The sequence below is a fragment of the Phyllobates terribilis genome, unplaced genomic scaffold (genome assembly GCF_046119375.1).
Source record: "Phyllobates terribilis strain yellow unplaced genomic scaffold, ASM4611937v1 Scaffold_1__5_contigs__length_1240528914, whole genome shotgun sequence".
In the NCBI taxonomy this organism is placed as follows: domain Eukaryota; kingdom Metazoa; phylum Chordata; class Amphibia; order Anura; family Dendrobatidae; genus Phyllobates; species Phyllobates terribilis.
Window position 1 is genome coordinate 950,166,685 of NW_027362761.1, and position 144,179 is coordinate 950,310,863.

A 144,179-nucleotide genomic window follows, 5' to 3' on the forward strand; every position below is an offset into this window, starting at 1 on the left:
TTTTGCCAGATGCTTCCCGTCCTGGAAGGGTACCCGCGAATGTTGGAGTATCGAAACAAGCTTTTACACAACCTTAAGATAGGTTTTCCCCAAGCCAGCAGTGAGGCACACAGAGTTCATAGCAGCTCTATACTTCCAACCTCCGGCATGTCAATTTGTCAATGCCAAAATATTAGCAGCAGCAGTAGTGTATGTGGCAGAAGCAATTTCTGTGAATCCTTTCACACATTTTTTAGACCAGCTTGTGCACCTGCACAAAAGAGTACAAGTCTGACATGTGGTAAAAAATTGGAGAGGATGGTGCACTCCTGATTGAGTCTCCATCTGCTGGGTTGGCTTTATTGGAAGAGGTTTTGGTTCCTAATTCTACAATTTCTACTGTAGTAAAATTAATGCCACTTTGTAGGTGTCTGTCACTAATTTTTTGGAAATGTGGAGAATCCTGATTGGGTCTCCATCAATTAGGTTTGGCTGTAGTGGAAGAGGTTTCTGTCTCCATTAAACTACTTCTACTCTGGTGAAATTGATGCCACTTTATTGGTGTTAGGCCCTAATTTAGGGAAATGTAAACACTTCTGATTGTTCTTACTCTTTAAAAAAATAAAAGGATAATTTTTAGATGGATTGAAAAAAATCCTTGGTAACTTGTTAGACATTTTGAGAACAGAAAACCTGTTGAAGAACCAAAAAACAGTACAATTTTTTCACTCTTAGTTGAGAAATAGTGATAAGCGAGCATGCTCGTTACTTGAGATTTACGAGCATGCTCGGGTGTTTTCCGAGTATCTTCAGAGTGCTAGGGTGTTATGTTTGAGACACACCATGCACATGATTTGCGACTATTTGACTGCTTTAATACATGTGAGGAATGCCTGTTTCTTAGGCATTCCTCACATGTATTAAAGCTGTCAAACAGTCGCAAATCATGCGAACGAAGTGACTAAAACATAACGGTCGAGCATGCTGAAGATACTCGGCGAGCACAAGAGCATGCTCACCGAAAGGGTTAACAGAACATTCTCGCTCATCACTATTGAGAAACCATTACTACTTCACTTTAAAAAGAGCACACCAGTGTTTGATCTCTAAATAAAAGGATAATTTTTGAATGGCTTGTGAAAAGCTATAACTTCTTTATTAAGCATATAGTCTTCATACTCCCCAAAGAGAAAACTTTTACAACAATCAGTATGAAAATGCCACAGCTTTCCATTTGTACAACCTGTGTATAAAAATCAGCAAGGCAGGTATCCACCTCCAAAAAAATGATGATTTTGAACTATTTACAATTTAAGTACGATACTGCATACTGATACTGATATTTTGATTCTGCAATTTGCTGATAAATAGGCTTTTGGTTGCCACTGGTTATCATCCATTTTTCGCCTAGCAAGATGTAATTATGTGAACACTAAGGCTGTTTTTAGGGATAAGTTATTCTGATTTTAAACAAATAATGGAAAAGGAGAGGACTCTAAACAATATGCAATATGCAATCTATAAAACCAACCTTTAAAACTTAAAGGTTGCACATTAATAAGGCTGTGTGGGCATTAAAAAGCTCAAAAGGGTTTTTTTCCACCCAAGTAAAAGTCTTTAAATGTTGCAACTGGTGACAAATTTATTCAGGGAAAATTCATCAAAGCAAGCATATTTGAATTTCAACGATCTGCCCAACTTTACTTAGATGTGCTCTTGGCATTGCTAATAGTCACTTTCCGATTTGCTACTGTAGATATGAGTCCTATGGAAGCACTTTTATCTTTCTGAATGGTGGCTTTTTAATAACAGCTTGACAGGGTATTGCACCACTATCCCATTCACTCTAGTAAGGACAATGCTTAAATAGCCTGCAATACTACTACTTACTTAGAAAACTGAGAATCTTAAACAACATGCTGCAAAGCCCCATGGCCCCACCAAGCAGCTTACTGATGTGTGAAAAAAGTCAGACCCTCACTGATCTTATATTGATTGCCTATCCTAACATTAGGTGATCAATATTCTGATTCTGAAAATCCCTTCTAAGCTTATTTTATTGAGCTTGTGCTTGTGACTAGTGATGAGTGAGCGTGCTCGTCACTGCTCGGTACTCGCCCGAGCATCTCACTATTTGACATGCTCGGCGCTCCTCGAGTATTTCCGGGATGCTCGGGCAGGAGCTTGAGACTCTGCCCTGCATGTTTGGTGCTCTTTAAAAAGCCAATTAACATACAGGGATTGCTTGCCGCACACTGCTATGCCCTAGCCATGTTGGTTGTGGCATTAAAGTGATTGCCTGGCTGCATAGCGTCATCAGGTCTATATAAGACCTGGTGACAGTATGCTCATGACAGTCTATCCCGGAAACAGGCAGAGTAGGGAGAGGTGCTGCTGAGTGAGGGACAGAATTGGCAGTTTATTAGCTAGGTATAGGTATTCCACAACAAGATATATATCCATCTGATCTAACAGTCCTTCTGAGGACTAATTCAGCTGCATATATTACTGGTGATAGCAGGAGTTAGACAGGCAGGGTTTGTGGCAGTGTATACAGCACAATAGGGTACATTGCACGTTTTGTCTGCTGCTACTGCTGTTACAGATATCCATAGCCCTACATATCCGGGCTATTTCTTTTTTGCTCTTAATCCTGATTATTTGCTTAAAAATCAATACAGAGTACACCATTTTACTGCTCCATTTGCTTGTTACCAGAATACAGCCAGATTTTTTGGATTTTATTCACATTACTATATTGTGGAAGCAGAGAATCTTTTCCGCGATCCCATATTAATAATACAGTAGTGATGAGTAAGCACTAAAATGCTTGGGTACTCATTGCTCGGGTCGAGCACATTGGAATACTTGGGTGCTCGTCCCGAGCAACAAGCCCAATGTAAGTCTATGGGAAACTCGAGCATTTTTCAGGTGGCTCCCCCCGGCGGTCTGCAGAGGGCCTAAAAATTGCCCAAATCGATGGGAACAGTGCTCAAATGATGTGGGAACAGCATGGGAAAGACCCCTGGAAGCATTTCTGACTCGCAGGTCACTGCTGTCAACAACGTTGTCAGAGTATTACGCCACTTTTAAGGACTAACAATAAAACATACAAAAACAAAACCAAAATGGATTTTCCTGGGAAATATGTTAAGGAACATCCTTTCCAGGGTAATGACTTGTATATAAGGCAAAATAAATAGCCAGAAACCAAAATACTCCTCCACACCTTGAGCTATGTTCACACGTAGCGTTTTTGATGCATTTTTGCACTTTTGCATTGCTTTCAACCAAGACAAATGCATTCACTGGGAAATGTCATTTTAACATTTTACAACCTTATCTGGCCAGGTGGTGTGTGACACATCATCAGACACATGCATACAGTGCTGAAAAGACATGGGAACAGCATGGGGAAGACCTCTGGAAGCATCTCTGACTCCCAGGTCACTGCCTAAAAGTGTGCCCATCATAAGTAATCCTTGTCGCATGCGAAGATGCCTCCAGCCATGCACCTGTCATTGCAGACTTGCAATAATTACCGTCCACGTCCTTGTCCCAGTGAAGCGTTCAGGTGTCCCTACCCCATTCCTTGGAATGCAAGTTCAAGTATGCAGCCAGCCACCCACTCTCCCACTCTCCCACAGGCTGCAATACTATACTGCCAAATTTTTGACAGCTGCTTGCACTTGATATGTGGCCTTTTAGGCTTGTGGAGACAGAAGCTGTCCACAATCTTATGGCGGCGACCAGGTATCCATACTCGGTCCCCAGCCGCCACTATTTCTCCCGGTATCGTCTCCGCCTTCCACAAGCACGGGTCCCACAACATTACCCGTGCCCTCCCCAGTGCACTTAGTGGGAAGGACCGCTTAACCACAAACACGTGGACAGGTGAATGTGGCCAGGGACGGTACGGAGCCAGTCTACAGCTTTTTTTGCTGAGTTTATTTAACTTGGTGAAAGGACTGGCATAGAGGGAAACCGTATCTAATCTGGGTGTCAATTCTCCCAGGAAGTCCTCTAATGCAGCTTGTTGTAGAAGCAATGGCAGCCCGTCCAACATCAACTCACACTTGTCGGTGGTGCTTTGACACACACACATCTTTCTTTGCGCATTTAATTTCATGACTACAGAATTGGGCAATGACCTGATCTGCAATGCAGTTTGAGAAATAGCATGCATAAGCACGTCAGATCCACATTAAAAAAGCAGCCATAGTGTCTGGGAACCTTCCCCCACACTTTTCTTAGCCAGGGATGCTTCTCGGCAGGGATGGACGGACCCACCAGAAAACCGGAGACGCCTCCGGTGGGCCCTGGCTTCTCTTTCAGGAGAGTTCATAGTGCCAAGGTATGGCCATGATGAAGATAGAGACCACCATCTGCGTAGTTTTGTGTTACTTGGAATGCAAGTGCAAGTATGCAGCCAGCCACCCACCCGCCCACTCACAGGCCACAATACTAAACTGCCAGATTTCTAGGCAGCTGCTTGCACTTGAAATGTGGCCTTTTAGACTCGTGGAGGCAGAAGCTGTCCACAATCTTATGGCGGTAGCGACCGGGTATCCATACTTGGTCCCCATCCGCCACTATTTTTCCTGGTATCGTCTCCGCCTTCCACAAGCACGGGTCCCACAACATCACCCGTGCCCTCCCCAGTGCACTTACTGGGAAGGACCGCCTAACCACAATCACGTGGACAGGTGAATGTGGCCAGGGATGGTACAGAGCCAGTCCACAGCTTTTTCTGCTGAGTTGTATTTAGCTCGGTGAAAGGACTGTCATAGAGGGAAACTGTATCTACTCTGGGTGTCATTTCTCCCAGGAAGTCCTCTAATGTATCTTGCTGCAGAAGCAATAAAGCCCGTCCAAACATCAAGTCGCACTTGTCGGTGGTGCTTTGACACACACATCTTTCTTTGCACATTTAATTTCATGACTACAGAGTTGGGCAATGGAGTGATCTGCAATGTGGTTTGAGAAATAACATGCATAAGTACGTCCAATCCACATTAAAAAAGCAGCCATAGAGTGTCCGGGAACCTTCCCCCACACTTTTCTTAGCCAGGACTGCTTCTCGGCAGAGTTGGATGAAGCCACCAGAGAATCCTCTGGTATGCCTTGGCTTCTACCTCAAGAGAGTTCATAATAGCGTTAACTTTGCAGCTGCTATGGGGCTCTTGAGTGGGGGAGAAAGGTGAGCCCTCGGAATCAAATCCTCTGGTGGGCCCAATGTTTTTCAACCTGAAACAGCTTCTCAGTCGGAGTTGTATTTCACCACAGCCATATTCTTTAGCTCGGTGAAAGGACTGGCATATAGGGAAACCTTAACTACTCCGGCTGTCATTTCTCCGTCACCAGGTTCTGCCCATTGTCACACATGACCATGCCTGGCTGTATGTTGAGTGCCGAGAGCCACAGGTCAGGCTGCTGTGTTACAGCTTTCAAAAACACTGCAGCGCTTGGCAGTTTGACACCTAAGTATTAAGCATGTCATCTTCAGCACAGTCTGCTGCCGTTTGGCCAAGGCAGAGCTGAAGTGCTGTCAGCTTGTGACTGATGTGGTCATTTTGGAGATGGAGGAGGAGGTTCAGGAACTGAAGAATGTGATTACATTGAGGTTAAATTGGTGACGCTGTTTTTTATACTAAAGAAAGATCCTATTGTTTTGGGGTTTTTTTACGTTATTTTGTAAGACAAATGCATTCACCAGGAAATGTCATTTTACGATTTTACAACCTTATCTGGCAATGGGGTGTGTGACACATTATCAGAAACATCCTGTATTATTTGTGATGGAGGGACTCTGAAAGTCATAAAGCCTATTTTTGTAGGGCCACCAGACGGCCCTTACTATTTTTAAAAGGCCAGTAGTTGGCCCTCGCTATTGTTAGAGAGCCATCAGCCGGCTATGCTTTGTTGTTCCCATTATTAAAAAGTGGGTTTCCTATACTGATATTGCGAATGCAGTGACTGCAAGGGCTGCCAAAAATTTGGACGCAACCCAATACCCCTTTTAAGAGACATAGAGGAGGGTCTCAGTAAAAAAAATGTTCCCATTATAAAGGAGCGGGTCTAGTATTGTGGTAATGCCCTTGCTGTGACTGCAAGGGGTGCCAAAATTTGGGAAAAACCCCACTAAGAATTTAAAGACACATAGAGCAGGGCCACAGTAATGACAAATTCCCATTAGAAAGGAGAGCATCTGCTATACAGTTATAGGGTATGCAGTGAGTCCAACGGCTGACCAATTTTAGGAAAAACCCCACTAAGGATTTAAAGACACATAGAGCAGGGCCACAGTAACAAGTACGACATGTTCCCATTAGAAAGGAGAGGGTCTGCTAAACAGTTATAGGGTATGCAGTGAGTCCAATGGCTGACCAATTTTAGGAAAACTCCACTAAGAATTTAAAGACACATAGAGCAGGGCCACAGTAACGACAAGTTCCCATTAGAAAGGAGAGGGTCTGCTATACAGTTATAGGGTATGCAGTAAGTCCAACGGCTGACCAATTTTAGGAAAAACCCCACTAAGTATTTAAAGACACATAGAGCAGGGCCACAGTAACAAGTACGACATGTTCCCATTAGAAAGGAGAGGGTCTGCTATACAGTTATAGGGTATGCAGTGAGTCCAACGGCTGACCAAATTTAGGAAAAACTTCAAGAAGAATTTAACGACACAGAGCAGGGCCACAGTAACGACAAATCCCTATGAGAAAGGAGAGAGTCTGCTATACAGTTATTGGGTATGCCGTGAGTCCAACGGCTGACCAATTTTAGGAAAAACTCCAATAAGAATTTAAAGACACAAAGAGCAGGACCACAGTAATGACAAATTCCAATTAGAAAGGAGAGAGTCTGCTTTACAGTTATTGGGTATGCCGTGAGTCCAACGGCTGACCAATTTTAGGAAAAACCCCACTAATGATTTAAAGACACATAGAGCAGGGCCGCAGTAACAAGTGCGACATGTTCCCATTAGCAAGGAGAGGGTCTGCTATACAGTTATAGGGTATGCAGTGAGTCCAACGGCTGACCAAATATAGGAAAAACCCCACTAAGAATTTAAAGACACATAGAGCAGGGCCACAGTAACGACAAATTCCCATTAGAATGGAGAGAGTCTGCTTTACAGTTATAGGGTATGCAGTGAGTCCAATGGCTGACCAATTTTAGGCAAAACCCCACTAAGAATTTAAAGACACATAGAGCAGGGCCACAGTAATGACAAACTGCCATTAGAAAAGAGAGAGTCTGCTAAACAGTTATAGGGTATGCAGTGAGTCCAACAGCTGACCAATTTTAGGAAAAACCCCCACTAAAAATTTAAAGACACGTAGAGCAGGACCACAGTAACGACAAATTCCCATTAGAAAAGAGAGGATTTCCCATAGTGTTGGCCTGTGCAGAGAATGCAAAGGCTGCCAAAAATTGGGAGGCACTCCAATGCCCCTTGGAAGAGACTTAGAGGGCCTCATAAAAAAATGTTCCCATTAGAAAGGAGCGGGTCTCCTATACTTGTAATACCCGTGCACTAAGTGTATGGGCTGACAAACATTTACCCATGGGGGGTATACATGAACATACTGTATATATATATATTTTTTTACGGGCATCAAAAACACCCTTTAGAAAAATGATGTGGGTGTTGCATCACGGACCACGGTCACCCTGGTGATATGGTGGTGGACGATGAGGATGAGGAGAAGGAGGAGGACAAGAGCAAATAGCCAAAATCAGTAAGCATATACCCATGTGTGGGTGTGAAGAGGTGCATAGGAATACACCTCCCAAAAAAAGACACTGGATTTGAGTTCATGTTACGCTTCTATCATTCGGTGGTGTTGAGAAGTCTGGCACAATCCAGCTCTTGTTCATTTTTATAAGAGTCAGCCTGTCAGCATTTTCAGTTGATAGGCGGATGCGCTTATCAGTTATAATTCCACCAGCGGCACTAAAAACCCTCTCTGATAAAAAGCTAGCGGCAGGGCAGCCCAGGACCTCCAAGGTGTAGAGAGCCAGTTCATTTCATGTATCCAGCTTGGATACCCAATAATTAAAAGGCAAGGAGGACATTGGTACGGTCGGCAAGGTACTCTCTCAGCAACTTCCCAAATTTTGTACTCCGTGTGAGAGTACCCTGCACCTCAGGGCCTGTGCGATGGGAGGGTCTGAGAAAACTGTCCCAGAACTTTGACAGTGTTCCCCTGCCTCTGCGGAATTGCATTTGTGTCTCTCTCGCCTGTACTCCTTTGTTGTCCAACGAACTGTGACCTCTGCCGCCAGCATTTTCAGATGGGAATTTTTTTAATAGTTCTGCAATAAGGGCCTTCTGGTACTGCCCCATTTTTGTAGACTTGTCCGCAACAGGAATAAGAGATATAAAGTTCTCCTTCTAGCGTGGGTCTTGAAGTGTCACAAACCAGTAATGACTGTCACCCAAAATATTGAGAACTCGAGGGTCATGGGAAAGGCAGCGTAACATAAACTCAGCCATGCGTGCCAGACTGCTAACAGGCAAGGCTTCCGTGTCCTCACCAAGAGTATGACTGACCATGCTCTACTCCTCCTCTTCTCTGTTCTCTGGCCATCCACGCTGAACAGATGGTATGACACTTGTGCAGGTAGTACCATCTATAGCGCATAAAACTAGCTCGTGTTCTTCCTCCTCCTCCTCCTCTTCCTCAATGTCACCCAATCCACGTTGGGATGAGATGAGGCTGGGCTGTGTTTAATCACCCTGTATGGCTCCTTGCTCCATCTCAATGTTCTCGGCCTGCAATGCATCCTCTTTGATTGTGAGCAGAGAGTGTTTCAGTAGACAGAGAAGCGGGATCGTGACGCTAATTATGGCGTCATCGCCGCTCACCATCTTGGTGGAGTCCTCAAAGTTTTGGAGGATGGTACATATGTCTGACATCCATGTCCACTCCTGAGGTCTTATGTGTGGAGTCTGAACTGAATACCGACGGCCTTGTTGATGCTGGTGCTCCAAAACTGCCCTCTTCTGCTCACAAATCCTTCCCAACATCTGCCGTGTAGAGTTCCATCACGTGGGGACATCACATACCAGTCTGTAAGCCAGAAGCTGCAAATGCTGCTGAAACACGGCAAGGGCGGCGGAAGCTGTAAGTGACTTTCTAAAATGGGCACACAGGCGACGTACTTTACCAAGCAGATCCGGCAGCTCCAGGTAGGATTTGAGAAACTACTGAACCACATGGGCCAGGCATGGTACGCGTCTGAGCTCGCCTCGCCTCAGAGCCGCCACCAGGTTCCGGCCATTGTCACACACAACTATGCCTGGCTGTAGGTTCAGCGGTGTGTGCCACAGATCTGCCTGCTCTTTCAGAGCTGTCCACAACTCTTCAACATTGTGCGATTTGTCACTTAAGCATATTAGCTTCAGCACAGCCTGTTGCTGCTTGGCCAAGGCAGTGCTGCAGTGATTCCAGCTTGTGACTGATGTCGTCATTTCAGAGACGGAGGATGGAGGAGGAGGCTGAGGAGGGTGAGGTGCAGGAGCTGTAGACTGTGGGGGCAACCCTGATTGACCTAGGGCCCGCAATCCTTGGCATCGGGAGGACGTGTTCCGTCCCAAGTTCTAACTGGGTCCCGGCTTCCACTATGTTAACCCAGTGTGCTGTCAGTGAGATGTACCGTCCCTGCCCACAAGCACTTGTTCACGTGTCCGTGGTTAGGTGGACTTTCCCGGTAACTGCGTTGTTGAGGGCATGGCTAATGTTTTGGGACACTTGCTTTTGTAATGCGGGGACGGCACAATGGGAGAAGTAGTGGCAGCTGGGGACCGAGTACCGAGGGACGGTACAATCAGGTTGCGGAATGCTTCTGTCTCCACGATCCTAAAAGGCAACATTTCGAGCGCAAGCAGTCGTGAAATTTGAGAATTTAGTAGTGTGGTCTGTGGGGCGTTGGCTGTGTATTTTGTGCTTGCGTTCCAAGGACTGGGGTATGGACAACTGAACGCTGCGCTGAGACAAGGACGTGGACGTGCTTCCTGATGCTGCTACTTGAGAGTGTGCAACGACAGGTGCAAGGCAGGAGGCATCTTCACATGCACCATGGACAGGGTATTGGCTTGCATGCACAACAGCAGAAGAAGCAATGGTGCCACCCGCAGACACTGTTCCTGGACCCTGGGATTCGGCCCATAAAGTCGAGTACTTTGCTGTCATGTGCCTGATCATGCTGGTGGTAGTCAGGCTGTTAGTTTTGCCACCCCTGCTGATGCTGGCCTAGCAAGTGGTGCAAATTGCCTTTTTGGGGTTATCGGTAGAGTCTTTAAAAAACAACTAGACTCGGGAAGATCTAATAGTTGTACTGGCAACTTCCTTCATGTTGGAGTTACGGGGAACAGTTGCCTGCCTTATGTCTGCGGTCACCACCCGGCTACTTCCTGCCTGTTGGGGTGCTCTGCCTCCATCCCCCTGTGTGCTGCTGTCCTCGCTCTGCATGTCCTCCTGCCAGGTGGGGTTAGTTACTATATCATCCAACACCTCGTCTTCCACTTCCGCACCCTGGTCCTCCTCCTGACTTTCTGGCAATTGTGTTTCATCATCGTCCAGCTCTTGGGACACTTTCCCACAGTCACCTTTGTGTGACCGTGGCTGCTCAAATATTTGGTCATCGCTACATGCGATCTCCTCTTGCCCCGCTTCAAGTGGACCTGGCGAAAGACCCGAATCTATAAAAGGGAAATTGAACAGCTCTTCGGAGTGTCCAAGTGTGGGATCAGTTGTCCTGGGCACTCGGCATGGTGGGAGGAAGTAGTTTCAGGGTGAGAAATATGCGGTCCAGACTCAGTTACTAAGACTTGACCGTGTGGAAGACAAGGTGGTGGTGGTGGCTAAGTGACTGGAAGCATTATCTGCTCTCCAACCAATAACCTTTTGACACTGCTCCGTGTTCAACAGTGGTGTTCTGCGGTCCCCTATTAATTGGGACAGGAAGGTCGAGCGAGAAGATGTGGGTGTTTGTTGTGGCACAATTTCAGCTTGCCACAGCCTCAGCCTCTGCATCCAACATCATCACCATCACGTCCTGTTCCCCGTCCCTTGCCACGTGCTTTGACCATTTTAAATGGAGGACAATATCTTCCACGCTCAAAAACAAATGCCTGAATTTGGAGAGAACTTATATGTGATCCGTGTGACGGACAAACCACAGTTTTAAATACCTGACCTGTAGGTAATGTAAGGCAGCGCTACTTATTATCCTGGGGGATACTCGCTTTGCTGCGTCAATCACTGCACACCAGCAACCACTTTGCCGTTTTTCATAATCCACAGTTTATTACACGTCATAAACCGTATTTCCCATACAACATGTCCACGAGCCCAAGTGGCAGACCGGCCCACTTGGCTCTAATTACAGCCTCCCGCAAGGTAATAAAACAATGTCCATGAAAATGTCCATAACATAAAGAGTACTACCTTTATCGGCTTTCAGCTGCTTTTAGTCCGCCACCACTGTGACTCTAAGGCTTGACCACACGTGGTCTCCAGCCCTCCACCCCTTAAGGCTTACTGGCGTATTTCACATACCCAGGCTTCACCCTCCAGGACGCTTGTGTGGCACTCCGAGGCTTACTGGCATCCCACACACACACACAGGGATCCAGGCTTCACCTCCACCGGAGTCCACCAGGCCTCACCAGGCCTCACACGAGCGGTGTTCCCACACACACACACAGGGAACAGCCTCGTTCCAGCCGTCACTACCTTTAAGGCTTACTGGCATACTACACATATCCAGGCTTCACCTTTCAGGACGCTTGTGTGGCACTCCGAGGCTTACTGGCATCCCCCACACACACACAGGGATCCAGGTTTCACCTCCACCGGAGTCCACCAGGCCTCACAGGAGCGGTGTTCCCCCTCACACAGGGAACAGCCTCGTGCCTCTCACACGGTGCCCACACAGGAGCTCCCAACACACAGGAACTCCTACACACCGGAACACACCAACACAGGAACACACAGGGTTTTTATATCTTGCAGCACACATGCACACATCCACAGATAGGACCTTAACTGATGTCAGAGTCATGTGTCCACACCCTCTGTGTGCATAAGGACCTGTGTGATGTCACGGTCATGTGACCAGTCAATTAAAGGGGAAGGTACATTGTCATTCAAACACACTGAACCATTAAAGGGATGTCTGCTACATCACATATTCCCCCCCTCTGTTCAAACTTGTGGGGTTGAACACATAATATATAAAACAGTCTATATCCCACAGTTCACACTGAGACCATGCACTTGACCCTTGCGTTGTCCATTCCCTGGAACATTAAACATTGACATTAGCCCACTCCTTAGGGATCTACCATCTGTCAATGTCATCGACTCCGTCATGTCACATTTCCGGGTCGTAAACTTGTCAGACTTCCCCCACTCCCAGCGGCTCCCCCACTCCCAGCGGTCAGTCGTAACCCTGTCAGGTCTCCCCCGCTCCCAGCGGTCAATACAACAGTGTGACTCCACATGGTTCCGTCCTCTATTGGGTCAATTGTATGGGCCACTCAACCCTGAGTCACTGGAGGTCTCACTACCTCCAAACCCACTCCCAGGACATCTTGAAAGGTCCCGAACCTCAGCTGCTCTGATATTTAGGGAGCCCTTTCTCTGTCTGGTCTCACACTTTCTAGACGGCTGCCATCTTCTGCTGCTCAGATGATGCTGTCTATTCACTCGCAGTCTAGCGAGATTCAACTTTTCCACCTCTCGCAGGTAGGTCACTCGGTACCCCACCAGTATGCTCATATCTGCAAGACTTTCTTCCGTTCCTACAGCGTAGAACGACACCATGCCGTCTTCATCCGGCATCCAGTCCCGACGATCACATGGACTGCTTACTTTTACCACACCAGACTTCTTCACCATCATCTGCATGGCTCGGCCATTTCTCCCAATGAGCTCTCTCACCAGAACACGAGGCACCCGGATGCTCTCTTCTCGCAGACTGTGAGCCTTTCTCATCAGCTCCAGTTGTCTAGCGGCTTGATCCGTCTTCAACCGGAGAAAATGCTTCGTGCGAATACATCGCCAATGTATGTCACTCAGGATCGCCACCCTCTTCACCGTGACTTCAGTCATGGACAGGACCACCAGCTGTCTAGCCTCTGAGGTCAAATACACCTTCCAGGCTCCCACGGCCTTCTTAAACTCCTCATGCACGGACTCACGGGTGCATTCTTCCCTCAAGTCCTCGGGTACATCTACGAGGCACTTGTACCGAGACGTTTCGGTCTCACCAGTGGTTCCCAGACGATCAACCAGCTCAGGTTTCAGGGACAACTGACTTCCAGCTTCTTCACCCTGGATGCTTCCCCTGTGCTGACTCACAGCCACAACTTCACAACTTTTCATCTTGACCACCTCCACTTCACCTTTATCTTCCAACACCATACTCTTAGCTCTCCTCAGGTCCACCTTCTCATGGTCTAAGGGAGTAAGTGCAACTTGTTTGCCTTTTCCCTTCTCCAAGGAGACCTCGTTCACCACGTGACACTTTGCTAGGCGACCTTTGAGCTCTAAAACTTCTCCTTCCAGCTCAGTTACTCGCCTCTCAGTAGTCCATCTCTGAAGCTCTTCCTGCTTCAACTGCTCTTCCAGCAGCAGAGCTCTCTCAGACCTCTCCGTCTCCAATGCGCCCACTCGGCTCTCAATAGCCAGTCTCTCACGCTTCTCTTGCGTCCACTGGGCTTGTAGCAACTCCTTGAGCTGCTTGATCTCGGCTCTGACATCCACCGAATCCTCTGAGCTCACATCACTCGAGGAGGTATCTGCTTCATACCTCCCACCACCAGCGGTCAACTCCTGGCCCTGGTCTGTGGCTTTTTTGACAGACTCCTCCATCTTTTTCTGCTCAGCTTCCATCTTGCTGACTGTTTCCTTATGGTACATCTCCGCCTTCTGGAGAGTATCACAGGACATCTGTAGCTCCTTCACCTGAGCTTCCAGATCTAGGGTCTTTCCCCGGAGATCATCATTCTCCTCACGGATATCTTGCAGAGTGGTCTCAACCACTTGGCGCTCTTGCTCTGCATCCGCCTTATCCTCCTCTAGTTTTTCTTTAACTTTGAGGAGATCCTCATAATCTCTCTTAATCCGTTGCAGTTCCTCATTGAACTTTCCATACCTCTTTTCTGCCTCATGGTCATGAGCAGACACTTCAACTTTTATTGCCTCTTTCAGGGTGGATAGCTCCTGGTCTCGCTGGTACAGAGAGTCCTCCAGCCGCTCCTTCTCCTGCATTAGAGGCTGTACTTGGTCCTGAAACTGCTGTAGCTCCCTCATCCTCATGAGTTCACTACACTCCTTCTTGGAGTCAGACAGTTCCTGGTTGAACTGTTCGCGCAGTCGTACTAGGCCTGGATCTCTTGCAGAACCTCCATCCTGCCGCACCTCCTTCTCAAGCTTCAACTGCAAAACCTCTTCCTTGATTTTGCGGTGGTCCTCCTTAATTGCGTGGAACATCTCCTTCCACTGGACAACTTCCTCGTTGCTTTCCTTTAGACTTCGCTGTAAGTCCTTCACAACCTGGTATACCCTCTGCCGTTCAGACTCCAGGCTCCGCTGGTCTGAGGACACGTTCTCCAGGTCCGTCACCTCCTCTTCTGCCTCTGAAGGAGGATCCACACTTGTAACAACGGCACACACCATTACATTTTCTTTATTTTCACTTTTAGTCAAGACTACAGGAGCAACCTTTTTGTGGCCCCTGCGCCGTCTACGCGATGAGGACTTTCTCACCTCATCTATTCCCTCCTGACTGACCTCTCCTTCTACTTCCATAGTGTCACCGTCAGCTACGGGGTCTGTGTCACTCCCCATGATGTTGTTGACTACCAGGTCACCTCCCACTTTGACTTCACCCCCTTCCACTGGAGCTACCCCGTTATCAACGGTCACCTTGTCATTTTTAGGAGGTACCATCCCACAATCATCAACAATTTCCAGTTTTTTACACTCCACACTCTTGTGAAAATCCGCCCCCTTTTTAGACTCCGCCCCCTTTTTAACAACCACACCGGCAGGGTAATTTTTACACAAAAAATCAGCGACAGTCTTAGGACTCAGTTCACAAGACCTCTTACCACCTCCCCGGGCACTCTGGGACAACACTGGCGCCCCCGGAGAGTCCATAGAATGGTCCACTGCCGCCATTCTATACGGTGCCCACAGCTCCTGCGGTTCCCGCACCATGTCCAGTAACAGTTTCTCAAATACCTGCTCCGGTCCCAACCGGCCCTTCAAACGCTCAATAGCTCCAGACACCTCTGTTGCTTTGCTCACAGCCATCACGGTACACTGTTCACACTTGAACTTCACCGCTGTCCCCGAAAAAAATCTTCGTGGCCCCGCCGAGCCACCGCAACACAGGATTCGAGTGCGACGTCAATCTTCGCAACCCCGCCGAGTTGCAGCAAGATGCTTTGACTTCGTGAGCCCCGCCGAGCCACAGCAAACCAGGTTTGAGTGCGACAACGACCTTCACAACCCCGCCGAGTTGTAGCCAGATGCTTTGACCTTTGTGAGCCCCGCTGAGCCACAGCAAACCAGGTTTGAGTGCGACAACGACCTTCACAACCCCGCCGAGTTGTAGCCAGATGCTTTACCACACTCGTCGACCTGTTCAGTTGCTCCCTGCAACCAGATTGCAGATGCTCCCAGCACCCAGACTGCAGATGCTCCCAGCAACCAGACTGCAGATGCCCCTAGCAACCAGACTGCAGCTGCCCTTAGCAACCAGACTGCAGCTGCCCCTAGCAACCAGACTGCAGTTGCCCCTAGCAACCAGACTGCAGCTGCCCGCACTCTCAAACCACATGTAAGGCAGCGCTACTTAATATCTTGGGGGATACTCGCTTTGCTGCGTCAATCATTGCACACCAGCAACCACTTTGCCGTTTTTCATAATCCACAGTTTATTACACGTCATAAACCGTATTTCCCATACAACATGTCCACGAGCCCAAGTGGCAGACCGGCCCACTTGGCTCTAATTACAGCCTCCTGCAAGGTAATAAAACAATGTCCATGAAAATGTCCATAACATAAAGAGTACTACCTTTATCGGCTTTCAGCTGCTTTTAGTCCGCCACCACTGTGACTCTAAGGCTTGACCACACGTGGTCTCCAGCCCTCCACCCCTTAAGGCTTACTGGCGTATTTCACATACCCAGGCTTCACCCTCCAGGACGCTTGTGTGGCACTCCAAGGCTTACTGGCATCCCACACACACACACAGGGAACAGCCTCGTTCCAGCCGTCCCTCCCTTTAAGGCTTACTGGCATACTACACATATCCAGGCTTCACCTTTCAGGACGCTTGTGTGGCACTCCGAGGCTTACTGGCATCCCACACACACACACAGGGATCCAGGCTTCACCTCCACCGGAGTCCACCAGGTCTCACCAGGCCTCACAGGAGCGGTGTTCCCCCACACACAGGGAATAGCCTCGTGCCTCTCACATGGTGCCCACACAGGAGCTCCCAACACACAGGAACTCCTACACACCGGAACACACCCACACAGGAACACACAGGGTTTTTATATCTTGCAGCACACATGCACACATCCACAGATAGGACCTTAACTGATGTCAGAGTCATGTGTCCACACCTTCTGTGTGCATAAGGACCTGTGTGATGTCATGTTCATGTGACCAGTCAATTAAAGGGGAAGGTACATTGTCATTCAAACACACTGAACCATTAAAGGGATGTCTGCTACATCACAGTAACTATTTTGAAGAAGCAAACTTTTGTTAATTGCTTCACTGACAAACTGAAACAAATTTTTAATGGAGGTCAGAAATGGCAGTATTTTCTAAAAACGTATGTGATCCGTGTGACGGAGAAAACACAGTTTTAAATACCCTGCCTGTAAGTAACTATTTTGAACAGCAAACCAGTGTCAAAAACTTTGCTGACACACTGAACAAAAAATTTAATGGAGGCCAGAAATGTCAGTATATTCTGAAAACTTATACGTGATCCATGTGACGGAGAAAACACAGTTTTAAATACCTGGCCTGTAGATAACTATTTTGAACAACAATCTGGGGTCAATTGCTTCACTGACACACTGAAACAAATTTTTAATGGAGGTCAGAAATGGCAGTATTTTCTGAAAACGTATGTGATCCGTGTGATGGAGAAAACACAGTTTTAAATACCCTGCCTGTAGGTAACTATTTTGAACAGCAAACCAGTGTCAAAAACTTTGCTGACACAGTGAAAAAATTTTTTTATGGAGGCCAGAAATGTCAGTATTTTCTGAAAACGTATATGTGATCCATGTGATGGAGAAAACACAGTTTTAAATAGCTGGATTTTTAGCGCTGTAATATGGAAAGGACCAGGCTGTATTCTGCAGTGCCAACAAGCAAATGGCGCAGAAAAACGGTGTTCTCTAGATTGCTTTTTAAGCAAATAATGAGGATTAAGATCCAAAAAAAGATTATTCCTGGCCCCTGAGACCTGGGCCTTTGTCTAGAGATATCTAACAGCAGCAGAAGGCAGATCTGGAAGCCTCTTGTGCTATATGCACTGCAGTCTGCTATATACACTGCCTGCCTGCCTATATACACTGCCTGCCTAATGCAGATGGATTAGTCCTCAGAAGGACTGTTTGTTGAGATGGATATGTGTCTCTAATATAGTTTGGTACACCTACACTAACTAGAAACAAGCAAATCTCTCCCTAGCACAGCAGCAGCTCTCCCTACACTGTCTGATTCCGGAGTGACATTGCGGCGCCAGGTGTGATATAGACCTGATGACGCTGTGCGGCCAGCCAATCACTGCAATGCCACAACCAACAAGACTACGGCATTATAGTGAGTGGCAGGCAATACCTGCATATTCATTGGCTCTGTAAAGAGGGCCAAACATGCAGGGAGGAGACCCGAGCTCCCGTCGTGCATCCCCGGAAATACTCTGCGATCGCCGAGCATGTCGAGCAGTGAGATGCTCGGGCACGCACCGAGCAGTAGCGAACATGCTCGCTCATCACTATAATAAAGACATTTTGTGGAAATATTACCCTCCATGTTTTGTTGAACCAATTCATACTTGGTCGCTGACAAATACCATACTATTAGGCGACTGACTGAAACCATCCATGGCCATCAGACGTGATCCCATATTACTGCGGTAATAACACAGAAATTTTTGGGAACATGACAGATATTATACTCCATTTAATATATGTCAGTTGTGTGTTCAAACCTATTCACAATTGGTCGCTGAACACAGCATATCTGTGAACAATGTTTATTACGCCACTTTTACGGACTGACAGTAAAACATACAAAAACCAAGCTTAAGTGGACTTTCCTGGAAAAAGTGTTAAACATTCTTTCCAGGGTAATGACTTGTATATAAGGCCAAAGAAATAAAATAAAATAGTTATGGACTGTGGAAGAGATTTATGCCAGCAGAATGAACACTCACCTCGAGATGATGATACCACCTAGCAGCACCTGTTCCTATTGTAAATGCATGTAACAGCAGTATAAATAGGGAATAGAATATATTTTTTTTTTTCAGCAACATGCAGTATAAGGCAATGATACCTAGCTGGATCTGTGTAATACGCTATCCATACTGCGATACCTCACCTGTAAAGGAATTTCAGATAAGACAGGTAATATTCTAGAATATAGAATCTATTTGAATTGTTCTTCCCATTATTAGAGTGGGCCTCCTATACTGTTATTTTGTATATGCAGAAATTTCAATGGCTGTCAATAAAGAGGACACACTCCAATACACATTTGAAGAGATGTAAAAGCAAATATATATATAAAAACACAGCAGGATCTTTAGTATAAAAACCAGACTCGCCAATGTAACCTCAATGAAATCACATTCTACAGCTCCTGCACCTCCTCCTCTTTAGCTAACATAAATGAGTTCAAGTCTCTAGGTCCAGATGAATTACACCCCAGAGTACTGAAGGAGATCGTAGAAGAAATTTTAGAACCACTCTCCATAATCTTTGAAAATTCTTGGAGAACAGGAAAAGTCCCAGAAGACTGGAGAGGAGCAAATGTTGTTCCTATCTTCAAAAAGGGGAAGAAGGTGGACCCAGGGAACTATAGGCCGGTGAGTCTGACTTCTATACCAGGAAAGATCTTTGAACAAATTATTAAACAACATGTATTTTAAGTACCTGGATAAGAATGAAGTGATTAACTAGAGTCAGCATGGGTTTGTAACTAACAAGTCATGTCAGACTAACTTAATTTCCTTCTATGACAGAATCACTGACTGGGTGGATCAGGAAAATGCTGTAGATATAGTATATCTTGACTTCAGCAAAGCATTTGACAAAGTATCTCACACCATCCTTATTGAAAAAATGACCAAGTATGGAATGGACAAGGCATCTGTTAGGTGGATTCATAACTGGCTTAGTGATCGGACTCAAAGAGTGGTCGTAAATGGCTTCACATCCAGTTGGATGAATGTCTCAAGTGGGGTACCACAGGGCTCTATCCAGGAACCTGTATTGTTCAACATCTTTATCAATGATTTAGATGAAGGAATTGAGGGTAAACTGATTAAATTTGCTGATGACACAAAGCTAGGAGGGATAGCTAATACTAGAGAAGAGAGAGAGAGGATTCAAAAAGACCTAATTAAACTGGAGCAGTGGGCTGTAACCAACAGAATGTTTTTTAACAGGGAAAAATGCAAAGTACTACATCTGGGCAATAAAAATGAAAAAAGCATATACAAAATGGGAGGAATAGAGCTAAGCAACAGTACATGTGAAAAAGACAGGTATACTAATAGATCATAGACTGAACATGAGTCAACAGTGTGATGCAGCAGCAAAAAAGGCAAATACAATTCTGGGATGTATTAATAGACGCATACAGTCTAGATCACGTGAAGTCATTATCGGACTTTACTCCTCAGACCTCATCTGGAATACTGCGTCCAGTTTTGGGCACCACATTTTAAAAAAGACATCGACAAACTGGAGCAAGTTCAGAGAAGAGCGACCAGAATGGTGACCGGTCTGCAAACCATGTCCTATGAGGAACAGTTACAGGATTTGGGAATGTTTAGCTTGCAAAAAAGAAGACTGAGAGGAGACTTAATAGCTGTCTACAAATATCTCAAGGGCTGTCACATTGCAGAAGGATCATCTTTATTCTCATTTGCACAAGGAAAGACTAGAAGCAATGGGATGAAACTGAATGGGAGGAGACACAGATTAGATATTAGAAAAAACTTTTTGACAGTTAGGGTGATCAATGAGTGAAACAGGCTGCCATGAGAGGTGGTGAGTTCCCCTTCAATGGACTTCTTCAAACAGAGGCTGGACAGATATCTGTCTGAGATGATTTAATGAATCCTGCTTTGAGCAGGGGGTTGGACCAGATGACCCAGGAGGTCCCCTCCAACTCTACCATTCTATGATTCTATGATTCTATGATTCTTCGGCCTCCACCTCCGAAATTACCACATCAGTCGCAAGCTGGAAGCACTGCAGCACTGCCTCGACCAAGCAGCAACCGGGTGTGCTGAAGATAATAAGCTTAGGTGACAAACCGCACACCGCTGCAGAGTTGTTGAAAGCTGTAACACAGCAGGCAGATCTGTGGCTTTCACCACTAAACATACAGCTAGGCATGGTTTTGTGTGACAATGGCAGGAACCTGGTGGTGGAGAAATGAGAGCCAAGGTAGATATGGTTTCCCTCTATGCCAGTCCTTTCATCCGACCTAAAGAGAATGGCTGTGGTGAAATACAACTCTCACCGAGAAGCAGCCCTGGCTAAGAAAAGTCTGTGTGAAAGTTCCTGGACACTCTATGGCTGATTTTTTAACTGAGGACTGGCTCCAGAAATCTATAAGACTTAAAAGAGCCAATCTGGCGCCTTGGCAAAGCCTAATTCTGTTCTCCCTCTGATATCTACAAACAGGTCATGCTGGAGAAACTTGCACTTACTGCCACTCAGTGTCTTCAGCTCCTTTGTGAGAAACTAAAGTTTGGGCAGCCACTCAGTCTACTAAATAAAATTCCTGAGATATCGAAATTGTGGATGGTTTTGCTTCTGGTACTGGGTGCTAATACCAAACTATGGCGTGCTTTAATTCACTGGAAATATTCCAGGCTGGTTGGAGACAAGCTCATTCCCACAGAAAAGTACCAGCAGCAAGTAAAGGAGATGATGGCCTCTATCATCATCACGACCTGCAAGGTTTGCACTATGAACTCTCCTGAAGGAGAAGCCAGGGCCCACCAGAGGATTCTCCGGTACTGTGGAGGGCCCTTACAACGCTGCCGAGAAGCAGCCTTGGCTAAGAAAAGTCTGTGTGAAGGTTTCTGGACACTCTATGGCTGATTTTTTTACTGAGGAGGAAACCAGAGAACCTGGGGAAACCCCCACAAATACAGGAAAAACATACAATCTCCAAGATGTTGTCGTTGGTGGGATTTGAACCCAGGACCCCAGCACTCCAAGGCTTCAGTGCTAACCACTAAGCCACTGTGCTGTCCTTTCTATTCTCCCTCTGACATCTAGCATGCTGGAGAAACTTGCACCTACTGCCACTCAGTGTCTTCAGCTCCTTTATGAAAGAAAGACTAAAGTTTGGGCAGCCACTCAGTCTACCAATTAAAATTTCTGAGAAAGAAATTGAGGATAGCTTCGCTTCTGGTACTGGGTGCTAATACCAAACAATGGCATGCCATAATTCACTGGAAATATTCCAGGCTGGTTGGAGACAAGCTAATTTCCACAGAAAAGTACCAGAAAGCTAAGGAGATAGTGGCCTCTATCATCATGAATAATTTGCTTGTTGTCTAGGAGACCGACCACTGCTGCTATCTACCTTGTGTACATTGTGTTGAAACTTGATTGACCCAGGGCCCCCAATCCTATGCGTCGGGAAGACGTGTTCCGTCAAAGGGTCCGACTGGGTCCCGGTTTCCACAATATTAACCCAGTGTGCCGTCAGTGAGATTTACCATCCCTGGTCACAAGCACTTGTCCACGTGTCTGTAGTTAGGTGGTCCTTCCCAGTAACTGCACTGGTGAGGGTACAGGTAATGTTCTAGGACCCATGCTTGTATAAGGCGGGGATGACACCGGGAGAAGGAGTGGGAGCTGGGGACCGATTGCCAAGGGCCAGCTGCTGCCATGAGGTTTCGGAAAGCTTCCGCCTCCACGATCCTAATAGTCAAAATTTCTAGCGCAAGCAGCTGAGAAATGTGCCAGTTTAGTATTGTAGTCTGTGGGTGGCTGGCTGTGGATTCTGTGGTCTCCCATTCCAGTCCAGCCAGGGCAGATGCTGCTCAGCATTACCATCGGGCCCAACACCTAGCTGGTGCACAAGATGTACAAGTCGTCTCTCAGTTCTTTGTTCCTAGTAGTGTGAAGCATAGGTTGCGGAGGGGAACAGGGCTACTACAGCCTAAGTCCAGCATGCATTGCACTGAGCATGCCCGTGACATGGCGGACCGTGATTGGTGGTTTGGTGTCAGCTTATCCGGTGACCTGGCACTGCCTAATTGGCCGCGGGTGACGTCATCAGTAGTGCGACCAATAATACGACAGTGGGCAGGGCTTAGTCTTTAAATAGCCCGCCCACAAACATGGCAGTGCGCTCTGATCATTGAGCTGAGGTTGTGTTACTGTGTGGACGCTTGTCTGTTTGGGCTCCACAAGCTCTCTTGCTGTTCTAGCTTCGGACAGGCAGGTTTAGCTGGAGGGAGGCAGGTAGTTCCGTTTGACAGTCTGGCTCCGACAAGGGGGTCGCTATACACCCCAGGCAGGCTGCGGACTCCGTATTCCTGGCACCGCCTGTTAGCCACGTGGAGAGATACTCGACAGTCCGGTAGCACACCGGCTGGGAGCACGTATACGCCGGCGTGAGTCACACATACGTTCTAGTGCCTGCTGTGTAGCCTCTGTGCAGTTAACAGGGCTACGGCTACATTATTTGTTGCACATCTCTCGTGCAGTTAACGGAGATAGTGCGAATCCCTTTTCCCGTCCCGGTGTGCAGTAACACTGGAGGGATTTATTTATTAGTTGGTTGTTTTACCTTCTTACCCGGAAGGTGTTCGGCCGCAGTCTTCCAGGCTGCATTGCGGACCCCAGGTTCAGTTGCTTTCCATTATTAATAAAGTTGTTTGCAACCGTCCCCTTAACACTGGGTTAGGGACAACTGAACGCTGTGCTGTGATAAGGATGTGGATGTGGTTGCTGACGATGATGATTTCAAGTGTGCAACGACAGGTGCAGGGTGAGAGGCATCTTTGGCTGCATCATGGACGGAGGCTTGGCGTGCACATACAACAAGGGAAGAGGCAGTGGTGTCACCCGCAGATACTATTTCTGGACCCTGGCATTTGGCCCATCGACTTCATCGTCCACATTATCGTATTATACTTTCGCACCCTCGTCCTCCTCCTGACTTTCTATCCACTGTGTCTCATCATCATCCACCTCTTGCGACAGTAATTGCACTTTCCCACTGTCACTTTCGGGTGATCATGGCTGCTCAAATATTTGGGCATCGCCACATGCGATCTTCTGCTGCTCCACTTGAAGCGGGCCGGGTGAGAGGCCCGAATCTATAAATGGAAAAGTGAACAGCTCTTCGGAGGGTCCAAGTGTAGGATGAGTTGTCTATGGGCAGTCCGCATGATGGTAGGAAGGAGGATCAGGGTGAAGAATATGCCAACTACAAGTAAAAAACATCTCCTGGATCCGATCATTCCTCAAACAAGAATCTGCAAAAACACTAGTGAATGCTCTCATCATCTCCCGCCTGACTACTGCAACTTCCTGCTCTATGTCCTCCCTTCTAACACTCTTGCACTTGCACCCCTCCAATCTATTCTAAACTCTGCTGCCTGACTAATCCACCTGTCCCCCTGCTATTCCCCAACCTCTCCTCTCTGTCAATCCCTTCATTGGCTCCCCAATGCCCAGAGGCTCCAGTTCAAAACCCTAACCTTGTCATGCAAAGCCATCCACAACCTGTCTCCTCCATACATCTGTGACCTAGTCTCCCGGTACTTACCTGCATGCAACCTCCGATCCTCACAACATCTCCTTCTCTACTCCCCTCTTATCTCCTATTCCCACAATAGCATATAAGATTTCTCCTTTGCATCCTCCCTACTATGGAATTCTCTACCCCAACATATCAGCTTCTCGCCTACTGTTGAAACCTTCAAAAGGAACCTGAAGACCCACCTCTTCCGACAAGCGTACAACCTGCAGTAATCCTCGCTCCACCATACCGCTGCATGACCAGCTCTACCCTCACCTACTGTATCCTATTCCTCACCCATTCATTGTAGACTGTGAGTCCTCATGGACAGGGTCCTCTCTCCTCCTGTACCAGTCGCCATCACGTTTTTGTTCAAGATTATTGTAATTGTTTTTGCTGTGTATACCCCTTTTTCACATGTAAAGTGCCATGGACTAAATGGCGCTATAGTAATACTAATACTAATAATAATGTGGTCCAGACTTATGGCTATTGAGACTGGACCGTGTGGAAGACAGAGTAGAAGGGGTTTTTGCAAACTGATTGGAAGCATTATTTATTTATCAACAACCTTTTCACACTGGTCTGGCTTCAAGAATGGTATTCCGCGGTCCCCTAGAAAGTGTGACAGGAAGCTAGGTTGACATTATGTGGGTGCTTTTTGTACTCCCTCAGCAAGCACAGTTTCACCTTGCCCACGGCCTCGGCCTCTGCATCCACCATCACCATTATGTGCACTTCCCCGTCCCTTGCCACGTGCCTTGCCCATTTTAAATGGAGTTTAATATTTGTCACATTGCCAAAGATGTCTGTATTATTACTGCAGTAATAAAGGATCACATCTGATGACCATGGTTTTAGGCAGTGACCTGGGAGTCAGAGATGCTTCCAGGGGTCCTGTTTCCATTTCTTTTCAGCACTGAATGGATGTGTCTGATCATGTCTCACACACCACATGGAGAGATAAGGTAGTAAAATGTTAAAATGACATTTACTGGTGAATGTATTTTTCACCGTTGAAAGCAATGCAAAAGTGCTAAAACACATCAAAAAAGCTACGTGTGAACATAACCCAAGGTGTGGAGGAGCATTTTTGTTTTTGTGTTTTTTTTTTGCCTTATATACAAGTCATTACCCTGGAAAGAATGTGCCTTAACATTTTTTTCCAGGAAAATCCATTTAGGTTTCGTTTTTGTATGTTTTATTATGACTCCTTAAAAGTGGCGTAATACTCTGATATCATTGTTCATAGCAGTGACGTGGGAATCAGAAACACTTCCAGGGGTCTTCCCCATGCTGTTCTCATGTAATTTGAGCACTGTTCCCATCGATTAGGGCAATTTTTAGGCCTCTTACAGACCTCCAGGGGGGCTGCCGGAAAAATGCTCGAGTTTCCCAAAGACTTACATTGGGCTTGCTGCTCGGGTCGCATTACAATTTGCTCGACCCAAGCAACCAGCACCCGAGCATTTTAGTGCTCGCATATCACTAGTACTAAACTGACATATTTGCAATTCTCCAGAGAAAAGCATGGAGGGAGAACATCTTTCGGACCAAAATAGTCAACGCATTTTGATGAATTATTGGCAGGAATAATTTCTAAAATGCTGTCATTTTTTTCTGCTGTTCTGACACCTGAGGGGCTGCACAAATGTGGCCAGCAAACTATTCTAACAAAATCTCTGCTCCAAAATCCAAATAGCGTTCCTTCCTTCTTAGCTCATATGGCCTAACAGGAATTTCTGAAGACCAATGGGAATCACCACATTCGGCAGAAATTGCGCAACAAATTTTGCGGTTCAGTTTCACCTATTAACCCTTATTAAATTTCAATTAATAAAAAAATTTACTTTTCACATTAAAATTTTATATTTTCACTAGTGTTGAGCGAATACCGTAAAATTCGTAATTGCTATACTCCTAACGAGTACTTTGTAATAATAGCGAGTACAATGTAAGTCAATGGGAAATGCGAGTAATTTTCTGCTGAACACTACAAAGGGGTTTGGGGGCCTGAGGAAAAGGCTGAAATGGCTGATTCATGGTTGACGAAGGAAGGAAAAGGGTTTTTATGGGAAGGGGGTGATGGTAACAGAAGTAGCATGAATCTGCATTTTTGGTGAATTTGGTGCATTTTTGGTGAATCCAGTTCTTGTTGAATTTAATCAGAGTAAGTCTGTCTGCATTTCCATCGAGAGACTTGTGTGCCTATCAGTGATGATGGTCCCAGCGGAACTGAAAACACGCTCAGATACCACACTAGCAGCCGGGCAGGCCAGCACCTCCAAGGCATATAAGGAGTGGTCGCGCCAAGTGTTCAGCTTAGACACCCAATAATTAAAGGAAACTGAAACATCAGAAAGGATGCACGTGTGGTCACTTAGGTACCCCTTGACCATGTTCTGCAATTTGTCCCTCCTTGGCATTGTTAGAGGCACAGATAGCCCTCGCTGTTGTGCTGGTTTATTGAAAATTGACTAATTTGTGCACATTTTCCCCCCTCCTCTGTTGGAGCTGGTGTTTGTGTCTCTCCCCATTATCCCTTGGTGTTGAACAGAGCCTATACCTCTGCCACCAGCATTGTCTGAGGGTGATGTTTTCTGCAACCGATCTACAACGGCCCTCTTGAATGATTCCATTGTAAACTCTTCGGTGACTCCAAAAGGAGAGAAGGAAATTTCTCCTTGTACCATGGATCGAGAAAGGTGGCCAACCAGTATAGGTTGTTGGATAAAATGTGTATCATGCGAGGGTCATGCCACAGACACTTACACATGAACTGTGCCATGTGGGCCAAGCTGCAAAAGGGCAAATGTTCTGTGTCCCCAACAGTAGAGATGACGCGCCCAGGGGATGGGGAAGACTCGGCGCCCGGGCCTTGTTGTTGGTTTTGTGGGATGTCGCGGTAGTCGGCTCACGGGCCCGTACCCTGGGCCTCTCTTTAAAAGGGTGGATAATTATGTGAAAGTTCGTGACGCCACCTGCGGTGTCTGGTGAGGTTCACCAGCGCTGCGGCAGCCCACTGAGGCCGGTGTTAAGGCAGCTTGGGTGGTATAGCTCCCCACAGGTGGAGCTAAGCCTCAGGGCAGCGTGGATGTAGGGATGCAGGACAAGGGGGGACCCAGCCGGGTCTGAAGAAGGATGGGCAAACACACAGTTCACTTCAGTACCTTTTACTGATGGAAGTCCAGCCACATTCCGGAGCACTGTAGGGTGAAGGGTGCATATCAGGATTCTCCCCAGTGAGCAGGTATAGGGCCTCCTGTTTCTTGCCTTTGTGTAGTAAGTTTCTGACCTGCCTGGAGCTAGGCCTAACTTTGTCTCTGTCCTGCACCGGCTGACTTTGTGGTAGGGCCTTCTCTTGGAGTACGCGCTCCCAGCTTGTGGGGCCTCCGTGACTCCTGGCTCTGGTACGTATCAGCTCTTGGGTGATCCTGGGACCTGAACTCTTCCAGGGGTCTCCGGTTGTCTCTACAGGGGGATATACGGCCCCGTAGACGCGGACCCGGTGTCCGGTTTATGTTTTCTGGGGTGAGCTTGTGAAGCTCGAGGCCCTCACTAGGCTATATACACTAGCGGCAGCTTGCCGCGCTTCACCGCTCTTATGACGTTGGCACGCCTTGGGCTCACTAACCTGAGCTTCACTCTAGGCTTCTTTCCACTAGAGGAGCTGAACTGAGAACTCTGTTCTCTAGACTGAGCTCGACTCTGTATTCAGACCTGTACTTGCTGAACTCTCCAGAGGAACTCTCTCACAGACTAGACTGAACTGTCTAGCTCCACCTTCCCTTTGTATATCCCTATCGGGCTCCCTCTGGTGGTCTAAGGTGGAAGGTGGAGGTGTGTGTATGCTATGAGGGCCTCTTGTGGAGGAATCCGTCCATGCACCCCTCTAGGATCTTTGGCACTCATGCGCAGCAGGGGCACCACATTTTCCCCTAGCAAAGCTCAGCACTCCCGGGCCGAAGTACATTTTGAATGAACAATAACAATCTTCCCTTTATGGGAGGCACATTCTTAAACGTTGCATATAACATTAATAAGTAATAAATAGATATATGTATTGGAATAAGCAACCTAGAAGTCCAAGACTCTTTCGGAGAGGTAGCTCAATAGGACACTCCTGGGAGTGCAAATATTTACAAAGAAAAGTCTTTGGGCTGCACATAGTCCTCAGCCACAGATTTCTTAGGTACCCAAACGGGTAATGAGAAGTAAATTGGTAAAGTGTCCATATCACTTGAATTGTCCATTACTGAAGGCAAAAATATAAGTTAAATACATATAAAAGGCAATAAATACATGGCAATATACAATATAATACAGTAATATACAATACAATGCTATATAATACCCTAAGGGTAACTATTTACACTTGTCAGAAGTTTAACTATTTTACTCTCTGTATCTGACAGGGGTCTGACCTAATGTACTACGTGTAGTCCTAAGTGGTACTGGGATGCGTGAGGCACTAGTATTTGCACTACCTCCCATTCTGTCAGTTCTAAGTGTTGGGGTACTGCAGGGTCGCCTTAGCCTCTCTACAGGACTGGCAAGTATACCATTGGCTGGGCCCTCTTGCTCTGCTCCAACCAGGGATCCTTCTTCCGGGGATTCTTTTTGAGCAGGCTCTTCTGAAGCACTTACTGGTTCAACTTGCTGTGGAGGGTCCTCTGGCTGTTGAAAGAAGTGGATCACAGGTATTATTACTGCTCCTCCTAGTTGAGGCCAATCTGCCGGGAAGTCTCCTAAGTCACTATGGATTACTGCTTCTTTAGGTTCCTCCGGGATAATGAGAGGCACTTCTTCTTGGGGTTTTAGCAGGTCTGGACACAACTTCAGATGGTCTCTAGATACCGTTGCAGTCGTTATTCCTCCTTCTTTACTAATTCAACAGATTTTCTTATTATCAAATCTTGAATTTATCACAGTGTAGGGTTCTCTCTCCCACTGGTCATCAAGTTTGTGGTTTCTCCTCTTTCATTTTAACACCACTTCTCCTGGTGTGAAGGGTTCTGTGGGCGCACTTTTATTGTAGTGGGATTCCTGCTTGTCCCTCACCCGAGTGAGACTGTCTTTGACACAGGCTTGTACTCTTCAGTACTGCTCCTGTCTGGTCGTGTCCCAGTCCTCAATGGTCACATCTGCTTCTGGTTCTACAACACCGAGTTCCAGGTCCTTGGGCAACTTTCCTGGTCTTGCTCGCATGAGATATGCTGGAGTGCAATTGGTGGAACTCACAGATATGTGATTGTACAGATCTACCAGGTCAGGTAGTATGTCTGGCCACTGGTTTCTCTCCTTAAGTGGTAAGGTCTTCAGCAGGTCGATGACGATGTTGTTCATATTTTCACAGAGACCATTGGTTTGTGGGTGATACGGTGTAGTTCTTATTTTCTTATACCCGTAAAGATGGCAGAACTCTTTGAACAACTCAGCCTCAAAGGCCGGACCTTGGTCCGTCAGCACCTGCTCAGGGTATCCATGGGGTCTGCAGAAATATGCTTGGAACGTCTTTGCTGTTGTCTCTGCCGTCAGGTCTTTGACGGGGGCGACCACCAGGAACCTGGAGTAGTGATCCACCATGGTCAGGGCATAGGAGTACCCTGACTTGCTGGGTGACAGCTTGACATGGTCCAGGGCCACGATCTCCAGGGGTCGAGTCATCTTGATGGGTTGCAGGAGTGCCTTCTGGCTGCTGTAGTCTTTTCTTCTGAGGTTACAGGGTCCACAGTTTCGGCACCACCGCTCAATGGAGCTGCGCATTCCTACCCAGTAGAATCGACACTTCAGCAGGGTCTCTAGCTTCTTCCAGCCAAAGTGCCGCGCCTGATCATGGTAGGCTTCCAACACCATTTGGATGTCTGTCTTGGGGACCACTATCTGCCATAACATTTCATGGGTTTTAGGATTGACGTACCCCCGGCACAGCTTCTCACGGTAGATAAACAACCGGCTTCTCTCGTTCCACAGCTGCTTTGCTTGCAGAGACGCTTCCTTCTCCAGGGAGGAACCTTCTTGGGTTATCAGCTCCTTGATACGGCTGACAACTGGGTCACTGTCCTGGGTCTCTTTCCAGCTGTGGTGAGGCAAAGGGTTTAACATCTTCCCACACTGCCTCCTGGAGGCTCGTTGCTCGTGGATAATCTCATTCCGGTGAAAGGCAGGTAGCTCAATCTCTTACAGGTCATCCACTTCTTCTTCTGTGTCTGACTGGTGAGGCATCCTGGACAGGGCATCGGCGTTGGTGTTCTTGCGGCCAGCCCGGTAATTGATTGTGAATTGGTAGTTTGACAGCCAAGCCATCCTTCGCTGCTCCATGGATCCTAGCTTGGCTGTTTCAAGATGGGTCAAGGGGTTATTGTCAGTGTAGGCAGTGAACTTGCTGGAGGCTAGGTAGTGCTTGAACCTTTCAGTGATGACCAAGACCAAGGCCAGGAACTCTAACTTAAAGTTACTATAGTTCTCTGGGTTTCTCTCAGTCGGGCGGAGCTTCCTGCTTGCGTATGTGATCACTTTCTCTTGGCCATTCTGCTTCTGACTTAGGACAGCTCCCAGTCTTTCATTGCTGGCATCAATATACAGCAGGAACGGTTGGCTGTAGTCAGGGTAGGCTAGGATCTCGTTGCCTGTTAGGATCTCCTTCATCTCCTGAAATGACTTGGTTTGCTCCTTACCCCAGTGGAATGGGGGATTTCTGCCTTTGGGGGACTGTCCTATCAGGAGGACTTGCAGAGGGTCTGCTTTGTTAGTGTAGTCTTTTACAAACCTCCGGTAGTATCCTACTAGTCCGAGGAACTGACGCACCTCCTTGAGGTTCTTTGGCTCCGGCCACTTCTGGATGGCAGTGACCTTCTCCGGTTCCGGTGCTACCCCTTCCGGACTGACAATGTGACCCAGGTACTGTACCTTTCTCTTGAGTAGGTGGCACTTTGAGGGCTTCAACTTCATCCCATACCTGGACAGTGACTCAAATATCTCTGCCAGGTGCTTCAAGTGGTCCTCATATGTCTTGGAGTACACTATCACGTCATCCAGGTATAGTAACATGGTCTCGAAGTTGCGGTGTCCCAGGCAGCACTCCATCAATCTCTGGAACGTTCCGGGGGCATTGCAGAGTCCAAACGGCATACTTTTGAACTCGCAGAGTCCCATCGGGGTGGTGAAGGCCGTCTTCTCCCGATCCTCCTCAGCCACAGCTACTTGCCAGTACCCACTAGGGAGGTCAAGGGTGGAAAAGAAATTTGCAGACTTTAAGGCAGCCAGGGATTCCTCGATACGTGGTAAAGGGTATGCCTCTTTATGTGTAATGTGATTTACTTGTCTGTAATCTACACACATTCTCATGCTTCCATCCTTTTTCCTGACTAGCACTAGGGGAGCTGCCCAGGGACTACAACTATCCCTTACTACCCCTGCCTTCTTCATGTCATGCAACATATCCTTGACTTTCTGGTAGTGTGCTGGTGGTATAGGCCTGTAACGTTCTTTGATGGGTGGATGATCACCTGTGGGGATGTGATGTTGTACCCCCTTAATCTTCCCAAAGTCAAGTGGGTGCTTGCTGAATACCTGCGCGTATTCCTGAACCACCCAGTGCACACCCTGTTTCTGATGGGCAGGAGTGGTGTCTGTCCCAACATGGAGCTGTTGACACCAATCCTCCACCTGGGTTGCCGGGTCATTATCCTCCACTTCATCTGGTGAGGTTAAGGACTCCGCCGTGTGTATAGAGTTGTTATTTACAGCGTGTAACTTGGCAACAGTGGCATAGCGTGGTAATCTGACCTCATCTTCCCCATAGTTGAGAAGACGGACGGGCACCCTCCCATTGTGTACATCCACTACCCCTCTGGCAGTTAAGAGTGTAGGTCTGTGCTCTGAGCTAAGGGGTTCTACTCCACCTGGTAGCTCTGTCCTTTAAGACCTATTGCTGCTCTACACTAGATAAGCATTTCACTCATTGGGGGGGTCACAATGAGTATGGGGTCTGTTACCCGCACATTACCAATCTCACCACCGGATAGCTTTACTTGCTGCTGGTACATCAGGGCTCGGATCTCCTTCTGGATCGCTCTTCTCTGCCCCGGTCTGGCGGCGTTAGCGAGCTGTTGGAGCAAAAACACCACTTCCTCCAAACAGTTACCAAAAATGTTAGTGCCTAGTACCATATTCAGTCCTGAGTCATCAGAGACAGTCTCTACTACAATGAGTCCCTGGTCCTTCAGCTCCATTCTCCCCTCCTTTACCGTCACATCCTTAACCCCGACTAGGTTAAGAGGGAGGCCGTTAGAGGCATATACTGAAAAATCTGGGTTCGGGGGTTGGAGGCTGACAATGGACCAGTATCTCTTGTAAAGGACATCAGGCATAATTGTTACCTGAGATCCAGTGTCCAGCAGGGCAGGTATCACAATGCCATCCAGGATTATGGACAGGAAAGGTCTTCCTCCCACGTACCTGCCGTGCCAGTCTGAGGGGCCTGCTGAGTCTATTCCTGGGTGTTGGCCCTTGGACCCAGGGTTTTCTCGTTTAAAGGACAGCTCTGGATGGTGTGACCTGACTTGTGGCAGCGGTGGCAGCGGTGGCAGACAGGGTCCCTCGGTGGACGGCGTTGGTCGCTGATCCTCCCAGGGGGTGGCGTTGTCCTCCGTCTCATCCAGGGGACATCCTCAGGGCTATCGGCTAGCAGGATCCTTTCTTCCTCCTCGGGCTTCGTCTGCAGCTGCAGGGCACTCAGTACAGTGGTCAGGGTTTTGCTCAACTGATGCACTTCAGAGCGCAGACTGTCCAGCTCACTAGGGGACATTGCTTGCACCTTGGCTTCAGCAGCCACTGGGGAAAAGGTGGACGCTGCAGGCACTGGGGTGGCCCCACCCTGGTAACATTGGATAGCAGTTGTTTTCAGGGGCTGCAGTCCATTTATAGCCATGTCCTTAAGGGTGTCAAAGGTGGCATCTGGATGATCCAGGGACCACCAATGCACAGTCCTGCTCTCCTCTTGGGACCTCAATCCCCGGATAAACTGTTCTTTCAGCATTTTATTTTCATCATTGATGCTGGTTGGACTAACCTGTTTCAGAGCCCGCAGGGCCCCTTGTAAACGCCAGGCATAGTCCCGAACACTGTCCTCCGGTTGCTGAGAGCAGTTGTAGAACCTCATCCGGAGGTCTGTCTCAGTACAATTTTCAAAGACAGTCTGTAACTTTTTAAAGATTGCGGACACTGACTCCTGATCTGCGGCCGACCAGGCTTCTACTTCTCGCTCCGCAGCACCAGTCAATTGTCCTAATACAACAGCGTCTCTCTGCTTGCCTGTCATAGAGTACATGTCATGTATACCACATATTTTCCGTTTAAATCCAGACAGGGTATCTGGTTTGCCGCTGTACTGGGGGAGCCTCTTCGCTGAAGTGATGTACGGTAGGGCCATGGGTATGACAGGGGTTAAAGACCCTGCTGGTGGAGCGGCTGCTTCAGCCAGCTCGGCGTCGGGCGCGGGTTGAGCATCAGGGCGGTTAACCGTTATTCCGGCGATGTGCTGTTCCTCGGATATCATGGCGCCCCCCTAGCGAACCTTGGCCTACCTTCTTTTCTTTTCTTCCGGTAGGCCGCAGATACGCAGGTGACGGTCTTCTTCAGGACCTTGCGTCGCTTGCGTGCTACGTCAGAGCGTTCAGCAATGCTCGTTCCAGGACCTGGAGCTTCCTGGTTTGACGTTGAGGCGTGGGGAGTGTCCAGGGCTTTGCGCGCTTTAGCAGGTTCGCCGGTCAGTTTCCCGCGGTTACGCCCTTCATGCCGCTCGGCGGCTCCACAATGGCGGCAATCTTCGCCACAGTCAAATACACAGTTTTTGATTAAAGGCGCACAGTACCCGGTGGCAACGGGCATAACACTCCGTCGTTGCAGCGGGCACGGAATCCTGTTCGTGATGCCAGGAAAGAGATGACGCGCCCAGGGGAAGGGGACGACTTGGCGCCCGGGCCTTGTTGTTGTCGCGGTAGTAGACTCCCGGGCCCGTACCCTGGGCCTCTCTTTAAAAGGGTGGATAATTATGTGAAAGTTCGGGACGCCACCTGTGGTGTCTGGTGAGGTTCACCAGCGCTGCGTCAGCCCACTGAGGCCGGTGTTAAGGCAGCTTGGGTGGTATAGCTCCCCACAGGTGGAGCTAGGCCTCAGGGCAGCGTGGATGTAGGGATGCAGGACAAGGGGGGACCCAGCCGGGTCTGAAGAAGGATGGACAAACACACAGTTCACTTCAGTACCTTTTACTGATGGAAGTCCAGGCACATTCCGGAGCACTGTAGGGTGAAGGGTGCATATCAGGATTCTCCCCAGTGAGCAGGTATAGGGCCTCCTGTTTCTTGCCTTTGTGTAGTAAGTTTCTGACCTGCCTGGAGCTAGGCCTAACTTTGTCTCTGTCCTGCACCGGCTGACTTTGTGGTAGGGCCTTCTCTTGGAGTACGCGCTCCCAGCTTGTGGGGCCTCCGTGACTCCTGGCTCTGGTACGTATCAGCTCTTGGGTGATCCTGGGACCTGAAGTCTTCCAGGGGTCTCCGGTTGTCTCTACAGGGGATATACGGCCCCCGTAGACGCGGACCCGGTGCCCCCAATGCTACTCACTCCTCTAGCCTTCGGCCTCTGCGGGTATCTGCGGGTTTTGCTCTGCTCTGTTTGTCTACCGCATCTGCGGGTTTTGCTCTGCTCTGTTTGTCTTCCGCATCTGCGGGTTTTGCTCTGCTTTGCTTGTCTACCGCATCTGCGGGTTTTGCTCTGCTCTGCTTGTCTACCGCATCTGCGGGTTTTGCTCTGCTCTGCTAGTCTACCGCATCTGGGGGTTTTGCTCTGCTCTGCTTGTCTACCGCACCTGCGGGTTTTGCTCTGCTCTGCTAATCTACCTTACCTGCAGGTTTTGCTCTGCTCTGTTTGTCTACCGCACCTGCGGGTTTTGCTCTGCTCTGCTTGTCTATCGCACCTGCGAGTTTTGCTCTGCTCTGCTTGTCTACCGCATCTGCGGGTTTTGCTGTGCTCCTGCTTGTCTACCGCATCTGTGGGTTTTGCTCTGCTCCTGCTTGTCTACCGCATCTGCGGGTTTTGCTCTGCTCTGCTTGTCTACCGCACCTGTGGGTTTTGCTCCGCTCTGCTTGTCTACCGCACCTGCGGGTTTTGCTCTGCTCTGCTTGTCTACCGCACCTGTGGGTTTTGCTCCGCTCTGCTTGTCTACCGCACCTGCGTGTTTTGCTCTGCTCTGCTTGTCTACCGCACCTGTGGGTTTTGCTCCGCTCTGCTTGTCTACCGCACCTGCGGGTTTTGCTCCGCTCTGCTTGTCTACCGCACCTGGGGGTTTTGCTCTGCTCTGCTTGTCTACCGCATCTGCGGGTTTCGCTCTGCTCCTGCTTGTCTACCGCATCTGCGGGTTTTGCTCTGCTCTGCTTGTCTACCGCACCTGCGGCTCCGTTCCTGTGTCCCAGTCTGTACTGGTCTCTATCCTGCCTGTGTTCCTACCTGCCAGTACCCGCCTGTCTGCATGCCAGCTGCACCTGCCAGTGCCCACCTATCTACATGCCATCCGTGCCTGCCAGAGTCCACCTGTCTGCATGCCAGCCGTGTCTGCTAATACCCACCTGTCTGCATGCCAGCCGTGCCTGCCAGTATCCACCTGTCGATATGCCAGCCTAACCTGCCTGTTCCTGCATTCCTCGGTGTGGGTCAACAGCTGTGACCGGGTTCTGACCTGGAATAGCACCTGGTCCCTCTGCTCGGTTCCTCCCTGGTTCACGGAGTTGACTGAGCCGCCGTGTGACCTCGGTCGGACCGAGTTGATACGTAGTTACGCCCCTCCAGGCATTCCTCGGTTCATGGTCCAGTGGGATCACTAATCATGCTCACGCCAGTCAGTCCGGGCGTGCACGTAACATGACCCTTGAGCGGTGTGGTGCCGGTAACAGCGCCCGCCAACTCCGCTTGCTCAGGGACCCGGCAGCTGGCGGCACACAATACTTACCTCTCCCCGTGCCTCCGCAGCAGCTCTGACTAAGACGTCTCAGGTCAGAGGGTGCAGTGACGTCTTTCCACCGCGCCCTCTGCTGAGCCATCACAGGCAGCGCAGAGCAGAAAGACGCCGACGTGAGTGAGAAGTTCGGAGCAGCGGCAGCAGGTGAGGAGAAGTGAGGTGAGTATTTGATTTATTTTTTTCTTTATGTATGGACGCATGAGGCATTATATGATGGGGGTGATGATATTATGTTGGGGGGGAAAGTGACATCCTGCATGGGGCATTATATGGGGAGGGGAGTGAGATCCTGCATGGGGCATTATATGGGGGGGAAGTGACATCCTGCATGGGGCATTATGTGTGTGGGGGGGGGACAGCCTGCATGGGGCATTAGGTGGTGGGGCACAGCCTTCATGGGGCCAATATCCTGGATGGAGCATTATATGGGAGACAGTATCCTGTATGGAGCATTATATGGGGGCCAGTATTCTATATGGTGCATTATATGGGGTTCATTATTCTGTATGGAGCAATATATGGGCCCCATAATACTGTATGGAGGACTACACTGTGTGCAGAATTATTAGGCAAGTTGTATTTTAGAGGATTATTTTTAATTATTGATCAACAACTATGTTCTTAATTAACCGAAAAGAATCATAAATATCCAAGCTTAATATTTTTGGAAGTTGGAGTGGTTTTTTTTTTTAGATTTGGCTATCTTAGGAGGATATCTGTTTGTGCAGGTCACTATTACTGTGCAGAATTATTAAGCAACTTAATAAAAAACAAATATAATCCCATCTCACTTGTTTATTTTCACCAGGTAAACCAATATCAGTGCACAAAATTTAGAAATAAACATTTCTGACATGCAAAAACAAAAAACAAAAAAATTAGTGATCAATATAGCCACCTTTCTTTATGATGACACTCAACAGCCTTCCATCCATAGATTCTGTTAGTTGATTGACCTGTTTTCGATCAACATTGCGTGCAGCAGCCACCACAGCCTACCAGACACTGTTCCGAGAGGTGTACTGTTTTCCCTCCCTATAGATCTCATATTTTAAAATGGACCATAGGTTCTCTATGGGGTTCAGATCAGGTGAACAAGGGCGCCATGTCATTATTTTTTCTTTTTTTAGACCTTTACTGGCCAGCCACACTGAGGAGTAGTTGGATGCATGTGATTGAGCATTGTGCTGCCTGAAAATCATGTTTTTCTTGAACGATACCGACTTCTTCCTGTACCACTGCTTGAAGAAGTTGTCTTCCAGAAACTGGCAATAGGTCTGGGATTTGAGCTTCACTCCATCCTCAACCCGAAAAGGTCCCACAAGTTCATCTTTGATGATACTAGCCCATACCAGTACCCCACCTCCACCTTGCTGGCGTGTGAGTCGGAGTGCAGCTCTCTGCCCTTTATTGATCCAGCCTCTAGCCCATCCATCTGGCCCATCAAGTGTCATGCTCATTTCATCAGTCCATAAAACCTTTGAAAAATCAGTCTTAAGATATCTCTTGACTTATTCCTGACGTTTTATCTTATGATTCTGTGTCACCCCAGGCCTGGATGCCACAAATATTAAAGGCTGTGTCTGAGAGCAGGAGGGAGGTCCCCTGGTCAGGGACAATTAGCATACAGCACCTCCTGTCCCAGGCCAGTAGGGGGAGCTGGCTGCCCCTATAAAAGCTGGAATGAGGCAGGGTTAGGGAGAATTGGACGACCTAGCTCAGGACTGAGACTGGCCCCAGAGAAGCAGGGACAATTCAGCTGCAGCTGAGGAGTCTGTGAGGCAGAGGAGGATCTGCAAGCCAGGGACAGAGGCGACGAGAGCCGGTCCTGGCTAAGAGAAGCAACACCGGACTTTGGGGTCCGAGGCTGTCAGGGTTGCTAGCCCTGCAGCAGATAACCAACCCGCAAGGGATTTCAGGTTCCTTTGCCTAAAAAGCCTGGAGGCTCCGCCACACAGAGGGACCAGTACAGCACGGAGAAGTCACAGGTACCTAAGGCCCGTGTCGCAAGCCATACAGACGAAGTACACGGCCAGCTCAGGGACATAGGGTATCACACCACGAAAAGGGGGATAGTCAGCAAGGGCAGAGAGAGAACGGTAGGCCTTCACATTCACCCTGACCAGTGGGGGCTCGCCCGAATGTTCTCAGACACCCAGGCCCATTCCTACCCAGTACTCCTGTTGGGTCATTAGAAATACCTGCAATAAAGACCCTGGACTGTTTCAAGCGGTCTCCGAACTCTGATTATTGTGGCCTACACCATCACCCCCAGCATTCACCTACATTGCCCTGAGGCTACACTCTTCCCGTGGGGAGTTATCCTATCCCTGTGCTGCACACCAACACCAGCCTCAGCGGTCTGCCTTGCAGCGGCGGTCATCCCTGACCGCAATCCACGGACATTCATAGCTCTACAAATAGACTGCCACACAATTTGGTCTGACCACCCTGAGCTACAGGATCGGGTTGCCACTACTACCCCCATCATCACACTGAAGCCCGGTTCCGGGTACCCCACGGCCCAGGGGACGAGTCATTTCTTGTTCAAAGGTGGTCGTTTTTCAGCCTTCCTTAGATTGGCCATGTCCCTGAGTATCGCACACCTTGTGCTTTTTGATACTCCAGTAACGTTGCAGCTCTGAAATATGGCAAAACTGGTGGCGAATATTGGCAGCTTCATGCTTGATTTTGCTCAATTCATGGGCAGTTATTTTGCGCCTTTCTTGGCCAACACGCTTCTTGCAACCCTGTTGGCTATTTGCCATGAAACACTTGATTGTTAGGTGATCACGCTTCAAAAGTTTGGAAATTTCAAGACTGCTGCATCCCTCTGCAAGACATCTCACAATTTTGGACTTTTCAGAGCCCGTCAAATCTCTCTTCTGACCCATTTTGCCAAAGGAAAGGAAGTTGCCTAATAATTAAGCACACCTTATATAGAGTGTTGATGTCATTAGTCAACACGCCTCATCATTACAAAGTTGCACATCACCAGATTTACTTAATTGGTAGTTGGCGCTCAAGCCTATGCAGCTTGGAGTAGGACAACATGTATAAAAAGTATCAAAGTGATCAAAATACGCATTTACTTAATAATTCTGCACGCGGTGTATATTGTCTGGTCTGCACTGTGCACTGTGAGGATTCGCCGGTTTCTGAGCTATTGTAGAATTTACTATAGATATCACTCATGTAATGTAAGAAGTAGTGATGAGCGAGTATGCTCGTTACTGCTCGGTGCTCGCCAGAACATCTCACTACTCGAGATGCTCGGCGCTCGCCGAGTATTTCCGGGGTTGCTCGGCGGGAGCTCGGGTCCCCTCCCTGCATGTATGGAGCTCTTTAGAGCGCCAATCAACATGCGGGGATTGCCTGCCACTCACTGTAATGCCATAGTCATGTTTGTTGTGGCATTACAGTGATTGGCTGGCCGCATAGCGTCATCGGGTCTATATCAGACCTGGCACCACCATGTTCGTCACAGTCACTCCGGAATTAGACAATGTAGGAAGAGGTGCTGCTGCGTCAGGGAGAGATTTGCTTTTGTATTAGGTAGTGTAGGGAGAAAAACTGTACGTTACACATATCCATCTTAACAAACAGTCCTTTTGAGGACTAACTAATCCATCTGCAGAGATATCAGGCAGGCAGTGTATATAGGCAGGCAGGCAGGGTATATAGCAGACTGCAGTGCATATAATACACCAGAGGCTCCATTCGAATTATGCCTTCTGCTGCTGTTAGATATTTCTATAAAAATGCCCAGGTCTCAGGGGCCAGGAATACTTTCTTTGGATCTTAATCCTCATTATTTGCTTAAAAAGCAATCCACAGAACACCGTTTTTCTGCGCCATTTGCTTGTTGGCACTGCAGAATACAGCCAGGTCCTTTCCATATTACAGCGCTAGAAATCCAGCTATTTAAAACTGTGTTTTCTCGTCAAACGGATCACATATACGTTGTCAGAAAATACTGCCATTTCTGGCCTCCATTAAAAATTTCCTTTAGTGTGTCAGTGAAGCAATTCACAGCAGTTTGCTGTTCAAACTACTTACCTACAGGCCAGGTATTTAAAACTCTGTTTTCTCCATCACACGGATCACATATAAGTTCGCTCCAAACTCAGTCATTTGTAGTGAGCGTGGAAGATACTGTCCTCCATTTAAAATGGGCAAGGCACGTGGCAAGGGATGGGGAACTGGATGTGATGGTAATGGTGCATACAGAGGCCGAGGACGAGGCCGTGGTCAAGCTGAAATTGTGCCTCAAACACCCACATCTTCTCGCCTGACTTTCCTGTCCCAATTTCTAGGGGACCGCATCACACCACTATTGAACCCAGAGCAGTGTCAAAAGGTTGTTGGTTGGATAGCGGATAATGCTTCCAGTCACTTAGCCACAACCACCACCACCATCCTGTCTTCCACAAGGTCAAGTCTCAGTAGCCGTGAGTCTGGACCGCATTTCCTCACCCTGATCCTCCTTCCTCCTACCATGCCAAGTGCCCAGAGACAACTGATCCCACACTTGGACACTCTGAAGAGCTGTTCAGTTTTCCATTTATAGATTCGGGCCTCTCGCCCGGTTCACTTTAAGCGGGGCAAGAGGAGATCGCGTGTAGCGATGCCCAAATATTTGAGCAGCCACGGTCACACGAAGGCTACTATGGGAAAAAGTGTCACAAGAGGTGGACGATGATAAGGCCAGAAAGTCAGGAGGAGGACCAGGGTGCATAAGTGGAAGACGAGGTGGTGGATGATATAGTAACTGACCCAACCTGGCAGAAGGACATGCAGAGCGAGGACAGAAGCACACAGGGGGAGGGAGGCAGAGCACCCCAACAGGCAGAAAGAAGCAGTGTGGTGGCCGCAGACATAAAGCAGGCAACTGTTCCCCGTAACACCAACACGAAGGAAGTTGCCAGTACAACTGTTAGGTCTTTCCTAGTCTGGTTGTTTTTAAAAGACTCTGCCGATAACCCCCAAAAAGGCCATTTGCACCACCTGCCAGGTCAGCATCAGCAGGGGTGGCAAGACAACCAGCCTGACCACCACCAGCATGATCAGGCACATAGCAGCAAAACACCCGACTTTGTGGGCCGAACCCCAGGGTCCAGGAACAGTGTCTGTAGGCTTCATTTCTTCTTCCGCTGTTGTGCATGCAAGCCAATCCCCTGTCAATGGTGCATGCGAAGATGCCTCCTGCCCTGCACCTGTCGTTGCACACTCTCAAGTAGCAGCATCAGGAAACACGTCTATGCCCTTGCCCCAGTGCAGCGTTCTGTTGTCCATACCCCAGTCCTTGGAACACAAGCGCAAATATGCAGCCAACGCCCCACAGGCCACACTACTAAATTCTCACATTTCACGACTGCTTGCTCTCGAAATGTTGCCTTTTAGGCTCGTGGAGATGGAAGCATTCCACAATCTGATGGCGGCGGCCGTCCCTCGGTAATCGGTCCCCAGCCGCCACTATTTCTCCCGGTGTGCCGTCCCCGCATTACACAAGCACGTGTCCCAAAACATTAGCCGTGCCCTCAACAATGCAATTACTGGGAAAGTCCACCTAACCACGGACACGTGGACAAGTGCTTGTGGGCAGGGATGGTACATCTCGCTGACGGCACACTGGGTTAACAAAGTGGAAGCTGGGACCCAGTTGGACCTTGGGACGGAACACGTCCTCCCAAAGCCAAGGATTGCAGGCCCTAGGTCTTTCAGGGTTGCCCCCACAGTCTACAGCTCCTGCACCTCATCCTCCTCTGCCTCCTCTTCATCTTCAGCCTCCATCTCCGAAATGACCACATCAGTCACAAGCTGGAAGCACTGCAGCACTGCCTCGGCCAAACGGCAACAGGCTGTGCTGAAGCTAATATGCTTAGGTGACAAACCGCACAATGCTGAAGAGTTGAGGACAGCTCTGAAAGAACAGGCAGATCTGGATCTCACACCGCTGAACCTACAGCCAGGCATGGTCGTGTGTGACAATAGCCGGAACCTGGTGGCGGCTCTGAGGCGGGGCGAGCTCACACACGCACCATACCTGGCCCATGTGCTTAACCTCGTGGTTCAGCGGTTTCTCAAATCCTACCCAGAGCTGCTGGATCTGCTTTTTTAAAGTACGCTGCCTGTGTGCCCATTTTAGAAAGTCAGCTACAGCTTCCGCCGCCCTTGCCGTGTTTCAGCAGCGCTTGCAGCTTTCGGCTCACAGACTGGTGTGTGATGTCCCCACGCGTTGGAACTCTACACTGCAGATGTTGGGAAGGATTTGTGAGCAGAGGAGGGCAGTTGTTGACTACTAGCATCAACAAGGCCATCGGTATTCAGTTCAGACTCCACACATAAGACCTCAGGAGTGGACATGGATGTCAGACATAAGTACCATCTTCCAAAACTTTGAGGACTCCACCAAGATGGTGAGCGGCAATGACGCCATAATTAGCATCACCATCCCGCTTCTCTGTCTTCTAAAACGCTCTCTGCTCACAATCAAAGAGGATGCATTGCAGGCGGAGCACGATGAGATGGAGCTGGGAACCATACAGGGTGATTACACACAGCCCAGCCTCATCTCATCCCAATGTGGATTGGGTGACAATGAGGAAGAGGAGGAGGAGGAGAAAGGACAGGAGCTAGTTTCTTGCACTATAGACGGTACTACCTGCACAGCTGTCATACCGTCTGTTCAGCGTGGATGGCCAGAGGACAGAGAGGAGGAGGAGGAGAGCATAGTCAGTCATCCTCTTGGTGAGGACACCGAAGTCTTGCATGTTAGCAGTCTGACACGCATGGCTGAGTTTATGTTACGCTGCCTTTCCCATGACCCTCGCGTTCTCAAAATTTTAGGTGACAGTAATTACTGGTCGGTGACACTTCTAGACCCACGCTACAAGAAGAGCTTTATATCTCTTATTCTTGAAGCGGACAAGTCTACAAAAATGGGGCTGTACCAGAAGGCCCTTGTTGTGGAACTATTAAAAAAATTCCCATCTGAAAACTCTGGGGGCAGAGGGCTTACTTCGTTGGACAACCAAGGAGTACAGACAAGAGAGACACAACTCCAATCAGAGGCAGGGGAACACTGTCAAAGTTCTGGGAGAGTTTTCTCAGACCTTCCCATCGCACAGGCCCAGAGGCGTGGGGTATTCTCACAAGGAATGCAAAGTTTGGGAAGATGCTGAGGGAGTACCTTGCCAACCGCACCAACGTCCTCCGTGATTCCTCTGTGCCTTATAATTATTGGGTATCCAAGCTGGATACGTGGAATGAACTGGCTCTCAATGCCTTGGAGGTCCTGGTCTGCACTGCCGCCATCGTTTTATCAGAGCAGGTTTTTAGTGCCGCTGGTAGAATTATAATTGATAAGCGCATCCGCCTGTCAACTGAAAATGCTGACAGACTGACTCTTATAAAAATGAACAAGGGCTGGATTGGGCCAGACTTTTCAACACCACCGAATGATAGCAGTGTAACATAAACTCAAATCCAGTGTCTTTTCTTAGGAGGTGTATTCCCATGCACCTTTTCACACCCAGACATGGGAATGCGCTTCCTGATTTTGGCTATTTGCTCTTGTCCTCCTCCATCTCCTCATCCTCCACCACCATATCACCAGGGTGACCGTGGTCCGTAATGCAACACCCACATCATTTTTTTAAAGGGTGTTTATGATGGCCGTAAAAAAAAAAGAATTAAACAGTATGTTCATGTATACCCCCAAGGGGTAAATGTTTGTCAGCCCATACACTTAGTGGATGGGTATTACAAGTATAGGAGACCGGCTCCTTTCTAATGGGAACATTTTTTTATGAGGCCCTCTAAGTTTCTTCCAAGGGGCATTGGAATGCCTCCCAATTTTTGGCAGCCCTTGCATTCTCTGCATAGGCCAACACCATGGGAGACTCTTTCCTTTCTAATGGGAATTTGTCATTACTGTGGCCCTGCTCTATGTGTCTTTAAATTCTTAGTGGGGTTTTTCCTAAAATTTGTCAGCCTTTGGACTCACTGCATACCCTATAACTGTATAGCAGACTCTCTCCTTTTTTATGGGAATTTGTCGTTACTGTGGCCCTGTTCTATGTGTCTTTAAATTCTTAGTGGAGTTTTTCCTAAAACTGGTCAGCCGTTGGACTCACTGCATACCCTATAACTGTATAGCAGACTCTCTCCTTTCTAATGGGAATTTGTCATTACTGTGGCCCTGCTCTATGTGTCTTTAAATTCTTAGTGGTGTTTTTCCTAAAATTGGTCAACCTTTAGGCTCACTGCATACCCTATAACTGTATAGCAGACCCTCTCCTTTCTAATGGGAATTTGTCGTTACTGTAGCCCTGCTCTATGTGTCTTTAAATTCTTAGTGGAGTTTTTCCTAAAATTGGTCAGTCGTTGGACTCACTGCATACTCTATAACTGTATAGCAGACTTTCTCCTTTCTAATGGGAATTTGTCGTTACTGTGACCCTGCTCTATGTGTCTTTAAATTCTTAGTGGGGTTTTTCCCAAATTTTGGCAGCCATTGCAGTCACAGCATGGGCATTACCACTATAGGAGACCCATTTCTTTATAATGGGAACATTTTTTTACTGAGACCCTCCTCTATGTCTCTTCAAAGGGGTATTGGGCTGCGTCCAAATTTTTGGCAGCCCTTGCAGTCACTGGTTATGCATTAACAGTATAGGAGACCCACTTGTTAATAATGGGAACAACAAAGTATAGCCAGCTGATGGCTCTCTAACAATAGCGAGGGCCGACTGCTGGTCTTTTAAGATTAGTAAGGGTCGTCTGATGACCCTATAAAAATAGGCTTTATGACTTTCAGAGTCCCTCGATCATAAATAAAACAGGATGTGTCTGATGATGTGTCACACACCACATTGCCAGATAAGGTTGTAAAATGTTAAAATGACATTTCCCGGTGAATGCATTCGTCACGGTTGAAAGCAATGCAAAAGTGAAAAAACGCATCAAAAACGCTACGTGTGAACATAGCCCAAGGTGTGGAGAAGTATTTTTGGTTTTGGTTATTTATTTTGCCTTATATACAAGTCATTACCCTGGAAAGGATGTTCCTTAATATATTTCCCAGGAAAATCCATTTTGGTTTTGTTTTTGTATGTTTTATTGTGAGTCCGTAAAAGTGGCATAATACTCTGACAACGTTGTTGACAGCAGTGACGTGGGAGTCAGAAATGATTCCAGGGGTCTTCCCCATGCTGTTCCCATGTCATTTGAGCACTGTTCCCATCAATTTGGGCAATTTTTAGGCCCTCTGCAGACAGCCGGAGGGAGCCGCCTGAAAAATGCTCGAGTTTCCCTTAGACTTACATTGGGCTCGTTGCTTGGGTCGAGCACCCGAGTATTCCAATTTGCTCGACCCGAGCAACGAGTACCCAAGCAATTTAGTGCTCGCTCATCACTAGTAAGAAGTAAAATCTTTGGCATTGTATTATATATATATATATATATATATATATATATATATACATATATACATATATATATAATATGCATATATTTCTCTGCCGTATCTGTGCATCATGAATCATGGTATGTGTTAAAGGGGCCCACTAAGACTCTTTCGCCCAGGACCCACAGAAACCTGGAGCCGGCCCTGTCTCCTGTGACTGATAATGGCGGGAGGAAGGAGAACCAGCTTCAGGATTGGATGGGCCAGCCTTCTGTGTATCCACAGCAGATTGTGTCATCGTGAAAGATTTGTAAACGTGCTTGGTAAATGTGTAGAGGCCTTTTCTGCTATCCAAGACATAATCTGCTCTTTCTCTTCTGGCTTCCACACACGTTTACATTCCAGACCGGGAAATTTTTCCAGGAACATAGTGGATGCATCAAGCTTCTTCTGACCTGACACAGACTGAGTGCCTTCTCGCACACCACTGACAACATCACATCCACGTCCCTTAACAACAGGCTTTTTTGCATTTTGGGTTTTGTTGATAGATTTTCAGATGTTGATGGCACAAGCCAAGCCAGCTATCACAGCCTGACTAGTGGGTAAAATGGCCTGGTGCGTGCTTGGTAGCAGGCAGTAGGAAATGTTTGGACTACTGCTTTGTGTAGAGCACTAAATGCTTTTTTAAGTGGACTAATATGGACAGAAGGTAGGCTGTCACCCCAAAAACAGCGGGGAAAATGGCCTGGTGTGTGCTTGGTAGCAGACAGTAGGTAATGTTTGGACTACTGCTTTGTGTAGCGCACTAAATGCTTTTTTAAGTGGACTAATGTGGACAGAAGGCAGGCTGTCACCCAAAAAACAGTGGGGAAAATGGTCTGGTGGGTGCTTTGTAGCAGGCAGTAGGAAATGTTTGGACTACTGCTTTGTGTAGAGCACTAAATGCTTTTTTAAGTGGACTAATGTGGACAGAAGGTAGGCTGTCACCCCAAAAACAGCGGGGAAAATGGCCTGGTGTGTGCTTGGTAGCAGACAGTAGGAAATGTTTGGGCTACTGCTTTGTGTAGCGCACTAAACGCTTTTTTAAGTGGACTAATGTATACAGAAGGCAGGCCATCACCCCAAAAGCAGCGGGAAAAATGGTCTGGTGCGTGCTTGGCAGCAGGCAGTAGGAAATGTTTGGACTACTGCTTTGTGTAGTGCACTAAATGCTTTTTTAAGTGGACTAATATGGACAGAAGGCAGGATGTCACCACAAAAACAGTGGAGAAAATTGGCTGGTGCATGCTTTGTAGCAGGTAGTAGGAAATGTTTGGACTACTGCTTTGCGTTGGGCACTAACCGCCTTTTTAAGTGAACTAATGTGGACAGCAGAAGCTGGGTTCAGACCCCTGAAACAGAGGGAAAATAGATCGGTGCTTTAAAGAAAAAAGGCAGCACAAAATGCTACTACCCTGTGTGCTGGAAAAATATTGCTTTGCCTCTGACAAGAGCTGTTTTAAGATGGACACTGGAAGAACACCTCTCCCTACCTAATATACAATTTCTCCATCCCTGTAGTCTGACTATGTTGTGTGTCTTCAGCTCTGAAAAGAGCAAATTTTTGGTGGTATTATGGAGTTAGTGAGCGGTGCCTTTAAATACTAACCTAGTATACACTGCAGGTAGCCCTTAAAAGGGCTTTTGTTTTATCAAGAGACCTAAACACTCTCCCTAGCAGCTCAGCGATCTCTCCCTATGCTTATAGAACACAGGCTCCAGACGCAATGTGCACAAAATGGCGGCGGCAGGCCTTAAATTGATCCTATGACGCTGGGTGGCCAGCCAATCACAATAACACCACAACTAAGATGTCTGCAGCATTACTGTGATTGGTTAAGAAGCCCAGCATGTTTATTGGCTGCAAAGGAGGTGCCAAAGGTGCAGGGTGGGACATCCGAATATAGCGAGGCAAGTACACAAATACTCGCAATATAACGAGTAACCCGAATACTGTACTATCCCTGTGAATAGCGAATAGCAACGAATACACTCGCTCATTACTAATTTTCACATCCCAATATTATAATATTCTCTGAGGCATTTGTGGGTTCAAAATACTCACTATTCCCCTATATAAATTTCTTAAGCCCTGAAGTTTCCAATGTGGGGTCACTTGTGGGGGCTCTGCTGTTCTGGCACCTCAGGAGTTCGGCTAATGGTGCCCATAATTTATTCAAATGGCATCTGCATTCTAAAAGTCATGTAGCGCTCCTTCTCATCAGATCCCCACTGTGTGCTCAAACAGTAGTGTATAATCACATATGGGATATTTCCATGTTCAGTAAAAACAGTATAACAAACTGTCCTGTCTTGTTTTTCCTATAACCCCTTGTATAAATCAAAACTTTGAGGTTAAGTAAAAACCCTAAATGTTTTTGTTTTCACATCTCATTCTTATAAAATTCCGTGATGTAGTTTGTGGGTTAAAAATGCCCAATCCACCCCTAGATAAAATCCTTACTGGGTTCAGTCTGACAAATGGGTTCACTTGTGGGTGTTTCTTCTTTGTTGGTACCTAAGGGGCTCTGCAAATGCAATATGTTGTCCAAACTTGCGTTTCAAAAATTAAGTAGCGCTCTTTGATTTCCAAGTTTTACCCTGTGCCCAAACATTAGTTTTGACCACATACGGGGTATAACTGAGTATGGGAAAAAGAAAATAACATATTATGGGATAATTATCTCTTCTGTAAATTACAAACTTGAGACTAAACAACATTTTAGCGAAAAAAAAAAAATTCTTTTCACATTCAAACTGTAAAAAGTGCTGTGAAACACCTATGGGTTCAAAATGTCCAACATACCAGTAGATGCATTCATTGAGGAATCTAGTTTCCAAAATAGGGTCAATTGTAATGGTTTTACTGTTTTATTATGTCAAGGACTCTGCAAATACGACATGGCATCTGCAATCTGTTACACCTATTTTTGAACTTCAAAAATCAAATAGCTCTCTTTCCATTCGGAACACTGCCATGAGCCCAAACTGCAGTTTTTGACCACATATGAGATATTGCTATGTCTGGGAGAAATTACATAGCAAATTTTTTCCAATTACCCCTTGTGAAAATTAGAAAATTGCAAACTTGGGGATAAAAAAAATAATTTTACAGGAAAAAAAACGTATTTTTTCATTATCACATATTCATTTTAGAACGTTCTGTGAAACACCTGTGGATTCAAAATGCTCCTCACGCCCCTAGATGATTTTATTGAGTAGTTTAGTTTTCACTTTTTTTATTGTTTTGGTACCTCATGGGCTCTGCAAATGAAACATGGTGTCGGGAATCTATGCAAATGGTGCTTCCTCCCTTTCGAGTCTTGTCATGAATCCAAACAGCAGTTTTTGACCACATATGGAATTATGCCACGTTTGGAAGAAATTGCATCACAAATTATGGGGTCCATTTTCTCTTGTTACTCCTTGTGAAAATTAAAAACTGGGGGCTAAAATAACATTTTACTGGAAAAAAGCATATTTTTTTATTATCACACTCAAATGTTATGAAGTTCTGTAAAGCACTTATGGATTCAAAATGCTCAACACACCCCTATATTAATTAATTGAGGGGCTTGGTTTCCAAAATGTGGTCCCTTGTGGGGAGACATGGTGTCTGCAATTTATTCCAGCCAAATTTACTCTCCAATTAACAAAGCGCTTCTTTACTTTTTTTAACCTGCCGTGTGCCTAAACAACATTTTTTGACCACATATGGGATATTTTTGAGTCTAAAGTAAAACCCCTAAATTTTTACATTCGGGATATTTTCACATTCGGTAGACATTGCGTAATACATTTTAATGTCTATTTTCTTCTATTACCCCTATGAAAATTAAAAATTTTCATTTAAAGCAACATTTTAGTGCATAGAATTGTAAGTTTTTCATTCTACTTTGCCTTAATCCCTGTGTAGCGCTTGAAGGGTTAACACATTTCCTAACAGCAGTTTAGAATAATTTGAGAGGTTCAATTCATAAAATGGTATCACTTCTGGAGGTTTTCCAATATATACTGTAGGCCCCTTAAAGTCCCTTCAAAATTGAATAGGTCCATAAAAAAAGGATTTGTATATATCCTTGTAAAAAATGAAAACTTGCTGCTAAATAAAAAAGGACGTTTGAAAAATTATGTTGACATAAAGTTGAAATATGGAAAATGTTATTTGTTAACTATTTTGTATAATATGGCTATTTGGTTTAAGGATATAGCATTGAAAGTTTGAAAATCACAAAAATTTCCAAATTTTCACAATATTTAAAAATAAATCTAAAACCTTATTGACCTAAATTTACCAATAGCTTAAAGTACAATGTGTCACAAAAAAGATTCTCAGAATCACCAGGATATATAGAAGTATTGTAGAGTTATTATTACATAAAATGCCAAAGGTCAGATTTGAAAAATGGGACTTGGGCATTAAGTCAAAATTGGAACTTCCCTAAGGGGTTAATATAGGTGTGCTAAGAAATCTTATAAAGCCAAGGCCAAATTTTTGTTTCTAAAAAAAAAATTCTACATGCAAAGGATTTCTGAATCAGTTTTTTTTTGCACAAAACGAAAAAAAAAAACTTTTAAAGACGTATTTATTAGCTAGCAAACTCCTTAAAGAATTAAATAAAGCACAAATGAACTACATACTACATCAGCTAAAAAAATGTGCCACCTGCCCCACCCTTTAATAAAGACAGAACATTTAATTTTTAAAAAATCTTTAATTCTCTTAAATTGGGATGTTGTTCAAACCAAACCAAAAGAACATACAGTACATGGTATATATAGCATAAAATACCAGCATGAAACATTAAAAATCAATTTTAGAAAAAACTGAAGGTCATTAACCTTTGGGGAGAAGGTTCACCACTATGAGCACCAGCACTAGACTCTCCAGTCTCACGTATGCTACCTGAACATAGAAATATATGATGGTCACAGAGCAAGAAGGCCAAAGTAATGATGCCTAAAATGTTGGCAATCCTAGTAAAACAATGGGTATGATTTGTACTCAATTTCCCAGTAGTATGCTCTGGGGTATGTATCCTCTATGTTGACATTAGTAGTGGAGGTGATGCACATAGGAACTTTCTGTGGATCGCATTTGCCAATTGCCCAAAAAATTTATTGGGGGTCATTGAGGGAGAATATTGACCTCAATATTTCTCAATTTCACATTTTTGCATATGAATTTTGTGATCTTGAGATACTTGGGATAGATCGGTAACAAATGTGGTTACCTCAGGCTTTTACCAGAACAATTGTTAACGCACTCTAGAACATGAGCATCAATTTGTGCATGGCTACTTTCTTAAGTTGCAGACCTTGCCAAAGAAGCCCATCTTCTTCAATGGAATCATCCACAGAAGGTTTTTAGAAGATTTTCTGGTATTGGTGACGTCCCAGTCATTGGTGTTTACACCATCTCTTATGGAGAGAAGTTTGTTTTGGATTATGCAGCCAAATTTGATTCTGGGTTTTTGGCTACCCCCTCTGCCTACTGCCATCTCAACAGACAGGTTATTAGATGTACTGTTAGAAAAAATAGTGTAAATATTAGAGATGAGCAGATCTTTTGAAATTCAAATTCGCCAGGCAAAGGCACGCCGCTGCAACGTGCGAGAGGGTTTGGCCCCATACCATGTCTTGGTATACAAATATTACAGTATTGCTGCATGTTTGCAAATATGTTCATATAGTTCACCCTACCTACACTTTAATACCTTTATGCTAAATGTTAGATAAACACTGTAGGGAAACAAAGTTCACCAGACCATAGGACAATAGGATGATACCTTTAAAAAAGATATGTTATATCCAGGTAATGTGCCCACCTAAACGGGTTGTGTACACACAACTACTCTGAAAGCTCAATAACAGTTGCTGTTGCCCCGTGGCTGGGGGATGAACTCCACCAGGATGATTGAAGGAAAATGCAAGTCGCGATTTTGGGCTGCGCTAACTGAAATGAAGATGATTGAGCCTATAACATAAAGAAGAGGGTTTTATCCCAATAAAATATGTATGGCCTCTTTTTGGGTAATGGTGTGCTCCCATTTTTATCTTTCTGCACCAGGTCATGGCAAAACTGGTGCCAACAATTGTTCCAACAACATTTTACATCTTTTGCTGTTAAAAAATGAAAGCACAACCAATTGGTGACTAGAACAAAAATTGTAAAGGCTCATACAGAGTGAGCACAAACAGTAGAGGGATATATAATGACAATGACTCAATGGGTCAGGTAGTATATTTCTGCTGGTGCACACATGGGACAATTTTGTAGAAAACACAATTTTTTTCATTGTCTGCTTGAGAACCCACTCTCCAATCACAAGGATACAATTCTCTCACCATGTCCTCCCACGTGGATTCTTTCAGGAACCTGTCATGGTAGCGTTTTTTGATGAATGTCTCAGCTTAGAGGACACTCCCAGACAAGGGTAATAAACTTTTCAACATCAATGGGTGGAGCCATGATGATTGGGCTTGTGAAAACTAAATGTAAATTTGCCTGCAGTGTGCACTAGATGCTGGGAAAGATTTAGTGCAGCCACTTACTGTTTTTTTTTCTTCAATTTTTATCACTATACAACGGATCTGTGAAACATGGATGCAAATTGTAAGTCAATCAGAAGCCTTCCAATTTGCATTTGTGCTACACGGATCCCCATAGACTTTAAAGGCTGATTCTAAACAGGAAGCATGGATGAAAATAGGACATACTCTGAGTCCTACGGATTGGACAAACGGATCCATTTTTTTCACGGATGTGTATAGATCTGTGAATCTCTGTGAGCTCCTGTGCTGTCAGACAAAAAATAGCACACAGCATTTAAAACGGATGTCTGACTGTAGCCTAAGCCACATTTATCACAGATATTGAAAGGGTCTCTGTCAGCACAGAATGATTGTTGAAAACAAATACAGGTGCTTGGTGCTTCATAGTGGGGCCAATCATTTAAATACACCTTCCCACCTGCTTGGTTTCCAACCCTTCTCTTGCCCTATGAAGCCAGAGCTGTCAATAAAAGAAGTGGGTGGAGTTAAAGAGAAAACAAGTAGGTGGCAAGGAGTATTTAAATGATTGGCCCCGTCGTGAAACACCAAGTGGCGGGACTTAATTTTAACAGTCTTTCTGTGCAGACAGAAATCCTTTAACCTCTATGATGACCTTCAATTTATTGGGCAGCATTTATTATAACAAATAACCATTAGGCACTAAAGTAAAAAAAATACAAAACATAAAAACTTTTTTGTGTAATCAAAGCGTATTATGTAATTCCAATGAAGAAAAAAAATAATGGGCACCATTTTTATCCATGGGATGAAGTTAATAAGGCTTAGCTTTATAGGAGACACAATCCATGCATAGGGGTTCCTCTTTTTAAATAAAACAGCCAGGTTGTTGTAATATTGTACTTTGGATCAGCTGCCTGAATTGCTTTTTAGAATCTAGTTTGCTAAATTATTACAGGATGAAAGTGAGACTCAGCGATATTAACTGAGAGGGAAGTCGTGCAAACAAAATAGCTTAAGGCTTAAGATTAATCTCGATTAGTTTTACATCCAGAGAAAGTAGAAAATTCTGAAAAAAAATCCAAATAGAGAGCTAACACAAAGGAGCTAAACAGCTAGACATCCATAGAAATGTAAAGATAGATGAAGGTTCCACCTTAGAGGGTGGTAAAACAATATTTGCTGTGGGCAAAATGAAAAATCCAGGCTTTCTTAGTCTTTATCCATTCTGTTAATAAGACACGAGTTGAGCAAAGCAAAGTTTACCATTTAATTATTTATTTTAATATCTTTCTAAATTCTATTCTCTTGTTTTCTGATAGTAGTCAGTAATATATATAGTGCATTTTACTCTGTCAGAACTTATATGTATGCATATAATTACAAAAAAAAGAGAAAAAAAATAGATAATCATACCTGGATATAATCTTGGAAATGTGAAAGAAAAATTTAGCTTTGGTTTCAAGCTAACTAATTTTTGCAATAAATACAACAAAGGCAAATGTAACTTGTTAAATTACATTTTTAATTTTTTTATTGTCAGTGTGTAAATGGTGTGTCTGCAGGTCCTCCCAAGCTTTTACAAAGTCCACATCTTAGATGGGATCTCATTATCTACTTGCCTGGATATTTACGGTATATGCGATAATATTTGATGCTTCATAAATGCCACTATTAGTTGGTTTTAGTATATGTTCAAACGGATGTATGTATAACTTTTATGCGTATTACTCTTTTAATAAAATAAGTTAAAATTAATGGGACTTTGGGGTCAATACAACAAAAAAAAGTGCATATACGTTACTCACCTATCAGACCCCAACATTCTGCCAAATGGCTGCCTGTTTCGCATACCTGACTTCTGAATTTCGCTTCCAAAGGGTGATGTCACGTGACCACTGCAGCTAATCAGTGCTCACTGAACGGTTGCAACCATCACATTCCATCAGGAGCCAGATTGTTTCTTCCTAGTCAGCTTGAATGTGAAGGCTGCTGCCAATCAGTGGCCACTAATAGGCTGCAGAGGTCACTTCATGTTCCCAGCCAGAAGAGAAATCCAGGAGAAGGGTGGGAGATGCAGCCAGTGAATAAATTTTCTTTTATGTTTTATATCCCCAGATGAGATATAAAAATTTTTTGTGGCATCCTTTTAACAAGGTAAATGTCCCAGAATATAGCTAACATGTTATTTTGGTTGCTTTGTTCTACTACAATATTGTATGTATTAAAAATAAGATTAATTTAGATCTTTATTTTAAAGGTCAGTTTTAGTTCTCTACAATTGTTTCTTGGAAATACAACACACATTTTGGCATGTTTCAAGCGAGCACTGATTTAAACAGTTTTATAGCTGCGTCTGTTTTCAAGGATTCTGAATGAGCTTGGCACCAAGTAAATGTGACAGCTCTGGAATATGCTATACTTCGAAAAGGTAGTAAAGCTAATAGAAGGTGGGTTATGGTAAAATAGCAATGAAAATGCAAGTAAATTGGCTCCATAAGTTGTCAGAAATAGAAGAACTTTAAATTAATTGAGAATAACATATTTTTGACAAGTGACTAGACTGGTATTTGGAAACTCAGTGATAAATTTCATATTTTAAATAATACAATAGAATCCAGAAATGTTTGTTTTCCATAGAAGTGCTCAACCATGTCAATTTATATTGTGGCACCTGTACTGTCAGAAATGTGTGTTTCCTATAAAACTTTTTAAATTATAGGCAATGTATTGACTGCAGCTTATATAGCAAATTGTCACCATCCATATCTCTTTTACGCACACAAAACAATTTAATAGATTAAGCGAAATAAGGCTACCTTCATGTACACTTCTTGTTGACATTTTGTTTCGCTAGTAAGAAATGACACACGTTTCATAAATGCATTTTCTTCAGTTGTTTTTTAACCTATACCGAAGTCTATGGAGAAACAATTGGAAAACATCCCATACCTATAGAATGCTGAGTATTAAAAAAACCATAAACAGTTAAAATGTAAAATACAACCCTGTGTTTGGCAGGAAATCTGGAGAAATACAATCAAAACTTCTACATGTTACATCTACAGAGAAAACCAATATAAACTACTCATGTTCTGGTATCATACTCTCTCCCTCCTGCATGAATTTAACTTTACCATCCCTACTTGTTGTTGAAGTTGTAGGAATGCGTAAGGTGGCCTACCTCATTCATTCTGGCCATGCCCAAATATACAAGGTTTCTGGGAAATTGTCAAGTTCCTGATGTGTAAAGTAACTGGCCTCCAGATCCCCTTGGATCCAAAATTTTATTTACTCAATATACCACCATTTCAACTAGGTAGTAAAGTTAAACAGCTTTTATTACACATAACAACAGCCGCCAGATGTTTGATGGCTTGCAAGGGGAAGTTGGTTCTTCCCCATCGAATACTCAGCTCCAGATGCGAATACAAGATATCTAAAGTATGGAATATCTTACAGCTAAGCTGAATAGCACTATTAATCATTTTAATGATGTTTGGAACCTTTGGGACATGTATTGGGTTCAGAAAGACTGCTAATAAGTGTAGTCGCAATTAGTTATCATGGGTTATATAGTAAGTATGGTTTTCATCTCTCTCCCCTTCTTTCTCAGGATCTTGTTGTGTCAGTGTTTGTTAAAACAAGATATTGAGATGCAGACTTATTGTGTTGAGTTTACTCATTATTGATGAAAGCTCTGTTTATTGTTAGAAATTGCATCTACTGTTACTGTCTGTCATGCAAGGTGTGGGAAAGACTAAGTGCAACACAAAGGGAAGAGGGGAAGGGAGACCAGACTCTAGGGAAAGGGGAGAGTAGAGACTTCCTAGGCTGATCTGATATCACCCTGTCTCCCCTATCATCCCTATATTGGTTCTTCACTAATCGCCACACAGGAACCTATTCCTGTATTTCCCTAGCACTTGGCCCTGGATAAGGAAAGGGGGGAAGAGCACTAGTCGATCCCCACTAACAACTAAAAACAACAAGGTAGACACACATGGGGGAAAGAAAACTTAGCTTGAGCCAACTTCAGAGAGATAACACACACGTCCTCTTAACACCAGAGAGGAAGTAAACAGACTGCACTCGCTCCAAGCTTTTACAAGGAAACATGTGAATATCACCAGCACTGTCCTGTAGCAAAGTGAAACTATTTAAACACCCAGGCAAGGGTGTCAATTAGAGCAGGAGGGAGGTAGCCGCTGGGTCCTAGAGTGAAACCACTAAGAAGGTGTCTGTAATGCCAAATGAAGAGATCTTCTGCAACCAACTGCATGGCGACTGTCTGTCACATCTGACACACCCGTGACACAGTACTAATGTAATGTTATTCTGAAAAAATTGATAGAATTCAATTATATAAAAAAAAATTAAAATTAATGCAAAACTTAAAAAGAAAAAAAACTCACACTGTTTGAATTGTGTTTCATATTTTTTTACTGGCTGCCAGCTGTCATCTGACCACATATTTTTTTGGTACAAAGAAAATAAGAAAAACATCAGGAAAAATGCAGTGAAATATATGGTGTTTTTTCTAAAAACAATGTGGCTGTTCTTAATGAACAGGCTTGCTGGAGTACGATGATCCTAATTCATTAAATAGAACCTGTCACCGGGTTTTCCCTATATAAAGTACAGCCAGCACCTGAAGCTCTCTGTTACAGCATTCTAGAGTGCTGAATATATGTCCCCAATGTGCTCTGCATAGCACAAAAAGATCTTTTATTATACTCACCTATGGGTTCAGTCTGGTCCGATGGGTGTTACTGGTCTTGATCTGTCTCTTCCTCTCTTCTTACGATCGCCATCCTCCTTCTTGGTTCGTGTGGATGATGCATCCTATGTCATCCATGCAGTTTCCTTCATCGCGCTCCTGAGCAGGCATACTTCTCCTGCCCTGCCTAGAGCAGAGCAAAATACTATAGTGCACATGCGCCTGCGCTCTTTGGCCTTTCCCCGCAAATGCGCATTACAGTAAAAAAAAAACTTAGTGACAGGTTCCCTTTAAGAGACAAACACCACTTACTGTCTTTTTCGGATTATATGACGCACCTTACTGTCAGGAGAATTTCTCTTTACCAATGGAAGACCAGAGACATCTGAGTTTACAGCAAGGTTTATTTCTTGTACACAAGGAGACAGTCACAAATCACTTCTGTATAGATGGCCATAGGAATGTCTGTCTATTATACATTTACAGCTGTTTATATAGTTATATTGACAGAGCAAATGCCAGCATGAACCATTGCAAGCTAGTTATTTTCTATAGTGCCTGTTATCGAAACTAGTGTATTGCTGCAAGTTCCTTTTGCACATCATCTTGTGATCTTATCCCTTAAACAATCTTTTCTCTGTATGATTTTTTACAATATGAATGTGATAATGTTCTCTTAATGATCAATGGCACTGATATAGGGATTTTAATATCCTCACTTAATCAACCATTACCCATCAGGGTAACCAGTATTGTTATCTCCACTGTACGTATGGGCTTCACATTACCCCTTCTTATGTTCTACTTGTTTTTTTTCTTGACCTTCCCTTATGTTGAGTTTACTTTCTTCATATATTGATCTGGTCTACATTTCAACTACAATATAATGCCTAAGTTAAAGCGTTTGTATCAAGGATTTTTACATATTGGTCTAGTGTATCTCATATATTGCTTTTCTCTTTGACAGGCTGTTTTATTGAATTCGGATCAGCCGGAATCTTGTCTCGTTATATGTGTACATAAATGGAATTATATATATATATATCTCTAGGTAATTATACTATTAGCTGCATACATTATGATATGCCTATATATTGGTCTGTGTGCCTATGTTGAAATTTTGTTATTTTTTTCTCATTTTTTTATACATTTTTTCTTTACTGTTTTGTCTTTTTAGTCAATCACTTTGTGATTTCAGTGTTGTTCTGAAGAAGGTCACAGAGACTGAAACGTCAACATTTTCTTTACACTACTCTTTAATTCAAAAAAACAATCTTGAAATGAGTGCCGGATTCCATTAAGTTGTTAGATTGCCTATCAGTTTGTCTTTGGAGTGGGGTAGGAAACTGGAGAACTGGAGAACCCAGAGAAAACCTACGCAAACATGACGAGGAGATACAAACTCCTTGCAGATGTTGACCCCAGTGGGATTTGAAAGGTTGCAGTGCTAACAACTAAGCCACTGTGCTGCTTCATTATTAAGACAACAAAATGAGCTAAAGTAGCAAGTAGGTAACATTTGTGTGTCACTCAAAACTCAAAAACCTAGAAAAAGACACATCAAAAACATAATTGGATCATAAAATCTCAAAGTTTATTGGATCATAAAGGTAAAATCATGAGGGGATAAGGGGAAATGGGGAATCCAAAAAGGAAGGGAAAAGGGGGGCATACACAGGAGGTATATGAGTAGATATCAATAATAAATGATAAGATAACTCTCATGTCCACATAACATGAGACATGTTATGTCAGTAGGAAAAGATATCACTGAAATATATGAGTGCTAATGACAGATGCCACAGTTATAAATAGGGGCAGAAATAAAGTGCACAGTGCCATGGGAATAATAACACCCCTAACTAATACTCAGGGGATCCATATATAGCAAAACATGCTCCTGGTGGATTTAATAGTATGCAAAAAGGTGGAACAAAACATGAGCTCAGAATACAATAAAGTCAATAGATTCAATACTAACCCCCTGGATGCCACACCTCACATCTGACGCGCGTTTCGCCAATACTTTGTCAAGAATCTAAGTCAAATGTGTGAGTTGGTAAATATATAAGCGGCCGGTGATCAATTAGTGTGGACAGGTGATGCTGGAGCAGAAGCGCCATGCATGGTAATCCCGGCGTCACATCCTGCCTGGCAGACGCATATCCATGGAGCAAGGCCGCCCGGGAGGAAGTGACGTGTCGTTAAAAGCTCAAAATAGGATTTAAGGTTTAAGGTATGTGTGATAACGCTGTGAACACTGAATATAACGCATGAGAGAAAAAATCCCTATAACTGGATATAATGGGTCAAAGTCAGGTGAAAAGATCAATGTGACATACAGAATAAATAATTTAAAAGAATTTTCAGTGACAAAGTGCCCCATTTGCAAATTGTGCTAAGTGACAACAGTGAGGTTGGAATACATGATGCAATATATAAAATAAAATATATACTTTAAAAATACAATTAATTAGGCATATACACTGCTCAACAAAATAAAGGGAACACTTAAACAACAGAATATAACTCCAAGTAAATCAAACTTCTGTGAAATCAAACTGTCCACTTAGGAAGCAACACTGATTGACAATCAATTTCACATGCTGTTGTGCAAATGGAATAGACAATAGATGGATATTTTTGGCAATTATCAAGACACACTCAATAAAGGAGTGGTTCTGCAGGTGGGGACCACAGACCACATCTCAGTACCAATGCTTTCTGGCTGATGTTTTGGTCACTTTTGAATCTTGGTTGTGTTTTCACACTCGTGGTAGCATGAGACGGACTCTACAACCCACAGAAGTTGCTCAGGTAGTGCAGCTCATCCAGGATGGCACATCAATGCAAGCTGCGGCAAGAAGGTTTGCTGTGTCTGTTAGCGTAGTGTCCAGAGGCTGGAGGTGCTACCAGGAGACAGGCCAGTACACCAGGAGATGTGGAGGGGGCCGTAGGAGGTCAACAACCCAGCAGCAGGACCGCTACTTCCGCCTTTGTGCAAGGAGGAAGAGGAGGAGCACTGCCAGAGCCCTGCAAAATGACCTCCAGCAGGCCAAAAATGTGCATGTGTCTGCACAAACAGTGAGAAACCGACTCCATGATGGTGGTATGAGGGCCCGACTTCCACAGATGGGGATTATACTCACAGCCCAACACCGTGCAGGACGCTTGGCATTTGCCACAGAACACCAGGATTGGCAAAGTCGCCACTGGCGCCCTATGCTCTTCACAGATGAAAGCAGGTTCACACTGAGCACATGTGACAGACGTGACAGAGTCTGGAGACACTGTGGAGAGCAATCTGCTGCCTGCAACATCCTTCAGCATGACCGGTTTGGCAGTGGGTCAGTAATGGTGTGAGGTGGCATTTCTTTGGAGGGCCGCACAGCCCTCCATGTGCTCGCCAGAGGTAGCCTGACTGCCATTAGTTACCGAGATGAGATTCTCAGACCCCTTGTGAGACCATATGCTGGTGCGGTTGGCCCTGGGTACCTCCTAATGCAGGACAATGCCAAACCTCAGGTAGCTGAAGTGTGTCAGCAGTTCCTGCAAGATGAAGGCATTGAAGCTATGGAGTGGCCCGCCCGTTCCCCAGACCTGAATCCGATTGAGCACATCTGGGACATCATGTCTCGCTCCATCCACCAACGTCACGTTGCACCACAGACTGTCCAGGAGTTGGCGGATGCTTTAGTCCAGGTCTGGGAGGAGATCCCACAGGAGACCATCTGCAACCTCATCAGGAGCATGCCCAGACGTTGTAGGGAGGTCATATAGGCACGTGGAGGCCACACACAATACTGAGCCTCATTTTGACTTGTTTTAAGGACATTACATCAAAGTTGGATCAGCCTGTAGTGTGCTTTTCCACTTTAATTTTGGGGGTGACTCCAAATCCAGGCCTCCATTGGTTAATAAATTTGATTTCCATTGATGATTTTTGTGTGATTTTGTTGTCAGCACATTCAACTTTGTACAGAACAAAGTATTCAGTGAGAATATTTCATTCATTCAGATCTAGGATGTGTTATTTGAGTGTTCCCTTTATTTTTTTGAGCAGTGTATAAATTTACATATAACCCTAGACCCACCTACATTTGGGTATATATAGACATATGCAATATATAATATACAAAAACAAGTGCCAAACTAAAGTGCCATCTGCAACTTAGAGATTCTTCCTCTGAACTTAAGTATTCAGCAGGCTTAGGCCCTCCGTAATTATTGCTCAGAGTCCACTTGATGGGAGATGACCGGTCACAAGATGAATATTAATGACCGAAAGAACTAGGCAAGATAAAGACAAAAATTTAAATCTAATAAAAACAGGGTTAAAAACAAGCAAAAGTGGGGACCAAGAATGAAGCGCATTGGGACCAAGAGATACTCAGAGAAAAGGTGCAAAATTATTTGATTCATTCAAACCATAAGGTGACATGGCATTCAAAATGGTTATCAATCTCACCTCCTTCTGTGCTAATAACCTTTCCCAATTGCCCCCCCCGGATCCCAGAGTATACCCTGTCAATGCCACTTACCTTTAATGCCGACGAGTCACAGTCGTGAAACTTTTTGAAGTGACGGGGAATGATTTTCAGTTCTTCAAAAGTGTCACTCTCTCTAGCTGCCTTTTTATCCATGACGTGTTCCCGTGTCCTCCTACGAAGTTCCCTTGTTGTCATCCCAATGTAAATTTTGTTGCAAGGGCACCTGGCACTGTAGATCACACCTACTGTCTAACAAGACATGGTATAAGTGATCTTGAAACTCCTTGAGTTGTCAGCATTAGTGAATGTCTTTGTTAATTCAATGTTTGGGCAGGCTACACATCCACCACAAGGGCGACAACCCCATTGTGGGCCCTTAGAGCCAAATAGTAAGTTATTTTTTCTACATACTAAATGGCTGTTGAGCAACAGATCTTGCAAATTCTGTGACCATCGGTAGGTAATTGTTGGATTTAGTGAGATGTAGGGTTCCAGTGATTGATCTAATTGCAGAATTCACCAATGCTTCTTAAATGCAGCCCATATTTCCCCACTTCTAGCATTGAAAGTGGAGATGAATCTCATTAGATCCGAAATTTCTGGTATTCGTGTCTTGTATAGTAAATCCTTCCTTTTGGAGAATTTAGCCCTCCGGTAGCTACGTTGGATTACTTTATCACTGTAGCCCCTATCACGGAACCTATCTTTTAATAGATTTGCCTGGATCTCAAACTTCGCATCACTGGAACAGATGCGGCGCATTCTGAGAAATTGTCTGGTTGGAATACTATCAACAAGATTTCTGGGCTGTGAAGAAGCAGCAAATAAGAGAGAATTTACAGAGGTCGGTTTGCAGTAGACATCGGTTTGGATGAATCCATCTTGGTCGATGTCCAATAGGACGTCCAAAAAATAATTTGATGTCATCCGTACTTGAAGGTGAGTCTAATGTTGAGGTAATTATCATTCAAAACAGTCATAAATGATGTAAGATCTTCCTCAGAACCCTGCCATAGAAAAAATACGTCATCAATATAACAACCTCAGTACAGGACCTTATCGATCTGGTGGATTGGATTGGTCATGAACACTTCTCTCTCCCACAGCCCCAGGAACAAATTGGCATACGAGGGGGCACACGCTGCCCCCATAGCCGTGCCCCGGAGCTGTAGGAAAAAGGCGTCCTTAAAATGAAAGAAGTTATGTTGCAAGACAAAGTCCAATAATATGATAATCAAATTAGCAAAGTCTCTGCTGATGTTAGACATCTTCAAAAAGGAAGTCACTGCCCTAATCCCATCATCATGTTGTATTGACGTGTAGAGGGATTCTACATCGCATGTGACCATGGTCTCGCTTTTATCTACCTGAATCCCATCCAGTCTTTTTAAGATATCCGAAGTGTCCTTTAAATAGGATGGTAAGGTCTCTGCAATGGGTCGCACTGTATGGTCAATAAGTTTGCAAAAGTTGTCAAATCCTGAAACAATGGGCCTACCTGGGGGATCTTGGAGGTCCTTGCGGATCTTTGGGAGCATGTAGAACGTTGCAATGCTTGGATCCTTGTTGAAAAGATAGGCCATGTCCTGCCTGGTCAAAACCCCCTTCTGGACAGCATTGAGAAGTTTGGATTCAAGAGAGCTCTGAAAACTAGATAAGGGATTGTACGTTAATTATTTGTAAAATGTGTTTTATATAGAAAAATGTTTTATAAGTGTGAAGAAGAATGTTATTAAAAGTGCTTTTATAATGTTTTATAGAATAGAATATAGCTAATAGAAACCTGAAGCGTTCAAGAAAAGTGCCTGCCATAAAGGAAAGAAAAGTTATGATTGTTCTTCTATGATAATGCAGTCTAAAAACTTTGTATGTCTAAAACACCTGTTTTTTTTCTCTGTTCCAGCCCGCGGACGTGCTGTGTTTTACGAGGGGGGTATGTGGTGCCCCAGTGGGTTCTGTCGCCACAGAGGTACTGCATCTCACCCAGAGGTGTGGTACCCCACTCTCAGGTAAGGAGGGAGTACTACCCGGGACACACCCACCTGCATCCAACACTACATCATTCCAGACCAGCAGGCAGGGCAAGATGCACGTGTACAATGCTGAGCCCTGTCCCAGGTTGGAAGGGGGGGAACCAAGAGAGGGGGAACCATTTAGTGGGTGTGGGTGGAGGAAGTAGGTCAGAGGAGCACCGTCAGAAAGAGTATAAAAAGAAGGTAGAAGGTTCTAGAAGAGGCCAGTCTCCTTCTCCAGTGCTGGGAGCAGGAGTGAAGAGAGAGTTCAGTTTGAGGAGAGAGAGAGTTGGGAGCAGGAGCTCTGTAGGAGCTCTGCTCAGGAGGAGTGGGCCTAGTCTGGGAGGCCCAGGAGAACAGACTGAGAGAGAGGACGGGAGCAGAGGGAAGGCTCCAAGAGGAACGAAGGGGATCCCAGGGGCATGGCAATTGCGGAAGCCACCCGTGCGCCCGAATCTACCAGGACGTGGAGGGATCAGGCTGCAGGGGGGACTGGCCCCTAACTAGTGGAGAACTACAAGGCTCAGGTAGAAATCCAGAGGCTGCTGTACTTTCAAGGTGCAGCTGCCCAAAACCACAATTATATTGCTGAAAAGGTGGCCGCATAGGATTCAGGGGACTGCAAGTCGCCCGTCAAGATCCGAGGCTACTGGCTTGGGACACTGATTGTGAGACGCAGGGCAGGAGGGTGAGAGCCAGTGCAGGAAGACGACCGAGGAAGGCACACAGAATGAGGTCCCGTTAAGTACTTCTGAATTATCTGAGGGATTGCTGAACCCCTTCCTTGGTGAACGCAGGACGACGTGAGAGGTTACATACTGGCGCTGATAACCTGGACTCTTGAACAAAGGTAGGTAGACCTTGAAGACTGCATCCCACTGTGTCCTAGAATTATTGCTGCGCCATCACCGGCCCTGCACTTTATCCTGCCCTGGAGCTAAGCTCTGCCTATGGAGAGCTGAACCAACTCTGCTGCGTCACCATCAGCTCCAGAAGATCTGCACCTCAGCGGCGACCCCATATAGCCGCATACCACAGGTGGCATCACGAACATTATATTTATAAAAACTAAATTCCTTTTACTTTATTTCCCCTTTTATTGACCGCCCTGGGTCACGGACCGGGTCACTGCCATCGTGACATCCCCCAGCACCAACTGGCCCGCCTACCGAGTACCCCACGGCCCAGGGGGCACGTCAAACTTGGCGTCACTAACAGGATATGAACCAACCCGTTGTAACCAGGTACTGTGCGCCTAGAGACTGTGTTGTATATTGAATGTGGTGCCCGCCCCAGAACAATGGGCGCCATTATGTGCATGATAGAAGACAACAAAAACCTCCCATTGTGGGCTGGGTCCCAGAGTGGCGCCAAAAGCGCGGCCCACCCCATGCACCTGTGGCCATATACCTAGACGTGTCCATCAGTCTGGGGAATCCACCCCCAGGTGTGGCCAACAGCAAACAGCCATGGAACTGCCCCAGAAAGGGGAGAGGATAAGACAGACCGCACCCGGCAGGCACGATGCAAGGAGACCAGCCTGAGACTCTGGCCCTTTGTCTGCAGCCTGCAGCTGCACCCCTCAACCTGGAGGGAGGGGAGTTTTATATAAGTTATCCCTGGAGGATATGAGTTTCCTCCGCAATGAGGTACAGGAGCTGGGCTGGTGGATGGTGGAGGCCCAGCAGGCTGCTGTCACCCTCTGGAAGGATGAGCTGTTGGAGAAGTTATTGACCCGGCAGAAGTCCGCACGGTTTTCCACCAGCAGCACCCCTGGACCAGGAGGTGGCAAGCAGTAATGAAGCGGCCAGGAGCAGGTAATGACGACACCCCTGCCCCGGACGCTGACAGTGCTGACCTACTCCTGGGCCCATTACCGGAACCTCCTTCCCCAGGTGCTTGCCACGCTAATCTGCTCCTGGGCCCGCTACCGGAACCCCCTGCCCTGGGCGCCTGCAGCGACAATCTGCTCCTGGGCCATCTACAGGAACCTCCTTCCCCCGCACCCGCATGGGTGTACGGGCGCCCTGTGTGGGTCAGCAACGGTTGAGGACCAGCAGAGAGCCTCACTAGCACCCACGCCCGTGCCCCCGGTTACCAGCCAGGGAGGAGAAGCGTACCGTTGAGACAACCCGGAGGGTAACCTCATGGGGTTCCTGAGGGAGACAGAGGCCCTCAGGAGGGAAGAGCAGTGCGAACGGGAGCTCCAGAAGCTGGCCGCAGAGCGCCGGAAGCGGCAAGAAAGGTGGGAAAGGATGGAGGCCCAGAATATGGAAGCCAAAACCCCGGCCTGCAAGACCAAGTCCACCATACCCAGTCTCCGTGCAGAAGGGACTGTCGTGAAGTTCGACCTGGAAGCCGTGTGGGGCTTCATCAGAGAGCCGCAATTGGCAAAGGATTTCTTTGTTAACAGGAGGGACGTGGAGTCCCACCTCCAGCACGGACATCCTGGCCAAGACCTTTACCCTAGTGACCATGTCACCTATACCCTGCATAAGGGAGAGCGCGGATGGTATGCCCTCCATGTGAAAAGGGTAGTGGAGGAGGAGGACATGCCTCTGCCATCTGAGGCTGACGACCCCTGCTGGGCCAGCCTATGCAGGATGTGTGTCTCCCAGGAGGGAGCACCACTTTTGAACTCCCGATTTACAAGCTGAACTGTACATAGTTACCCGGAAGGGTACAGCATCATTTAAGTTGGTTTAAAAAAGTTTACTTATATAGTGTACCCGGTAAGGGTATAAAAACTATTAGGCTGAGGACAATGAACAGTCAAAAACTTTTAACTGTACATAGTTTGCGCTTCTTAAGGTGCTTCTTATTGGTTTTATACAGACCGCAGAACAAAAACCCGTTTGACGTGGCCGAAAACGTGGTCCAACAGATGGATCACCTATTCCCTGCAGCCACACCCAGGGCCTACGTTGAGGGTTTTCGGACGGGTCCCTCATGTTGCTCATGTTGCACCTTCTCCAGTGAGATGGACACCCGGTTATAGATCTCACTGTAGTTTGCTGAAAATGTGTTTTATATGGAAAAATGTTTTTTAAGTGTGAAGAAGAATGTTATTAAAAGTGCTTTTATAATGTTTTATATGCTAATAGAAACCTGAAACGTTCAAGAAAAGTGCCTCCCATAAAGGGAAGAAAAGTTATGATTGTTCTTCTTTGCGAATGCATTCTAAAAACTTTATATGTCTAAAACACCTGTGTTTTTACTCTGTTCCAGCCCGCGGACGTGCTGTGTTTAACGAGGGGGGTATGTGGCGCCCCTGCAGGTTCAGTCGCCCCAGATGTACTGCATCTCACCCAGAGGTGTGGTACCCCACTCTCAGGTAAGGAGGGAGTACTACCAGGGACACACCCACCTGCATCCAACTCTACACCATTCCAGACCAGCAGGCGGGGCAAGATGCATGTGTACAATGCTGAGCCCTGTCCCTGGTTCTAGAAGAGGCCAGTCTCCTGCTCTAGTGCTGGGAGCAGGAGTGCAGAGAGTTCAGTCTGAGGAGAGAGAGAGTTAGGAGCAGGAGCTCTGTAGGAGCTCTGCTCAGGAGGAGCGGGCCTAGTCTGGGAGGCCCAGGAGAACAGACTGAGAGAGAGGACGGGAGCACAGGGAAGGCTCCAAGAGGAACGGAGGGGATCGCAGGGGCACGGAGAGAGAGGAAGCCACATGTGCTCCCGAATCTACCAGGACATGGAGGGATCAGGCCGCAGAGGGGACCGGCCCCTAACTCATGGAGAACTACAAGGCTCAGCTAGAAATCCGGAGGCGGCTGTACTTTCAAGGTGCAGCGGCCCAAAACCACAATTATATTGCCGAAAAGGTGGCCGCATAGGATTCAGGGGACTGCACGTTGCCCGCCAAGATCCAAGGCTACTGGCTTGGGACACTGATTGTGAGGCGCAGGGCAGGAGGGTGAGAGCCAGTGCAGGAAGACGACCAAGGAAGACACACTGAACGGGGTCCTGTTAAGTACTCCTGAATTATCTGAGGGATTGCTGAACCCCTTCCTTGGTGAATGCAGGACGACGTGGGAGGTTACACACTGGAGCTGATAACCTGGAGTCTTGAACAACTGTGAGTAAAGCTTGAAGACTGCACCCCACTGTGTCCTAGAATTATTGCTGCGCCATCACCAGCCCTGCACTACACTGCTCCAGCAACATCTACCTCATAACACCACTTTATCCTGCCCTGGAGCTAAGCTCTGCCTATGGAGAGCTGAACCAACTCTGCTGCGTCACCATCAGCTCCAGAAGATCTGCACCACAGTGGCGGCCCCATATAGCCGCATACCACAGGTGGCGTCACGAACATTATATTTATAAAAACTAAATTCCTTTTACTTTATTTCCCCTTTTATTGACCGCACTGGGTCACCGACCGGGTCACTGCCACCGTGACATTCCCCAGCACCGACCGGCCCAGCTACCAAGTACCCCACAGCCCAGGAGGCGCGTCACAATGGTTAATCAAAATTGCATGACAAAATTTTTGAATAGACCCCTGGACGTTAAAACTCAGTTTTATTCTCATCATCCTTCCGGATGCGTATCAAATTGTAAGACCCTCTAAGATCAAGTTTAGAAAACCATTTAGTCCCAGTAAGCTGATTATAAAGGTTGGGGATGAGTGTAAGTAAGTATTCTTAACCATGATCTAGTTCTGTTCTCGGAAATTTAGGCAAGGACGGAGGCCCCCCATCTTTCCTTTTTACAAAGCAGAATCCAACAGCCACAGAGGAGGAGGAGGGATGGATATGACCCTTTCGCAAACTTTCATTAACATAATTTTTCATGGCGATAAGTTCAGGCCCAGATAAATTATACAGGGGAGCTTCAGGTTATTTAGCACCACAGTTAAGATCAATAGCACAGTCATAAGGATGATAGGGAGGTAATATCTCAACCTCTTTTTCTGAGAATATATCTTCAAAGTCTTTAAGAAACTCCCGTAGACCCTCCAGACTTGCAGACAGTCTTCTGACACCAATCAATAAAAGGATTGTGAATGAGCAACCATGGAAACCCCAATACCACCCCAGCAGGTAAATTATTCAAGATAAAACAGGAGATGGATTTTGAGTGAAGTGCTTCTATTCGAAGTGTGAATTCCGTCGTTACAAATTTAGCACAGTTCTGAAGCAGCGGTGTTTTGTCAATCGCCAAAATTTGAATGCATTTTGACAGCATAACTGTCTCTAATCCTAACTGGCCCAAGCACTGCAGTCCCCTGGAATCTGCCCGGGGGCTGGATAACAGATCATCGAAGCCCGGACCTGAATTCCCCACCCCTGGACTAGAGGAAGTTTCCAAAAAACAAATTATTAGACCCTGAAACTGGTACTGTGATGATTCCAGATTCTGGCATTCCTTAGCTAGATCCTGTATCATCTGCGTCAAAATCACCACCTGGTCATAGAGCGTGTGAACAGGCTCCATACTTATTTAAAGAAAAAAAAAACATATATAGGTCAGTTGTAATGTGACGCTGAGTCACTACTCATGGGCAAGCCATGAGACAGGGTAGTCAGGAAGTCTGAGGTCAGATACCAGGGGGCTTAGATTACAGAGGGATAAGACAAAGGTCAAGTAATAGTCAGGGGTCAAATACCAGGAGGGTACATCAAAACTAGGGAGTACAACAAACGGATAGTCAGAGGCCAAGTCCAGGGTCAGATACCTGAAATCAGAGAGCGTCAAAGGCAGAAGGGATAATCCAACAAATAGTCACAACAAATCCAAGGTCATCAATAAGATCCGAAGTCAGACACAGAGAACGCACACACACCTAACTATAGCAAATCTACAATTGACATTGACTGCAAACAGCAATCCAGCTAAATACCTTGCAAATTGTTTGAGGATGGGAGGTACGTGGGGAAATGCCCACATGTTAGACCATCTTGAGCAGCAGGGCTGTCAATCAAAATGCTGACAGCCCAGCACACTTTGTGGATCAGATTAGATGACTGGACTGTCACTCACAAAATCGATAGTCCAGCACACTCCAGATGCCATAGGGCGGCTGAGCTGTCAGTCACAGTGACCCAGGCCACAGTCAATGATGAAATTGTGACACTTTCACTGCCATAGTCTGTGCTCCAAATGAGTATTCTCTGATATTTGTCCAGCTTGAAGGCTAGCAAAGAAATGTTGGCAAAACAGGAGTTTTGAAGCCACGTACATGCATTTTGTTTTATACAGTTAAAACGAGAAGTTTACATAAACTATATAAAAAGACATATGCATGTTTTTCTCAATATCTGACATGAAATCAGAACAATATTGGAATCTGAGAGTCCTCAGTGGTTGATACCTTTTAATGGCTAACTGAAAAGATGGTAAACATAGCAAGCTTTCGAGACAGCTCAGGTCTCTTCTTCAGGCTAATAATGACACCAAATCTGAAAACACATATATATGTACATAGGCAAAAGAAAGAGAAGAGAAAAAAAAAAAAGGAAAAAAAAAATCAATGCTATGTGTTGTCGTAAATACCACAGGTGACGTGAAGCAGAGTCAGGCTAGGGAGAGGGAGAGGAGCTGGGAAAGTTAGAGCAAGATTCTAAGATAGGCGGAACAAATTGTATTATTGGTATATGGTTAGTAACCTGTGGAGATCTGAAAATACTTAAGTGAGTTGTGGAAAGCGATAAATCAAAGCAAGAGAGTTCACATACATGTCAAAAGTTCATTGTCCTCAAAATGGAGTCTCTTGGAGATGTGATATCCCCAGTTGTCCTTTAAATTTTTATAACAAAACATGAATGTATGATATCCCCAAATGCCCATTTATTTTGAATAAAAGCTCATGAATCCATGTGATACATTTAATCCTGTTTTGAATGTATCAAAGTTTGTTATCAGTTTGTATTCCCAAATTCTTCTCTCTCTCCGAGATTTGAAGTTGCTTTTTAAGAAGAGCAGATTCATATCTGTTAAACTGTGGTCAGGGCAGGAAAAGTGCTTTGCTACAAGTAGGGGCATACTCTTTTCTTTTATTGTGTGGCGATGAGAATTCATTCTTGTTCTGAATTTCTGCCCAGTCTCCCCTATGTACATGCCACCTGTTGGACATTTGGTACACATAATTAAATACACCACATTGCTTGTGATGCAACTGAAGTTACCTGGGATCTTGTAGTCCTGATCTGTCCCAGGAATCTTTATCTTGTCCGTTGTCATTATAGATGGACTGGTTTTGCACCTGTTCTGGTTGCAGGGAAAGGTTCCTGTAACTGCTGGAGAGGACAGGGCGCTTCTGACAATGATGCTCTTTAGATTCAGAGGTTGTCTAAAACACAAGAGTGGGGGATCCGGAAATATTGATTTTAGTCGGGCATCTTTTTGTAGGAGTGGTTGCAGTTTCCAAATGTGCTCATATATGTGTTTTCAGATTTGGTGTCATTAATAGCCTGAAGAAGAGACCTGAGCTGTCTCGAAAGCTTGCTATGTTTACCATCTTTTCAGTTAGCCATTAAAAGGTATCAACCACTGAGGACTCTCAGATTCCAATATTATTCTATCTACTGGCTAACACGGTATAAATATTCTTTACCTTATCAAAATGGAGGATACCAGAATGTACCGAATCTTTATGGATTTAAAGACACTTCTGAAGAAACATGCACAACTGGACAGTGACATATTTTTCCTTTCCAAATGCAAGAAGGAGAATCTGATTCCCAAAGGACTCTGGATTACAAATCCACTTCTGCATACCTATAACACTCATTATGCACGAAATCTTTGCCACAGGACCTCTGAGAGGCCAAGGAACCACCTTCTGCATGTCTTCTACATCATCAAAAGTAACATCCAAGGGGAATTGGAAACACGGAGGAACACACTTACAGAAGCCATGGAACAGAATCTACAACATTATTACCATAAATTACAAACTCGTCTAATTCATAACATGGAAAAGAAATTACATAGATTGCGCATCAATTCAGGACTCAATACAAACAAAACAAAGACAAATCCTGACAACTTGGACAACTACTCCTGTCAAGACATAAAAACATCTAATTGTGTCATCAACCTTTCGGATTACAAACCAAACAACTTGGACAACTACTCCTGTCAAGACACAAAAACATCTAATTGTGTCATCAACCTTTCGGATTACAAACCAAACAAAGTGGAACTTGCTGTGCTTTCTAGGGGACTCTCATTTTGTCCTACTAAAGCTCTGGATAAAATCGAACTGTGCAGGGACATGGAGGATTACTTCAGGAGACTACGCCTAAGGGAATTTTTCAGCGACAGAGAGAATTCCGAAACCAACTGGGCCGAAGGAAGAAAGATCCTGGCAACCAAGAAAAGGTCAGACTTTACACCTGATCCTAATCGAAACTCCCATTTGGATAACTATATAGACACTTTCAGACATTTGGTAAAATCCACCATTCTAGATAAACACAAGAGTCAACCATCCAACATCAATGTCCAGGAGAGAAGGGCCATACAATCTTTGAAAACCAACAAAGAAATCATCATTAAACCTGCATACAAGGGTGGTGCAATAGTCATGATGAACAAATCAGACTACCTGAAGGAAGCAAACAGACAACTGATGGACACACACTACTACAAGAGATTGGAGTCTAACCCCACACAGGACTATCACAAGGAACTAAACAAGCTGGTTTCTTGTCTACCTGACATATCCTTAAAAGCTGGTGACCTGATAACAGAAAGTCCAAGAACAGGCACATTTTACATGCTTCCCAAAATCCACAAATCAGGAAATCCAGGAAGACCAATCATTTCATGTGTGGGCACCCTCACCGAACAAATTTCTGGATGGGTAGAGGGTGTTCTCAAACCCCTGGTAAAAGAGACACCCAGCTACATTCAGGACACAACTGACCTATTGAATAAACTGTCAGTAATAGGTCCTCTACCAGAAGGAACCATCCTCGCCACCATGGATGTGGAATCTCTGTACAGTAACATCCCACACGAGGATGGATTGAATGCCTGCAAAACTTTCCTGGAAAACACATTAATTGATGCTGACTCTGTGGTGAAACTTACTAAATTCATCCTTACCCACAACTACTTCACGTTTGATGACAACATATATCTACTGGAGACCGGCACAGCAATGGGAAGCAAAATGGCACCACAATATGCAAATCTTTTTATGGCTAAGCTTGAAGGTGACTTTTTATCCTCTTGTCCTATCAGACCTCAGGCCTACTACCGCTATATCGATGACATTTTAATTACCTGGACGGAGTCTGAGCAGCAGCTGAAGACGTTCCATGAATACTTTAATCAGTTTCATCCCACCATCAACTTAACACTCACCTACTCACGCACTGAAATCAGCTTTCTGGATACCATCATCAAGCTACGGAACAATGACATAGAGACATCTCTGTACCGGAAACCAATTGACCGACCAACATACCTCCGATGGGACAGTTTCCATCCAAAGCACATAAAAAACTCTATTGTGTATAGCCAGGCTATCAGATACAATCGGATATGTTCCAACCTTACAGATAGAGACAATCACCTTGAGGACCTCAGAAAGACTTTTTTGAACCAGGGCTACCATCCAAGAGCAATTGAGAACCAGATTACAAGAGCCACCAGAAAATCAAGGAATCATCTCCTACTTTACAAAACTAGAGAAGACAACAACCGGGTTCCTCTCGTAGTCACCTACAACCCTAGTCTGGATGTGCTAAGAGGAGCTGCACGGAAACTGTAACCACTCCTACAAAAAGATGCCCGACTAAAATCAATATTTCCGGATCCCCCACTCTTGTGTATTAGACAACCTCTGAATCTAAAGAGCATCATTGTCAGAAGCGCCCTGTCCTCTTCAGCAGTTACAGGAACCTTTCCCTGCAACCAGAACAGGTGCAAAACCTGTCCATCTATAATGACAACGGACAAGATAAAGATTCCTGGGACAGATCAGGACTACAAGATCCCAGGTAACTTCAGTTGCATCACAAGCAATGTGGTGTATTTAATTATGTGTACCAAATGTCCAACAGGTGGCATGTACATAGGGGAGACAGGGCAGAAATTCAGAACAAGAATGAATTCTCATCGCCACACAATAAAAGAAAAGAGTATGCACCTACCTGTAGCAAAGCACTTTTCCAGCCCTGACCACAGTTTAACAGATATGAATCTGCTCATCTTAAAAATCAACTTCAAATCTCGGAGAGAGAGAAGAATTTGGGAATACAAACTGATAACAACTAGTGTTGAGCATTCCGATACTGAAATATCGGGTATCGGCCGATATTCGCGGTATCGGAATTCCGATACTTAATTCCGATACTTTTACAATATCGAATACCGGAATCGGAAGTTCCCATAATGCCTGCGCTCTGCAGTGTCTCTGAAGGATGACAAGCTGGATGGCAGCGCTCAGCTGAGATCCAGCCTGTCATCAGAATGCCATCCCAGCGTGGGAGAATTCTCCTGATTGTTTAAAAGCCGGCGCGCGGTAAAAAGCCGCCGGCTTTTAAACAATCACACAGCCCCATACTGCTTCCCCGCAGCCTCCCACCCCGATCCTCCGCTCCACTCGCCACCTCCCATCCCGATCGTAAGTTAGGACCGGGCGGGGAGCGCAGCACCAAGGAGCGGGGAGCGAAGGACCCGGGCGGGGAAGCCGGCAGTGAAAAGAGTTCACCGCCGGCTTTCCTGTTCTGTGCTGCGCTTTCCCGCCGGTTATTTCAAATGAACAGCTGAGGTATCAGGTGATGCCGATCAGCTGTTCATTTGAAGTCGCCGCGGTGCCCTCGGAGGGTTCATGTGAGTTCATGCTTGACTGCATGAACTGAAATGAAATTTCCCACGGTCGCACAGGTCAGCCACACCTCCCAGACCAGTCATGATTGGTGTGTGTGGGTGTCTGTGCGGTGTCTGCGGGTGTGTGCGGTGTCTGTGCGGTGTCTGTGCGGTGTCTGCGGGTGTGTGCGATGTCTGCGAGTGTGTGCGGTGTCTGTGCGATGTCTGCGCGATGTCTGCGGGTGTGTGCGGTGTCTGTGCGATGTCTGGGGGGGTGTGCGTGCAGGCAGACATAGGTCGATGTGACACTACTACTCCCATCGGCCTATGTCTGTCCCCCGTCCACTCGTGCCAGCAGGATCAGCTCGATGGGAGCAGTAGTTCCCATCAGCCTGATCCTGCTATTTAAATTGCCCTACTGTGTCCCCAATAAATTTTAAATACATGTCATTGGTGGCCAGTGGTTACCTACAATAAATTAGTTTATACATTACCTGTCCCCGCCGATCGCCACCTAAAATAAAGTAAAAAATAAAAAACTACACCTATACTCACCTAGACACCTAATTCCCCGAAGCCATCGATCTCCTGTAATAAAATATAAAATAATAAACCACAACCTTATCCTTACCCCTCCGTAGTAGTCCACGAGTGTCCCACGATGATCTCCAGTTTAGAGCAGCCACATAGAATGTGACCGCTCTGAACCGCTGCCGCCGCTAGAATGATGGGGCCGTAAAGCAGCCCCGTCATTGCATAAGCGGGTTCGCCGGAGTTCAGGCAGCGCTGCTCCGGTCAGCTCCTTTACGGCCCTGCTGTATCGTGAGAAATTCCCACGGTACAGCAGTGCCGTAAAGGAGGTCTCCGGAGCTGCGCTGCCTGAATGCACTCCGGTGACCTCAGTCAGTGGCTCCCGCTGCCGGGAGCGGACGTGTTCCCGGCAGTGTGAGCTTACACCAGCCATGCACAGCTGTCACCATCTCCAGATGTGACAGCTGTGCATGGGAGATCAGCGCAGGAACGTGGACAGGTAACTATTTTTTTTTAGTAAACTAAGAATTAAATAAAATGGTGTGTTTTATTTCAAATAAATTATTTTTTCTGGGTGTAGTGTGTGTTTTCTTTTTAACACTTTGTAGGTTAGTAATGGGGGTGTCTTATAGACGCCCATCATTACTAACCTGGGCTTCATGGCAGCTGGCGCTGACATGAACCCCAGCCCCATTACCCCATGCCACCGCACCAGGGCAGCGTGGAAGAGCGAGGCTAAGTGCCAGAATTGGCGCATCCTATGGATGCGCCATTTCTGGGGCGGCTTACGGCTGGTGTTTCTTGCCTGGGAGGGGGCAAATATTCATGGCACCCTTCCTGGGCTATTAATATCAGCCCCCAGCTGTCTGCCTAGCCTTTGCTAGCTATTAAAATAGGGGGGACCCCACGTCATTTTTTTGGGGGGGTCCCCCATTTTAATAGCTAGTAAAGGCTAGGTATTCAGCTGGGGGCTGATATTAGTAGTCTGGGGAGCTCCGTGGGTATTACCCCCTTCCCAGGCTTCAAACATCTGCCCCAGCCGTCTGCTTAACCTCCGCTAGAGACTAAAATTATGGGGCATCCCACGCCAATTTTTTTTTTAAAATAAATCCTTTATTTTAACACTAAATGACATTTGAGGAGTTAATAAAGATGCAGTCCCTAAATTATTATTTATTTTTTAATTAATTTTTCCCAAAAATTTTGACATGGGCTTTGCCATATTTTTGTATGCCAGCCAGGTACAGCATCCAGCTTCTATGAACGCGCCATTTTCTGGGGTGGCTGCGGACTGCAATTTGCAGTGGGGGGGAGGCCCAGAAAGCTTGGGTCTCCCTGCGCTGCAGACTCCATCCCCCAGCTGCCTAGTTGTACCTGGCTGGACACAAAAATAGGGAGAAGCCCCACGTATTTTTTTTTTAAATTATTTCATGAAATATTTTTTTTAAAAAAGGGCTTCCCGATATTGTTGTGTCCGGCCAGGTACAAATAGGCAGCTGGTGGTTGGGGGCAGCCCGTTCCTGCCTGCTGTACCTGGCTGGACACAAATATAGTGCGAAGCCCCACGTCAATTTTTTTTTAATTATTTCAGGAAATTCATGAAATAATTAAAAAAAAATTGACGTGGGGCTTCGCCCTATATTTGTGTCCAGCCAGGTACAGCAGGCAGGAACGGGCTGCCCCCAACCACCAGCTGCCTATTTGTACCTGGCCGGACACAACAATATAGGGAAGCCCTTTTTTTCTTAATTATTTCATGAATTTCATGAAATAATTAAAAAAAAAAATACGTGGGGCTTCGCCCTATTTTTGTGTCCAGCCAGGTACAACTAGGCAGTTGGGGGCTGGAATCTGCAGCGCAGGGAGTCCCAAGCTTTCTGGGCCCCACACGCTGCAAATTGCAGTCCGCAGCCGCCCCGGAAAATGGCGCGTTCATAGAAGCGCCATCTTCTGGCGCTGTACCCAACTCATCCAGGGCCCTGGTGCGGTGGCTCACTGGGTAATAAAGGGGTTAAGGCCAGCTTGGCATTATCAGCTGGCCCTAAGCCCGAAATTCATGGAGTCACGCCAATATTAGACATGACCACCATGAATTTCTAGTAAAGTATTTAAAAAAAACACAACACCCAGAATAAAGTCCTTTAATTGAAATAAAGACACAATTCTTTATTGTTCTAAATTAAACCATACCTACCATCACGCCCATTCCAGCTGAAGCCAACGATCTCCTGCAATAAAAGAAAAATAATAAACCAACCTCATCCTTACCTTCCCATGGATCCCACGACAGCTTCAGCCCTGATACATCGAGATGACAGGCTGGACCGCAGCAGAACGCTGCCATCCAGCCTGTCATCCCGCAGACACTGAGAAGCGCAGGCATGCTTGCGCTCCTCAGTGTCTCTCTGTGACGTCATCCAGATGAGCCGAGTTCATGTCCAATGAACTCAGCTCACCTCATGCACGTCACTGACAGCGTGGGAAAATTCTCACGCTGAAGCGCTGAGTGCAGGAGAATTTTCCCACGCTGTCAGTGACGTGCATGAGGTGAGGTCATGTCCAATGAACTCGGCTCACCTCATGCACGTCACTGACAGCGTGGGAAAATTCTCCTGCACTCAGCTCTTCAGCGTGAGAATTCTCCCACGCTGTCAGTGACGTGCATGAGGTGAGCTGAGTTCATTGGACATGACCTCACCTCATGCACGTCACTGACAGCGTGGGAAAATTCTCACGCTGAAGCGCTGAGTGCAGGAGAATTCTCCCACGCTGTTAGTGATGTGCATGAGGTGAGCTGAGTTCATTGTCGGCTCATCTGGATGCCGTCACAGAGAGACACTGAGGAGCGCAAGCATGCCTGCGCTTCTCAGTGTCTGCGGGATGACAGGCTGGATGGCAGCTTTCTCCTGCGGTCCAGCCTGTCATCTCGATGTAGCAGAGCGGGAGCCATCGTGGGAACCATGGAAAGGTAAGGATGAGGTTGCTTTATTATTTTTCTTTTATTGCAGGAGATCATTGGCTTCAGCTGGAATGGGCGTGATGGTAAGTATGGTTTAATTTAGAACAATAAAGAATTGTGTGTTTATTTCAATTAAAGGACTTTATTCTGGGTGTTTGTGTTTTTTTTTTTAACTTTGACTATGGGGTTAGTAATGGGGGTGTCTTATAGACGCCTCTCCATTACTAACCTGGGCTTGATGTCAGCTGGTATTATAAGCTGACATCAACCCCAAACCTATTATCCCACTGCCACCGCTACAGGGCAGTGGGAAGAGCGAGGCTAAGTGCCAGAGTTGGCGCATCCTATGGATGCGCCATTTCTGGGGCGGCTGACGGCTGGTGTTTCTAGCCTGGGAGGGGGCCAAAAATCATGGCACCCTTCCTGGGCTATTAATATCAGCCCCCAGCTGTCTGCCTAGCCTTTGCTAGCTATTAAATTAGGGGGAACCCCACGTCATTTTTTGGGGGGGAGCCCCATTTTAATAGCTAGTAAAGGCTAAATATTCCGCTGGGGGCTGATATTAGCAGCCTGGGAAGCTCCGTGGGTATTACCCCCTTCCCAGGCTTCAAACATCTGCCCCATCCGTCTGCTTAACCTCCGCTAGAGACTAAAATTAAGGGGAACCCCACGCCAATTTTTTTTTAATAAATCCTTTATTTTAACACTAAATGACAAGTACAGTAAGCAACACTGTCACTGTACTTCATATATATGTGACTGACATGTTTCTATCTATCTAATCTATGTATGATTCTCTATTCCTTCTATTCTAAATTGTCGGGTACAGATGCTGAATTGCCGGCCGGCTTTCTTAAAGAGACGGTGCATTAAAACACTATTATTTTTTTTAATAAATCCTTTACACTAAATGACAAGTACAGTAAGCAACACTGTCACTGTACTTCATATATATGTGACTGACATGTTTCTATCTATCTAATCTATGTGTGAAGCTCTATTCTTTCTATTCTAAATTGTCGGGTACAGATGCTGAATTGCCGACCGGCTTTCTTAAAGAGACGGTGCATTAAAACACTAATATTTTTTTAATAAATCATTTGCACTAAATGACAAGTACATTAAGCAACACTGTCACTGTACTTCATGTATATGTGACTGACATGTTTCTATCTATCTAATCTATGTGTGAAGCTCTATTCTTTCTGTTGTAAATTGTCGGGTACCGGTGTATGCGCTGATGAATTGCCGGCTTTTCGCATAATACATTCTACATTATTCTTAGCTGTTTTACTTCATGTAGAATTAACCTACAAGGAAAGAAAGGGTTTATTTTCATTCCGATATTTCTGTCCCATTGACTTGCATTGGTTTCCGGTATCGGAATCGGCGATATCCGATACTTTTTGAGTATCCGTCCGATCCAATCCGATACGATATTTCCTGATATCGGAAGGTATCGCTCAACACTAATAACAACCTTTGATACATTCAAAACAGGATTAAATGTATCACATGGATTCATGAGCTTTTATACAAAATAAATGGGCATATGGGGATATCATATATTCATGTTTTGTTATAAAAATTTAAAGGACAACTGGGGATATCACATCTCCAAGAGACTCCATTTTGAGGACAATGAACTTTTGACATGTATGTGAACTCTCTTGCTTTGATTTATCGCTTTCCACAACTCACTTAAGTATTTTCAGATCTCCACAGGTTACTAACCATATAACAATAATACAATTTGTTCCACCTATCTTAGAATCTTGCTCTAACTTTCCCAGCTCCTCTCCCCCTCCCTAGCCTGACTCTGCTTCACGTCACCTGTCGTATTTACGACAACACATAGCATTGATTTTTTTCCCTTTTTTTTTTTCCTCTTCACAGTTCTCCCTGTTATTGAAATGCCGCCATAATGTGCATATTTCTAGGGTTAATTCTCATTCCCCCCTACACTATCATGCAGCTCAGATAAGTTCTCTGACGCGCGTTTCGCCGGTATACCGGCTTTTTCCTAAGGAAAAAGGGGGAATGAGAATTAACCCTAGGAATATGCACATTATGGCGGCATTTCAATAATCGGGAGAACTGTGTCAGCACTCTTAGCTGTAGCGGATTATAAAGAGTATAACCGCAGTGTTCGGCTGTCTGAGTCGGACACATCAAATACGTGTGCAGCTACGAGACAACGGACTGCTCCACACTGCAGCAATCAGCTGTTTGTGCTGGGCACACCGGCACGTGTGTGCAGGGAATGAGACAGGGGAAAATAGACTATTCCTCACTCAGGCGATCAACCGTACAGCTGGACAGGCTGAATTACAGTGTGATCATTAACCTCTGTCATGTGAGGAGTCGCTCGGGGCAGCGGACGGCTCCTCAGTGTAACAGAGGAGACGATCGCTTGACAGTGTGATCTCCTCCTGCTAATGATTTTGAACAGTGCTGGCTCATTAATAAGCAGTCTAAATACATATACTGTGCAATTGTGTGATTGAGCAGAGGGTGAGTGCTGATGTCTGATATCTCCCACTGTTACAATACTTAAAACAACTGGATTTTTGCAAGCCTATATATATATGTCCGTCAGGTGGTGAATAGTAATGCCCTAAGGCAGACTTTTACATGTACATTTTGCTACTATAGCAACTATATATATTTTCAACTTTAATTGTTCCACCTGACATTCATATTTAGGCTATTCCAATATATGGGGATATCACATATATATATATAACCTCGGTCCTACATTAGAGGGACTTGACTGAGGTGTCCCATAATTTTCCCTACACTACATCCAGCCAGATCTATTAGTGGGTACCACTTTTTCTATCAGTAGGTGGTTACCTTATATGCATCTATAGATGCATGAGCAATTTTACATCTATAGGATTTTAATTAATCAATAAAGTTTATGCATTTTAGATTTCTTTATATCTCCAGGAAGGAGATGGGTTCTGTGTCCCAGAGATGAACGTGCTTTGGTCCTACATGTGCATATCAACCCAAGGACAAAAGCAAAAGACCTTGTGAAAATGATAGCGAAAGCTGGTAAGATTGTGTCAATATCCACAGTGAAACGAGTACTGTATCAACATGGGCTGAAAGGCCACTCAGCCATTACTCCAAAAGAAACATAAAAAAAAACAGATTAATGTTTGCAAATGCACACAGGAACAAAGACCTTAATTTTTGGACACATGTTCTGTGGTCTGTTGAAACTAAAATTTAACTTTTTGGGCATAATGACCATCGTTATGTCTGGAGGAAAAAGGGAGAAGCTTGGAAGCCTAAGAACACCAATCAACGGTGAAACACGTGTGTGGCAGCATCATGTTGTGGAGTTGTTTTGCTGCAGAAGGGACTGGTGCACTTCACAAAATAGATTACATGATGAGAAAAGAAGATTATGTGGCAATACTGAAGCAACATCTAAAGACATCAGCCAGGAAGTTAAAGCTTGGGCGGAAATGGGTCTTCCAAATGGACAATGACCCGAAGTATACTGCCAAAATAATAACAAAGTGTCTTAAGGATAACAAAGTCAATGTTTTGGAGTGGCCATCACAAAGCCCTGATCTCAGTCCTATTAAAAATTTATGGGCAAAGCTGAAAAGGCTGGTGCGAGCAACGCGACCTACAAACCTTGATCAGTTAGACTCGTTTTGTCAGGAGGAATTGGCCCAAATTCCGACCAACTATTGTGAGAAGCTTGTGGAAGGATATCCCAAACATTTGACGCAAGTCATTTAGTTTAAGGGCAATGGTTCCAAATACTAATGAAATGTATGTAAACTTTTGACATTGCAGTAAGTAATGAAAATACCTTAAAACATTGTCTCTCCCTAATTATTCTGGCATTTGGCAAATATTAAAAATTATGGTAATCCTAATTGACCTAAAACGGGAAAGGTTTATTCTGATTTCATGTCAGATATTGAGAAAAACATGCATATGTGTCTTTTTATATAGTGTATGTAAACGTCTGGTTTCAACTGTACATGAATTAAGACAAATTCCTCAATAAAGTGATTTTCAAAGTTTCATGACATTTCATGCTTGATAAAATTATATAAAAAATGTTTATTTAGTCTTTAAGCTCTTGTTTTGTATGGCATGCCAATATTGATGTAATTTAGCCTAACAGGAAACCTTGTATGAGAATACTCTTGCATCTATGTTATATTTCTTTCAACTGTCATAAAGCTTAATACACAGAAATAAATAATACATGCTGCAAGGCTTACTGCTAATGGTAGAAGTCAAAAGCAGACAGGTTACAAAAGCAACAAAAGTTCACCAAGAAATAAATGCTATAACTTGACTCGAGGGCTGTGTGGCTTCTATTTCTCAGATTTAGCTGTAAAGCAAATACCTTTTTTTTGTATGGGCAAACATGACAAATCATGTGGAAAGAAATTTATGTCAATGTTTTAGTTATTCACGCTACGTCAATTCTACCCTTTGTCAAACCACTTTGTTACAATAATAAAAACTAAAAAAGAAAGAAACTTAGTAGAGATTATAAAGCTGTATACATTTCAACCTTCAAAGCACCACTCCACCGTTTTTTTTTATTTCACCTCTGGAGTGGTACTGAAAATCCAAGTCCACTGCCCCCTCTGTCTGATACTCACCTTCCGGCATTTTCATCTGTTTTCACCATCGCTTTAGTCCTACTCCTGCAGTTTGTGACCTGCCGGTTGCTCCAGTGTTTCATGGAGCAAGCAGAAAGTCATTAATCAATGTAAGTCTATGAGAGCCTCATTCTGCCTCTCATAAGACTTGTATTGAGAGCTTGTGACTAGAGATGAGCAAACCATTAAATATTCGGTTCGTCCCAGCTCGACAAACTTCCCAATGTTCGCTGAATAATTTGTTGAACAGTTCTTCAAAAATACCCAACCCCATTGGATTCAATGGGAGGCAAAATCAAACATGTACACAAAACCTTCAAAAGAGCCCAAAAGCTACCAAAACAGCTCAAATTAGGGGCACACACCAGAAAAAAGTGGCATCAACTGACCCACAGTACAAATTTTATAATAGCACAGCAGCTGTCAGCCATGGGCTATGCATGAGGCATCAGGGTCTAGGCCAGCATTTACAGCTTTGAATTGAACTTCAAATTAAGATGAGCTGGGCGAGGGATCGGTGTAGGCCTGCTGTGCTGGGAAACCTGATATCACATTCAACAGCTCAAGCTGCTTTTATGCTCAGCCACACTCAGATGGCAGAAAAAACAGTTTCATAGATTATTATTGGTACAAAAAAGTAAGGATAGCAACACGGGTAGTTGACTGAAAGTGGGTGGAGCTCTGCTGGTCTTGGAGGCCTACTGCTACAGGCAACAAACAAGAAAGAGACCCAACTAGGAGTCTCTCATTTCCAAAGATTAGGGGCTGACACCACCAAAGTGGCATCAATGTCACTAGAGTAGAAATAGTATAATGGGGACAGACACTTCTTCCACTACAGCCAACCCAGCAGATGGAAACAAAACCAGGCGTCTTCACATTTCCAAAAATTAGGAGCAGGCACCACCAAAGTGGCACCAATTTCAGTAGAGTAGAAATAGTATAATGAGAACTGACACCTCTTCCTCTAGAGCCAACCCAGCATATGGAGACCCAACCAAAAGTCTTCAAATTTTTTAAAAAATAGGGGCAGACACCACCAAAATGGCATCAATTTCACTAGAGTAGATTTAGTATAATGGTGACTGTCACCTTTCCACTACAGCCAACCTAGCTGAAGGAGACCCAACCAGGAGTCTCCACATTTAAAAAAATATGGGCTGACACCTCTAAAGAGGCATCAATTTCAGTAGAGTATAAAAAATATAATTGGGACCAACACCTCTTCGACTACAGCCAACCCAGCAGGTGGAGACCCAACCAGGAGTCTCAGCATTTCCAAAAATTAGGTGCTAATACCACCAAAGTGGCATCAATTTCAGTAGAGTAGAAGTAGTAAAATGGGGACCCACACTTCTTCCACTACAGTCAACCCAGCAGATGGAGACAAAACCAGAAGTCTTCACATTTCCAAAAATTAGGAGCAGACACAACCATCAATTTCAGTAGAGTACAACTAGTATAATGGGGACTGACACCTCTTGAACTACAGCCATCCCAGCAGATGAAGACCCAACCAGGAGTCTCCACTTTTCCAAAAAATATGGGCTGACACCTCTAAAGTGGCATCAATTTCAGTAGAGTAGAGCTAGTCTAATTGGGACCAACACCTCTTCCACTACAGCCAACCCAGAAGATGGAGACCCAACCAGGAGCCTCCACTTTTCCAAAAATTAGGAGCTGATACCACCAAAGTGGCATTAATTTCCATAGAGTAGAAATAGTATAATGGGGACCGACACTTCTTCCACTACAGCCAACCCAGCAGATGGAGACCCCACCTGGAGTCTCGGCATTTCCAAAAATTAGGTGCTGATACCACCAAAGTGGCATCAATTTCAGTAGAGTAGAAATAGTATAATGGGGACTGACACCTCTTACTCTAGAGCCAACCCAGCAGATGGAGACCCCACTAAGAGTCTTCAAATTTAAAAAAATTTGGGGCAGACACAACCAAAGTGGCATCAATTTCACTAGAGTAGATTTAGTATAATGGGGACTGTCACCTTTCCACTACAGCCAACCTAGCAGATGGAGACCCAACTAGGAGTCTCCACATTTCCAACAATTAGGGGCTGACACCACCAAAGTGGCATCAATTTCACCAGAGTAGAACTAGGATAATGGGGACCGACACCTCTTTCACTACAGTTAACCCAGCAGATGGAGACCCAATCAGGAGTCTTCAAATTTAAAAAAATTAGGGACAGACACCACCAAAGTGGCATACATTTCAGTAGAGTCAGTAGAGTAGAAATAGTATAATTGGGACTGACACCTTTTCTACTACAGCCAACTCTGCTGATGGAAACCCAATTAACAGTCTCCACATTTCCAAAAATGATTGTTAACATTTGCAGCAGCAGCAGCAGCAACAGCAGGCACAAAAGCCATGAAAAAGATATCACAGACTGCAATTATGCCAAATCAATGCAGCACACTAAAAACTACACCATCGTCTAGTCTGCACAGTCTGCGATTGGGGTGCAAACATGATGACTTGTTCATCTTGATGAAAGTTACGCGGTCCACACTTTCAAGGGATAGTCTGCTGCACTTATCCATCGGGACACCACCAGCAGCGCTGAAGACACGCTCTGAGAGGATGCTGGCTGCTGGGCATAATAAAACCTCTAAGGCATGACAGGCGAGTTCAGGCCACTCTTCCATTTTTGAAGACCAAAATGTAAAAGGGTCCAAACCTTCCATGATAGTATTGACATTGAGCTCAAGATAATCCTGCACCAGCCTCTCCAGTCATTCACCACATGTTAGACTTGTACTCTGTTGTGCTGGTGCACGAGCCGGTGTAAAAAATGTGAGAAACAACTCACAGAAATTGCTTCTGCCACTTACACTGCTGCTGCTATTGTTTCTAATTAGCATTCCTGACGTTGGAAGTCTAGAGCTGTGATGCACACTATGTGCCTCACTGCTGTCTTGGAGAAAATCTCTTTGAAGGTTGTGTAAAAGCGTGTTTTAAAACTCCAGCATGCACGGGTCCCTTTCCAGGGCGGAAACTATCTGGCAAAATTTACTCTTCTAACATGGATTTAACAGAGTGGCAACCTAGTAGTCAGAACTATTTTGAATCCTAACCATATAGGAATCATGTTGCAGATAGTGCAGCAAGAAGGCGTTCATGTGTCTGGCTCTTCCATGAGGTCCAAGCCCATGGTGTGTTGGTGGCTGGGTAGCACTGATACTTGTTTCGCTCCTGCACCTTTACTAACAATTTTTCTGGTATCACCAAACCCCCTCGATTGCTGTAATCCACCCTCCCTTGGCACCCGCCTGTGTGACGACAGTCTGGGACTTAGTAACATTGTTATCCCTTCTGCATCCTCCACTGCTTCTTCCTCTTCCTCTGGGACCACCACCTCCTCCCGCAGGCTATTCAAAGTCTACTCCAGCATGTAGATGACTGGAATAGTGATGCTGATGACAGCATCATCAGTGGTAACCATCTCAGTAGCCATTTAAAAACTGTGCAGAAGTGTGCAGAGGTCCTTAATCTGTGACCACTCCACAAATGTGATCTGCACCACATCCGTACTGCATTGGCCCAGGCCATATGACATGAGAGACTGCGTCAGGGCTTGTCACTGCTGCCACAGTCGCTGCAACATGTGCAGAGTGGAATTTCCCCTTGTCGGCAAATCGCATATCAACAAGTTAACTGGCATGGACAAAGACTTCTGTATCGATTCAAGTCGATGAGCTGAGAGGTGTGAATGGCAGAAGTGAGCACACAGCTTCCGTGCTTTCTGCAGCAGCGCATCCATGCTGGAATAATGGCGGAGAAATTGCTGTTTCATCAGGTTGAGGATGTGAGTCATGCAAGGCACATGTGTGAGCTTTCCCCGGCGTAGGGCCGCCGCCAGGTTTGCACCGCTATCACAAACTGTCTTCCCTGAGTACAGGTTCAGCAGAGACAGCCATTGCTCAAACTCAGCATGGATAGCAAATTTTCAGCTGTATGACTGCGATCTCCAAGGCATATTAATTTCAAGACTGCCTGATTGTGGTGAGCCCTGGCTGCGCAGTTCAGAGATAGTGGGGATTTGCTGTGCACTGTTGGGACGCATGTCTCATTAAGGCACAGGTTGAGGGTGCAGGTGGAGCCCTTACAGGAGGTAGAGGAGGCAGAAGCAGGAAAGTGTTAAATACAGAGGTTTGACCCACAAGCCTTGGGGATTCCAAGAGTTGTGGAGCAGCCCTTCCCCACCTGCCACCAGAGTCACCCAGTACACAGTCAGCGAGATGTAACACCCCTGGCCATCCTTACTCATCCAGGTGTCTGTGATGAAATGCACCCAGGCAGAATAGATTTAGTCAAGGAATGGGTGATGTTGTGTGTGACATGCTGGTGTAGCACAGTCACAGCTTTCTTAGAGAAGTAATGGCGACTGGGCAACTGGTACTGGGGGACTGTGATGGCCATCAGCTTTTGGAAACCTTCTGTATCCACCAGGCGGAAAGGCAGCATTTTCGCGGCCAACAGATTGAAGATGGTGGAGTTCAACCTCTTAGCTTTGTCATGTGTAGGAAGAAACAATATTTTATGTGACCACAACGGCAGGACCAAGGGCTGGCTGCAGTGGCTGAGAGAGGGCGCAGTAGGGTGAACACAACAAACTGCTGGACTGTGACTGTGGTGGATTGAGAAAGATGTGGTGTGCTCGACGAAGCAAAAACAGCAGGCATGTCCACTTCCATTACAGCTGACGAGCTCTCACTCAACCTGACAGGAACGGGAAAACCAATGGAGCTTCTGCGGGCAGAGACCTGCTTGACAACAGTTGGCACAGTGACAGAGGAGGTGGAAGAAGGAGCAATTGTGGTTGACGGGTCTGCTGATGGTTGGTGGGTCCGCTGGTCCGCATTTTATTGCTGTGAGATTGCCAGAGTAATGCATGTTGATAGCGCATGTAATGGTTCATGCATGTAGTAGTCAAATTATTGCAATTTTTCGCTCTACTGAGTCTTTTTTTGTAAAGTTGGCAGATAACATGAGTTGGCTTATCCTTTACAGTGTCACAAAAGGCCTAGGGCTAGGCAACCCTTGCTGGCCATGCGAGCTGCAGACCCATGACCTCTGCTTGCCACAGTCCAAGTTGTGGCTAAGGATGCAGTGCTCGTCCTGGTTGCATCACTCCCTGTCTGTGCCGTAGACCAAAATGTAACCTCCTCATCTTCCTCCTCCACCACTTCAGCTGAGCTACTCAGCTGAATGCCTCTGGGTTCAGACCAAGTAAGATCTACAACCTCATCATCATCGTCTCTGCTCTCCCATTCCTCGCCCTGAGATTCACCCTTCTCCTCTTCCTGCCCTGACAGCACAGTACAGTCCATGTGAGCCTCAGGTATCGGAGTCTCATCGGGATCACCTCCCCCCATGGGTTAACATCTGGTGACGATGGTCAGGATTCTGCTCGGACCTTACTTTGTCCTGCCCCGGATCCAACCCAAAAAATTTTGGGGAATTCTGCATATGCTTTCCTCCTCTTGAGTCTGTGAATCTTTGTATCAGACTTCTGACTCTCTGCAGACTCACCCATCTGTAGTTCCCTACAGTCACTTAGGTAGTTGGGTAATTGGGGCGCCAACTCTGAGGACTGTACTGTGTATGTTGTTGAGGTGGAGGAAGAGGAGGAGAGGCCACTTGATGCAGCGCTTGCCATCCACTGGAGCACATGCTCTTTCTGGCCATCATCTACAAGGCGTTCCGCTGTGCAGCTGCCAAAAAAAGTGAGTGGAGTAGCCCATCCAGTAATAGAAATTATCAGTTGTGTTTGGATAGGATGTGACCGTGTTGGTTCACTAGAGCTTTCACTAACATTACCATCTACCTCATGTATAACACCAAGCCTATTCCCCTTTCCACCACGACCTCGCTTTTTCCCACTCATGTTGCTCAGATAGTGTGGTTGGAGAACGCTATTAGCAACAAAAAAATACATTTTTTTTTACTGTGGATGAGGATTTTATTAAATAGAATATATGTTGCAAAAAATTTCAAACTGGGATCTGGCCTGCTGTATCACTTTAGTAACAGAAGAGATTATTTTTTTTTTACTGTGGATGAGGCCTGTATTATATCGAATATATGTTCCAAACAATTTTAATCTGAGATCTCCCCTGCTGTATCACATTAGTAACAGAAGAAATATTTTTTTTTTTACTGTGGATGAGGATTGTATACTATAGAATATATGCTCCAAACAATTTCAAACTGAGATCTCCCCTACTGTATCACGCTAGTAACAGAAGAAATTATAATTTTTACTGTGGATGATGCCTGCATTAAATAGAAAATATGCTCCAAACAATTTCAAACTGAGATCTGACCTGCTGTATCGCCTTAGTAACAGAAGAAATTATTTTTTTTACTGGGGATGAGGCCTCTATACAATAGAATATATGCTTCATAAAATGTCAAACTGAGATCTGGCCTACTGTATCATGTTACTAACAGAAGAAATTATTTTTTTTACTGTGGATGAGGCCTGTATGAAATGAAATATATGCACCAAAAAATTTCAAACTAGGATCTCCCCTGCTGTATCACGTTAGTAACAGAAGAAATTATAATTTTTTACTGTGGATGAGGCCTGTATGCAATAGAATATATGCTCCAAACAATTTTAATCTGAGATCTCCTCTGCTCTATCACATCAGTTACAGAAGAAATTATTTTTTTTTACTATGGATGAGTCCTGTATTAAATAGACTAGATGCTCCAAACAATTTCAAACTGAGATCTCCCCTGCTGTATCACATTACTAACAGAAGAAATTTTTTTTTACTGTGGATGAGACCTGCATACAATAGAATATATGCTCCAAACAATTTCAAACTGAGGTCTGGCCTTCTGTATCACATTACTAACAGAAGATTTTTTTTTTTACTGTGGATGAGGCCTGTATTAAATAGAATATATGCTCCAAACAATTTCAAACTCGGATCTAGCCTGCAGTGTCACAATAGTAACAGAAGAAAGTATTTTTTTTTTTATTGTGGATGAGGCCTGTATACAATAGAATATGTGCTCCTGAAATTTCAAACTCAGATCAAGCCTGCTGTATCACCTTAGTTACAGACTAAAGTATTTTTTTTTACTGTGGATGAGGCGTGTATACAATATAATATATGATCCAAAAAATTTCAAACTCAGATCTAGCCTGCTGTATGACCTTAGCAATAGAAGAAAGTATTTTTTTTACTGTGGATGAGGCCTGTATACAATAGAATGCATGTTCCAAAAAATTCAACCTGAGATGTGGCCTGTGTATCACATTAGTAACAGAAGAAATTAGATTTTTTTTTATTGTGGATGAGGCCTGTAAACAGCAGAATATATGCTCCAAAAATTTCAAGCTGAGATGTGGCCTGCTGTATCACCTTAGTAACAGAAGAAATTACATTTTTTATTGTGAATGAGGACTGTATACAATAGAATATATGCTCCAAGAAATTTCAAACTGAGATATAGCCTGCTATATCACCTTAGTTACAGAATAAAGTATTTTTTTACTGTTTACAGCTGAATTTCAGCGCCATCAAATGACAAGGTGAGATATGACATGCTGTATCATGTTAGCACTTAGCAACTGAAAAAAATATTTTTTTTTTACTCTGCAACAGCTATGCACACACCTGAATTTCAGCACCACACATTAACAAAGTGAGATATGGCATGGTGAATCACGTTAGCAACTGAAAAAAATAGTTTTTTTTACTCTGCAACAGATCTGCACATAGCTGAATTTCAGCGCCACAAAATAACGAGGTGAGATATTGCATGCTGAATCACGTTAGCAACTGAAAAAAATATTTTTTTTACTATACAACAGCTTTGCACACAGCTGAATTTCAGTACCACAAAATGACAAGGTGAAATATGGGTTGCTGTATCATGTTAGCAACTGAAAAAAATAGATTTTTAAAGGTGTACTCGCGCATGGAGTACAATAGAAGCAGTGCACATGTTAGAACTCTCCTGTTAGGTTTTTTCTATCTTGCTGGTCACATGACCTTTTTTTGCCTATTTAATCCTGCTCCGCCCTCCTGGCCTTGCTGGACTTCATTGTAATTTCAACTCTTAAGCTAGCCTGGTGCTTAGTTACCTTTCTCAGTCAGTTTTGCTAGGTCTTCGGACCTTTATGTTCTATGTTGTGTGTTTGTCTTTTACTGCTATAATCTCTGCTAGATGGTGTCCAACTTTATCCCAGTCCCTAGTTCTTGTAGGGATCCCTCCCTTGCATCTATAGGTCTTCGTACAGACTAGCCGAGGACTTTAGCGGGTCTGATCGCAGGATCAGGTTCCCCGTTACATCGTAGGGATCTATTTTAGTTCTATTGTAGGGACAGATCTCCTTTCTTTCCTTAGTGCTTGTAGCAGATCATAACAGTAAGTCCAGCCCAAAAATATCTCTAAGGAAAGACCTCCAGTTTCCATCATGGTGTCGGTTCAGGATTTGGCTCAACGCCTGCAGGGACTCTCTCTGGAGGTGGCCGAGCTCCAACAACACGTGAGTAGCTGTTCTGGAGCACATTTTGTGGAGCCAAAGGTACGTTTGCATGATTTATTTTTTTGCGTTCAATAAGAATTTTTTTCCTTTAAAAATGCTTGTTTGTTGTATTTTCGTTTAAGACCCAGGTCCTCTGGTGATGAATCACAGCGCATAGGGTTCATAATGTCACTTTTGCGCAAAGAACCTCAGGGATGGGCCTTTTCTCTCCAACCTAGTGATCCATGCTTTAGATCAGTGGATAGTTTTTTTTCTGCCTTGGGTTTGTTGTATGATGATCCTGATCGTGTCTCATCAGCTGAGACTGAATTGAGACGTTTGAGGCAGGGATCAGGTAATGTGGAAAAATATTGTTCTCACTTCCGTCGGTGGTCTGCCCAGGTGGGGTGGAATGATTCAGCTTTGAAAAGTTTGTTTCTTGCGGGGCTCGGTGAAAGGGTTAAGGATTTGCTGATTGCTTATCCCACACCTGGAAACTTGCAGGAGGCAATGCAATTAGCTATATGGGTGGACAGGAGACTGCGTGCAAGGGTTAATGAGAGTAAATCCTCTGCCATGTCAGCTCCGAGTCTTGAGAGGGTCTGTACTGACATTGGAGAGCCGATGGAGATTGGGGCGATGGCACCCCGCTCTCAGGAAAAAGATCGCAGATCTTCTGAAGGTTTGTGCTTTTATTGCGGGAAATCTGACCATTTTATTAAGAACTGTGTGCTTCGTATGAACAAAAAAAAAAAAAGGTCAGTTACGCCCGTATTGCCTGTTTAAATACTAAGGGGGTATTTTCTTCTACTACTACTGCTGCTCAGGAAGAATTAATTGAATTTCGGATATTTGTGGATTGTGGTTCTACTCTGAATGCGATTGATGGGGGATTCTTGGAAAAACTTAAATTAAAACCCAAACCTTTGTCATCCCCTATTGCTGTGGTTTCTGTCGATGGCTCCCCCTTGAAGAGTGTTACTCACAAGGTCTGTGAATTTCCCCTCACTATTAATGGTATTCACCAAGAAAATTTGGATTTGGTGGTATTAAATAATTTGCCTTCTCCAGTAATTTTGGGGTTACCCTGGTTAAAATTGCACAATCCTGTACTGGATTGGTCTACCAATGAAATTAAGTCCTGGAGCCCTAAGTGTTATGACAAGTGTTGTAACGGGCGCATTGCTGCTGTGGATAAAGGGGAATTACATGTACCTATTCAGGATTTTTGGAGAGTTTTTTCTGAGGAGGAGTCACAAATTTTGCCTCCCCATAGAGACTATGATTGTACCATTGAATTTGTCCCTGGAGCGACTCTTCCTAAAAGTCGTTTATTTAATCTTACTATTCCTGAGAGAAAGGCTTTGGAGGAATACATACAGACAAGCTTGGCCGCCGGTCACATTAGGCCTTCCAAGTCTCCTGTGGCTGTTGGATTTTTTTTTGTTAAAAAAAAGGACGGCAGTTTACGTCCTTGTCTGGATTTTCGTGAGATTAATAAAATTACTGTACGCAATCCTTCCCCACTGCCATTGATTCCTGATTTGTTTAACCAGTTAGTGGGGGCCAAGTGGTTCTCTAAAATTGATCTCCGGGGGGCATACAATTTGTTGCGCATGAAGGAGGGTGATAAATGGAAGACTGCTTTTAACACTCCTGTGGGTCATTTTGAGAACCTGGTTATGCCTTTTGGTCTTACCAATGCTCCAGCATTTTTTCAGAATCTTACTAATGACATCCTTAGACCTTTGATCGGTAAAAATGTGGTTGTGTATTTGGATGACATTTTGATTTATTCACCGGATCTGGAGTCTCATTGGTGGAGCGTACGTGAGGTATTACAGTTATTAATTGACAATTCGCTTTTTGCTAAGCTGGAGAAATGTGAGTTCGCAGTACAGAGAATTAGTTTTTTGGGCTACATTATCTCCAGCGAGGGCTTTGAGATGGACCCTGTGAAGGTTCAGGCGGTTCAGGAATGGCCTAGGCCTATTGGTTTGAAATCGATACAGAGGTTTTTGTGTTTCGCCAATTATTACAGAAAATTCATTAAAAATGTTTCTATTATTGTCAAACCACTGACCGATCTCACCAGGAAAGGTGCTAATGCGGTTCAGTGGACTACTGAGGCCATTGAAGCTTTTGTGTTTCTAAAGGAGAGGTTCAGCTCTGCTCCCATCCTTATGCAGCCTGATGTGACTAAGCCGTTTTTGGTTGAGGTTGATGCTTCTTCGGTGGCGGTCGGTGCGGTGATGTCTCAGAAAAACAAGGATGGAGTACATCCCTGTGCTTTTTTTTCAAAAAAATTTTCTGAGACTGACCTTAATTACGATATTGATAATCGGGAATTGCTGGCTATTAAACTCGCATTTGAACACTGGCGTCATCTCTTGGAAGGTGCTGAATTTCCCATTCAGGTTTTCACTGATCATAAAAATCTGATCTATCTTGATGCTGCCAAGCGCTTGAATGCCTGTCAGGCTAGGTGGGCACTTTTTTCTCGCGGTTTCATTTTTCCGTTACTTACATCCCGGGTACCACGAATGTTAAAGCTGATGCTTTGTCTCGCAGCTTTTCTCCCATGGTCGGTGCTGAGGAGGAGGGGAGCATTTTACAAGAAGGTGTTGTGATTGCTGCATTGGACTCTGTTTTGGAAGATGAGATTCTTAAAGCACAGGAGAATGCCCCATCTAACACTCCCCATGGGAGGTTGTTTGTGCCTAGGACCTTTAGGAGAGATTTGTTTGTTGAGTGTCATGAGTCTCGGTTGGCAGGTCATCCAGGAATTTCTGAGACCAAGAGACTTGTGGGTCGCAGTTTTTGGTGGCCTGGATGGCAGAAGGAAGTCATTAAGTGGGTGCATCAATGTACAGTGTGTGCTAGATCTAAGTCTTCACATACTCCTGCAGCGGGGTTGATTTGCCCTCTGGAGGTTCCTAGTGCACCTTGGACACATCTGGCTCTGGACTTTATTACTGACCTCCCCCCCTCTGAGGGTTTCACAGTCATCTGGGTGGTCGTGGACCGTTTTAGCAAGATGTGTCACTTGGTTCCTTTCATCAAACTGCCCTGTGCTAAGACACTCGCTAAGGCCTTTGTCAAGGAAATTTTCAGACTACATGGCGTTCCTACTGACATTGTTTCGGATAGGGGACCTCAGTTCGTGGCTCGTTTTTGGCGTGCTTTTTGTGACAGGTTGGGAGTTTATTTGTCGTTTTCATCCGGATATCATCCTGAGTCTAATGGCCAGACAGAAAGGAAGAATCAGGATGTTGAGCAGATCTTGCGTTGTTTTGTGGCAGACAATCAGGAGGGGTGGTCTGAGTTTCTGCCACTTGCTGAGTTTGCTCTTAACAACCATACATCCTCTTCTGCTGGTTGTTCGCCTTTTTTTTGTTGTTCTGGGAGACATCCGTCTTTTGGGTCATTCTCCAAATTGGTATCAGCTGTGCCTGAGGAGGAGAGTTTTTCCGGTGATTTGGAGAGAGTTTGGACGGATGTGCGTGGTAATCTTCAGGAGGCTAACAAAAAATCTAAGAGGTACTTTGATAGGAAACGGCAAGAGGTTTTGTTTGCTATTGGTGACATGGTTTGGTTGTCCTCTAAGAATCTGCGGTTGAGGATTCCTTCTAAAAAATTGGGTCCCAAGTTTGTAGGGCCCTTTACGGTGCTTCAGGTAGTTAACCAATCTGCTGTTAGGTTGGAGGTTCCTACCTCCTGGAAGATTAGTCCGGTGTTTCATGTTTCTCTGTTGAAAAGAGCTTATGTGTCGGATGGAGACGCCTCTGCCACTGTTCCTCCGGTGGTGGAGGACGCGGAATACGAAATTTCCCGCATCCTAAATTCTAGACTGTATAGAGGGAGTTTGCAGTATCTCGTTGCTTGGAAGGGTTTCGGACCCGAGGATAACTCATGGGTGAGGGCGGATGATGTTTCTGCTTCCAGACTTGTCAGAGCGATTCACAAGAGGTTTCCTGATAAGCCAGGGCCTAGGGGATCCGGAGGATCCTCATAGAAGAGGGGGTACTGTTAGAACTCTCCTGTTAGGTTTTTTCTATCTTGCTGGTCACATGACCTTTTTTTGCCTATTTAATCCTGCTCCGCCCTCCTGGCCTTGCTGGACTTCATTGTAATTTCTACTCTTAAGCTAGCCTGGTGCTTAGTTACCTTTCTCAGTCAGTTTTGCTAGGTCTTCGGACCTTTATGTTCTATGTTGTGTGTTTGTCTTTTACTGCTACAATCTCTGCTAGGAGGTGTCCAACTTTATCCCAGTCCCTAGTTCTTGTAGGGAACCCTCCCTTGCATCTATAGGTCTTCGTACAGACTAGCCGAGGACTTTAGCGGGTCTGATCGCAGGATCAGGTTCCCCGTTACATCGTAGGGATCTAGCTTAGTTCTATTGTAGGGACAGATCTCCTTTCTTTCCTTAGTGCTTATAGCAGATCATAACAGTGTGGCACCCCAGGGGTCTGGTTTTCCACAGTAATGTAATGTTATGTCTGAGAGCAGGTGGGAGGTCCTTTGGTCAGGGATCCTGTGCATGCCACACCTCCTGCCCAGTCTTGGGAGGGGAAGAACTTCCCCTGTATAAACCCGGGGCTGAGGCAGGGTGAGTCAGACAAGGAGAGTGGAGACAAGAAGCAGCATAGGAAACAGGAGAGTTCCAAGGAGTCAGGGGCTGGCAGCTGCAGCGCTCGCCCTGACTAAGAAGATTCTTTACCGGACCCGGAGTCCGAGGCTGTGGGGACTAACTTCTACCCAGCAGCAGAATCCGTCAGGCAGGGGATTTCAGGTCCTCTGGCCCAGAATCCCGAAGGCACGGTCACACGCGTGGGACCAGCACCGCCATCGTGGAGCGGAAGCCATTAGAAGGCCCCGAGTCACCGGCCATACGGGTGAGCACCACACGGTACACTCAGGGACGTGGGCTACTTACATCAGCTTCTAGCAAGGTAGCCAGAAGAGTACAGTCAGTTTGTGAGGCCTACAACTACGCCTGGCCAGGGGAGATCCCATCTGCTCAAAGACTGACCAGGCCCCGTTTGCTAGCAAGTACTCCGGGAGGGTCTATCGTTGTTACCAGTAAAGACCCTGAACTACACCGTACCGTCTCTGAGTGGTTCCTGCTACCCCCATCATCCACGTCGGCTGCCCTGAGACCATACCCCTCCCGTTGGGGGTTATACTATCACGCTGCACAATCCTACCACCGGCCTCAGCGGTCTGCCCTGCAGCAGCAGCTCCCTGGCTGCACTCAACGGGTGGCGTAGTCATCAACTATTTACTACTAATAGACTGCCGTCTAGTTTGACTCCCTGGGCACAGACCGGGTCACCGCCACGAGACTACAACCCTCCACTGATCCGGCTCCGGGTAGGCTCCCGCATGCGCAACGCAGCGCGACACAGGCCCAGGGGCGCGTCAACAGCACAACAGACTTCTATGAAATATGCCCTGCTGTCTTTGTTTGGACCTCACTAATGGCACAAGAAAAAAAATCTGCTAGAAGATTGATTTCACAGCCACACAGGACATTAGCTATCTAAACTATCTGATTTAAAAGCAACCAACTAGCTAACTAGCTAAAGCCTCTAATGAATCCAGTAGCAGACATGGAGAATCCTCTCTGTGCTGTTACACTGACGGCGCTAAAACAACATGTCTGCTCTTTATATAGAGAGGAACATGTGATTTCAGCAGCCAATTGCACAAGCCCTTGTGTCTGAACATTTTGTATGGTTCATGCACCTTGATTAGCTAGCCGCAATAGGCTAGATTACAAGCACACCGCTCCTCTGAGCTCTCTTCACCCCTTCCCCTCATCAAACACACACTCCCCCCCCTTCCCGCTCATCATACAGAAAAAATGTTCATATGTCCGATCACAAATCCGTATGTGCCATATTCATGCAAATTTGAAATTGGCGATAGTTTTTCGATCATATTCACTCATCTCTACTAAGGATATCATAAAAGCTGAGAATCTCAGAAATTTTTAAAACTAAGACACATCCTATAGTTATGAGTCACCAGAGGGGAGACATGTGGGTGTAACTTATGCTAATAAAAATCTGATACCAATTATAATTCTTGTTCAATACCAGGATGATACATTGCTGTGTAGGATTGACCCACATATTAACATGAAGTTTTTACCGGAGTGCTACCCTTCCCAAATCTGAGCCATTTCCATGAAATCAGATTTAGTGACTATCTTTCGTTATTCCTTTTTTTATGTAATTGTATATGCTGTATTGTTATGTGACATTTATAAAATCTTTTGTATATTTTTTATAAACACTTCCTATCTTTCTGGATTAAATGTAAAATGTAATAGCTTTTTTTGTCTTGCTTTGTAAACCGCACCCCTGAAACCATACGTTATCTGTAACGGGTGTCACATATTTCAGCACAGTCAATCGGAGGGGGAACAATTTCAGACACTACAAAGAGTGAGGTCAGGAAAAGCAGTGGTCATTTTATATTTTTAGCAGAGCGCACAGCTCATCATGGCAGATACAGATAGAAAGTCCTAAAGGTGATGTCATCAGAGGAGAAGGGTGTTTGCCTCTGTGATACTCAACAGAGGCTATGTGCAGTTAAAATATTCTTGTGGACATAATCTGCTTCATCAGTGGCAGATAATGACGCATGTTCTGTTTGAGGGAAAGTCAAACCAGTGCCTGAGAGCTGTGGTCATAGTCAGGGACGCACATTGAAATCATGAGGTCCCAAAGCAGAGTTCTAATTGGGCACCCCACCTCAATAAAAAAATAATATTCGGTGAGGTCACAGAAGAGCATTTATCCCAACTTTGTAACCTGTACAAAGTAATTTTCCTCCTACTTAAGCCTTAGATTCCCTTTTCCCCTTTCCACCCATACAGCATAATGCCAACAAAAGTACCTCACAAACATTATTTGATAACTGCACAGTGAATTCTTGCACAGTACCATCCACATGCACAGTATGATGACCCTACTGTACTCCACCTTTACTCCCGTTGCAAAGTATGGTGACCCCAACACAGTATGATCCCCCAACTGTGACCCCCACACAGCCCTCCATGCAGTATAATGGGTCTACATACAATATAATGGCTCCACATCCCTCCACACTATATAATTACTCAAACTATTCCTCCAAACAGTATAATTGCCTCCACACAGCCTTCAACACAATTTGATAGACCCCACACACATTTTAGCACTATACAACTGCTTGCATACAGTATTTTTGCCCCCACACAGCCCTACATAAAGTATAAGGATGGGTGGGTGGGACCTGGTGCCGACATTGGCACCGGGTTCCCTTGACTCATGGACCCCATAGCAATTGCGTGGCCTGTTGTCATTGGTGCTACACCACTGGTCATGTTGATTGCAAATCATAAATGCGGGCAACTTGCACATGGGAATTCTTTTGCACTGCCCACAAATGACTCTTTGGCTGTCTGTAGGCACTGCAGGAGGAACTAAGCTGTGACCTTCCAGGATCACATAAACTAAAAACAATGGCTCTCTGACAGCATGTAAAGCTCATTTAGTAAAAGTCAGAAATCAGAGGAAGCCTTAGGTGGTCCTCCTACCACTTCTCCTTATGCTCATCTTTCTTGTAGCCAGACCAAATTCTAAAGTAGTAACTAGTAATACCTAGGGGACCTAGATAGTGTAGATATTTTTATGAAAGTAGTCACTGAGGAACTTACTGAGCTACCCGCTCATGATTTTGAGATGCCCCTTAACATCACTTGTGGGAAAATGGACTTCCTTCAGGCCTTATTATATAAATATCATAGATATCTCATTTGTGAGCCTTCTGATAAAGGAGTGAACATATCAATAGCAAGTGAGGGCGCTTATCGTATTGAAATAAGTGTATTTACACCGTGGAGCGCATGGTGCATTCCAATGGCATCATCAACCATAAAAGGTAACTGCTGCTCTGACACATAAACATGTTGGAGTGCACATAGTGATCCAGGATGGCAATCGAAATTGATGTTTCATGTGTAGAGCTCATTGTGTTCCACACAGGAACCGGATGTAACAACTCGGACGACACACCTCCCTTGAAGTACATTTAAACCCCATGCTATCTGAATGACAGGAAACTGTGATATATCCCTTCCTTTAAATAGAGGGCAGTTCAGCCCCACTAAGGACTTTATGTCTCCTGATGAAACCTCATATTGGCTGGGGAAAACACATCAAGACCAGGATCTCATTCCTCTGACTGAGATTTTCCTGCTGGGATATATTTTACTTTATGGATTGAAGGAGACCCCTTACTTTCCAGATAAGTACTATATATCTAATTAACATTAGTTTAACTATCTCTTTTCTGAATATGGTTAAGCATAGGGGCACTTAGCTAGGGACAGCAGCCAATTAGTGGGGACGCCATATCGTACACTAGAGTGCCAGCCTCTGTGGATAGGAAGATAACAGATTTTTGTTTAGGGCCTAATAAGGGTCACTAGACTGTTTTACCTCCCTTCCCTTTTATGAAATATAAAATATTGTGATTTATTTTTGTGGCTACTGGCGAGAAATTTTTGAGTATTGACAAATTACTAACACCTATTAGCCTTCTAGACTAAAAATGATTTCCTTTTTGCTTTTCTATGGGGTTATTATTTTTAATTGTATTATTAATAAAGTTTAAGCATTTTAATATAAGGATTTTTCTCTATTATCACTTAGTACCTGGTCATTGACATCATCACTGTTAGGCGTCGGTTTGTGGCTGGATTTGAAATGGGTCCAGGACCTTCTGTGGTCTCCTATTTCAGTGCAGCCGGGGCTGATGCTGCTCAGCATCGTCGTCAGCCCCAACGCCTAGCTGGTCCACGAGACGTACAGATTGTCTCCCATGTGTTGGTACCTAGCAAGGTTAAGCATAGGTTGCAGAGGGAGACAGGGGATGTTTGTTTCCCCTAAGTTACAAATTAAGGTGCTCTCCTGGGCTCATGCCCCTAAGATTGGAGCTCATCTGGGGGTCAAACTGGGGGTCAAAAGTACCACTAAGTCCCTTCAACGGTCCTATTGGTGGCCCCGGGGGCGCCAGGATGTCAAGGACTCTCATGTCCCGTCTATGCGAGAGATAAATCTTTCCGCCAAAGTCCAGCTGGTCTTCCCCAGCTGTCACCCGTGACGGACTCCACACATAGAGAGTCGGTTGTCACTTCTTGTCGTCCTGACCCCATATTCTATCCGGGCGACAGAGTGTGGCTAACGGCCCGTAATACTAAAGTACGTGTGGAGTCTGCGAGATTTGTCCCCCGCTTTAAATAGGGGTACCCTGTACACCAGATTGGTCACAGTTCTGTGAATCCCCTCTGTGACCCCGTGGACCACATTTTTGCCCCCCTGCTCATGAAGGAAAATGAGCGTCAAGTGGAGGGGGATGTTCGAGGGGGGGATAATGTTAGACGTCGGTCTGTGGCTGGATTCAAAATGGGTCCAGGACCTTCTGTGGTTTCCCATTTCAGTCCAGCCGGGGCTGATGCTGCTCAGCATCATCATCAGCCCAACGCCTAGCTGGTCCACAAGACGTACAGATTGTCTCCCATGTATTGGTACCTAGCAAGGTTAAGCATAGGTTACAGAGGGAGACAGGGTGCTTGGAGTCTAAGTCCAGCATTCGCCGCACTGAGCATGCCCGTGACCTGGCGGATCGTGATTGGTGGTTTGGCACCCACCTGACCCGGTGACCTGGCACCGTCTGATTGGTCCATGGGTGGCGTCACCAATGGCGCATCAGTGGGCAGGGCTTAGTCTTTAAAAGCCCGCCCACAAACATGGCAGCGCACTCTGATCATTTGAGCAAGTGATGCTGTTGTGTGGACGACTGTGTTCCACGTGCTCCCTAGCTGCTCACTCCATGTCCTGCCGATGCCAGAGTTCACTCGGCTGATTAGCACAGGTCGCTTAGGCAAGCTTAGATGGGCTTAGGCAGGTAGCTTTGTCTTGCAGTCTGGCTCAGCCAAAGGGGGTCACCTAACACCCTGCAGCCTGCAGATGTCCTGTCGACGGCTATCGCCTGTCAGCCACGTGGAGCAGTACCCTTCAGTCCGGTAGCACGCCCGCTGGAGGCACGTGTACCAGTCGGCGTAGTCAAACACGCATCCTAGCGCCGCCACTGTAGTCCCTGTGCTGTAACAGGACTACAGATAGTTTTTCTCCGCCTATCTCTCGTGCTGCTAATGGAGATAGTGCGATTTGCTATACCTGTTCCAGTGTGCAGAAACATGGAAGGGTTTTACATTTAAGTTGGTTGCTTTCCTTTCCACCCGAAAAGTGTTCGGCAGCAGTCCACCAGGCTGCATCACGGACCCCGGGGTCGGTTGCGTTCCATTATATTAAAGTTGTCTGCAACCGCCCTCCTAACAATCACCATTATCATCATCATTCACCCCAACTGTTTGTCATACTCTGAGTATTCCTGCTCCTTCACTGTCTTTCCATCAGATATCCATCCATGATTGTGTGTCAAGTAAAAAGGCATATGCTCACATTCCTTACTTACCAATTAAACACCCACATAGTCAAGCTGCAGTCAATTCCATATTTGAGTTTGCTGGCTTTTAAAAAAATATGGTGTACTCTATGCCTCACTCACTGGAAGATATCTATTATCGCAGAAAAGATCATCCGCTCTGTGTTCTCCCATGTAGGAGAAGGTAAGGTCATTCTCTCTATTTTTTTTTACCTCCAAAGTGCTATGCACTTTAGATGCCTGTAGCAGCAATTATGGACAATATATAAGTTTAGAAGCCCACTGGATGAATGTTTTGAGTGGCAGCAATCTGGGATAGAACTTTTGCTGTCTCTACCATTGGATGGCAGCTGTCTGTCTCATCCTACACCTTCACAGCATCTTCTTTGTCACAGAGAAAAATTGTAAATCCATACAGACATCTTTGGAGAGAAACTAACTATTACTAGGGTAGTGTGAAAGAGCTGACACTTCAACCTCCATTGAAGTAGGGCCTACTGCCATGAACATGTGTAGCAACAAGGAATCTGATGAGAACCAACCAAAAAAGCTAGGATTCGTATATTCAGAGGCAGAGAAGTATACTTTCAAGGCAAGAGCTTTTTCTGTTCAAAGGATTTGTCTAAGACGCTCTGGAGGCAGTGTTCAGTGATGAATATCGGGGTTTGCATCGATCTGATAATTAAGGGAGATATAATTTCTTCATTGTAGTGAAGGGATGAACACATCGCATCCACTCACATCATCGTAAGGCTGGCCGAACAAATCCAACTTAATATCGGACAGATGGAGGGTACTATCCATGCCATGTTTCATCTCTATATAAAGGTAAAATTGTCATCAGAAACTTGAAAACAATATCTCCCTCCTGGGACATCCAGGGGCAAATATATCCTGAAAGTTTTGGATCTCATAAAATTCTAAAACACCTGGCACATTCCACGACCAGCCCCAATAGGAGGTATGTGGGCTTAACCTTGATCTAATAAATATCAGAGTTTGGGTTTTGGTCTTTGGTGGGTCCTGGAAGAAACAGCTTGCTGTAGTTCAGTCCGTTTTCCTAAGGAGTATCTCTGTCCACTAAGCTCTGAGACATTTCTTTGACACAGGTTTAGCACTTTTTCTTTCTTTATCCCTTTTAACCTATGTGATTGTATATACCGTATTGTTTTGATCACATTTTGTAACATCTTTGTATACAAAAAAAGAGCATGGACGGCACCTCCAAAAAATCGCTGTGCGCAGGCCAACTTCACAGCGGAAATGCACCAGCAAGGCGGATGGCCTGGTGCCCCACAGCACCCATGCTACAAGACTGAGTCCCCATGACTCCAGGTTGCGCCGCCCAACAAGCACAAAGCCATAGCAACAATGGCCGACACATTGCACCAACACTACATGAAAGGAGCATTTTAACTCACCTTCCTCAAGTGAGAGCAAAAGAGGCTCGACCCTCTTTGCAGTCTCCTGCTAATTTAAATTCACCTGTGCCTAATGGGGGGAGTGCTGGTCCAAGAAAGGGGAAAGAGCATGCAATGCAAAAAAAAGCATGTACAGCACTTCCAAAAAATCATATGTTGATCTAATGCCTCTTGGCAAAAATATATATAACTGAACGTGAGATTCTTAGTTTAACATTCTGATCAGACTATATGAAGCCCACCTCATGTTCAATTATATATATTTTTGCCGAGAGGCATTAGATCAACGTATGATTTTTTGGAGATGCGGTCCATGCTCTTTTTTTGCATTGCACATCTTTGTATATTTTTTGCATAAATATTTCCTACCTTTCCGCATTAGATATATAAAATATAATAGCTCTGTTCCTCTTGCTCCTCTGAAGCCATACGCTACCTGTAACGGGTGTCCAATTGGTCTGTATAAACGATTGGTGGTGGCAGCTAGTATTTCCATTTTTTGTTGTAGAGTTGGCAGTGTTCGTATCAGAGTATATATACACACGTGGTCAAAAATTGTTGGTACCCCTCGTTTAATGAAAAAAAAAACAACAATGGTCGCAGAAATAACTTGAATCTGACAAAAGTAATAATAAATTAAAAATCTATGAAAAATATAAGAATGAAAGTCAGTCATCGCTTTTCAGTCCTGCTTCAACATCATTTTTTTTAAAAATTAAACTCATGAAATAGGCCTGGACAGAAATGATGGTACTCTTAACTTAATATTTTGTTGAACAACCTTTTGAGGCAATCACTGCAATCAAACGATTCCTGTAACTGTCAATGAGATTTCTGCACCTCTCGACAGATATTTTGGCCCACTCTTCATGAGCAAACTGCTCCAGTTGTCTAGTGTTTGAAGGTTGCCTTTTCCAGACGGCATGTTTCAGCTCTTTCCAAAGATGCTCAATAGGATTTAGGTCAGGGCTCATAGAAGGCCACTTCAGAATAGTCCAATGTTTTCCTCTTAGCCATTCTTGGATGTTTTTAGCTGTGTGTTTTGGGTCATTATCCTGTTGCAAGACCCATGACCTGCGACTGAGACCAAGCTTTCTGACACTGGGCAGCATATTTCTCAATAGAATCCCTTGATAGTCTTGAGATTTCATTGTACCCTACACAGATTCAAGACACCCTGTACCAGATGCAGCAAAGAAGCCCCAGAATATAACAGAGCCTCCTCCATGTTTCACCGTCTTCTTTTCTTGATATGCTTCATTTTTCCACCTGTGAACATAGAGCTGGTGCGCTTTGCCAAAAACTTCCATTTTTGTCTCATCTGTCCATAGGACATTTTCCCAGAAGCTTTGTGGCTTGTCAGATTCAAAGTATTTCTGTGACCATTGTGGTATTTTCATTCATACCAACAATTTTTACCACGTGTGTATATATATAGTACAGACCAAAAGTTTGGACACTCCTTCTCATTTAAAGATTTTTCTGCATTTTCATGACTATGAAAATTGTACATTCACACTAAAGGCATCAAAACTATGAATTAACACATGTGGAATTATATACTTAACAAAAAATGTGTGAAACAACTGAAAATATGTCTTATATTCTAGGTTCTTCAAAGTAGCCACCTTTTGCTTTGATGACTGCTTTGCTCACTCTTGGCATTCTCTTGATGAGCTTCAAGAGGTAGTCACCGGAAATGGTTTTCACTTCACAGGTGTGCCCTGTCAGGTATAATAAGTGGGATTTCTTGCCTTACAAATTTGGTTGGGACCATAAGTTGTGTTGTGCAGAAGTCTGGTGGATACACAGCTGATAGTCATACTGAATAGACTGTTAGAATTTGTATTATGGCAAGAAAAAAGCAGCTAAGTAAAGAAAAAAATGAGTGGCCATCATTACTTTAAGAAATGAAGGTCAGTCAGTTCAAAAAATTGGGAAAACTTTGAAAGTGTCCCCAAGTGCAGTTGCAAAAACCATCAAGCGCTACAAAGAAACTGGCTCACATGAGGACCGCCCCAGGAAAGGAAGATCCTCTGCTTATGAGGATAAGTTTATCCGAGTCACCAGCCTCAGAAATCGCTGGTTAACAGCAACTCAGATTACAGACCAGGTCAATGCCACACAGACAGCAGCCACATCTCTTCAACAACTGTTAAGAGGAGACTTTGTGCAGCAGGCCTTCATGGCAAAATAGCTGCTAGGAAACCACTGTTAAGGACAGACAACAAGCAGAAGAGACTTGTTTGGGCTAAAGAGCACAAGGAATGGACATTAGACCAGTGGAAATCTGTGCTTTGGTCTGATGAGTCCAAATTTGAGATCTTTACTTTCAACCACCGTGTCTTTGTGCGGTGCAGAAAAGGTGAACGGATGGACTCTGCATGCCTGGTTCCCACCGTGAAGCAAGGAGGAGGAGGTGTGATGGTGTGGGGGTGCTTTGCTGGTGACACTGTTGGGGATTTCTTCAAAATTTAAGGCATACTGAACCAGCATGGCTACCACAGCATCTTGCAGCAGCATGCTATTCCATCCGGTTTGCGTTTAGTTGGACCATCATTTATTTTTCAACAGGACAATGACCCCAAACACACCTCCAGGCTGTAAAAGGGCTATTTGACCAAGAAGGAGAGTGATGGGGTGCTACGCCAGATGACCTGGCCTCCACAATCACCAGACCTGCACCCAATTGAGATGGTTTGGGGTGAGCTGGACCGCAGAGTGAAGGCAAAAGGGCCAACAAGTGCTAAGCATCTCTGGGAACTCCTTCAAGATTGTTGGAAGACCATTTCCGGTGACTACCTCTTGAAGCTCATCAAGAGAATGCCAAGAGTGTGCAAAGCAGTCATCAAAGCAAAAGGTGGCTACTTTGTTTCACAATATTTTTATTGAATTTTATCAAAATTTGAACACGAACTCGAACATAGTTCGTAAGGGAAAGGGGAAGGGAGAGGGAAAGGAAAAGTGGATGAGGAAGGAGGATAGTCAAGTGTATTAACACAGTTTATCCAAGATAAAACATATCAAAGCAGAACAAAACAAGTAAAAAACGAATATATTTAACAATAACACAATGAAAAAGCATGTTAAACCTGTGTGAAAGATATTTGGGAATGAAAGTTATCTGGTTTCTATGAATTCCCCTTAATTAGGGAATTTTTTGGACCATAACGACCATTTTTTTAGGTTCCTTGTTGAGCCGTTTATGCTTGATGCGTACCTGAACTCATATGATTTATGGAGTGAGATTCTACCTAAAAGTTCAAAGAAACGGGGAGGTTCTGGCTTCTTCCAGTTGTATGCAATTGAATTTTTTATTACCAGACATATGTGAATAATGAGATATCTAGTATGTGAGGTTAATGATTCCAACTCTAAAGATAAAAGAGCTTTCTGGGGTGTAAGGGCGATTTCTTGACTAGTCAGACTGTTAATTAGTTTAGACGTCTGGGCCCAAATTCTTTTTATTTTGGGGCATTTCCAGAAAATATGTATCAGGTCTCCGATTTGCCCACAGTTCCTCCAACAAAGAGGAGAATTGTTGGGGTCAATATGCGAGAGCCTTAAGGGGGTATAGTACCAACGTGATAGAGTTTTATAGTATCCCTCATGAAGCGCCATGCAGATGTTAGAGGAGTATGATGAGCAGAGGGCGTTTTCCCACATTTCTAAAGTAAAAGATGTATTTAGGTCTGCTTCCCATTTTTTCATAAATGTGGTTTTATTTGAGAGTACATCTTTGTTAAAGCAAGTATAGATATACTTCAGACTCCAGAAGATATTATGATTTGTATTACAGAGTAGGTTTATAGAGGCTTCAGACAGTGATTTTCTGTTGGAAAGAAATAACATAATCAGGTCCTTAGTCATTGAGTAGTAGAAAAATTCATCCGATGCCAATTTGAATTTGGATTTTAGTTCTGCGAAGGGGATAAAGTTGCTAACATTAAAAATGTCCTTAATTTTGGTTATGCCTATGGAAGGCCAATGAGAAGGAAACGGGTGGTTATAAAATGCTGCAATATATGAAAGAGGGAAATTCAGTGAGTAAATGGAATTGTTTTTGTTTCTATTGAGAGTAGTGAATTTTCCCCATGCAAATAAGGCAGCTTGGAAGATAGGGTGGGATGGAGTATAATGGGATTTCTTGAAAAATTTGTTAAGGAGTAAATTTTGAGGGGGGAGGTTACCGTAAAGCAATGTCTCCAATTCTATCCATGCTGGAGGGAGTTTTTGGTAAAACCAGTATAGACTTTGTTTTATTATATTAGCTAAGTAGCATGAGTTCACGTTGATTAGTCCTATGCCGCCGTTAGTTTTGCTTTTATATAGCAAAGCTGTCAGGGTCCTCGCTTTTTTACTGCTCCAAATGAATGAATTGATAAGGTATTGCAATTTGGTTAAATATGAGGAGGGAAGGTTTCTTAGCACATATAAGATTTTAGGTAGAACAAATGTTTTTAGGATTAGTGACTTGCCTAACCACGATAAGTCTTTGTCGTTGTAGTAAAAGGTGGCTACTTTGAAGAACCTAGAATATAAGACAAATTTTCAGTTGTTTCACACTTTTTTGTTAACTATATAGTTCCACATGTGTTAAATCATAGTTTTGATGCCTTCAGTGTGAATGTACAATTTTCATAGTCATGAAAATGCAGAAAAATCTTTAAATGAGAAGGTGTGTCCAAACTTTTGGTCTTTGCTGTATATAGTGGGTAAGGAAAGTATTCAGACCTCTTTAAATTTTTCACTCTTTGTTTCATTGCAGCCCTTTGGAAAATTCTTTTTTTTCTCATTAAAGTACACTCTGCACCCCATCTTGACAGAAAAAAAACAGAAATGTAGAAATTTTTGCAAATTTATTAAAAAAGAAAAACTGAAATATCACATGGTCATAAGTATTCAGACCCTTTGCTCAATATTGAGTAGAAGCACCATTTTGAGCTAGTAAAGCCATGAATCTTTGTGGGAATGATGCAACAAGTTTTTCACACCTGGATTTGGGGATCCTCTGCCATTTTCCTTGCAGATCCCCTCCAGTTCCATCAGGTTGGATGGTGATCATTGTGGACAGCCATTTTCAGGTCTCTCCAGAGATGCTCAATTGGGTTAAGGTCAGGGCTCTGGCTGGGCCAGTCAAGAAGGGTCACAGATTTGTTCTGAAGCCACTCCCTTGTTATTTTAGCATGTGCTTAGGGTCATTGTCTTGTTGGAAGGTGAACCTTTGGCCAAGTCTGAGGTCCAGAGCACTCTGGAAAATATTTTCATCCAGGATATCTCTTCACTTGGCCGCATTCATGTTTCCTTCAATTTCAACCAGTCATCCTGTTCCTGCAGCTGAAAAACACCCCCATAGCATGATGCTGCCACCACCATATTTCACTGTTGGGATTGTATTGGGCAGGTGATGAGCAGTGCCTGGTTTTCTCCACTCATACCATTTAGAATTATCACCAAAAGGTTCTATCGTCTTCTCATCAGACCGGAGAATTTTATTTATCATAGTCTGGGAGTCCTTCATGTGTTTTTGAGCAAACTCTATGCGAGCTTTCATATGTCTTGCACTGAGGAGAGGCTTCCGTCGGGCCACTCTGCCATAAAGACCCGGCTGGTGGAGGGCTTTAGTGATAGTTGACTTTGTGGAACTTTCTCCCATCTCCCTACTGCATCTCTGGAGCTCAGCCACAGTGATCTTGGGGTTCTTCTTTACCTCTCTCACCAAGGCTCTTCTCCCACGATTGCTTAGCTTGGCTGGACGGCCAGGTCTAGGAAGACTTCTGGTGGTCCCAAACTTCTTCCATTTAAGGATTATGGAGGACACTGTGCTCTTAGGAGCCTTGAGTAATGCAGAAATTCTTTTGTAACCTTGGCCAGATCGGTGCCTTGCCACAATTCTGTCTCTGAGCTCCTTGGGCAGTTCCTTTGAGCTCATGATTCTCATTTGGTCTGACATGCAGTGTCAGCTGTGAGGTCTTATATAGACAGGTGTGTGCCTTTCCAAATCAAGTCCTATCAGTTTAATTAAATACAGCTGGACTCCAATGAAGGAGTAGAACCATCTCAAGGAGGATTACATGGAAATGGACAGCATGTGACTTAAATATGAGTGTCTGAGCAAAGGGTCTGAATACTTATGACCATGTGATATTTCAGTATTACTTTTTTAATAAATTAGTAAAAATTTCTACATTTCTGTTTTTTTTCAGTCAAGATGGGGTGCAGAGTGTACATTAATGAGAAAAAAAAATGAACTTTTTAGAATTTACCAAATGGCTGCAATGAAACAAAGAATGAAATATTTATTGGAGTCTGAATACTTTCCGTACCCACTGTATATTAGTTTTTATAGAGACAGCTGATATAAAGTCGTTGACCAATGATTTTAAATACAATATGAGAGAGAAGCTAATGGAACTTCTGCATGGTATTTTAACTCATCAACAGGTCAGTTTTTTTTTTTTTTACAAAAATAAATATATTTTTTATATATGTAGGTTTTTTTATGAAAAACAAATGACCATAGAATTAATGTACAGTATATAGTATTTTCTGCTGATGGGGCTGTGCTGATGTGGGGATATACTGATGGGGCTGTCCTGATGAGGGATACACTGATGGGGTTGTGCTGACGGGGCTGTAGTGATGGGGAGATACGCTGATGGGGCTGTGCTGATGGGGGGGATATGCTGATGGGGCTGTGCTGATAGGGGGTACGCTGATGGAGCTGTCCTGATGGGGGGGATATGCTGATGGTGCTGTGCTGATGGGGCTGTGGAGATGGGGGACATAAACGCTGATGGGTACGCTGATGGGGCTGTGCTGATGAGGGATATGCTGATGGGGCTGTGCTTATTCGGGGATATGCTGATGGGGCTGTGTTGACGGGGCTGTGGTGATGGGGGGATACGCTGATGGGGCTGTGCTGATGGATATGCTGATGGGGCTGTGCTGATAGGGGGATACCCTGATGGGCATGTGGAGATGGGGGGGCAGAAACCCTGATGGGGCTGTGCTGATGAGGGATATGCTGATGGGGTTGTGCTGATTGGGGGATACGCTGATAGTGCTGTGCTGATGGGGGGGATATGCCGATGGGGCTGTACTGATGGGGGGATATGCTGATGGGGCTGTGCTGATGGGGATATGCTGATGGGGCTGTGCTGATGGGGGATACACTGATGGGGCTGTGCTGATGGGGGATACGCTGATGGGGCTGTGCTGATGGGTGGATACGCTAATGGGGCTGTGCTGATGGGGGATATGCTGATGGGGCTGTGCTGATGGGGTTGTGCTGATGGGGGATATGCTGATGGGGCTGTGCTGATGGAGGGTTAATAAACTGAGGGACTGTGCAGATTGGGGAAATAAAATGAGGGGCTGTGTAGAGTTTAGGGATAAACTGAGGGTCTGTGCAGGGGGCATGAAATGAGGGGCTTTGTGTTTGGGCCATGAAATGAGGGGCTGTGCAGGGGGACAGTAAAGTATATGAGGAGCTGTGGTGGACATCATACTATATATGGGGTCTGTGTTGGTGACAATACCATATATTGGCGGCTTGTTGTGGATATAATACCGTATGGGCGGCAGTGGTGACCATCATACCGTGTAGGGGGACAGATTGAGGAGTGATTACAGTTTGAATAGGGCAGCCTGGTGGGTAATATGAGGGCATAGTGTGGAGAGGGTGTACAGAATGGATATGGAGAGGAGATAGCAGGAAATGGAGGAACAATATGGAGAGGGGTTAGCATGACGGGGGGACAGTGTGGAGATATAGAAAGTGTAATGGAAAATTAGAGGGAACAGCCATGGTATAGGTCGTGGTTCATAAGAGCGGGACAGTGTGGAGGTCATATACCATAGGATGCTTTTTTAGGTCATAATATCAACAGATATTATTATGCAGAGGGAATTTTAATAACACTCTTATTTTTAAGGGTACCATATGCGGATGTGCTGCAAAAGACCGGAGAAGAGGGAGGTCTGCAGAGACCAGCTGTGAATGTAAAAAGTCACCATGTCATCTAGACAAGATGGAAATGAAAAGAAAGAGACGACTACAGAGAAGATGTAATCTAAAAAGTACCTGGATGTAAATGTTTATTTGTGATACTGCCTGCGTTTCATCTGTGCTGTTGTTCTTGTATGGTCTGCATTCTGGTGATGGCTGTTAATAACAATTCCTAGTATCACTTTACCATTGTTAAGGACATACTGGGAGTTCTAGGTTCATGCCATACAATTGTTTATGAGTCTAACTTGACATTACAATTGATCATTGTACAAAGCTTAGTTCTTGTATTCAAGTATTCTTGGTTCTGGTCATGTATTTATGTACTTATGGTGGTTCTGGTGATGTATTAATTTACTGATGATGGTTCTGGTGATGTAGTCAAGTACTGATGGTGGGTCTGTTGATGTATTCATGTATTGATGGTGGATCTAGTGATGCATTCATGTACTGATTGTGGTTCTGCTGACGTATGCATGTACTGATTGTGGTTCTGGTGACGTATTCATGTACTGATGGTGCTTCTAGTGATGTATTCATGTATTGATGATGGTTCTAATGATGAATATATCACCAGAATCATCATCACTACATAAATACAGCATCAGAACAACTATCACTATATCAATATGTCACTAGAACCACCATCAATTGTAAATGTGTATGTAAACACAGCAATTTCAAATGTTAATTTTTTTTAATTTTTCTCATTTATTAATTTTTAATTGGGGGGAAAAGGGGTATGATTTGAACTTTTATATATATATTTTTTAACACATTTTTTAAAACAAGTTTTTTTACTTTTTACTATATCTGTTAGTCCCCTTAGAGGACTCGAATCTGCGATCAGCCGATTGCTTGTGATATTTACAGCAAAGCCACAGCCTTGCTGTATATAGCAGAAATCACAGTCTCCTGTGAACACAAAACACAGACATCTGTTCGTCATGACACCCATCGGCATCCTGCGATCATGTCATGGCATGCTGATGGGTGCATAAATCAGCGTGCGCCTCAGCAGACTCACTGTAACTGACAGCGGCATTTAACAGGTCAACAGCCAAAGGCGAAGCTCTTCTCCACCCGCGGCTGTTAGAGGCAGATGATGGCTGCTTATTACAGCCATTTTCTGCTGGCAAAGATACAGGCTCTGCAATTTTTTCCCCTGCTTTCCAGTATATCACACGATAAAATGATGGTGTCATTCAAAAGTACAATTCATTCTGCATAAAACAAGCTCTCACACGTCTGTGTGAACAGAAAAAATTAAAACGTTATGGATCTTGAAGTAAGGCATTGAAAAAACAAAAGGGAAAAAAGGAAAAAAAAACACCCTGTCCTTAAGCGGTTAATAAATCTGTAAAGTTTGTTAGGAAATTCCTATTGTCTTTCCAGTTTTAGGAACAAACAAGTGAAATGAACCTATTAGTGCACCATGGTGTAAGTGTCCATCACAATTAGGGTATGTATAGAGCGGGTTCAGGAGCTGAGCCCACCGATGCCCTGCAGATGCTGGCTGTGATCTGCTGTAACAGCAGCGATCAGAACTTGCCTCAATCTCTGCTGTTTAAAAATTGAAATAGCATGATGGCTGGTGCATGAGCTCAGCAACCCTCATCAACCAACACCCATGACATGCTCCTGGGTCTCTGATATTTTGCCATGGAAGGCTGCCATTTCTGCCATTTTGGTCCTTCCATGAAGCCTAGCCCGAGGTTCAGGCTTCTAGGAAAACATTTATTTCGCTATGTACTGCAATACTGTGGCATTGCAGTATATACTAAAATCAATAATACGATCAGAGTTTTTTTTTGTTTACAAAAAAAATGGAATTCCTTAAGGCTGTTCCCGCATCTATGTAGTAAGTTCAGTTCTGCTCCTGCATCTATGTATTAAGCTCGGTTCTGCTCTCGCATCTAGGTAGTTGCCTCGGTTCTGCTCCCGCATCTAGGCAGTAAGCTCGGTTCTTCTCCCGTATCTAGGTAGTATGCTCGGTAGTGTTGAGCCACCCCCGTAGTGTTCGAGTTCGGTTCGGTTCGTCGAACACCCGTGTGTTCGCCGAACTGTTCGTCGAACTGTTCGTCGAACACCTTCGAACACCGTTAAAACCAATGGCAGGCAAACAAAAACACATAGAAACACATAGAAAACACCTTCAAAGGTGTCCAAAAGCTGACAAACTGCTCAGAAGACATAACTAACACATGGAAAAGTGACAAGTACATATAGTCATGCGAAAATAAAAGAGGTGGAGGAGTAAAAGGAGGGGGAGACACAGATATAGGCATGTCATGCCCTTCTAAAATCCAAAAAGTGAGAAGCCGACACGGCCAGTCCGCTCCTGCCCGTGCCACCTCCGTGTCGCCGGGTTTGTGCCAGAGCCGCGGTGAACCCTGACGGCCAGCCCCCCTCTCCCAATACTGGTGCCTGTCCGCTGGTGGGTCGAGCGAGCCCCCCTGTGGTGGAGGCAGCTCTAAGCTTTTTAATTTAAATTGTCTCTCTAATTTGAATGAATACACTTTAAATCCATTTACAAGGATCTATTGGAGGGCAAGTCTCATGCCAGCAGCCGCGGTAATTCCAGCTCCAGTAGCGTCCGCTAAAGCTGCTGCAGTTAAAAAGCTTTTATAAGGATCGAGCTCGGCTGTCCACCGCAAGGCATCCTACTGCCAGTCCCAGCCCCTATGCCTTGGGGTGCCTCCTGATGCTCTTCACTAAGTATCCCATGGTCCCGAAGCATTTCCTTTGAAAAAATTAAGTGTCTAAACTACAGGTGGTGCAGCTTGCTTAACAGCCGGGATAATCCGCTTACTAGCAGACACTGCTACTAGGCACAAAGTATTTCCTGGGCTAGATGCAGTTAAAAATTTGTAATTAGATACTCTCGTTGGATGCTGAGAAAGCATTCCATAGAGTCTCCTGGCACGCCATATATGATTCTCTTAAAAAGCTTGGGGTAGGGGTCTAGGGGACCCTTTTATAGCCAAAATCACGGCACTGTATCGCAATACGTCACCTAGGCTGAAGATAAATGGAACTGTAGCACCCTGAGGGCTCGGTTGCTAAAGACGTATTGCACCTCACCCAGAGGTGTGATATCTCACTCTCAGGTAAGGATGGAGTGTGGATCAGGACCCGACACCTGCATGCATTACACCACATTGCCGTGGGGCAGGGCGACCAATATGCCCCTGAGATGGGCACGACAGTCCCTGTCCCTGGCTGGAGTGGGGGGAGGGAACACTGAGGAAGGGGAACCCTGTAGTGCAGGAGCAGGGAGGAAGCAGTTCCTGGGTGCATTGAGAAGGGAGTATAAAAGGTGGGCACCATCTTAGTTCAGTGCAGAGAAGTCTGAGCAGAAGTGGCAGGGAGCAGGGGCTCTGCATGAGCTCTGCTCCGGAGGCGGGCCTAGTAACAGAGGCCCAGGCCTGGAAGAGGGAGAAGGAAGGAAGAGGAGCGGAGAAGGCTCCAGGAACGAGGAATGAAGGGATCCCAGGGGTGCGGACGGGCGAGTCGCCACCGCACGCCCGAATCCACCTGCGTGGCGGGGTCAGGCAAAAGGGGGAGACCGGTCCCCGAACTAGTGGAGGCAGGAAACGACCCTCAGCTAGAAACCGGAGGCTCTGACATTTTATGTGGCGCAGCCCCTCGCTACACCCGCTAGGAAGGCACCACATAGGGTCAGGGAAACTGGCGCCAAGTTTACCAAGAGGAGGCCCGAGGCAGCCGGACAGAAGTGTTGGTAAGAAAGGCCAGACAAAGGACACACAAAGGGGGTCCTGTGAAGTGCTCCAAAGTTATCTGGGAGTTGTCTGAGCCCCTCACCTGGTGAGCACAGTACGACGTGGGCAGCCGTTACCTGCAGACGTGGTCTGGATAATAAGAACTGTGAGTAAAGGCCCTGAACTGCATCACTGACTCCGTGTCGTTACTGCTGCTGCCCTGCACCATCACCCCCATCCTCCGCATACACTGCCCTGAGGCTATACTCCTCCCGTGGGGAGTTATGCTACGCTCTGCTGCACCCACAACACCAGCCTCAGTGGTCTGCCCTGTAGCGGCGGTTCACTCTGACCGCAATCCACGGGTGGCGTAGTCGGACATTTAAACATGAAAACCACATAAATAGTTCCGCCACTGGTTTGACCGCCCTGAGCCACGGAACTGGGTCGCCGCCACGAAGACTACAACCACCAGCATCCACCAAAAAGGGTCCGGCTCCGGGTGTCCCAAGGCCCAGGGGGTGCGTCAGAACATTTTCATCACCTTTCACAATCACCAATGGGACAAGGCAGTGATGTCCTCTGTCCCCTCTCTTATACATCCTAGTGACGGAGCACCTGCTCTCATCAATTCGCCATAACCCCAATATTAGGTGGATTGAGGTGGGAGGCACCGAGTACAAGTGCTCTCTATTTGCTGATGATGTCCTAGTATATATCACTCAATCACATATATCCATCCATGCTGTTATGGCTGAAATAGATCACTTTGTTACATGGTCAAATTTTAAAATCAATGCAGCGAAGTCTGAGGCCCTCGATGTCTCCCTCCCCAAATCCATATAGGATTCCATCCAGTCCAACTTTCCCTTTGCCTGGCCCTCACAGGGTATCAAATACTTAGGAATTCCTATTCATAGAGACCTCTCCCATCTATGTTATCTTAATTTTGGGCCCTTTATTGAACAATTCCATACAGACCACGGTTGGCAAGTTAGAACTGTAAGATTCACTACGTGAACCGCTGGTGTTTTGTGGAAAAGCACATGTACACCGCGTTCCAAATTATTATGCAAAAAGTGTTTAGGAGTGATAAGGGAAGAATTTGTTTGTTTGTCAGTTAAACTCATTGATGGTGATGTGTGTCAGTGCTCTTTATATCACTGTAAGCAATTGCAGACACCTGTGCTAATTAGTTTGGCAGGTGTGTCCAATGAAAGGCAAGACTACTTAAGAAGGCTCTCTCACATTATTAAGCAGCCTACATTTTCTGCCAAAATGGGAAAGAAAAAGGATGTGTCGGCTGCTGAGAAGCAACAAATTGTGGAGTGTTTAGGTCAAGGCATGACTACAATCAACATTGTGCGATGATCAGGATGAAGTGTCTTGGCAATCAAGAAATATGTAGCTGATTCACAGTACACACGTGTGCGTGCTGATAAGGGCAAATTGAGGACTCTTTCCTACAGGCAATTACGTCAGGTTGAAAGAGCAGCGGCAAAAAAGCCTTGTCATAGCAGCAGACAAGTTTTTGAAGCTGCTTGTGCCTCCAACGTCCCCCGAACAACAAGATGCAGGGTCCTTCAGAGGTTTGCAGCTGTGCATACGCCATCCTGTCGACCTCCTCTATCCACTTCACACAAGCAGAATCGGCTCCAGTGGGCCAAACATTACATGAAGACTGATTTCAAAACTGTTTTGTTCACGGATGAGTGCCGTGCAGCGCTCGATGGTCCAGATGGATGGAGTGGAGGATGGCTGGTTGATGGACACCCACGCAAACACGGCTACAGCGCCAACAAGGAGGAGGTGGAGTAATGTTTTGGGCTGGAATCATGGGGAGAGAGATTGTCGGCCCCTTTAGGATCCCTGAAGGCGCTAAAGATGAACTCCATAATGTATGTGGATTTTCTCAAACAGCACTTCCTGCCATGGTTCAAGAAGAAGAACCGTGTATTTCACAGCAAGATCATTTTTCTGCATGATAATGCACCATCTCATGCTGCACATAAAACATCTGCATCTCTGGCTGATATGGGCATAAAAGGGGACAAACTTATGGTGTGACCCCCATGCTCCCCTGACCTCTACCCCATTCAGAACCTTTGGAGCATCATTAAAAGGAGTGTCTATGATGGCGGGAGGCAGTTCACATCTAAGCAACAGCTCTGGGAGGGCATTCTGTCCTCATGCAAAACAATTGAAGCAGAAACCATCCAAAACCTGACAAATTCAATGGACGAGAGAGTTCAGAAGCTCCTTTCGAACAAGGGGTCCTATGTGAAAATGTAACATCACCTAGAATAAAGTTTTGAGTTGAAAACTGTTTGATTTCACTTTCTAACAACCTGCTAATGCTTATAATTTCAAAAATGACCATTTTTTTGGTCTTTATTAAAATGAAAAGGTTGATCGAAAAGTTTGGGGGATCTAAGAGTGTGGCAACCCAGTAGTCATGATTACTTCGAATTCTGACAATATGAGGGTCATGCTGCAGGTAGTGCAGCAAGAAGGCACTTATGTGCCTTGCGCATCTCGGAGCCCCAAAATTATTTTCCGGGCTAGATGCAGCTAAAAATTATTTTTAATTTTAAATCTGGTGAAGCTTTAGTATAGATGGCCTAATAGGATCAGTGCTGCACACTGCTACAAAGCCCAAATTATTTTCCAGTCAAGATACAGATAAACATGATTAGTAATTTGAAAGCTTAAAACGGTTGGTAGGGTGATTTTAACCAATCATCAAGCTTTTACTCTCCCCAGGATGACACAGGGGTAGAAAAGTCGTTTCGGATCCATGATTTGTTCATCTTTATGAACGTGAGTCTGTCTACATTATCAGTGGAGAGCCGGGTGCGCTTATCTGTCAGCACACCACCAGCAGCGCTGAACACACGTTCAGACAGAACGCTGGCTGCGGGGCATGACAAGATCTCCAAGGCGTAAGTGGCTAGCTCCGGCCATTTATCCAGATTGGAAGCCCAAAAAGAGCAAGGGTCCAGTGACACAGTCGTGGCTTCAATGTTTACTTGGAGATACTCCTGTACCATCGTCTCTAGGCGTTGACTATGTGTCAGACTTCTTGTCTCCTGTGGCCTTGCAAAGGATGGGCTAAAAAAGTGGTGAAATGATTCCGCAAAATTGATGTTACCAGCAGATACTGTGGTTCTGTCACGGTTTGAGTGCTGAACACTTGACGGTCCCACGGTTGGCAAGTTGGAACTGTGAGATTCACTACGTGCACCACTGGTATTTTGTGGAAAAGCACATGTAAGATTCTGCAACAGTCTCTGCTGATACTCCTGCATGCGTGCATCCCTTTCTATGGCAGGAATAATTTCTGCAAATTTACTTTTGTACCGGGGATCTAACAGTGTGGCAACCCAGTAGTCAGGATTATTTCTAATTCTCACAATTCGAGGGTCATGTTGCAGGTAGTGCAGCAAGAAGGCACTCATGTGTGTTGCGCATCCAGGAGCACCAAGTCCCTGTTGTGTTGGTGGCGAGGTAACAATCATGCTTCCTTCCTCTGTCCTCTCCCCCCAACCTCGCACAACAGAAATGTGATCAAGGTCTCCCTCATCTGATGAGTCTTCCATCAGTTCGTCCTCCACTTCTTCCTGGGCTCCTGCACCTTCCTCACTAGTTTGGCTGCTACCATGCGCCCTGGTAAAACCATCTCCCCCACCCTCACATGCCTGCCGCCTTGGTGCTGCCGACCGTCTGGACCTTGCAGATGTTAGCCCTTCCGCATACAACTCCTCCTCCTCTACTTCCTCCACCTCCTCTTGTGCCACCACCTGACTCCGAATTCTGTTTAACATGTGCTCCAGCATGTAAATCACCGGAATAGTCATGCTGATAATGGCATCGTCAGCACTAAACATCTTCGTCGCCATTTCAAAACTGTGCAGAAGGGTGCATAGGTCCCTGATCTGAGACCACTCCTCCAGCGTGATTTGCCCCACCTCTGAATCTCGTTGGCCCAGGCTATACGTCAGAACGTATTGCACCAGGGCTTGTCGGTGCTGCCACAGTCGCTGCAACATGTGCAGAGTTGAATTCCACCGGGTAGGCACATCGCATTTTAGCCGGTGAAGTGGCAGGCCCAACGACTTCTGTAGAGATGTAAGTCGCTGAGCTGCGGGATGCGAACGGCGGAAGTGAGCACACAGCGACCGTGCCCTCTGCAGAAGGCCATCTAGTCTGGGATAGTGGGCTAAAAATTGCTGGACAACCAGGTTCAACACGTGAGCCATACAAGGCACGTGTGTGACATTGCCCCGGCGAAGGGCCGCACCCAGGTTTGCAGCATTGTCGCACACGGCCTTCCCTGGTTTCAGGTCCAGTGGAGACAACCATTCATGAAATTGGTTCTCCAGAGCTGACCACAACTCCTCAGCTGTGTGACTCACATTTCCCAGACATTTCAATGTAAAAACCGCCTGATGACGTTGAGCCCTACTGCCAGCATAGTAAGGAGGTGTGCAGGATCCCTTCTGCGCAGTTAGAAAGCTTGTGGCATGACCAGACAGGCTTTGGGTGCAGGTGGAAGACCGAGAGGAGGTTGAGGAGGCAGAAGCAGTGGTGGAACTTTGACATAAAGAGGATTGACGCACAACTCGTGGGGACGGCAAGACTTGGACAGCAGCCCCTTGTCCTGCTGTCACCATAGTTACCCAGTGCCCAGTCAGCGACATGTAACGCCCCTGTCCATGCCTACTCGTCCAAGTGTCTGTGGTGAAATGCACCCTGTCACACACAGAGTTTCTCAAAGAAGCGGTGATGTTGTGTGCGACATGCTGGTGGAGCGCAGGCACACCTTTCTTTGAGAAGTAGTGCCGACTGGGCATCTGGTACTGGGGCACTGCGACGGACATAAGGTCTCGAAAATCCTCTGTGTCCACCAGGCGGAAAGGCAGCATTTCTGTAGCCAAGAGCTTGCAGATGGTGAAATTCAACCTCTTAGCTTTCTCATGGCTAGGAGGAAATGGTCTTTTACTTGTCCACATCTGAGGGACCGAGGGCTGGCTATTGTGCTTAGACGGGGTTGATAAGGGTGTCCCCGGCAAACTGCCGGTCTGTGAGGAAGATGCAGGCGGACATGTTAGGTTGCCTTGATCCAAAGGTGGTGCTATCGATGTCGGACAGCGCTCAAGACCAGCTGGTGTTACCACCTCCAAAGAAAATGATGACCTGCCAATCACGCTGGCTGTTGCGGGTAAAAAGGTGGCAGGTCTGCGCCCCAAAACAGGTGTGACTGCTGTCCCCCCAGTCACAGAGGATGAAGAGGCCGCGGATGCACAAGATATGGCAGACGGTGGTTGGCCCGGCCGGCTAGACCGCATTGTAGCACACTGAGCTTCCCACTGCAACTTATGCTTCATGTCCATGTGCCGGTTCATGCATGAAGTACTCAAACTATGTATTTTTTGGCCTCTACTTAGCTTTTGCTGACAAATGTTACAGATAACACGAGTTGGGTCATCTTTATCGATCTGAAAAAATGCCCAGGCTATGCAAGGCTTAGCACCCATGAGACCTGAAGAGCCACCACGACTTGTGGTGAGAGGCAGAGTTGTGTTTGAGGATGCAGTTGTTGACGTGCTTCCATTACTACGTCTCTGTCCAGGAAGGCGCAACCTGACCTCGTCGTCACTAGCATCTTCCTCCACCTCCTCTGCTGACCTCATCTCTTGGCTGACTGTGGGTTGACAGTAAGTGGGATCTCCGACCTCATCATCATCACCCTGTGCGTTATCACACCCGTCGTCCTCAGAGCCAACCTGTTCCTGCCCTGACAAAAAACTAAAGTTGTCGCTCCAATCAGGTATTTGAGTCTTATCATCGTCTTCCTCATTGTCTCCACCAACAGGAGTTACAGTTTGGGAATAAGGGTCTACATTATGGTCAGAACCTTCTGCGTCTGGTCCTGGATCCGACTCATAAAGATTCTGGGCATCAGTGCAGATCATTTCCTCGTCTGGATTCACAGAAGCGCTGGAGTCGACCTCTGATTCCCAGGCTATAGTATGAGTAAACAGCTCTGCAGACTCAACCATCTGTTCTACCTCATACTCAGACGGGCAGCTGGAGATTTGGGAGCTGTGAGGAAGCAAGTGCGATTTGGGTGACACCTTTGAGGACTGGAGTATTTGTGATGTTGAAGTTGATGTGGAGGAGAGCCCACTTAAAGGAGCACTTGATATCCGTTGAAGCACCTGCTGTTTTTGTGCCTCATCTGGAATTTGTAGCGATTGGCGTGGCCGTAAGAAAGGGATCTTATCACATTGTCCGCTAAAAGAAGTAGACATTTTAGTTTGGCTGGAAGATGGTCTTTCTTCTGCACCTACCCCACGGACACAACCTTTTTTCCCCTTCCCAACACGCCTATTCCCCTTTCCACCAGCAGCAGGCCTTTTTCCACTCATTTTGGTGGTTAACTAATTCACAACTCTGGAGTTGTTTGCACAAAAAAACAATGGATGGTAACCGAGCAGAGCTGAGTGGCCAAACTGTGGTATTAGGCCAAAACTATTGGCTGGGTTAGATGCAGAAAAAAATTATTTTTAATTTGCAACCTGATGGAGGTCAGTATAGATGGACTAATAGACCAAGTCCCACACACCGCTAGAAGCCCAAATATTTTTTCAGAGCTAGATGCAGAAAATTTTTTTATTCAATTTGCAACCTGATGGAGGTCAGTATAGATGGACTAATAGACCAAGTCCCACACACTGCTAGAAGCCCAAATATTTTTTCAGAGCTAGATGCAGAAAAAAATTATTTTTAATTTGCAACCTGATGGAGGTCAGTATAGATGGACTAATAGACCAAGTCCCACACACTGCTAGAAGCCCAAATATTTTTTCAGAGCTAGATGCAGAAAAAAATTATTTTTAATTTGCAACCTGATGGAGGTCAGTATAGATGGACTAATAGAACAAGTCCCACACGCTGCTAGAAGCCCAAATATTTTTTCAGAGATAAATGAAGAAAAAAATTATTTTTAATTTGCAACCTGATGGAGGTCAGTATAGATGGACTAATAGAACAAGTCCCACACGCTGCTAGAAGCCCAAATATTTTTTCAGAGATAAATGAAGAAAAAAATTATTTTTAATTTGCAACCTGATGGAGGTCAGTATAGATGGACTAATAGACCAAGTCCCACACACTGCTAGAAGCCCAAATATTTTTTCAGAGCTAGATGCAGAAAAAAATTATTTTTAATTTGCAACCTGATGGAGGTCAGTATAGATGGACTAATAGACCAAGTCCCACACACTGCTAGAAGCCCAAATATTTTTTCAGAGCTAGATGCAGAAAAAAATTATTTTTAATTTGCAACCTGATGGAGGTCAGTATAGATGGACTAATAGACCAAGTCCCACACACTGCTAGAAGCCCAAATATTTTTTCAGAGCTAAATGAAGAAAAAAGTTATTTTTAATTTGCAACCTGATGGAGGTCAGTATAGATGGACTAATAGACCAAGTCCCACACACTGCTAGAAGCCCAAATATTTTTTCAGAGCTAGATGCAGAAAAAAATTATATTCAGTTTGCAACCTGATGGAGGTCAGTATAGATGGACTAATAGAATGATGCTATGCCCAAAAGATTTTACTTCACTAGGTGCAGTAAAAAAATTGGTATTCTATACACAGGTGGTATATCTTGCAACACAGATAGGCTACTCCACTGACTAACACACTCTGCAATAGGCCAAAAAGGATTAGCTTTGCTAGATTCAGCCAAATGCTGTGAAAAAAACTTGCACAGCACTGGCACAGACCTGCCTGGCAAAAACTGATAGGAACTCATGTAACCTAGTCCTGAAAAGGACTCCAATTACAATTAGTCTTTACTCCCACAATCTATCTATTTAAGAGCACAGACCTGCCTGATAAAAGTCGTAGGAAATGCTGTAACCTAGTCCTTAAAAGGACTGCAATCACAACTATTCCCTACTCCCAAGCTATCTGTATATTTGTGCGAAAATTGGCTTGAAATTAACAAGGTATAGCACACACAGCAACAGCGGTGCCGTCTAACACGCAGCTGCAGCAGTGAGAAAATGGTGGCGACGGGGAAAATGGCTTGGTCTTATAGGGCAAGGACATGTGACATACACTGCCAATCACACATGCCCTTGCTTGTGTGAAAAAAAGCACTTCGCTCCGTGTGTGCGCTGCTGATAGGCTGACAGATTGCACCTCCCCACTGCAAATGCGGGAAAGAGAAAAAAAAATGGAGATCTTCATTGTTCCTGCAGAGATCCATCCCCTGCCCCTCCCCCCACCCCGCTGTACACTCAAACTGCGTATTAACATTAATTTTCATCATTACTGAGAAAAAATCCAGTTATGATTTTGGTGCACGAACAGTTATCGAACATAACCTCGAACAGCCGAATTTTTCTCAAATTGTTCGTGTTCGCCGACCGGCTCGAACACCGCCCAAAACAGCTCGAATTTGAGATTGGCGAACAGTTCGAGTAGAACAACGCTCATCTCTAATGCTCGGTTCTGCTTCCGTATCTAGGTAGTAATCTCGGTTCTGCTCCCGTATCTAGGTAGTAAGCACGGTTCTGCTCCCATATTTATTCACTAAGCTCGGTTCTGCTCCCATATTTAGGTAGCAAGTTCGGTTCTGCTCCCATATTTGGGCAGTAAGCTCGGTTCTGTTCCCGTATCTAGATAGTAAGCTCGGTTCCCGCAATTAGGTAGGTTAGGCTCCCATATTTATTCAGTAAGCTCGGTTCTGCTCCCATATTTAGGCAGTAAGTTCGGTTCTGCTCCCATATTTAGGCAGTAAGCTCGGTTCTGCTCCCGTATCTAGATAGTAAGCTCAATTCTGCTCCCGTATCTAGGAAGTAAGCTTGGATCTGCTCTAATATCTAGGCAGTAAGCTCGGTTCTGCTCCCGTGTCTAGGTAGTAAGCTTGGTTCTGCTCCCGTATCTAGGTAGTAAGCTCGGTTCTGCTCCCATATCTAGGCAGTAAGCTTGGTTCTGATTCTGTATCTAGGTAGTAAGCTCGGTTCTGCTCCCATATCTAGGCAGTAAGCTCGGTTTTGCTCCGGTATCTAGGTAGTAAGTTCGGTTCTGCTCCCGCATCTAGGTAGTAAGCTCGGTTCTTCTCCCGTATCTAGGTAGTAAGCTCGGTTCTGCTTCCGTATCTAGGTAGTAAGCTTGGTTCTGCTCCCATATCCCCATATCTAGGCAGTAAGCTCGGTTCTGTTCCCACATCTAGGTAGTAAGCTCGGTTCTGCTCCTGTATCTAGGTAGTAAGCTTGGTTCTGCTCCCATATCTAGGCAGTAAGCTTGGTTCTGCTCCCGCATCTAGGTAATAAGCATGGTTCTGCTCCCGCATCTAGGTAGTAATCTCGGTTCTGCTCCCATATCTAGGTAGTAAGCTCGATTCTGCTCCCGTATCTATGTACCAGTCACTATTATTTTTAAAACATGCTATCTATGCTGCTTTATTGCAGCAGATAGGGATAAGCAGGCTAAAGATAGGCCACCACAAGTTGTGGACTAGGGGTTTCTAATTGCCCCCAGGGCTAAAATTTGCCAGCCAACTTCAGACGCCGACACAGTTCTATACTGTGATAGGGCAGAGAGCTTGCGTCTTGCTGTCTTATCACTGTTGGTCTCCTAAACTGAAAACTGCTATAGGCCTGCAGTTTATGAGACTTTCCTGTACCCATGCAGGCGGTGCGATGATGTAATTGCATCGTGCCACCTCTGCAAGCCCGTCATAGAAGTCAGCCGGGGAGACGGAGGCTGCGGTATCATGAATCAGGATTAGGTGAGTATAATCTTTATTTTTTTTTATATTATCCAATTGTGGGAGCCACCATACTATATATAAGGAGATGTGGGGGCCATAATAAAGTATATAAGGGGCCGTGGGAGCCATCATACAGCATATAGGGAGCTGTGGGAGCCACCATACTATACTATATATAAGGAGCTGTACGGACCATAATAAAGTATACAAGGGGGTGTGGGGACCATAATACAAGCTATAGAGAGCTATGGGGGCCATAATACAGCATATAGGGAGCTGTCGGGCCATCATACTATATATAAGGAGCTGTGGAGTCCATCATACAGCATAGAGGGAGCAGTGGGGGTCATTATACATATTTGGAGCTGTGGAGACCATCATACCATATATAAGTAGCTGTTGGTGTATAATTCAGTGTATGAGGAGCTCTGAGGTGGCCATAATACAGTATATAAGGGTCTGCGGGTGCCATAATGCAGCATATATATGGCTGTGGGGGCCATAATGTAGTAGATTAGGGGCTGGGGACAATAATACAGCATATAGAGAGCTGTCGAGGCTATCATACTATACTACTTTCTATAGGACACTATTATTTTTAGAGGCACTCTGTCTTTGTAGCATTAATTCATGGATGGGTAATCATAGTAATGACAATTTTTGAAGTTTTGGGATCACTGTTCCAGGCATGAAGAGCAGGCAGGATGAGGCTTTTGTGCAGGTTGGGAATAGATGGAGATAGTGCCTGAAATATGAGAAGTCAAATGTGTCTTTGTTGTAATCTCTGCAGACAAGTCCTGGATGGAGAAGTCTTTATAATGGTCAGGATCAGATGAAAAAGACAAGAAAAGTAAATGACTCCATCAGAAAGAGCGTCATTTGTAAGTGACTACACTGCATATATCTGTATTGTAATCTCTAATATGGTTGGCAGGACTGCTATATACCACTATATTGTCAACGTATAGTGGTAATATCAGTCTCTTTAAGTGTTTGTTTTTATTTAGTAACACTTTAATGCATTTTAGTCATTATGTAGTGGTAGGTGTATGGCAGTAATATTGGTGTTTCTATAGTGTGTTTTGTTATGCAGAGATAATAGTTATATTATAATGCTATGTAGTCACTGTGTAGTAGTAATGGTAAAGGACGTTGTGTAGCATTATTATTTTGGCCTTGTATAGTAGTAATTTTGATAATATTGGTCTTTGTATAGTGTTTTAGGGTTAGCAACAGTGGAATACTGTAATTACTGTATATATGTATAGATGCTCTTTTAAGTGGCGGGGAGGTTGTATTGGGATACATGTACTTTGAGCCTTGGGCCCCGGATCTTTTAGTACCCTAACAACGCACCTGCTTTAAACTATTATGGACTGCCCATATGATGATGTCATGTGTTTGGAAGCTTCTGATAGTTTTTTTTGGCAACATCTAAGTTAATTAAGAGACACAACTGTGGATGTATTTTAATGCACACCTGAAACACACTGCTTTTTTTTGTAGCATCATGGGAAAGTCTAAATAAATCAGCCAAGATATCAGGAAGAGAATTGTGGACTTGCACAAATCTGGCTCATCCTTGGGTACAATTTCAAAATACCTGAAGGTGCCTCATTCATTTGTACAAACAATTATATGGAAGTACAAACAAGATGAGAAAGTCCAGCCATCATACGCTCAGGAAGAAAATGGCTTCTGTGTCCCAGAGATGACCGTGCTTTGGTCTGACATGTGCATATCAGCCCAAGGACAAAAGCAAAAGATCTTGTGAAGATGATGGCGGAAGCTGGTAAGCTTGTGTCAATATCCACAATGAAACGAGCACTGTATCAACATGGGCTGAAAGACCACTCTCCCAATAAGAAGCCATTACTCCAAAAGAAACAAAAAAAAGGCAGATTAATGTTGCAAATGCACACAGGAACAAAGAACCTAATTTTTGGAGACATGTCCTGTGGTCTGATGAAACTAAAATTGAACTTTTTGGGCATAATGACCATCGTTACGTTTAGAGGAAAAAGGGAGAAGCATGGAAGCCTAAGAACACCATCCTAACTGTGTAACACGTGGGTGGCAGCATCATGTTGTGGGGTTGTTTTGCTGTGGGAGAGACTAGTGCACTTCACAAATTAGATGGCATCTTGAGAAACGAATATTATGTGATAATAATGAAGCAACATCTAAAAACATCAGCCAAGAAGTTAAAGCTTGGGCGGAAATGGGTCTTTTAAATGGACAATGACCCGAAGCATACTGCCAAAATGGTAACAAAGTGTCTTAAGGATGACAAAGTCAAAATTTTGGAGTGGCCATCACAAATCCTATTGAAAATTTATGGGCAAAGCTGAAAAGGCAGATGCGAGCAAGGTGACCTAAAAACCTGGATCAGTTACACCAGTTTTTTCAGGAGGAATGGGCCCAAATTCTGACCAACTATTGTGAGAATCTTTCTCTATCTAATAGCTTTTCTCTATCTAATTCTGCATGCAAAAATCTGTGTATCATGGCCAGAAATAGCTTGGTTCATGCCACACAAATGGTAAATTTAGCATAAAGAAGTTACAGAAAAGCCTGAGTGTTGGTTGTCTGCATATGCAGTAAATCCTATAAATTTTAACTTGATGTTCTTTCTAAAAGAAAAAACATATAAAAAATAAATATTTAGATTTTTCTAATACTGAAAACACTTTTAGTGTACTACTGGAAATACACTGCTCAAAAAAATAAAGGGAACACTCAAATAACACATCCTAGATCTGAATGAATGAAATATTCTCATTGAATACTTTGTTCTGTACAAAGTTGAATGTGCTGACAACAAAATCACACAAAAATCATCAATGGAAATCAAGTTTATTAACCAATGGTGGCCTGGATTTGGAGTCACCTCCAAAATTAAAGTGGAAAAACACACTACAGGCTGATCCAACTTTGATGTAATGTCCTTAAAACAAGTCAAAATGAGGCTCAGTATTGTGTGTGGCCTCCACGTGCCTATATGACCTCCCTACAACGTCTGGGCATGCTCCTGATGAGGTTGCAGATGGTCTCCTGTGGGATCTCCTCCCAGACCTGGACTAAAGCATCCGCCAACTCCTGGACTGTCTGTGGTGCAACGTGACGTTGGTGGATGGAGCGAGACATGATATCTCAGATGTGCTCAATCAGATTCAGGTCTGGGGAACGGGCAGGCCAGTCCATAGCTTCAATGCCTTCATCTTGCAGGAACTGCTGACACACTCCAGCCACATGAGGTCTGGCATTGTCCTGCATTAGGAGGAACCCAGGGCCAACCGCACCAGCATATATTCTCACAAGGGATCTGAGGATCTCATCTCGGTACGTAATGGCAGTCAGGCTACCTCTGGCGAGCACATGGAGGGCTGTGCCGCCCTCCAAAGAAATGCGACACCACACCATTACTGACCCACTGCCAAACTGGTCATGCTGAAGGATGTTGCAGGCAGCAGATCACTCTCCACGGAATCTCCAGACTCTGTCACGTCTGTCACATGTGCTCAGTGTGAACCTGCTTTCATCTGTGAAGAGCACAGGGCACCAGTGGCGATTTTGCCAATCCTGGTGTTCTGTGGCAAATGCCAAGCATCCTGCACGGTGTTGGGCTGTGAGCACAACCCCCATCTGTGGACGTCGGACCCTCATACCACCCTCATGGAGTCGGTTTCTAACCGTTTGTGCAGACACATGCATATTTGTGGCCTGCTGGAGGTCATTTTGCATAGCTCTGGCAGAGCTCCTCCGGTTCCTCCTTGCACAAATACGGAGGTAGCAGTCCTGCTGCTGGGTTGTTGCCCTCCTACGGCCCCCTCCACGTCTCCTGGTGTACTGGCCTGTCTCCTGGTAGCACCTCCAGCCTCTGGACACTACGCTGACAGACACAGCAAACCTTCTTGCCACAGCTTGCATTGATGTGCCATCTTGGATGAGCTGCACTACCTGAGCAACTTCTGTGGGTTGTAGAGTCCGTCTCATGCTACGATGAGTGTGAAAGCACAACCAACATTCAAAAGTGACCAAAACATCAGCCAGAAAGCATTGGTACTGAGATGTGGTCTGTGGTCCCCACCTGCAGAACCACTCCTTTATTGAGGGTGTATTGATAATTGCCAATAATTTCCATCTATTGTCTATTCCATTTGCACAACAGCATGTGAAATTGATTATCAATCAGTGTTGCTTCCTAAGTGGACAGTTTAATTTCACAGAAGTTTGATTTACTTGGAGTTATATTCTGTTGTTTAAGTGTTCCCTTTATTTTTTTGAGCAGTGTATATAACATGGGTAGCATCAAATTACAGTCATTTACACTTGCCTACCTTGATCAGGGAACATGGCTCCAGATTAATAATAAGTCTTAGATTATCTTGGCTTTTGGCTTGGCTTTTAACCTAAACATTAACAGGTTTGTTAACCTTTGGAAACACTTTTTAATACATTTATTTAGGGCTAAAATCATGTTTCTCGTCACCCATGACAGAATCCATTCTATCTTGGAAGCCAAAAGCACACAATAAAAAGGCAACTCCCACTTCCTATTTCCATGTGATTTCCTGTGCTTCGTACTGAGCAGCCTTGAGCACATATCTGGAGCAGTCGTGAATCATGCAACACCCATAGGGTTTTCTATATAAACCTCTAGTAAGAATTGCAGTGATTACATTGGCCCACTTGGGCATTGAAATGTCAACATCAGTTTGGAGAAGTCTTGATTTAACGCCTCCAGTTCCTACTGCCTTGTGTTTGGGGTTTGACCTGCAACCTTGTGTTTCTTGTTTGGCTTGCACTCTTGTGTTTCTCGTCTGGCCTGCAGCCTTGTGTTTCCCATTTGGTCTGCAGCCTTGTTTGTCTTGCTTGGTCTGCAGTCTTGTCTTTTGTTTGCCTGCCACCTTGTGTTTCTCAGTTGGCCTGACACCTCCTATTTGTATTTTTTCCTGCTGACTGTACCCCATGGATTGGCTTCATGTGGCATTCAGCTGGGCATGACCTTCGGTTGTGTTTAGCCAGCTGACTCATGGCTTGTAAGTTTGTTTTTCACTACTGCCTCACAACTTGTTTTTTTTCACATATTGCTTTCTACCTCAAAGCTTCATTAACCATTTTCTTGTGGTCCAATGCTGCTGAGTATGATGAAGAATGAATTCCAGGTGATACCGGGGGATCTGTTTGTGATTCTATCACACATTAAGTCAGTTTTAGTTTTAATAAAATGCCCTCCTACAAGAAGCTGATGAGTCCAACAGTTTTCAAGACTATCTCTCCTACTTGGATATGTATATTGAACTAAATTAAATGAAAGTTAAACCTTTTTCATTTGATAAGCCCAGCCATTCCTCATAGGTCTTGATTCATAGAATGAACTGATCCACATTTAAGTTGGTAAACCATCTATATCCTCTTTGTTGGTGTTGTAAAGGTGGATATGGTTGCCCTAAGCAGAATGAGACTATTGTAAGTTCAGTGTCTGGATTCATAGAATGGACTGGTTGGCATGTAATTTAGTAAAACCATCTATGTCCCAGTTTATCATCCTGTTGGAGTTATAAGATGGTCATGGTTGTGTAAAGCCGAATGAAGTCATTGTAAGTCCAGTTAATATTCCTTGTCTTGAAACATAATTTGAAATGGTTGGCATTTAAGTTGATAAACCATTTAGGTTTAAATTTATCCTTCTAGTTGGATTTGTAAGATGTACATGGCTGCGCTAAGCCGAATGAAATCACTGGAAGTTTAGTTAATCACCTAGTCTGGAGACATAAGATGGATTGCTCATCATTTAAGATGGTAAACATTTATGTTTTCAGTTTATCCTCATAGTTGGAGTTGCAAAATGGACATGGCTGCACTAAGCTGATTAAAACCACTGGAAGTCCAGTTAATCCTACTAGTTGGAGTTGTAAGATGGACTGCTCGGCATTTAAGTTGGTAAACATCTCAACTCAGCTAATGCTGCAGCACTGCCAGACCGGTGGCATCTGTAGGTGACTTGCAGCGTACCTTCACAATTAGCTCTGGAAAAATCTAGGTAGATTTTCAGAAACCATTGAACCACTAAGTTAAGCACGTGGGCCAGGCATAGTACATGTGCGAGCTTGGCAAGACATTTCTCCCACCTGGTCGGATGATTTGATGTCATGTGCCTGAGCATGCTAGTGATGCTCAGGCCCCTGCTGATTTAGGTTGCAAATGACCATTCTTTTATCATCTTCACTTTCTTTAAAAAAGTGCCAGACTAGGGAACACATAACCTTTTGACTGGAAACTTGATGCATGTGGGTGCTATGGGAAACAGTTGTCTTCCTTCTCCCTCTGGCCACCCCACTGCCTCCTTCTGCCTCTTGTGGCACTGCTGATGCCTCCCCCTCTGAGCTGCGTGCCTCGTTCTGCATCATATCTTCCCAGGTTGGATCAGTGGCTTCATTGTCCACTGCCTCGTCTTCCATTTCAACACTCTGGTCCTCCTAACTTGTTAACTTGACAACATCAATTGTTGGCAACTGTGTCTCATCATCATCTACCTCTTGAGACACTAATTGTCATTCTTCTGTGTCTGCTCAAATGTTTGTGCATCACTACACACGATCTCCTCATGTTTCTCTTGAAACATGCAGGGTGAAAGGCCAGAATCAATAAATGTAAATGTAAAGAGCTCCTCGGAGTGACTGAGTGTGGGATCACTTGTCTCCTGGGACTCTCTATGGTAGGAGGAAGGAGGATCAGGTTGAGGATTATGTGGTCAAATCTCTTGGCTTGTGAGACTGGATCGTGTGGAAGACAGGGTGGTGCTGGAAAACATAATGGAAGCATTATCTGCCATCCAATCAACCACCTGTTCGCACGGTTCTGACTTCAAGAGTCCCGTGCTTCGATGCAAAGTGGGACAAGAAACTACGCCTCGTGGATTAGCGTGTTGGTTGTGCTCCCGCAGCAGGTATAGTTTAACCTGGCCTCTGCCTCTGTGTTCACCATCAGCGGCACGTCCACTTTCCCGTCTTTAACGCATGCCTTGCACATTTTAAATTAGGTATACATTTATATGCCTGAAAACTTTCCAGTATTAATAGAGAAAAGAAAATATGTAGCCCTGAAAATTATGTTTGATTTTAAGTTGCAGCAGTAGTATGTCTATACAAACACTGCAATAGCAATATTAAACATGGCCTATATGCCTCTAGTCCAAAACTATACTACTCACTGCAGGTAACAGCGGTTTTACTAGAGAAAGGAAAATATATAGGCCTGAAAAGGACTTTTCTATTAATGGTGCAGCAGCAGTATACAAGTACTGCAATAACAATATTACACACAGATTATATACCTGTAATGCAAAACTATCCCTCCACTGACCGCAAGTAACAGTGGTTTTACTAAAGAAAGGAAAATATTTAGCCCTGAAAAGGACTTTTGTAATAATGGTGCAGCAGTGGTATGCAAGTACTGCAAAAGCAATTTTAAACACGGCCTATAAGCCTGTAACCCAAAACTATTAGTGATGAGCGAGCATGCTCGCTACTGCTCGGTGCTCACCCGAGCATCTCACTTCTCGAGATGCTCGGCGCTTGCCGAGTATTTCCGGGGTTGCTCGGCGGGATCTCGGGCGTCCTCCCTGCATGTTTGCCGCTCTTTACAGAGAAAATTAACATGCAGGGATTGCCTGCCACTCACTGTAATGCCGTAGCCATGTTGGTTGTGGCATTACAGTGATTGGCTGGCCGCACAGTTTCATCAGGTCTATATCAGACCTGGCGCTGCCATGCTTGTCACAGTCACTCCGGAATCAGACAGTGTAGGGAGAGCTGCTGTTGAGCTAGGGCGTTTTCAGAAAATAATGTCATTTCTGGGCTCCATTGAAAATTTGTTTCAGTGTGTCAGTGAAGCAATTGACACCAGTTTGCTGTTCAAAATAGTTACATACAGGCCAGGTATTGAAAACTGTGTTTTCTCCATCACACGGATCACATATACGTTTTCAGAAAATACTGCCATTTTTCTGGCCTCCATTAAAAATTTGTTTCAGTGTGTCAGTGAAACAATTGACACCGGTTTGCTGTTCAAAACAGTTACCTACAGGCCAGGTATTTAAAACTGTGGTTTCTCCATCACACGAATTACATATAACTTTGCTCCAAATTCAGCCATTTGTAGTGAGCGTGGAAGATATTGTCCTCCATTTAAAATGGGCAAGGCGCATGGCAAGAGACGGGGAACTGGACGTGATGGTGATGGTGCATGCAGAGGTCGAGGCCGTGGGCAAGCTGAAATTGTGCCACAACAAACACCCACATCTTCTCGCCCGACCCTCCTGTCCCAATTCCTAGGGGACCGCAGCACACCGCTATTGAACCCAGAGCAGTGTGAAAAGGTTGTTGGTTCGATAGTGGATAATGCTTCCAGTCACATAGCCACCACCACCACCACCACCCTGTCTTCTACACGGTCAAGTCTCAGTAGCCGTGAGTCTGGACTGCATATTCCTCACCCTGATCCTCCTTCCTCCCACCATGCCGAGTGCCCAGAGACAACTGATCCCACACTAGGACACTCTGAAGAGCTGTTCACTTTTCCATTTATAGATTCGGGCCTCTCGCCCGGTCCACTTGAAGAGGGGCAAGAGGAGATTGCATGTAGCGATGCCCAAATATTTGAGCAGCCACGGTCACACGAAGGCGACAGTGGGAAAGTGTCACAAGAGGTGGACCACGATGAGACATAATTGCCAGAAAGTCAGGAGGAGGACCAGGGTGCGGGAGTGGAAGATAAGGTGATGGATGATATTGTAACTGACCCAACCTGTCAAGAGGACATGCAGAGCGAGGACAGCAGAGACACGAAGAAGCAGTGTGGTGGCCGCAGACAGAAGTCAGCCAACCGTTCCCAGTAACACCAACACGAAGGAAGTTGCAAGTACAGCTGTTAGGTCTTCCCGAGTCTGGTTGTTTTTTAAAGACTCTGCCGATAACCCCAAAAAGTCCATTTGCACCACCTGCCAGGCCAGCATCAGCAGGGGTGGCAAAACGACCAGCCTGACCACCACCAGCATGATCAGGCACATGGCAGCAAAGCACCCGACTTTGTGGGCCAAACCTCAGGGTCCAGGAACAGTGTCTGTGGGTGGCACCATTTCTTCTTCCGCTGTTGTGCATGCAAGCCAATCCCCTGTCCATGGTGCATGCGAAGATGCCTCGTGCCGTGCACCTGTCATTGCACACTCTCAAGTAGCAGCATCAGGAAGCACATCCAAGTCTTTGTCCCAGCACAGCGTTCAGTTGTCCACACCCCAGTCCTAGGAATGCAAGCACAAATACGCAGCCAATGCCCCACAGGCCACACTACTAAATTCACACATTTCACGATTGCTTGCGCTCGAAATGTTGCCTTTTAGGCTCGTGGAGACGGAAGCATTCCGCAACCTGATGGTAGCGGCCGTCCCTCAGTTCTCGGTCCCCAGCCGCCACTATTTCTCCCGGTGTGCCGTGACCGCATTACACAAGCACGTGTCCCAAAACATTAGCCGTGCCCTCAACAACGCAGTTACCAGGAAAGTCCACCTAACCATGGATATGTGGACAAGTGCTTGTGGGCAGGGATGGTACATCTTGCTGACGGCACACTGGGTTAACATAGTGGAAGCTGGGATCCAGTCGGACCTTGGGACGGAACAAATCCTCCCAACACCAAGGATTGCGGGCCCTAGCTCAATGAGGGTTGCCCCCATGGTCTACAGCTCCTGAACCTCATCCTCCTCAGCCTCCTCCTCCTCTTCAGCCTCAATCTCCAAAATGACCACATCAGTCACAAGCTGGTAGCACTGCAGCACTACCTCGGCCAAGCGGCAACAGGCTGTGCTGAAGCTAATATGCTTAGGTGACAAACCGCACAATGCTGAAGAGTTGTGGATAGCTCTGAAAGAGCAGGCAGATCTGTGGCTCACAGCTGAACCTACAGTCAGGCATGGTCGTTTGTGACAATGGCCAGAACCTGGTGGCGGCTCTGAGGCGAGGCGAGCTCACACACGTACCATGCCTGCCCCATGTGCTTAACCTCATGGTTCAGCTGTTTCTCAAATCCTACCGGGGTCAGCAGGATCTGCTTGTTAAAGAACACCGCCTGTGTGCCCATTTTAGAAAATCGCCTACAGCTTCCGATACCCTAGCTGTGTTTCAGCAGCGTTTGCAGCTTCCGGCTCACAGACTGGTGTGTGATGTCCCCACACATTGGAACTCTACACTGCAGATGTTGGGAAGGATTTGTGAGCAGAGGAGGGCAGATGTTGAGTTCCAGCATCATGAAGGTCGTCGGTATTCAGTTCAGACTCCACACATAAGTCTCAGGAGTGGACATGCATGTCAGACATATGTACCATCCTCCAAAACTTTGAGGACTCCACCAAGATGGTGAGCGGCGATGACGCCATAATTAGCGTCACCATCCCGCTTCTGCATGTTCTGAAATGTTCTCTGCTCACAATCAAATGAGATGGAGCAAGGTACCATACAAGGGTGATTACACACAGCTCAGCCTCATCTCATCCCAATGTGGATTTGGTGACAATGAGGAAGAGAAGGAGGAGGAGGAAGAACAGGAGCCAGTTTCATGCCCTATAGATGGTACTACCTGCACAACTGTCATACCGTCTGTTCAGCATGGATGGCCAGAGACAGAGAGGAGGAGGAGGAGGAGGAGGAGGAGGAGGAGGAGAGCATGGTCAGTTATCCTCTTGGTGAGGACACAAAAGTCTTGCCTATTAGCAGTCTGGCACGCATGGCTGAGTTTATGTTACGCTGCTTTTCCCATGACCCTCGCGTTCTCAAAATTTTGGGTGACAGTCATTACTGGTTAGTGACACTTCTAGACCCACGCTACAAGGAGAACTATATATCTTATTCCTGAGGCGGACAGGTCTGCAAAAATTGGGCAGTAACAGAAGGCTCTTGTTGTGGAACTATTAAAAAAATTCCCATCTGAAAACGCTGGCGGCAGAGGTCACAGTTCGTTGGACAACCAAGAAGTACAGGTGAGAGAGACACAACTTCAATCCAGCAGAGGCAGGGGAACACTGTCAAAGTTCTGGGAGAATTTTTTCAGCCCCTCCCATCGCACAGGCCCTGAGGCGCAAGGTACTCTTTTCAAGGTAAAATGTATATATTATAGAAAATCAATTAGTTTCTTTAAATAGATTACCTAATCAGTGTGAATCAATATAGCGATGATGGAATAATCTATGTGTATGTATGTATACAAATGTGTATATGCACATGGATTATGTTAATAGTTAATGAATATATAACTGTTTCTATTCTTATTGTAGAAATTATTTCCTGGGAATGACGTATGCATATGCTTGGCTGATAACACAGAGATTCATGTCGAGATGGCAAAGATGGCGGTGAGAGACGAACTCACCCCCTCCCATCGGAATTCCTAAGGCGTTACTAAAGCCAAAAGATACATTGATGAGCAAATTGCAGCGTGCCAAGTTATCAGAAAAGAGCAATAAATTTTACTAATCCCACCTAGAAGGAGAATACTATTTAACCCCTTGTCTATGAAATAAAGTATGCCATTTGCGTGGTTCAGTCTCTGAGTGAAGTTTTTCAACCAGATTAGCAGATTTGGTTAATTAGCTTCTCTGCATGCACTCGGTCATCTTTAATTTGGAGGAGAGCATTTACCTAGTGTATCTTAACCCTCCATCAGGGGCAATATGCTTCATAACGAGTTTAGGGGCATTGCGCCTGTCCGGCACAGGCTAGAAAATTGGCTATATTTTCCTTTTTTTTAAATTTCAATGCTCTAAAAGTGATCAGCTACCTTAATCGGAATGTAATAAATTAGGTGGAAAAAAAAATGTTTACTAACCAGAAAAGTAATATGTTTCAAAGTGCACACATTTTGCTACTTGCAAAAAAAACCTGACAGTTTTCTTCAAAAACTATTAGTAAACATAAAATTTAGATAAGCAAAATAAATTATAAGGTTGCTGAAATAGTACTGTAATCAAAATCAGTCACTATCAGATGTTAGCGGTTCACCTGTAAAAGTACACTTGCAGAGCAATGAGCATGATTTGCAGATCATTTCTGCATGAGACAGGCAAATAGCATTTTTGCAATTTTTACATGCATAATTTGAGAGTCTCCTGAGTCCTGTTTCTACAGTGCAGGTGTTGCATCTCTGTCTTTTGGGTGGTGGGGGAGCTGGTAATTCTTTGCGTTCATGTTCTGTGCAAAATTTTCTCAGCCGCATTTGCATGCTAGAGGGTATTCCAATTGTTTTCACACTTCTTCTGTGAAGCTCTGCAATGACCAGTTCATGAGCCAATGTTTTTAGATAGCGTCTTCTACGCTGTGATCCCAGCTGGTTTCCTATGTAAATAACTTGAGAATTTATTCCTGCCACATTTAGCATAGTGAAAAAAAAAAATTACCATTGGCCAGCGCCTGACATTTCTGCACACGCTGAAAGTAGCACACATCTGATCTGCAGTGTCTACACCACCCTTGGTTTCGTTGTAAAACGTTATCATTTCCGGCTTATTTTGTGCTTCAGACCGAGGATCGATCGCATCATCATCATGAAGCGAGGATACAAGAATAACACTTTTGTTCTTGCGTGGGACATAGGACACTAACTTTCCCATCACTAAATCCAAACATACTGTGGTATTCTCTCCCTTTCACACTGATAAACTGTGGCGGCAATTGTGTTTTATTTTTTCGCACAGTACCCTCATATGATATATTTTTGGATTTCAAAAAATCAATCAAACCCACATCAGTAAACCAGTTATCTGCAGTTATATTTCTCCCCGGACCATACAAAGGCTCAGCCATTCGCTTTACCACCTCACTCGGTGTGTTGCTTACACAATATGGACCTGCTGGCTGTTTCCCCGCATAAACTTCCATATTGTAGGTATAAGTAATCCTGGAGTCAGCAAGGGAAAAATTTTTTAGCCCATATTTGTTTGGTTTAGATGGGATATATTGCCGAAAGCCACATCTACCACGAAATCCCGGGAGCATTTCATCAATAGTGACATTTTGACCTAGACATTAGCTTTTTTGACAGGTTTGCACAATTTTTTCAAATATCTCACGAATCGCAGCAAGCCGGTCATATTTTTTTCGCTCAGTTCTGGTACTTCTGTCGTCAAAACGAAGACACCGCATTATAATTTTGAATCTCTTTCTATTCATTATCAAGGAAAATTTCTCAATGCCATCCCCATCTCTACCCCAGAGCTCCTCCAAACTCTGTCGGTTTGCCCTATAGGCGCCTGCAAGATATAGCAAACCAATAAATGCCCTCAGTTCAATTACATCAATAGGGTTGACATCTCGCTTTCTAATGAAACTGTCCCTTATGGTGTCCATGTACTGATTTGTATATGTCACAATTGTGACCAGAATGTCATCAGTGAATAAACAGTTACAGCATTCCATTTCATTTTTAGCATTCCTTGCAGTTCCTATGACACCAGGAAGGTGGCTCAAAATGTTATGCGAACGTGTGCGAGAACGTTTAGGGGGTGGCTTTTTTATCCATTTTGTTGTTTTATCTTTGCCCAAATAATATGTTTCTATGTCTTGAGCATCCTCCTCACTCTCTCCATCTTGATCTGTATCAGACACATCTGGACATTCTTCCACATCATCTTCTGAATCAATGTCACTTTCTTCCCCTAAATCTTCTAGCTGTAAGGGGTCTGTCTCATCATCATCAAGCAGTATATTTTGCACTTGCTCAACATGAAGGGCATTTGACAAGTCAAATATTCTCCTCGCCATTTCAGAAGAAAAGCTGAAGCAAGAGAGAGAATATGTTTTAGGGCGCAATGTGCCTGAGAAGCACACTCTTATTTCTAACAAATCCTTCTATGATAAATCCACAAATTTAGCACTAGCTATCCATAAAACAAGCTAAAAAAACAATTGGGATGAATAAAAACAGCAAATACTAACCGTCAAAGGTGTGACGCATTCAGGGGCAATGAGCCTGAGAAGCCAAAACACTGATATCTGATCTCCTGAAGCTCTGCAGCACAAGAGGCTTCTCAGGTTTCACACAGTCTTTAAAGTTAGGAAGGTACTGGGAGGAGGGTGTTTCCCAGACAAACCACTGAAAATAGAGAAATGAAACTAAGTGAGCTGCGCCTGTCAGATCAGTTGCCCCTGACGGAGGGTTAAATTGGTGAAACCTCCACACTCTCACAAGAAGTGCAAAGTTTGGGAAGATGCTGAGGGAGTACCTTGTCGACCGTACAAACGTCCTCCATGATCGCTCTGTGCTTTATAATTATTGGGTATCCAAGCTGAATACGTGGAATGAACTGGCTCTTTACGCCTTGGAGGTCTTGGCCTGCCGCCAGCGTTTTATCAGAGCGGGTTTTTAGTGCTACTGGTGGAATTATAACTGATAAGGTCACCCGCCTGTCAACTGAAAATGCTGACAGGCTGACTCTAATAAAAATGAACAAGGGCTGGATTGGGCCAGACTTCCCAACACCACCGAATGATAGCAGCGTAACATAAAATCAAATCCAGTGTCTTTTTTTGGGTGTTGTATTCCCATGCACCTCTTCACATCCACACATGGGTATACGCCTCCTGATTTTGGCTATTTGCTTTTGTCCTCCTCCTTCTTCTCATCCTCATCCTCCACTACCATATCACCAGGGTGACCATGATCCGTGATGCAACACCTACATAATTTTTTATGGGAGACCCACTTCCTAATAATGGGAACATTGTTTTCAGGAGGCCCTCTGACCTCCACGTCTCTTCCAAGGGGCAGTGGAATGCCTCCAAATTTTTGGCAACCCTTGCATTCACTGCATAGGCAAGCACAATGGGAGACCCACTTCCTAATAATGGGAACATTATTTTCTGGGGGCCCTCTGACCTCCACGTCTCTTCCAAGGGGCATTGGACTGCCTCCAAATTTTTGGCAACCCTTGCATTCACTGCATAGGCAAACACAATGGGAGACCTACTTCCTAATAATGGGAACATTGTTTTCAGGAGGCCCCCCTCTAAGTCTCTTCAAAGGGTTATTGGGGTGCTTCAAAATTTTCAAAGTGGTATTGGGGTGCGTCCAAATTTTGGGCAGCCCTGCCATTCACTGCATACGCAATAACAGTGTAGGAGACCCACTCTTTAGTAATGGAAACAATAAAACATAGCCGGCTGATGGCTCTCTAAGAATAGTGAAGGCCAACTGCTGTCCCTTTAAGAATAGTAAAGTCCGCCTGATGGCCCTCTAAAAATCTGCTTTGTGACTTTCAGAGTTACTCCTTCATAAATGAAACACGATGTGTCTGATGATATCTCACACACCACATGGCCCGATAAGGTTGTAAAATGTTAAAATGACATTTCCTGGTGAATGCATTAGTCACGGTTGAAAGCAATGCAAAAGTGCAAAAACGCATGAAAAACGCTAAGTGTGAACATAGCCCAAGGTGTGGAGGAGTATTTTTGTTTTTGGTTATTTATTTTGCTTTATATACTAGTCATTACCCTGGAAAGAATGTTCCTTAACGTATTTCCTAGGAAAATCCATTTTGGTTTTGTTTTTGTATGTTTTATTGTGAGTCCATAAAAGTGGTGTAATACCTCTGACAACGTTGTTGACAGCAGTGACCTGGGAGTCAGAAATGCTTCCAGGGGTCTTCCCCATGCTGTTCCCATGTCATTTGAGCACTGTTCCCATCGGTTTGGGCAATTTTTAGGCCCTCTGCAGACCGCCGGGGGGGAGCCGCCTGAAAAATGCTCGAGTTTCCCATAGACTTACATTGGGCTCGTTGCTCGGGTCGAGCACCCGAGTATTCCAATGTGCTTGACCCGAGCATCAAGCACCCGAGCATTTTAGTGCTCGCCCATTACTACAAACTATCCCTCCATTGATTGCAGTTAACAGCGGTTTAACTATAAAATGTTTAGCCCTAAAAAGGACTTTTCTTATAATGGTGCAGCAGCAGTATACAAGTACTGCAATAGCAATAATAGACATGGCCTATAAGCCTGTAATCCAAAACTATCCCTCCATTGAATGCAGGTAACAGCGGTTTACTCTAAAATATTTAGCCCTGAAAAGGACTTTTAATGGTGAAGCAGCGGTATACAAGTACTGCAATAGCAAGGTTAAACATGACCTATATGCCTCTAATTCAAAACTATCCCTCCATTGAATGCAGGTATCAGTGGTTTTACTAGAGAAAGGAAAATATTTAGCCCTGAAAAAGACTTTTCTTTTAATGGTGCAGCAGTGGTATACAAGAACTACAATAGGTATATTAAACCCTGACTAAATGCCTGCTCTAAAATATGCTCTCCCTCCTATAACAACTATCGCTGAACTGCTCCCTGAGGACAGTGTGCCGAACATCGCGTCACTGTGTATTATATAAGACCCGATGATTCGATGCAGCCTGCCAATTACAGTAGTGCCAGTAGCCAACCAGGCTCCAACATTACCGTGTATGTCAGGCAATCCCCGCATGGCTGCCTAACAGGTGCAAACCATGCGGGGCGAGGACTCAAGCACTCGTGATACTCAGTCAAGTAACAAGCGTACCCGAGCACCCCTTTTTTGCTCAATCGAGTATCGAGAAGTAGCAAACATGGTCGCTCATCAGTATTGTACACCTCACTGTGTTTAGAGAAGTTGTCCAATGTTTTTCCCCTTTCTCTCCCGATCTCTGATGCTGAGCTTTGTGCTCTGAGGTCTTCTATATAATAACATTCTAAATTGTCTGCTGCATCCCCTCTCAGCTTTTATAGTGGCTCTGATAGTAACTTCCAATTGGCTGAGCTATATACCATCCAATGTGATGTGATACCTGCAAAGCATCAATGGAAACCTGCACCTCTGCATCTGAGGACAAGGGAGCCTTCTTTCACTGGAGAAATCTTCAGCAATGTGTATAATGGTGGCAGGTATTTTTTTTTATTTAGGCAAATAGAATTGCAAATTGTCCAAATTTACCAGAAAATGTGACTATCATGAAATTAGATGAGAAGATTAGTCTCAATGAATCGATTTGTTCATCTCTAGTATATATATACCTCTATTTACCTGTGTGTCGCTGAGAGATACATGGATCAGTATAATAAAGTTCATCATTAAGATTAATCAGAGGATTTGATGAATACATGTCTATACAATGATATAATAATGTAATAGCAATGTCAGCTGATGTAAGCATTGATTAATTGATTTTAATTCAGCTTGGACAAATTAATATACTGTTTTAGAGTGAGAAATATATTGTGAAAACTGTCACGTTGGCTAATAATATAGATAACGTTGTCTTACTGGAATAATAACATTTTCATTGACATGGTTGTAGATTTTGTAGTTAGCCTTCTTGCTGTATTACTGTAATTCACAAACTGCTTATCATGCAGCTTCATACCTAATAAATAGGGAATGTTATCTTTGGAGAGCTTGTCAATAATGCTCGCTAATCTAATAAAATGGAATTGCTGTGATTGCTGTGAGCTAATTTGTGCATATACAGTACCAGGATAGAATCTGGATTTATGCCTGCCTTGTAGAAAACAATTGCAATTATTAGTATTGATGCATCAAACCTTTAGCTAAACTCTAAAGTCTATTACTCATCTGAAACCCCAAGGTACTTTCCTTAACTTACAATAACAAGAAACAAAACTGTGTACAGTGCTGATTATAAGAGCTTAAACTCTCATTGTGATTCTTACAAGTAGTGAACATTTGTTACCTGACTTTTTTCTTATCCTTAAACTAAAAAGCTATAGTGAATTAATGTAAATCTGCTAGAGCAGACCTGTTTAAAGTGCAGCCCGTGGGCCACACTTGGCTCTCTAGCTATTCCAGTCTTGCCTGAGGACTGAGACTGCAACAGAGCTGTAGCGTCGGCGTCCCTGCCTCCTGCTAGGCAGGGACGCTGTTCCCCTCACCTCTCCGCTCTGTGCCCGGCGTCTTCCTCCCGCTCTGCTGGCAGCGCGCGCTGCTTCCCTGCCACGGTGCTTAGGGCGCGCGCGTGCGCGCTCCCCCTCTCTTAAAGGGGCCGCGCGCGCCGTTCTAAGGAGTCCCCGGCCAATGGCCGGAGGACTTCACCATATATAAGGCACCTCCTCCAAAATGGAGGTGCCCGAGCGATGTTGTTGCAAAGCCTTAACTCTGCTTCAGCCCTCAGGTCCTGTTTCCAGTTACCTGCCAGTCACCTGCCAGATTCCTGCCTGTTATCTGCCAGTCACCTGACAGATTCCTGCCTGTTACCTGCCAGTCACCTGCCAGATTCCTGCTTGATACCTGCCAGATATCTGTTTACCTGCTTGCAAGCCTGCGGTCCGACGGTCTGCCTTCCGACACCTGTCAGTCTGTCTATGGACCAGCCTGCCCGCTCACCTGGGAGCGCTCGTCTGCTACCTGCCTGCTAGCCTACCTGGAGGCTCCGCCGTCACTTGCCGTGACCACCTGCCTGTCCAGAGACTCTTGTCTGCTCACCTGGGAGCGCTCATCTGCTACCTGCCTGCTAGCCTACCTGGAGGCTCCGCCGTCACTTGCCGTGACCACCTGCCTGTCCAGAGACTCCTGTCTGCTCACCTGGGAGCGCTCATCTGCTACCTGCCTGCTAGCCTACCTGGAGGCTCCGCCGTCACTAGCCGTGACCACCTGCCTGTCCAGAGACTGTCCCTGTCACTTGCCGTGAGTACCCGTCCTTCTACCCAGAGACTGTCCCTGTCACTTGCCGTGACTACCTGACCTTCTACCCAGAGACTGTCCCTGTCACTTGCCGTGACTACCTGCCCTTCTACCCAGAGACTGTCCCTGTCACTTGCCGTGACTACCTGCCCTTCTACCCAGAGACTGTCCCTGTCACTTGCCGTGTTTACCTGCCCGTCTTCCCTGGGAGCCATCCGCTTCCTTACAAGGACCGCCCCCTTGTATAGTTGCTCAGAGGTTCCGCCTCCCAGACCCGTTACAGTTTGCTCGGGCCATGGAATCCGGTGGCACCCAAGCTCCCTCGCTCTCGGACCTATGTCGTGAACTGTCCCGTCAGAGGTCCCAACAGGAGTCCATCCAGAGTCACCTGCGGAGTGTCAACTCTCGCCTGGACACTCTGTCTGCTCCACCTGCAACCACCGCTAGTGTCATGACTCGCAACCCGGCAGCGCCGCTGCCCACCAATACCATGGTATCCTGTCCCGGACCCCGGTTTTCTGCACCTCCTCGTTTCGGAGGTGACTCCGCTCAAGCTCGGGGCTTCATAAACCAGTGCACCCTGCACTTTGAACTCTTGTCCCACCAGTTTATCTCCGACCGGTCCAAAGTAGCCTTTATCATGTCCCACCTCACGGGGGAGGCTCTGGCTTGGCTAAATCCTCTGTGGGAGAGAGGAGATCCCCTGGTGTCCGACCTGCCAGCTTTTCTCACGGCTTTCCGGAAAGTCTTCGACGAACCCGGACGGAAGACCTCATCCGCATCGTCTCTGCTACGCGTCCGTCAAGGAGATCTCACCGTGGGCCAATATGCCATACGGTTCCATACCCTTGCTTCGGAGCTGGCCTGGGATAACGACGCTCTGGTGTCTGTGTTCTGGGAAGGTCTGTCCGGCCGTATTAAAGATGAACTCGCCGGTCGGGACATTCCTACCACTCTCGACGACTTAATAACACTTGCCACCCGGATTGACATCCGATTCCAGGAGCGCGCCAAAGAGGTTACCCGTGAGAGGAGGTTTCCACTTCTAGCCCCCACCTTCCAGAAACCCGTCACTCCCTTCGTTACTCCCCAGGCACACTCACCTGAGCCTATGCAGGTCGACCAGACCAAGATGGTCAAAACCCGTCAAGACTTACGCCGTGCCGAGGGGAGCTGCTTCTACTGTGGCAGTAAGGAGCACCGGATCCGTTCCTGCCCAGAGAGGTCGGGAAACGCCTGTGTCTAGGATCGCTCAGAGAGGTCGCCCTAGACAAAAGTAAACCCTCTCCATCTCTGATGCTGTCAGTCTCTATCTCCTGCGGAGAGAACCGCTATTTCGAACTGGCTCAA